At 36.1% G+C, this 144,179-nt stretch overlaps 11 protein-coding genes and 1 pseudogene across 14 annotated transcripts in view; 5 read left to right on the top strand and 7 right to left on the bottom strand.

Moving 5' to 3' along the window:
- The window catches only part of LOC131940296 (uncharacterized), a 6,252-nt gene extending 309 nt beyond the window's left edge, over positions 1–5,943 (top strand). Inside the window, exons 2-13 of one of the 2 annotated variants that reach the window (XM_059298943.1) lie at positions 166–310; positions 1,038–1,470; positions 1,798–1,924; positions 2,145–2,324; positions 2,659–2,727; positions 2,915–2,969; positions 3,126–3,245; positions 3,660–3,739; positions 4,069–4,249; positions 4,661–4,761; positions 4,980–5,086; positions 5,538–5,943. In XM_059298943.1, the coding sequence (XP_059154926.1) occupies positions 179–310; positions 1,038–1,470; positions 1,798–1,924; positions 2,145–2,324; positions 2,659–2,727; positions 2,915–2,969; positions 3,126–3,245; positions 3,660–3,739; positions 4,069–4,249; positions 4,661–4,761; positions 4,980–5,086; positions 5,538–5,608 (1,656 nt within the window). In that variant the 5' untranslated portion in view covers positions 166–178 and the 3' untranslated portion in view covers positions 5,609–5,943. Of the gene's footprint in view, positions 1–83; positions 311–1,037; positions 1,471–1,797; positions 1,925–2,144; positions 2,325–2,658; positions 2,728–2,914; positions 2,970–3,125; positions 3,246–3,659; positions 3,740–4,068; positions 4,250–4,660; positions 4,762–4,979; positions 5,087–5,537 lie in introns of those variants that run through there. The other variant, XM_059298942.1, reaches the window with a different exon arrangement.
- Positions 5,944–6,018: 75 nt separating this feature from the next.
- On the bottom strand, positions 6,019–14,520 carry LOC131940295 (putative glutamate--tRNA ligase, mitochondrial). The gene is made up of 13 exons (XM_059298941.1): positions 14,242–14,520; positions 11,990–12,062; positions 11,177–11,214; positions 10,835–11,053; positions 10,435–10,515; positions 9,523–9,615; positions 9,301–9,395; positions 9,052–9,106; positions 8,723–8,827; positions 8,078–8,244; positions 7,669–7,747; positions 6,755–7,018; positions 6,019–6,329 (listed from the first exon to the last, which is right to left on the bottom strand). Exons 1-13 carry the CDS (start codon positions 14,509–14,511, stop codon positions 6,210–6,212), a joined length of 1,659 nt encoding a protein of 552 aa, XP_059154924.1. The 5' UTR covers positions 14,512–14,520; the 3' UTR covers positions 6,019–6,209.
- A 2,549-nt stretch (positions 14,521–17,069) lies between these two features.
- Positions 17,070–18,477, bottom strand: LOC131940315 (ficolin-2-like). Its single transcript, XM_059298967.1, has 3 exons — positions 18,418–18,477; positions 18,175–18,294; positions 17,070–17,496 (listed from the first exon to the last, which is right to left on the bottom strand). Exons 1-3 carry the CDS (start codon positions 18,475–18,477, stop codon positions 17,137–17,139), a joined length of 540 nt encoding a protein of 179 aa, XP_059154950.1. The 3' UTR covers positions 17,070–17,136.
- A 16,607-nt stretch (positions 18,478–35,084) lies between these two features.
- Positions 35,085–41,289, top strand: LOC131940273 (uncharacterized). 3 transcript variants are annotated; one of them, XM_059298914.1, is made up of 9 exons: positions 35,085–35,273; positions 37,429–37,561; positions 37,681–37,814; positions 37,987–38,113; positions 38,276–38,398; positions 38,700–38,748; positions 39,172–39,326; positions 39,934–40,066; positions 41,098–41,289. In XM_059298914.1, exons 3-9 carry the CDS (start codon positions 37,707–37,709, stop codon positions 41,117–41,119), a joined length of 717 nt encoding a protein of 238 aa, XP_059154897.1. In that variant the 5' UTR covers positions 35,085–35,273; positions 37,429–37,561; positions 37,681–37,706; the 3' UTR covers positions 41,120–41,289. The 3 variants fall into 3 exon arrangements, with proteins under 3 accessions (XP_059154897.1, XP_059154898.1, XP_059154899.1); XM_059298915.1 differs by having other exon boundaries at positions 35,091–35,273; positions 37,425–37,561; XM_059298916.1 differs by having other exon boundaries at positions 35,095–35,188.
- Positions 41,290–52,364: 11,075 nt separating this feature from the next.
- LOC131940314 (filaggrin) lies at positions 52,365–64,000 on the top strand. The gene is made up of 12 exons (XM_059298966.1): positions 52,365–52,450; positions 53,490–53,546; positions 53,902–54,038; positions 54,755–58,958; positions 59,259–59,355; positions 59,677–59,778; positions 60,243–60,296; positions 60,656–60,753; positions 61,669–61,770; positions 62,066–62,144; positions 62,989–63,186; positions 63,709–64,000. The coding sequence occupies exons 1-12, from the start codon at positions 52,376–52,378 to the stop codon at positions 63,771–63,773; spliced, it is 5,268 nt and encodes a 1,755-aa protein (XP_059154949.1). The 5' UTR covers positions 52,365–52,375; the 3' UTR covers positions 63,774–64,000.
- A 3,329-nt stretch (positions 64,001–67,329) lies between these two features.
- Positions 67,330–81,270, bottom strand: LOC131940292 (ATP-dependent RNA helicase DDX54). Its single transcript, XM_059298938.1, has 20 exons — positions 81,013–81,270; positions 76,472–76,574; positions 76,120–76,190; positions 75,467–75,652; positions 75,257–75,306; positions 74,957–74,998; positions 74,550–74,645; positions 73,861–74,044; positions 73,170–73,301; positions 72,511–72,721; positions 72,116–72,250; positions 71,592–71,683; positions 70,982–71,117; positions 70,788–70,861; positions 69,854–70,072; positions 69,338–69,474; positions 68,941–69,039; positions 68,665–68,768; positions 68,134–68,244; positions 67,330–67,553 (listed from the first exon to the last, which is right to left on the bottom strand). Exons 1-20 carry the CDS (start codon positions 81,157–81,159, stop codon positions 67,342–67,344), a joined length of 2,541 nt encoding a protein of 846 aa, XP_059154921.1. The 5' UTR covers positions 81,160–81,270; the 3' UTR covers positions 67,330–67,341.
- A 991-nt stretch (positions 81,271–82,261) lies between these two features.
- On the top strand, positions 82,262–90,708 carry LOC131940299 (uncharacterized). The gene is made up of 7 exons (XM_059298948.1): positions 82,262–82,398; positions 86,526–86,671; positions 87,101–87,351; positions 87,660–87,803; positions 88,221–88,439; positions 88,870–88,985; positions 89,584–90,708. The coding sequence occupies exons 2-7, from the start codon at positions 86,571–86,573 to the stop codon at positions 89,833–89,835; spliced, it is 1,083 nt and encodes a 360-aa protein (XP_059154931.1). The 5' UTR covers positions 82,262–82,398; positions 86,526–86,570; the 3' UTR covers positions 89,836–90,708.
- A 2,369-nt stretch (positions 90,709–93,077) lies between these two features.
- On the top strand, positions 93,078–96,941 carry LOC131940286 (uncharacterized). The gene is made up of 3 exons (XM_059298931.1): positions 93,078–93,334; positions 94,115–94,258; positions 94,526–96,941. The coding sequence occupies exons 1-3, from the start codon at positions 93,127–93,129 to the stop codon at positions 94,786–94,788; spliced, it is 615 nt and encodes a 204-aa protein (XP_059154914.1). The 5' UTR covers positions 93,078–93,126; the 3' UTR covers positions 94,789–96,941.
- Positions 96,942–102,934: 5,993 nt separating this feature from the next.
- On the bottom strand, positions 102,935–119,843 carry LOC131940289 (neurocalcin-delta). The gene is made up of 5 exons (XM_059298934.1): positions 119,733–119,843; positions 117,664–118,023; positions 115,462–115,568; positions 104,682–104,773; positions 102,935–103,219 (listed from the first exon to the last, which is right to left on the bottom strand). The coding sequence occupies exons 2-5, from the start codon at positions 117,866–117,868 to the stop codon at positions 103,018–103,020; spliced, it is 606 nt and encodes a 201-aa protein (XP_059154917.1). The 5' UTR covers positions 117,869–118,023; positions 119,733–119,843; the 3' UTR covers positions 102,935–103,017.
- LOC131940288 (uncharacterized protein NKAPD1-like) lies at positions 111,367–112,419 on the bottom strand. The gene has a single exon (XM_059298933.1). The coding sequence runs from the start codon at positions 112,280–112,282 to the stop codon at positions 111,497–111,499; it is 786 nt and encodes a 261-aa protein (XP_059154916.1). The 5' UTR covers positions 112,283–112,419; the 3' UTR covers positions 111,367–111,496.
- Positions 119,844–123,590: 3,747 nt separating the features above from the next.
- LOC131940302 (synaptic vesicle membrane protein VAT-1 homolog) lies at positions 123,591–127,378 on the bottom strand. The gene is made up of 2 exons (XM_059298953.1): positions 127,243–127,378; positions 123,591–124,613 (listed from the first exon to the last, which is right to left on the bottom strand). Exon 2 carries the CDS (start codon positions 124,588–124,590, stop codon positions 124,357–124,359), a length of 234 nt encoding a protein of 77 aa, XP_059154936.1. The 5' UTR covers positions 124,591–124,613; positions 127,243–127,378; the 3' UTR covers positions 123,591–124,356.
- Positions 127,379–132,177: 4,799 nt separating this feature from the next.
- On the bottom strand, positions 132,178–133,018 carry LOC131940323 (elongation factor 1-beta-like; annotated as a pseudogene).
- Between the last annotated feature and the right edge of the window lie 11,161 nt (positions 133,019–144,179).

Genomic DNA, 144,179 nt, shown 5'->3' with positions numbered 1-144,179 from the left:
TTTTTGTAAGCACATAAGAAGTGTCTAGTGAGGTATATTTGGACATATAGCCCTTGTATTCAAATTGTTAACATTTTTGCCAGTATTTAAAAAAAAATCACTGAACAAGTTGTGGAGAGAATTCGTTGAAATCATACGCTTTATTTCCCTGCTCTGCGAGAACAGAAGTATCTTTAACATGGCAGCAGTCGAAGCAATGAAGAAAAAGTGCGAGTTTGGGGACAAATGTTATCGTAAAAACAAGAAACACAGGGAGGAATTCTCACATCCAGGGGACGAAGATGATAAAGCTGCTGCACCTTCAAAAACAGTTAGTTTTATTTTTTTATTCGTATCTTATCGCTTTTTTTAGTTAAGGTTTTCTATAGTCAGCAAGCAAATCAATAGCTATAAATAATCCATATTGACCATATGTTCCGGCTTTATTGATTAGGGCCATTGTGTTGGGAGTTGTGTTTAAGCAACGGAGTTGCAAGGTTGTCTCTTTTAAATAGATCGAATTTTATTAGGATAAATGTTATTTCCTGGCGTTTTTGGTAGATGCATGTGAAATAAGCCCATAATCAGAGTTTCTTTCATGCATCTCTTCAGGGGAAGGGAGAGCATTACTCCGAACCACGTTTACCCCCCCCCCCCCCCCCCCCCCATCCCGCTCTCCCGCGGAGAAAATGAAAGAAACACGACCATTACTTATGTGACACACAAAAGTGTGCCTCTTTAATATTCAGATCAATTACGTCATTCTTAAAAAAAAACTAGATTCTAAATGTTATTTGTAATATGCCTCTTTTTTTTAAACAAAAAGGAATTTTTAAATATGGGGGGGGGGGGGGGCTATAGGCCAAGAGTTATTAGGTAGGCCAAATGTTCTGACCAGGATCTTGATATGAAGCAATGAACACTTTGTACCTTACATCGAGGAGCAATGTTTAATATTCCTGACACGCATTTTGTTTTGATTGTTGATTCTTAAGGATCTTATTTTTATTTTTTTTCTATTTGGCAAACCAACTAAAAAAATTGTATATCCAATGCAGCGTATTGTCCATGCTATTAGCGGTTCTGATGACGAGGTCCCGTCCATGATAAGGCGAAGCTCAAAACGGAAGGCAGAAGAAGAAGCAAAATCTACTTCCTCTACCCCACCAGATACCCCAAAACCCTCCTCATCCAATCCCACAAAGCCACCGACCACCAGCAAACCACCACCAGCAAAAAAACAAAAAGTCGATACTTCTGAAGAAGAAAAAATCGCAGTTGACTACAGTAAAGGGAAAACTAAAAAAGCTAATTCAAAAGCCCCAGAAGCAGCGGGCAGCTCAAAAAATGAAAACAAGAAAAATAACTCTCCACCTAAAATTATCAAATATCAGGAGAAACGGCAAAAGTGCAAGTATTGGGCCAAATGTTATCAGACAAGCGATACACATAAAGAGCAATTCTACCATCCTAAAGATGAAGAAGATAAAGGTAAAGATCATTTTTACGATAAATTTTAAGAACATTTTAAACAATAATAATTTTAATTTAATTTATGAAATTAATCATCTAAATATGGAAATAGACAACTTTTTTGAACGGAAATTTCTGATTGAGATCACTCATTTGTCATTTATTGAAAGAAAAAAAATTAAAGAAGGGAATTGTAGTTGATCTAGATCTAGAATTTGAATACGGGTTCAGAAAATCTTTTATTTTTTAAGTGTCCAGGTTTTTTGCAAACTCTTGGTTAAAACAGTGTTTGTCTAGACTTGGATCTATATCTTTTTCTATGTTGTTGTAAATTCTTTTCACCAGAGGAAGAGAAAAACACAAGAAGTAAGTCATCATCAGAAGAATCTCTCAATCCTTTGGAAGATGGGGACACAGTGGAGTTCAATACAGGCTATAAGCTCAAACGAGAAGACGATATTTACTCATGCACGTAAGTTAGAATATAGCCCAATCTCACTAAACCTTAGTCTTTGGACTATTGCAGTTTATTGATTTTAATGTACTAATAATAATGCAATTGTACAATAAAATCAAACATTTTTAATGTTTTAATTTATAAATGGTTACTCTAAGATCTAACTGAACATTAATTATTGATTTTAAATTTTTTTATCAATTTCATTTTTAAAATTTGTATCTGACCTCTTTAGGTGTAAGGGGTTTCTTATCCAGAGGGCGCCTATAAATGAAAGGACATGCAAACATTTAAAAGAATATCTTGGTGAGGAGTTTGACCAAAAGAGGCTTGAGGCTAGCAAGAAGCCAAAAAAGCCATCAATAAAATCACACATACAAGTCAGTGTTCTATTGGCCAAGAAATATGATGAAACGTAAGTTGTTTTTTTTATTCATAACTTTTAATATACTTTCATTTAACATAATTACTTAAAACATAGCTAAAATGTTTTATTGAAGGTTTGCTATTGTTTCAATTTGTCCTGTTTGTTACATCAATGTTTTACGAAGTAAATGCAACAAAATATGATTGATTGATCACTCTAAAGAGATAAAGGAAATAACTTCTGCTTTTTTTTTTTGTTTATTTTAATAATTTATAGCTTGAACAAATTGCAAATGTAAAATTATTACGATTTCTTATTTAGAATGGTCTTCATAAGTGAGTGGTTTTTGTTTTTTTAATTTAATTGGTTTTAAAATCTTCAGTAAAAATAATCCAGTTGGCTGGTGGATCAGTGAAAAGCTAGATGGTGTGAGGGCCATATGGACTGGAAGGTAATTGTTTTCTTCTTTTTTTTGAGACACTGAGATCCGAGTGCTTGAAAAAAAAAATTATTTTGGAAAATGTTTAGTAAATTAAACTTGATGTGAGAAGCTGTCTGAGTTTTTAAAATGGGGTTGAGTGAATTAGATTATTAAAATTTTAAAAATTAATGTTTTGTAACTTCATTTTATTTTTCAGTTGTTTTTACTCCAGACTAGGAAATGCTTTTTACGCACCTGATTGGTTTACAAAGGTAGGCCAACATATAAAGAGGTTAATAAAGAATTATAGCTAGCATTTATTCATAATATTAAGTACACATAACAATGACACATGCTTAAATACACAGTTTCATTATGCAGTTTTTTTATTCAACGTTAATGATTTTCTTTATATGTCTAATGAACAGGATTTACCTAAAGATATTTATCTGGATGGAGAGTTGTTTGGTGGCAGAGGTCAATTCCAGTCCACAGTCAGCATTGTAAAGACTGCTGAAAGTCCCAAGTGGAAAGACATCAAATACCATGTGAGTGTACAAAAATAATTCACATAAGTAGAATCATCCATTGTTGTAATGTTTAGCCTATTTTAGTGATTGTAGATTTATAAAGTTTTGTCTTGATGAAAAATTAGTCATCTTTTTTTTTTAACTCTATGATGTTAACAAGGCTTTTAAACAATAGTTTAATATTTTTATTTCATTTTAACTTATCAATAATATCAATATAATCTGGCAATGCTTATCAATATAATCGGGCAATACAAACATTTGATTCCATTAGCTGTCAATGTTTTTTACCTTATATTTTTATGCTATAAAAGATTTTATTTAAATATTTTATTTGTCTGAAAAATAAAATCTTCAATGCTGAACAGTTTTATTACTGACTGCTGTATGTGCTCACACACAAGTTATGATAGAATTTAATTCTCATTTCAGGTGTTTGACTCACCACGAATGGGAAAGGAAACTTTTGAGAAGAGAATGAACATTATTAAGGATTACTTTGAAGAGCACCAGTATGTCACATTTGATATCTTCTCTTTTTCGTTATTTTTTAATTGATGTTTTCAAACAATTCATTTTATTGTTATACTTGTCAACATGCCTGATTAAATAACGAAAAACAGACATAATGTTTATACTATAATATATTTAAATTATAACTTGCATCCCACATATTAGCTAGAAGTTAATAGGTAGGGTTTAAAATGCAAACTCTTCTAATTTCAATTAAAAGAAAAAGAAACCACTACATTTTAAGTAGAAGAACCTAATTAAAACAAATGCCATATGCCAATTAACAAACTATTAATCAAAGTAAATGTTGTGGTTGTTTCCCTTGCAGACCAGAATATGCTGTTTTTGTTGAGCAAGTCAAGTGCAAAAGTAAAGAACATTTAGAGGAAAAATTAACCAAAGTTCTCAACATGGGAGGCGAAGGGTTAATGATTCGCAAACCTTTGTCTAAATATGAAGCTACAAGGTCGGATACACTCCTCAAGATAAAGAAGTTTTATGACGCAGAGGTGATTTTCTTTAAATCTAGAATTTTGTTGACTCATTTTTTTATTTTCATTATAAAATTAAAACAACTAAACATAAAAATGTAACTTAGAGCTAGAAAAACTGGCTGTTTGAAAACTTGCAGCTTATTTCTTATCACACATCTGTATTGCCAAATGTTAATGAAACTATGTTTTCTTTTTTAATGAATTCCCACAGTCATACACTATTTAATTTTTTTGTATCAGAAAAACATTAACATTTATTCAAATTTTCTGCCAGTATTTTCGAAAAAAAAAGACATTCAATTTATAACTTAACAATACAAAATTGAAATCTGCATTGTTAACTATATAATAGTTGGATCATTTATTTGTATACTCTGTTAGTTTGACTGTCAAAATACTATAATTTAATTACTCTGATTACATCAGGCCATTGTCATAGGACATGAAGACAGTAAATCTAACCCTGGCCTGTGTGGAGCACTCAGATGTCGCATGGCTTGTGGGAAGGAATTCTCTGTTGGGTCAGGGTGAGTACCAGATCTTAAATCTCATCACTATTATCATAAAACATTTTATGGCGGTATTTTTAAAAACTGTATACCACATGAAGTGGTTGTATGCTTTTCTTTAAAAACTTAATATTTCTGTTGGGATTACACTGAATAATTTCCCTTTTTGAAACCTGTGTTTCCATAATTTTTTAAATGACAGGTAAAATAATAAGTGTCCTCTTGTGTAACTTTAGGTTAAACAATAAGGATAGAAGAAACCCACCAAAGATTGGGACCATCATTACTTACAAATTTCAAGAAATTACCAAAGGTGGCTCACCTAGATTCCCTACTTATGTTGGTAAGTTTTATTTTTTATTCTTTCCCAAGCATTGTGTACAACCAGAGAAAAGTGCTACAAATAATTTTTCTATAACTATCCTTCCTTACTAGTTAGCTACTTGCAAAGTGATAATTTTAAAAAATAAGCAACATGATTTGTTTTAGCATTATGTTAAGAGTAAACTACCAAAAAAAATTAACTGAATTAAGAAAAAACAGTTGAGTATTAATGTTAAAATTAATTCTTTGTAAAATACAATTCCATTAACTTTCATTAAGTATTGTTCACCTTCAACATTAAACCAAATGATTTAAATAAACTATCACACTAAGAATATCTGTACTGCTAGGGAAAAGTGATAACTGTACAATATTCACTAGTCATTGGCGCCTTGCCATAAAGGTGTTTTATTATTTTTTTTTTAATTATGTATAACAAAGATTAAGCTAGAATAATTTTATCTTTGCAGGTATACGAATAGACATGACAGAACCCAAGGATGCTGAAATTAGGGAGGTTATGGACGAAGATGATGCTTGAAGCAATTATAGACCTTATACCCCCAATCAATATCTAGATGTGATATTTTAAGTCATACACTTATGCTAACTTTGGCAATATTATGAAATGTAATAATGAATTTGTACATTTCTAAAGACTTTGTTGGCTGAGTTTTGTGACAAGCCAAAAATGAAATTTAAATGCAATTAATGTTTAGATAGACATGAAAGAAAATAATGCATTTGTGTGTGTTTTAAACCAAAAGGCAGCACAATTTGTATGTATGTGAAATATGTATTTTTTTTCTATTTATTGTCACATGTAAAATAGTCTAAGCATAAAGTGTGATATAAGGCAGTATTTATTTTTTATTGTCAAAGAAATTATTAAATTAAACAAAACAATTTCATGTTTCTTTAGTTTCCTTAATTTAATGTTTAAAAAATATCACATGAATATCAAGTACAATGAAATTTAAGACCTAATGGTATATATGTGTAATTTTAAAGCTTTCACATCCTCTTAACGACAATATACAATGCACAATTTAGAAAAATCTCAAACTATATCATTCAAACATGCATTACATACAATAACATTTTTCTCCATTTAAATTGTTCAAGTTCACCCGTTCGATAAATTACACATTTTGACCCGAAGAAGAAGGTAACTGTTTCAAACTTTCTAGAACAGTTTCAAGTCTGTGAGTTATGTTGTCATGGCCGATGACATGCAACATTTCTGCTATTGGTGCGCCTTGCTGTTGCAAAAATAGAAAACAAAAAACACACATCAAATACAGATAAATTTCAAAGAAATCGATAGACATATTTAGGTTAAATTCTTGTTATAATTTTTTTAAACTAAGAAATAAAACATGCAAATGCATCAAAAGTAAAGTAAAGCACCCCTTTTTAGGCCTTATGATCCTATGGGCAGATAAAGTATAGTTTATGTGTCTTGATCTCAGCATATGAAGGGATGGTGTGGTCAACACTATGCTAAGCCGCCTTTACTTTCTATAAAGCCAGTCTGGTGCCAATCAGAGCTGGGTGGACTCAGAAACATAGTAAAGCCTTGATCCAAACTCAAGAATTTCAGGTTGTTAGTCAAGTGCTCTACCACCCAACCATGCAGTCCCAAAAGTGCAATATTTGTAAAGAAAAATAAACATTCCGAACAAACCTTTAACCCAGTGAGTGCTGTCCTTATCAATGCAAAATATTTCTTCGGCTTGAGCTGTTTCCTAGCCAGGTAAAGTTTGAGCTGTGTGTTGAGATTGTCAAGGCTGAAGTCCTCCACTGACGACACCCAGTGCATGAAGTCTGTCAGCAGTGTGATGGCATTCTTCTCCATGAGCATCACTTCAGTCAGGTTTGTGGGAGATGGCGTAACCCAAAGGTATTCCAAGTCGGGGCCCACAAAATCTGTCAGGTAGCTAGTTCTGTCCTACGGGAAAAAATTGTAGGCAGATTAGTTAAAGGAGGGAAAAAATTGTAAACAGATTAGTTAAAGGAGGGAAAAAATTGTAAACAGATTAGTTAAAGGAGGGAAAAAATTGTAAACAGATTAGTTAAAGGAGGGAAAAAATTATAAACAGATTAGTTAAAGGAGGGAAAAAATTGTAAACAGATTAGTTAAAGGGGGGGAAAAATTGTAAACAGATTAGTTAAAGGAGGGGAAAAATTGTAAACAGATTAGTTAAAGGGGGGAAAAATTGTAAACAGATTAGTTAAAGAAAAGTTAATTGTAGTGATAGCTGAGGCTTTGATGATGCTAGTATTGCTACACAAATAGGTGACTAAAAATAACTTTTTTATGGTTATTTCTTTAATTCATTTACTCATCTGTTGTTAAAAAAATTGTATCTTAATAGTCTTATGCAGCTCTCATGCAGCTCTCATTCAAACAGATAAGGATATTTTCTTGATTTGTTTAATAAATTTTTAGTAACAACAGATTTTTAAGTTATACAGACTCAGCAAAAACACAAAATAAACTTGCTTATAAAAAAACTTAATTGGTTTACTGAAATTAAAGAGATCAAACTCAGTTTTATAAAAGGAAACTTACAAAAATGAATAAAATATTTAACTTACTTCTAGCAAACTCCATCGTATTATTTTAACAATGTAATCTTTCCTTAGCACTTGTTCTCTTAAGGCACCTTCACCCAGTCTACAATAAAGTCAAAAAAAAAATATTTTAAAATAAATTTTCAACAAAATCCTTTCTTGAATAGGAGGAAAAAGAAACTGGTTATTCAGAAAAATTTCAGTATCTCAAACCACAAGAAAATAAATTCAATGCAAGTGAGTCCAAATATACTAACATCTAATTAAATAAATTTGCTAACTAAATTGTCAACTCGACTTCTGTAAAGAAAAGAATTTCACCTGTCGTTAAATTTACTGACTACCAGCTGCCTGGTATACTAACATCTAATTAAATTAATATCCAACTGAATTTATTATGTCAACTCGACTTCTGTAAAGAAAGTAATTTCACCTGTCGTTAAATTTACTGACTACCAGCTGCCTGACTTGACTGACCAAATCATCAACAACACTGGCGTCATTAGAATTGACCATTTTTTTAATATGCAGCCGATTAGCCTCTTGCAACCACATTGGACTTAGCCGACCTGAATTGCGCCTGATATTGCGCACATCAAACTAAAAAAAGGAGCAAATATAGCATCATGTTTTTACACTTTATGACACAAAACAACAAATTTACTAACATTTTATAAAGTTTGATTTGAATATAGGTATTAAAGGATAACAGTATAATTATGTATTTTATTGTATTCACAACCATAAGATTGGGAAACTAAAATAGTTTTATACTATAGAAAGCTATAATGTAGAAAATCTTATAATATAATTTTGTGTTTAAACTTTAAATGTAAAGAAACAAGAGAATAATTTTGTATTGTTATCTATAAGGTAGATCAAAACACAGACATTAGATAAACTATGATATAATTTTACATTTAAATCTAGAATATAGAGATGCTGAACAGTATAATTTAAAATATTGTTTTTAAAACTGACATAAGAGATAGTACAATATAATTTTTTATTTAAATATCAGTGCTAAAGAAACAACACTAAAAGTTTGTATTAAAATACCAGAGATAAAGAAACTTACACTGCTACACATTTCCTGTAATGTCATGTCCAATGTACTTTTCTGAAAGCCACCGCCTACAGTTGTGATGTAGTTGAGAACAGCTTGAGGAAAGCAGCCAAGCTCCTTCAAATGATAGAAATAAAACATTAAAACATCCTTAAACTAACCAGGAAGGGCATACAAAGAGAGTGATACTGCTATGAATTAAACATACTTAAAATTGAAAACCATGTTTTGTAGGGATGGCAAAGAGAACAAAACATGCAATTAATTTTCTATGAAGTAGAAACCAGTTGTTGTAACAAACAATAAAATTATAATCGTCACAAGAATTAAGATTAACTTACCCGAAAATAGTCTACATGGATATCACCTTGCCTTTTTGATAATTTTGTACCGTCTCTAAAAAAAACATTGGAAAAAAAAATTTTGTGATAAAACTCTTTTTAATAATGCAATATAACAAATTAATTAAAAAATTCAAAAGTATGTATTCACAATAATTGGAGAAAAAAGATTTTATTACAGCTTAAAAAAAAAATGTAATTAAGAACTCAAACCTTGCTCAATATATTTAGTGAGATGTTAAAACTTACTGATTAACTATCAGAGGCATATGACCAAATTTAGGTGGTTGCCATCCAAAAGCTTTATACAACAATATATGTTTAGGTGTTGATGGTAACCATTCCTATAAAAGTAGAAAAAAATCCTGTTTATGTTTTTGATTTAGCAAACAAAGGTAGATCTCATTAGGTAAAATTTAAATCTCAAACAATTGTTAATGATTTAAAATAAAACACCAATGCCAAACTTACAGAACCTCTTAAAACATGAGACACTTCCATAAGGTGGTCGTCCACAACATTGGCAAAATGGTATGTTGGGTAGCCATCTGATTTCATAAGCACCTACAAATATTTTCAACAGTAAGAGTTTATTTAAATGAACATGTATTTACACAATGGTATGTTGGGTAGCCATCTGATTTCATAAGCACCTACAAATATTTTTAACAGTAAGGGTTTATTTAAATAAACATATATTTACAAAATGGTACATTGGGTAACCATCTGATTTCATAAGCACCTACAAATATTTTCAACAGTAAGAGTTTATTTAAATGAACATATATTTACAAAATGGTACATTGGGTAGCCATCTGATTTCATAAGCACCTACAAATATTTTCAACAGTAAGGGTTTATTTAAATAAACATATATTTACAAAATGGTACATTGGGTAGCCATCTGATTTCATAAGCACTTACAAATATTTTCAACAGTAAGAGTTTATTTAAATGAACATGTATTTACACAATGATATGTTGGGTAGCCATCCGATTTCATAAGCACCTACAAATATTTTTAACACTAAGAGTGTATTTGAATGAACATATATTTACAAAAATTGAAATGAACATATATTTATGAAAATGTAAATGAAAATATATTTTCGAACATTGAAATGAACATATGTTTACGAAAATTGAAACGAACATATATATATACAAAAATTGCTGTTATTTAATTAAATAATTTTTTCTTCTTCTAGTAAAGTTTAATATTGAACATGATGCGCAAGTTGTAATTAATCATAGAAAAATTCTTAATTTCAATGACTAAAAGAAACACATTACAAAACAAAATTTAAGACAAAATGTGTCATGATAAACTTAGTTACTTTTTAAAAGTAAAAAAAATTTAAAAGCCATAGACAAGCTACTCACTGGGTCACCTTCTATGTCCTCTATGTCGTGTGATGTTTCACCTTTCACCATGTCGTCCCAGGGGTCAGGGGTCGGCTCAAGCTACAGATGTAACAGCAATAATATAGAAACTTATGTGCAATAACTGGCGGTAATAGCTTCAAATCAACATTGAAATGGGATTTTTTATAGTTGCATTTTTACAAAACTATTCAAATCAACAATAAATTACAGCTATTTAATTTTATTTTTAGAACCCTGCTATGTACAAGTGGAAGTTAAATTTTGTTTAAGTGCTCACTTCTCCAACTTATGAGGAGTACATGTCAGATCCTTTGAGATTCAATTTAAGAAATCTCATTATTAAATTTCAGATGAAAGATTAGTTAAGATAAAATAAAAAATCAGACTAATGTCTTACTTTTAGTCTAATGACGTGCTCTGTCCCTTGAGCTAGCAACGCCTCAACTTCACTGTGGGCCAGTGATCTACAGCGGTTGTCATACCTAGATGGCTCTCCTTTCCTTGCTGCTTCTTTGCGCATCAGTTCCAGCCTACGCTCTGTACAAAAACAACGATACGCCCATCCATTCTTCAGTAGGGTTTGAATGTTCTCCTGATAAATTTTTAACCTCTCAGACTGTAGAGTCAAACGTTTAATCATAATTAAATTTTTCAATATTTTGTTGTTTTTTTTAATTAATGATAAAAAATTTAAGACATTAATATGTAATTAAGGAAATAAGTTAAAAATGTAATTTACCTGAATGTATGGACCAAATCTGCCCCCAACAACAGGACCTAAGGATTAATACACAGTGTTAATTAAAATATTAAGATCTAAAAATATTTTTCTTGTTATAAGTGTATGTACAAATACATAATGATAAAATAATGCAAAAAAATAGTATGTTCTACATCCTACTCATGTTCATAGTCAGGAATAAAACTTACGAAAAAATTTTTTGCCTGTTTTATGTTACTTCGCACTATTGAATACCTCCTTTTTAGAACATGTACTACTAGAATTTCAGAGCACAGCTCATTATAAACTTGACTAAAATTTAGTTTACTTTGAAAATGTAGAGATGGTAACAGTTATAACATTGTGTTAGAAGGAAAGGCTGAAGGGTTAATAACATCTTATAGAGATCATTGTGTACATAGAATTTCTAGAACAATAAATATATTGAACCATTTTAAACCCAAGTATTAGTAAACATAAATAAAATGTGTGCCTATCAGTGAAGTACTTGTATTTTTATCACTTACACTTTACTTCGCAAGTCTTCTGTCTATCACAATTGACATGAAATTTCACACTAAGGTTAGTGACAAAGAACATTTTCCTCTAAATACTTCACAAAGGTATTACCCTTCTATTCTTGGGCCAAAACTACTTCCTTTTATAAAACAGTTCTGACCTTGGGGTATAAAACTAAAGCAGTAGCATGAGGAGGGGGAAGTAGATAACCCACAATTATATTATTCCATGGGCGCTAAAGTGTCTAACCAAACCCTAAAACTGACACAGACAACTAACATACCTAAAGTATTGCTATTCTCAGATACCAACCTTCATCAGGATCTATCCCTGCCCAGTGAAGAGTATTTTGTAAATATTCAATTGCTCCTGGCACTGCACGACTCTAAAATAAATGTAATGAAAGTTTTTAGTAATTCAATTAAATAAAACAATAATTAATTTACAACTTTTAAAAAGAAATTTAATTGAGTAAGCCAACATTGGATAATTTTAATTATGAATATTGTTAAATAGGTGTAGTTAAAACATGGTCATTGTTGTAGGCCTATAATTGCTAACCCCAATAGTGATCAAATAAGTGAAGTTTAAGAACAAAATAAATCCCCTACTAGTTATAGATGACTGTATTAGAAGTACCAAAATATTTTTTTAAATATTGCAATAATGTCTACTCTAGAGAACGAAAAGTTCAGACAGTACAAACTCTCATCTGTAAATGTACGGTGCATACTTCATTAAATTTTCTATGATCTATTCTATTCTTGAATTCACTAATTTAATACGAATTGTTGTTGTTTTGGCTTTATATTTAACTCAATGCAACAAGCCTGTCGGTTGGTTGAGGCCACCCCAGGGATACAAAGTAAAGGTAGGATTTTAACTTCAATATTGTTCAAGATGACTTAAAGAATGAAAAACTACATTTAATTATCCTTAATTAGATACCCTTTTTGGATGATTATAGATACCGGTGTCCAATAATGTTAAAAAGGGGGTGTTGGGTTGTTAGTAGTATTGTAATCTCGACTAATTTTATGGTTAGAAATGGAGGCGAGCGAGTTGACGAGATTCCTTCCATAATGTTGTTGGCATGGAATAAAAACGTGCTTTTTAGATTTAGACCGTAAAAAAAAAAAAAAAAAAACTTAAGCCTAAAATTAATTTCTTCTTCTTCTTCTTCTTCGTTCTTAATTATTAGTGTTGAAGGGGATCGAGATTTATCTGCCAGTGGGTTTGAACATGAGACTTTGTTCGAATTTATCAACCATGAGCTTTTTGCCGACTCGACCACGCCTCCAACACAATTAAGCGGTACGTGTCAACTGGTTATGCGCCATTGAGGCCATTGACTCCGATTTCAGCCTGCTTTTCTTTTTTGGATTTGCTTCCATAGCCTTTGTCCAACCAAGAACAAACTACAAGGCAGCAGTTGTTTGATTTTGGAGTTGTCTCTCCTAGAAGAGTGGCTGTCCCCAGCTAACGAGCCTCATCTGCCCGAAAAATTAATTTAGAAATTTTATATTTTTAGAATAAATGCTATAAAAGTTGCAAATCCAGAGAACTTGAAAATAATTTGTTGAGTTTAAGGCTACATTTCTATTTATTTTCATCAAGCCTAAGTTATAACCGGATGTTTCACTTTCGTAAGACAAATATTGATTGGCTGTACAGTAACTTAGTGATCGATAACTATTTGTTTACACAACTTTGCAGATCAAGTTTTTAAATAACAATGCAAATTTAAAACCCCATGACCTAGTTTTCTATTTTTAGCTTACAATGTGTACAATAAAATCAATGGCGGCCTATCCAGGATGCCATTGTTTATGTCGCCATTACACGTGAAAACCAAATTGTTTTTGCTTTTTTTTTAATTTTTATTTAGTTACCGAAAATATTATAAACATCAAATACATCCAATCTTTAGTAAAGTCCGAAAAAAACCCGACAGACAGGATTTTATAACCATATTAATTGTAACTACGCTGTGCATGATTTTTAAATGAATTTATTTATACACCTCTCAAATACCTTTGAGACTTTTCTCGCTGGTGTCCATTAGGGTTAGCCGTATGGTAGGATCAGGGTTGGGGTTAGGGACAGGGTGTTTATTTAGTTAACTACCAATAACCTAACACCTCTTTTTTAAAGAAGATTCCATTATCGGTCACCGGTGTAAACATTCTCCCCGTTTTAATTATCAAAATTAATCGGCAGCCTAAAAAATGATTTGTGAAAAAACACGTTTGCTTTTAAATGGCTACGTCAAGCGAAAATAGGTCAAGCGACAGGCTAAATATACGCCACAGGGTTGATTCTAAATTGTAAATATCCGAAACGACAGAAAAAAAACTACAAATAAATAGGCCTACTATTAAATATTAATAGCCTTTAAATAGCCTATTTCAAATAGGGCATAGGGGCATAGGGCCTAACTAAAGCCCTAAAATCATACTAAAATGCCCTAAGCCCTAAATAAATAGTAAATACTAAATATTTTAAAAACTATGATCAGTGTAGCTAGGCCTAGATCTATTCAATAAGTCATGAAGTGCTCATGCCTGATCAGTATCTTCTATTCTCAAGATGAAAGTTCCGTTATGAGACCGGGCGAACAAAAAATTGTACAAAGCAGTACGAAGACCACCCAAATGAAGATAACCAGTGGGACTTGGAGCGAATCTAACGCGTACAGCAGGCTGTGTTTTCGTGGAACAATGCCTGCTTATTAAGTAACAAGCTTTGTTGTCGCGTGATTTTATTAATTTTTGCGGGTGGAATGCAATACAATGACGAAAACATTGCAGAGGAAAGTGACTTGTTTTCATCATGGGCGCTGCCATGTTGTATATTAAAACATTTCCGGGAGATACGAAAGAAAACTTTATTTAGCATAGACAAAATTAATTATGAGATAGATCTAGATGGTTGGCATTTCTAGAAAAACTTTGGCCTAAATATGTTTTACCATTTATTGAAATTTTGACGATATAGATTCTAACTGGATCATAGGGAGTGTTTGATAAAAATCGTCCTTTAATGACTTCATGTTTTTGCCGATTTTTTTACTTCATCCCACCAATACCACACTTCAACTTCTTTTTCCTTCTAAAAATTATTCTTTTAAGGCTTTATTGAGGAGCTTGACGTCTGTAAAACAGATCTAGATCTAGCTCGAAATACGAGTGTCGTGTCCCGATAAACGAGATTTTTTAGATACGACTGTCGAGCGAGCTAAAATTTGCTTTTAAATATGAGCAAAATTTAAGATGTTATAGTAACCGGATTATAGGGTTTAACGGGTTCACCGTCAAAACGGCCGGGGACAAAACGACTCCATTAAAGCGGACCCGTCAATTTGACCCCCGACAAAACGACCCAGTCAAAATAGTCCCGTCACAAGGGCCCCGACTTATTGGCTAATGTCAAATGAGCTCCCGTCGTATTGACTCTGGACATATTGGCTCTCGACAAATCGTCTCCCGACATCTTGGCCAGAGTTTCTTCCAGGCATCTCTTCGGGGGGGCGAAGCCCCCCCGAAAATTTTTTACCGCCCCCCCGAACGAAATGAAATTTATATAATTTATATAGAAAATATATACTTTTAACAGTGTCCGCCCCCCCGAAGAAAGTTTACCGCCCCCCCGAAGATTTCAAGTGCCCCCCCGGAGAAAAAAGTCTGGAAGAAACACTGATCTTGGCATAAAAGTAACCATTTTGTCCTACCTCCACTACCACTATCGTCTTTTAAATGCCTGAATGAATTTTTTTTTTCATGAACCAACAGCAATTCACAAACAAATCGAGCCAATGACAGCTAAATCCCACCACTTTTAAACTTTTGATGTGTAATTTGCAACCGTAAAGATCTGTTGTTTTGATAGCATACACGCATACAGCGTGGACTTCTCTCCCTACACGCTAAGTATGAACCAGGGCCGGCGCTACCTATAAGGCGAACTAGGCGGTCGCCTAGGGCGCTGTCCGTAGGGGGGCGCCAAAATGGGTTGGAAAAACAAATTGAAAGTTTGAGGGGTGGGATGCAAAAAGAAAGTTTGAGAGGGGGTGCAAATCGAAAGTTTGAGGGACGGGGCGCTTTTAAGAAGTTTTGCCTAGGTCGCTAAACACTGAGTATTAATATATTATATTAAATAGGATGGAATTTATAACTAACTGTAAACTTTGTTGTTTTTTTTTCAAATAATATATTTTAAAGTATTTTAAGCAATAATTCTTGCAATGTCTAAAACAGTTACCTGTGTTTAATGTTTTGAAAGACGTCCCTTTATTTAGGGGATCCAAAATTTTTAATGTATTCCTAATGCTTAGCAGTGTTAATTAAAAGTATGTAATCAAAATTGAATAGAAGTATGTTATATTCAAGCTACGATTTTTTAGACTTCCAAAATAAACCTACAGTTAAGTATTCAATAGGTAAAATATATTGCTTTTACAAGGTTACATATCTAATATGAAAGATTTGTTATAATTATTACGTAAAGAAATTTAGAGCTTTTAATTGGGTTTTTCAAGCATGTCTTAGATACACTTGGTTAATTTAGCCGTTCTTGTGAAAGTTATTTCCCTTGAATACAATTTTGGTATTTGGATTTTCAAACGGGAGATAATTCGTTGCTTAACATTACATTCATTTCAAATTCCTGCACCTTAGGTTGACCGCTTACAGATAAATACAAATTTAAGTTATTATTTGCTATTGTAACAATTATATAGAGCAGAAGTTCTAAACAAAATAGTTCGGTAGGTTTTTTTAGCATTATCAAGTTGAAAAACAAATACATCAGTTGCCGTTATAGATTGCAATACTTAATGTTAGTAGACATACAGTCTTAGTCGTAAATTAAACATCTAATTAATTTTCTTTTCGTATTTTTCACCCTCTCCTAAAGGATTCATATATAACAATTTTAGGCTGGAACCTTTTATTTTTCAAAAACAAAAAAAAATCGTTACATAATCACACAATATTATAGACACTTTATAATTATAACTAAAGACACTCAAGCTTAAAACAGGTAAGTTCCGTTTTAGAACTCACCTTGGGAGGACTGCAGGGAGCCCAACACGACAAGAACTTTTTTTTCAGTGTTTTTTTTTTCCAGACTTTTTTTCTCCCAGGAGTGGGGGGGGGGGGGGCGGGGGGGAAGCACTTAATTTTCTAAGGGGCAGGAAGGGGGGCTATGTCGTAAAGTACAAAGAAGACTCGTGGACTTAGCAACAATTTCAATAAAATGTTTATGTGAGCGATTGTATGTGTGCACATACATTCAGTCTTTTAGTATTTACTATACTAATCAAATTGTTTTCGTTCAGGCTTTAGGGTAAAAAAAAACTCAACTAAAAAAATTAAACACTTTATTTATGTTTCGTATTTAAGTCTTTAATCAAAATACCATTACTTGGACAATGGTTGATGAGACTGAGGTAACCACAGCTACAATTGCTTGCGAAACTTCATCTCCACGCTACACAGCGAATTACTGAAGCCTGAAATCTCGTACCAAACTACACCGCTGTTACTGCTGGACAACCAAATGCCATTGAGAAAGACATAGTGACAGCTGTCAAACCACCAGCCCCCAGCGTGCCTGGTAGCACAGTTATTGTTGTCTGCCCTGTCGTATGTTGCAAATTTCATATCTTTATTGTAGTTGAGTTGATCTTTGGCATTGCCATAATGCTGTCCGAGACGTAGAGTATAGGAGGAAGCCTCGTCTTCGATCCTAAACGAGTTGTATACGGCGTGATACGAGCTGCCTTTGTATATTATGTCTATTCTTAGTTGGTGCATACCCTGTTAAAAAAAATCAAATTTGAATTACATGTCATGTACGGTTGTTTTTTTTTTTTTTTTTTTTTTTTTTTTTTTTTTTTTTTTTTTTTTTTTTTTTTTTTTTTTTTTAGCGCAATTTCCATTCTGGAGAATTGCGTTTATTAACTCGTCATTTCTGGGAATGGATGGATGGATGAATGTATGGATGAATGTGTGTCCGGGCTTTAAGTCGTATCTCCTCCTCAACGAAGCAATATCGATGACTAGTTCCAAAAGCAATTATGTTAAGCAAGTTACGAGAATGAGCATAGGCTATAAAAATTCCGGGTTTCTTTCATGTATTTCCCGGAAGAGCCAAAAAAACTCGAAAAAAATTCAGTTTTTGGCCCATATCTCGGCAACCAGACCACTTAGCGACTTGAAACATCTACCAATCGATTCCTGCCATAATTTAGAACAATATTGCCGAAGAAAGTTTTCAAAAATATCCTCTCGTTCGGTCACAAAATTTAAAATTACATAAACACCTACAAACCGATCGTTCTTCTAGCTTGAACGCACCCCAGCATTATACGTCAGAGCTATTTTTAGATAACATAAGGAAATTGCGCATAAATGTCACTAGACTTTTTTAATTAACTTGTTTTGTATGAGGTTACAGTCTATAATTTGAAATCAGGAGGACATTTTATTAGTTACCTCCGACGTCATTTGGTGGACAAATTCATTTCCAAGCCAGAAGTCGCCAATGTACGAGCCAAAGCCCAGCTTGTAATCCGTCCAGTTCCTGGTGAAAGAGATGTCACCCAAGACACGTGTCTGTTCGTGTCAGAAAGATACAGATTTGTTGTTAAAAGTTGTTACAAACGGGAGAAGATGAAGATGATGACTATGTAGAAGATGAAGTGTTGTTACATTAGTCCTTGTACACCTCTGTCTTACTGCATGGACTGACGTAATCAACATGCCTTTGTCGACTTGGAGCTGTGTTGGTTCGGACATTATGTTTTCACTGAAGCAGGCATAATCTTCTTCTTCTTCATCATCGTTCTTATTTTTTAGTGTTGGCAGGGATCGAGCCTTATCTGCCAAAGGGTTTGAACTCGAGTTTCGAATTTATCAACCATGATATGGTTTGTGTCGACTCGACCATGCTTCCATCACAATTAAGTATACGTGTCAACTGGTTATGCGCCATTGAGACCATTGACTCCGATTTCAGCCTGCTTTTCTTTTTGGATTTGCTTCCGTAGCCTTTGTCCAACCAAGAACAAACTACAAGGCAGCAGTTGTTTGATTTTGGAGTTGTCTCTCCTAGAAGAGTGGCTGTCCCCAGCTAACGAGCCTCATCTGCCCGAAGGTTCGAACTCGAGAGTTTTTCGGTTTAGCAACCATGAGCTTTACCGACTAGACCATGCCGACCCTCGCAGGCATAGTAACTCCAGACTTTGGCATTAAAATCGTCGGCAGTTTCCAAAAAGATTAAAACAAAACAAAAAATATACGACACAATTACAGAATGAAAAAACAATATTTTATTGAATTATTTCGCTTGAGTATTTTAACAATTTGTAGTAATTTAGCATATGGGACAGGCAAAATTAAATAAAAATTAAACATTTGGTAAAAGATAAAACTGTAAAAAGTTGAAATCGCTATAATTTACGGCTGTGCCGAGTTTGTCATTTGTGTGTACATTTTATGTTTCCATATTCCATAATGCATTACATATTTTCAACGGTAATGCAGACACAACGTATTTAAAAAGACAACTACGTTACAAAATAATAAATAACTTCCGTTTCAAGAACAATTTCAATCGCTATCAATTTCGGCTTCGAGCTGTTGATAAAAATATTAAAATTTACAAAGCTAATAAAAATAGTAACTGCCCACATATTTACATCACATGCATATCCTGGCAGTAATTCTTAGCTAAGGACTGTTGCCGGACTGTAGCTAGCTTCTTTTAACTATTATTTATTTTAGTGGAGTGATTCTCAAAAAGCGTATATGAGTATCGACCCCAATGTAATCTGTACTTCACCGAATTATGTCACGTTATACTAACAGCTTTTTTTTTTTAAATAATGGGTTATTGCATACGATTAAGGAATAGAGGAGAAAATGGTAGATACGCGTGTAGAAAACAAGGTTTATTTCGGACATTTTTTTCCGTGGTAGGGGCACCGGAAACTTCCGTGTGGTGATGGGCGGACACTGATTAAAAACATTAACTTTTCTATATAAACTTTTTTTATTTGGTATATAAGGGGGAGGGGTTGCTATTCATTATTAATTGTTTCTAAAATCAATCATTCCTATTCCAGCAAAATTACGTATTTGATATAAGTTGTTTGTGGAGTTTAAATACCTATGCAAACATGGTTTGAACGTCTCAGATATGAAGTTAAAATGCACAGTAAAATAATACACGTATGCTATTTTTCTTTACACTATATATATATATATATATATATATATATATATATATATATATATATATATATATATATATATATATATATATATATATATATATATATATATATATATATATATATATATATATAAATATATATATATATATATTAGATTTGGTATACTAACATTGAAACGATAATAAAAATTTTATCATTTCACGATTGATGTATTGTGGCGGATGATAGTCGACATTTTCTATTCCAATGGACATTTCCCACAAATCCAAGAACACGACTCTATCCTCTAGACCTCTGAATCTTTCCCTTATCAGGTCGATGTACTGGGGGACAAGGGGGTCCCCGCCCACGGCGTGAGTGTCGGTGTAGTACTTAGAAGTCACGTGAGGTATCCTCAGCCCGATTAGAACGTTAGGGTTCGAATCCAACATTTTCTCGATGCCTTCTCTGAGTTTCCTCATGCGTAACGACAGTACACTGAGATGGGCGGGGTGAAGTGGAGGTAGTAATGAATGATTAGAACGTGTTTTTTGTTTGCGGGCAGTGTCTGGATAAAGTCAGGAACTCGGGTCGTGTCGTCGGGTCAAAACGTAGTTCTGGGGTTCGTGCGCGAGTAACGTTATGGTGATGTTGTACTCAGGAATCACGCAGGTTGCTTTATCGGGGTACTCCCCTTCCGTTGCAACGCAATTTGCTATGTCGTTAAAACTAAAAAACATGAGTCTTCCGTTGGAATCACCGAAGATCCAGACCGAAGTGTTCCGGAGACAGTGCCGTGTCCAGTTCGTTGTGATGATTCCTTCGTCTCTACAGACAAGGGAGTTCCAGACATTACCGGATGACCAGTAGCCTTTAGGGGTTCTCCTGACCCAGGTGACGTTTTTATTCGACTCGCGACAGGGCAAGAGTTCAGGAAGGTTCCCTGTGAAAACAAATATTTCAGCACGTTGTGTTGTGTTAACGTATCTGTGGTTTTATAACCACCACAGTGTAGGGTTGTTGTTTTTTGTCAGGGGTCTCCAAACTACGGCCCGCGGGCCGGATGCGGCCCGAGACGTCCTCTCATCCGGCCCGCGGAGATCTTTTTGTCCACGTTAAAAACGTTTGTTGGTGATGGCTGAGGAACTTTGTCCAGAAAAATCAAAGACATGCCTGGAAGAAACTGGCCCTCGAAGTGAAATTTGATAGTTAATGCGGCCCTCTGACTGAAAAGTTTGGAGACCCTGTTTTTGTTATTGTTTTTTTTTAAATTATTATTATTTATTTAATTTTTTAAACGCTTACGCATCTTGTCAGTAAACAACAGTTTCTTTTAAAATGTACCAATCAGATAAACACACGGGATTCAAAATAATCTTTTCCCCTTCACGCCAAAGTCACACGATGAAGTAGAGTTCATGCTAATTCGGTGACCTCAGCATCAGAGTTTCTTCCAGGCAGAGCCCCCCCCCCCTAAAAAATTTTACCGCCCCCCGCCCCCGAACGAAATGAAATTTATATAATTTATATAGAAAATATATACTTTTAACAGTGTCGGCCCCCCCCCCCCCGAAGAAAGTCTACCGCCCCCCCCCCCCCGAAAATTTCAAGTGCCCCCCCCCCCCCCCTGGAGAAAAAAGTCTGGAAGAAACACTGCTCGGCATACTGTGGTCAGCACTATCCCCAGCCGTCTTAGTTTCCCCAACCAGATTCAGGTATCCAGCAGTTGGGTGGACAGAGACATTTCATGCAATCCAACATCGAAACTCTCGGGTTAGCATTCAAATTATAAAACGTTTCCGGGTTATGTCAGAGGCGTAGCGACCCTTCCCGGCACCCGGGGACAAACTTTTCGATTTCGATTTGCACCCCCCCCCCCCCCCCGTCAAACTTTCGATTTGCACCCCCCCCCCCCCCCCTCAAACTTTTAATTTGCACCCCCTCAACTTTTCAATTTATTTTTCCAACCCATTTTGGCGCCCCCCCCCCCCTCCCCTCGCTACGCTACTGGGTTATTTTTACAAAAATCCAACAACATATTTGCTACATAAGCGTAGCAATGTCCAAGATGTCAATATATTTTTTTTTCTTAGAGTTTACCTTCGTTTACAATTAGAACTTCAATTTCTGGCATCACAACTCGCTGTGCTGGTGTTCTGAGAAAAAGAAATTAATTTATAACCAGATATATCAAAACCTGATAAAGTAATCCAAAATTACATTTAAAACTATTAAGTCCTATATCAGACAACTTAGAAATAGTGTTTCTTCCAGACTTTCTTCTCTGGGGGGAGGGGGGGGGGGCTTGAAATTTTCGGGGGGGGGGGGGAGCGGACACTTTTAAAAGTATATTCCATTTAGTTCGGGGGGGGGGTAGACTTTCTTCGGGCAGAAACCCGAAGAGATGCCTGGAAGAAACTCTGCTTAGAAATGTGAGAAACATGTACATTGTAGCTCTTGATGTTGTTTCCACGAGGCTAGTGTTTACCCGATTATAGAAAGAGTCAAAGCCCGTTCAGCGGCTGTTACGTCATGCGGAGGTGCCACATTTAAAGTGTCTCCATACAACCAATCATCGCAGGTTAACCTTCAATTAAAATAGCTTTAATTAAAGCGTTGCGTAAAATGATTTCAAAAACGTATTTTTATAATTAGTACATAGGTAATGTCATTATATATATATATATATATATATATATATATATATATATATATATATATATATATATAAATCGATATACAGTTTTAATTTATATGTACAAGTATTTAAAGATCTGTATTTCTCCTACCTAGTGTCCCTCGGTCTACCACAGTAATAATTCTCATACCCAAACTTGCTGAAGTTACAAATACATTCCCAGCCAGGTATGTTGGGGGTATTAAAGCAAATAGTATCCTGTTTATATAGTACAACAAATTAGTGGGCAAATTAAATTTGATTTTTTTTTAATTGATTTTTGTATTGATATTTTTAAGCAATAAAATATTTTTTTAAAATCAGAAATACGGTTTATCAGGAAATTTAAGAACGAATATGTATACAATTTAGGGTAAACGTACGTAGGCTACGTAATTTTTAGAAATACCTCTTTAATTTGTTCTTTGATGAAAGTTCCTGTCATGTATTGATTTTTTTAAGCAATAAAATATTTTTTTTTAATCAGAAATATGGTTTATGAAGAAATTTAAGAAAGAATATGTATACAATTTTAGGGGACGTGCATAGGCTACGTAATTTTTTGGAAATACCTCTTTAATTTGTTCTTTGATGAAAGTTCCCGTCATGTACCTGGCCACCCCAATGTGGATCTGGTGGATAACGATTCTTATAAACTCCCGTGGGTAGGAGATTGCTACCTTTACCTGGCAACATTAATTTATATATTTTTTAAGAAACAGACGTAGAGAATTTCCATTTATCATATTAAACCTATGTTATGGCTTTTAGAGGGTTTTTTTTTTAAATTATTATTACTACTATTATTTTGTTTTTAAAAACTGCAACAACAAAAAAATAATACCAAAGCTGTTCCATTCCACAAACAAGTAAGAGAGAAAGTGTAGCTGCCATTTTGTAAATCGGTGACTTCCCCAACCGAAGCATAATCCGAGTTGTTATCTCCCCTCATCCAAACTCTAACCACATCGTCTCCCTTGGTTCTCTGACGCCCATACCCATCCACAACATCCAGACGACCGCGTATAGTTCCAAGTATCCTACACCTGACCACACCTTGCCTTGCGTTTTCAACCGTCACTTTCGACAACTTCAAATCAGGCAACGTTTTGGTATCGTTCAAAGGAGGATAACTCAAATATTTCTTCTCCCACTCGTACACATACTGTCCCCTTCCGAGAAAGGGTTTCTTATATATTAAACCTTTTATATTTAAATCAAAGAGCGCTTTAGTGTTATTCGCTCTGCAGACTGGCTCCTTAACTTCGCAGGTGTTGTTACACGTGTCTAAAGTCTTGAAGGAGTGTTGAGCAAAAGATTCATAGATATCGATTGGACCATCGTCCCAGAATTCTTCCTCCGTAGCTTGCGAGAAATGGACGTCAAATGTGCCGTGAAGGAGCAATGGCGCCTGTCTATAACTTGGAACCGTTTGGTACTCAACACTGGGATTTCTGTTAGAGTAAGAAAAAATGTAAGCCTGTTTATTGAATAATATTGACAGATCTATCAAATTTAGATTTCTTAACATGCGGGTCATCCATAAATGACGTCACGTTTTTTTTCTATTTTTACCTTCCCCCCCCCTCCCTTCCATCACACATCGTCACAAAAAGCTAGATCTCATTAAAAATGACGTCACACGTCTGCCTACACCCCCCCTTCCCCCCCCCCCCCCTCAAAACTGCAGTTGAATTTTTCAAACATCGTTATTCCAATTTCTTGTCTGAACTCTGTCAACGTAGAGTATTATAATCCATTTCTATTACAATTTATTAAAACAGTTTTCTAAACCGCGAAATAACGGCTAAAAGTCGTTTTCTAACATTGTTTTTTACTTTCTCATATATACGTAGTATAGAGAAAGTATTGTAATCGTGCAAAAAAAAAATCGAGATTTTTACAAATCTCGACGTTTTACACCTCACTGATACGGAAAAACATAATTTTGCAATCTTGTCCGTATGTCTGTGTGTGTGTGTGTGTGTGTCTGTGTCTGTGTGTCCGTGTGTAAACACGATAACTTGAGTACCGTTACAGCTAGGTTGATGAAATTTCATATATAAGTATTATATCAAAATCGTAGATCCGTATCAACTTTTGAGCGATTTCCGACAACCGGAAGTGGTACTTTTTCTACTTTGAATTTTTCAAAAGCCTATAACTTGAGTACTATTTCAGATAGATAAATGAAATTTCACATGTAAGTAAAAGATCTAATTCTCTACCTTCTGTTAAATTTTGAGTAATTTCCGTTGACTGGAAGTAGTAATTTACGTTACTTCCGATTTCTCAAAAAACTAATGTAAATTTTAAAAGTACTAATAATATTGCGCACTATTATGCGCTTTTTTATTTCGCGTTCACTTGGTGTGCAATTATTTGTCTACGAGATTTTATTCTATTTTTAAAACTTTAAGTATTTAAAATGGATTAAAAATCATGTCTATAGCCCGAGTTCCCATCCCCTGTTATTTTATATAAGAATATTCGAGAAAGTTTAGGGGAGATCACTCCCGGTTTATTTTATAATGCAAAAGTGTGGCATCACACTAACCCCCCCCCCCCCCCACACCCCCTTCTCATCACACACTGTCACAAAATTACGGACCCCCTTTCTCCTACGAGTGTGATGTCTTTTATGTACAACCCTTATATGCTTCTAAGAGTACCTAGAGTACCTAATAATAAAACAAGTTGTGTTAGTATTCTCGAAAATAAAAGAGAGTTTCAGGTACAATGGACGTTTCGACCCAAAGTCTTCGTCAGCATACAACAGTGTAGTTAAATACTAGACAAAATAAACCGGGAGTGATCTTCCCTAAACTTTCTCGAATATTCTTATATAAAACAGCAGGGGATGTGACCTCGGGATATAGTTATGATTTTTAATCCCTTTTAAATACTTAAACGTTTTAAAATAGAATAGAATCTCATAGAAAAAAAAATTGCGCACCAAGCGAACGCCGAATAAAGAGGTGTATAATAGTGCAGAATATTATTAGTACTTTATAAATTCACATGCGTTTTTTTGAGAAATCGGAAATAGCGTTAATTAGTACTTCCGATCAACGGAAATTACTCAAAATTTGATAGAAGGTAGAGAATTAGATCTTTTACTTACATGTGAAATTTCATTTATCTATCTGAAATAGTACTCAAGTTATAGGCTTTTGAAAAATTCAAAGAAGGAAAAGTACCACTTTGGGTTATCGGAAATCGCTCAAATGTTGATACGGATCTACGATTTTGATAACATACTTAAATATGAAATTTCATTAACCTAGATGTAACGGTACTCAAGTTATCGTGTTTATACACAGACAGACACACACACACACACACACACAGACATACTGATGTTTTTCCGTATCAGTGAGGTGTAAAACGTCGAGATTTTGCAAATTGAGATTTTTACAAATCTCGACGGAAAAATATAATTTTGCAATCTTGTCCGTATGTCTGTGTGTGTGTCTGTGTGTGTGTGTGTGTGTGTGTGTGTGTCTGTCTGTCTGTGTGTAAACACGATAACTTGAGTACCGTTACAGCTAGGTTGATGAAATTTTATACATAGATATTTTATAAAAATCGTAGATTCGTATTAACTTTTGAGTGATTTCCGATAACCGGAAGTGGTACTTTTTCTACTTTGAATTTTTCAAAAGCCTATAACTTGAGTACTATTTGAGATAGATAAATGAAATTTCACCTGTAAGTAAAAGATCTAATTCTCTACCTTCTGTCGGAAGTACTAATTTACGCTGTTTCCGATTTTTCAAAAAACGCATGTAGATTTATAAAGTACTAATAATATTGCGCACTATTATGCACATTTTGTTTTGGCGTTCGTTTGGTGCGCAATTCTTTTTTTCTACTAGATTTTATTCTTTTTTTAAAAGTTTAAGTAAACAAAAATCATGTCTATATTCCGAGTTGCCATCCCACGTAGTGTTATATTAGAATATTCGAGAAAGTTTAGGGGAGATCACTCCCGGTTTATTGTTATTTAGTTTTTAAGCCGAAAGTAACTGTTTAGGAATGTATTCTATCTAGACATCGGAGAACTAACACCGATTTACAGATCAATGGCCCTCGACCATGACGCAATTGTATGCATGATGGCCTTAATAAACTTTAACACAGGATGAGTACACTGAAAAAGAAGATGGCGATGGATTTGGCACGTTTTAAGAATGAATTCAGAAGAAATCGCAGGAATGACGCTAAACTGGACGCCTCAATGAAAAAGAAAGCAGGGAAGGCCAAGGGAGACGTGGAGGTGCACAGCAGGGAAGCAGCTGACAGAGGCAGGACTGTCAAGGGGGACTGCTAAGAAAATTACAGGTGACTGACAAAAGTGGAGGGAGCTTTCTGTGGCGGACCCGTGTGTCTTAGGCACAAAAAGGAAAAGAGCAGGATGAATAGACTGACCTTGGCATATAGTAAATCAGCGCGCTTGACATAAGCAATAGGCCTGATAAAAGCAACAGACGTTTTCCATTTATGGACACCTGGATAGACTTTCTCCGAACGGTCTTCATCTGAAATAGAAAAATATACATTTTTTAATCTCTTAATATTTTACATGTATGTATTTAAATTAACAAAACTACTGACATTTACAAAAAACAAAAAAGCGACTTTGTAAACTAAAAAAAAATTCTAATCAGTTACAAATTTTAAATTTCAACGTCACCTTTTATTATTCGCATAAATTTTATGAATATACAATTTTGAAACTTTAATAATATGCTTCAAAAAATATAAGACAATCAAGGTACGAAACTACCAAGGTGAAAAAAAAAATATGCTTGGCCGAATACGGAAAATAAATTAAAAAAAACAACAACATATTTTCCAAAAAACAATTTTGATGAGAATTTGAACTACTAAACTAATTTATTTTTACATTAACATAAGTACTTCCTGTTTCGTTTTTCAACTGTATCCGTGCACGTTTAAAGTTGACAACTGAAGCAGTGACTATTTGAAGGTAGGACCCTGTTCTCATCCGCAGAGACAATGCAACAGGACGCGTTTTTAAAATCAATTTAAGAACAAAATTGGAAGCCGTGTCGTTTTCTTATTGATTTTCGCCCACGTATCCTATGATCAAACAACCTGTTCGCAATTCAATATGGGTGTTTTAATATTTTATAATGATCTCGGCGAAAAAGAATCCGTCTTTATTCAATCTAAATGACGGCAACAGCCTGATGTGTTTTGATGTTGCAGCGAATGTGTTCAGATTTTGTATTTGTGATGTGATGTTGCAGTGAATTTGTTCAGCATTTTTACTTTCTCGTATATACGAAGAATAGAGAAAGTCTTGTAATCGTGCAAAAAAATCTCGACGTTTTACACCTCACTGATACAAAAAAATATAATTTTGCAATCTTGTCCGTATGTCTGTGTGTGTGTGTGTGTGTGTGTGTGTGTGAACACGATAACTTGAGTACCGTTACAGCTAGGTTGATGAAATTTCATATATAAGTATTTTATCAAAATCGTAGATCCGTATCAACTTTTGAGCGATTTCCGATAACCGGAAATGTTACTTTTTCTACTTTTAATTTTTCAAAAGCCTATAACTTGAGTACTATTTCAGATAGATCAGTGGTTCCCAAACTTTTTCGAGTGGCGACCCCCTTTTATAAACTGTAAGTGACCCGCAACCCCCATAGAATTAAAAAGCCGAAAATAGTATGGAAATTAATAAGCACTAAAATAAGATTCTCTAGTAGACTTTCAATATGAACTACTATTGATAACTGTTTTAATACCATGAGTAAAGTTGCATACTATTCACCAAACATTCGGGGTTAAGTTTTTTTTTTTTTATTTATTTATTTGTTGTTGTTTTTTTTTTTTTTGTTAACGCCAGCCTATGTCATTATCATTATCTTAATTTTATTTTCAATCGAAGAATAGTGTTGAAAATATATTCTCGAAAATTCAATTAATGTTACGTTAGGGTATGAATGGTGAATACTACACCAAAATTGTGTCTGCAGTTTTTCATCTTACACGGAATCATTCTGCAAATCAAAGAATTCATCTTGTAATTCAACGGGAAAGCTGGCAACATCAAGGGAAGAATAGAATGGATAATGCGTCAATGCAGATTCTTCTTTTTTCAGCTCAGAGAAATAGCGCTGCATTTCGTTTTCAAGAGATTTAAGATGCCCATTCGAATGTAGAAAAACAGTTTTAATTATGCAACAGGAAAAGCGTTTATAGTTGTGAAAAAAATGCATAAAACAGTGACGTCACTAATGTTTATACATTAACTAATAACGTCATCTGCCGTGTTTAGAATAAAAAGAAATGAACTATTTCATTCAAATATTCAAAAATACAATACAATTTTGCTCGGGCTAAACTTAAAAAAAAATTCTATTAGGATTCTAGATCTAGATATTCTAGATCTAGATATTCTAGATCATCTAGATCTAGAGATTCTAGATCATCTAGATCTAGAGTTTCTAGATCTAGATCTAGATGATCTAGATCTACGGAAAAACTAGACTTACACAGATGTAGACCCTACCTAGATCTAGAATCTAATCAAATAATATATTTCTATACTTAAGTTTTTCAGGCCTTAATTACTTTATTGAAATCTTTGTTTATCTATGCAGTTTGCTAATCTATAATATATAAAGCAAAGTTGTCGGGTGCCCGATATGGCACTTCCCGGCGCCGCAGGCGCTTCAAATTTGGCAGGATCTTGCCTTGGGGCCGAAAAGTCTACGATGAGGGGATCAAAACTGACCTCGACTGACCGGCGCCTTATATAAGCTATAAATAGGAAAAAATGTCCACGTAGGAACCTCTTCATAACTCCTGAGGTCGTAGACCGACCCTCGGGCGAATTAATTAAGCATTCAAATGCTCAATGTTTTCGAAAACCTAAGCGAAGCTGGGCAGCATGCCTAGTATAAGAATATTCGAGAAAGTTTAGGGGAGATCACTCCCGGTTTATTTGTAATTGTGTTGTAAAGTTGCAGTGAATTTGTTCCGCTTTTTGTATTTGTGTTGTGATGTTGCAGTGAATTTGTTCAGCTTTTTGTATTTGAAGACACAATTAGACACGGTAATAGATGTTAAGCAAGTAATATTAAAGTATAAGGACTCTATTTCACCTGTTCCTTATGCCCTAAAGTACCACTTCGTACATACGCCGAGGTGACAGAAATATAAAATATAAGGACTCTACTTCATCTGTTCCATGGACCCTAAAGTACCACTTCGTACATTAGGGTCAAAGGAACAGATGAAGTAGAGTCCTTATAAGTTATATTTCTGTCACCTCGGCGTATGAATGGATAGTGTGGTCATCACTATGCACAGCCACCTTTGCTTTCTACTTGGGTGGACTCATTGGCGTTCTACGGACTCGATCCCGGGATTCGAACACGAGACTTTCTGGTTAGGTTAACGCTCTACTACTCGACCACGCCGTACATATTAGTTAAAATGTTTAAAGTTTTATTTTTTACTTATTATAACTTGGCGCATGTTTCGAACATTCGTTATGCTAGCATCGATAATGCTATCTCGACATAAGGGGTCGTCCATAAATGACGTCACACTCGTAGGGGGGAGTCGGTAATTTTGTGACGATGCGTGATGAGGCGGGGGGGGGGGGGGGGGGGGTCAGATGGTGCGACGTCAAACGTTTGCTTTATAGATAAGAAATGTTAGAAAACTAATTTTAGACGTTATTTAGCGTTTTAGAAAACAGTTTCAATAAATTAATATAGGAATTGATTAAAATACTATATTTTGTAGAGTTGTAGGCTGAGGTGTGACGTCAATTTAGGGGGGGTCGGGCTTTTTTGTGACGACGTGTGACGGAGGGGAGGGGGGTAGGTAAAAATCGTCCAAAAAAGCGTGACGTCATTTATTGATGACCCCTAAACGCTAGACCTAACCTAACCTTTAGCGCGACGTATATATATATATATATATATATATATATATATATATATATATATATATATATATATATATATATATATATATATATATATATATATATATATATATATATATATATATGTTACCGAGTCTATTTGCTTGTAGTGCCAAATGTTACCGATTTCACTGCTGACAGCGCCAAATGTTACCGAGTGTATTTACTCGTGCTACCTTTGACCAGCACACAACATCGACCACAGTATAGATACTCGGAAATGCAGGTTTACATTGATCTCTTTATTACATGAATCAATAGAAATGCTCCACATAACAATGCATCAATGTTCCACAAGAATACAATGAACCAACTGACCCCCACTGTCCTCACTAGTCCTCACATAACAGAATGCACGTGTCCATCGTTCCTATTCTCACATAACACAATACGTCTACACCGTTCAGCCTCCAACTTGGTTCTCCCTCTATCTAGCTGTCGCCTTCCCATATATCCCCTCGTATTCGTAATAATTACCATTTGTTGCATCAGACTATGAACTGCGCAGCGGCTTTGTCGTATCGCTTCCCAAGATACGCCGTGGCTTTATGTTCGTTATCAGTCCACCACCTGCACCATTGCGTCAGACTGTAATGCGTTCTTACAATAGTCTTTAGTTGACAGACTGTATTACGTTCTTATCGTCCCTAGTAACTACACTAGTTATATATATATATATATATATATATATATATATATATATATATATATATATATATATATATATATATATATATATACATATATACATATATATATATATATATATACATACATATATATATATATATATATATATATATATATATATATATATATATATATATATATATATATGTATATATATATATATACACCTTTATGACAATAAGCTATCAAATGCACTGAAAATTTGAAAACTAAATAAAACAAAACTTTCCTTTAATAAAAGCATTGGGCGCTAAAATGTTACGATCGATCAATTCTTTTGATAAGAAGATTAGTTTGTGTTCTAGCGATTCCATTGACTACCTCTTAACGTTGTAAAATAAAGACTATTTGCTTGTATCCAATCGCTGCCTGTTAGATGATGAGGATACTCGAAGGATAATATCATCCTCATAAGACCTACACTATAACCACAAGTTTTCCAGAAGATTTAAATACGTAAGTTGATACTTCAAGATTAAATAAAAAACCAATACGGTTTTGTTAACAATACATGTGAATTATAATTTAGTAGACTTATCATTTAGTGAGTTGTTTCCAATGAGGGTGATATTGCACCTGTGGGCTAGGGCGTATTTTGGGGAGGGCGGGTGGGACGGCTACTCCGAGCGCCGATCACAAGGGGAGGGCCCCAAACGGGGTAGAAAAAAAATTATTTAAAGGACAGTGGCGTAGCGATGAGGGGCAGGGGGTACATATGTTACCGGGCGCTGAACATAGGGGGCGCCAAAATGGGTTGTAAAAACAAATTAAAATATCATTTTAGCTGCATTTTTGCATTATTAACTATTTGAGGGGGGTGGGGTGCAAATCAAAAGTTTGAGGGGAGGGGGTGCAAATCGAAAGTTTGAGGGAGGGGTGCTAATCGAACGTTTGAGTGGGTGCAAATCGAAAGTTTGAGGGGGAGGAAGGTGCAAATCGAATTTTCTCCCGAGGGGGGCGCCAAATTGAAAGTTTGTCCCCGGGCCCCGGGAAGGGTCGCCACGTCTCTGTTAAAGGGCCCATTTAGAGCTGTATTTCTGAACTATACACGTGAAGAAAATATACCGCAACTTGATGTTACGCACTTATTTACGTAATTAATTGTTTTTTTATAAACCTGGAAAAAATTTGGGGGGGGGGGGGCAAAATTGATAGTTTGCCCAGGGTACCGGAAAGTGTCGCATGTGAGAGAGGAGAGGGGTGGGGGGACGCAGTGAGATGGCCGTGGAGACGATAGAAACCTCGTGGGACTGGGGATAAAGAAAACGTGAGGGTGTAAGCCCAAGAGATCTCGATAGCTTGTGTTAAAACTACAGTATTTCTTTGAAGTATTTAAAACCCTGATTGATTACAACAGATGCTCATATTAATATGTTATAAATGCGTAATCGACGGATTGTCATAACAAAATTGCGTTGAGCGAAAAAAGAAGATCGAATACATAATTGCCTGCTAACTGTCGATACAATGTCAAGCTAACTATATTTCAGCTGTTACCGTGTTACTAAGCAAATTATTGATCTACATGTGAGTATTTTAGATACTTTTTCCTGAATATTATATTCTTCTTCTTTCTTCTTTAACGCTCCTAATTTTGGCGTTGGAAGGGATTCCCTCTAACATAATTAAACTTGTTATATGCCCGATTTCAGCTTGCTTTTTTTTGGGGGGGGGGGGGGCGTTGCTTCCATAGCTTTTGTCCTACCTGTTGTTTGATTTTGGAGTTGTCTCTCCTTGAAGAGTCTCCCCTAACTGTCCCCAGCTATCGAGCCTCATCTGCCTGAGGGTTCGAACTTTTTAGTATAACTTCTCGCACTTAAAGGGGCCCCGCACTTCAGCGCCTAGATTGTCTTTATTCGTTGTTAAACTTTTTAAAAAACTCTGTATTGAAGTTGAAAGGCCAAGGTGTATCATAAACGTCTTCTTTAATTCAAGTTTTGTCGTTGTTTCTATTCTGATACAGAAAAATTAACAGGATCGGTGTATTGAGGGTCGCAGTTGAAAGGTTGCAATCATAATTTGCGGTGAGGAGCCACTAGTGTTCTTTTAATTGTATTCCCCCATTCCTCTCTCTCTCTCTATCATTATCAAACTCATCCGTTAACTGATGTCTTTCCATTTTTCTTGAGCTTGCCTCGTTTTCGTTTGCCTTGAGAAGTATTTGTAAGAAAGTTTTCGCTAGAACTAACGACCTTGTGATTTTTCTGCACTATTCCTACTTCCGTTTCTAAAGATTGTCAGCCGAAATTACCTGGATGGCGTGGCCTAGCGGCAGCGCTAGACTGCTAACCCGAAAGTCTCGAGTTCAAATGTGGGTTCAAGTCAGTAGACCTTCCCTGAGTCCACCCAACTCTGATCTGTACCTAACTCACGTTAGGAAAAGTAAAGACAGCTGGGCATAATGCTGACCCCTCTATCCCGTCATATGCCGAGGTCACGGGAACAGGTGAACTCTACATCACCTGCCCTATTGACAGGTCAGATTCGAATAAGGAACTTACCATCAAGATCTTACAATCGCACTTGTGGATCCTGTCATGTAGGCTTTTCCGTTATACGGAATGCGGTCTTTGTATCATATAATTGGTCTTTATATTACATGATTATTGTTCTTTGTATCATGAGGGTCTTTTTATCATATGGGTATAATTTATTGGTCTTTATATTACATGTTTCTTGTTCTTTGTATCATATGGGTCTTTTTATCATATGGGTATTTGTATACCATTGGTCTGTGTATCACATAGATCTTTGTATCATATGGATTGATTTACCACACATCTAGAAACGTGCCCATGTATATAATATATGTAAATGTATGTAAAGAGAGAATCGTCTTCCTCCCCCTTACCCATCCGTCCATTGTTTCAAAATTTCAGGGGGGGGGGGGGGGGCGGACACTGTTAAAAGTATATATGTCCATCTCGTTCGGGGGGTAGACTTTCTCCGCCCTTTCGGAGCCCCCCCCCCCCCCCCCCCCAAAAAAAAAGATATGCATGGAAGAAACACTGGATCTGTCCACTCAGTCAATTGTATTTGGGATTGTTATTTTTTGTCCATACGGACAATTGCGATTATTAACTCGTCATTTCTGGATGTATGAATGGATGGATGTGTGTCCGCAGCTTTAAGTGGTATCTCCTCCTCAACGAAGCAATATCGAGGACTAGTTCCAAAGCAAATATGTTAAGCAAGTTCCAAGGATGATTGTGGGCCAAAAAAATCCCGGAATTCCTTCCTGGATTTCCCGGAAAAGCCAAAAAACCTCAAACAAATGCACTTTTTGGTCCATATCTCGGCAACCAGACCACTTAGCGACTTGAAACATTTACCAATCGATTCCTGTCATAATTTAGAACAATATTGCAGAAGAAAGTTTTCAAAAATATCCTTTCGTTCGGTCACAAAAAAATATTTACTACTTTTTTAAACTGAGCATCTTGTAGGCCTAGGAAGAACATTTAAACTGAGCATCGTGTAGGCCTACTCGTTAAAATAAAACTATTTCCGTTGATATAGGTTAATATAGTTGTCTTTTTTTTTAGCGCAAAAAAATATCCTTTCGTTCGGTCACAAAAAATAAAAATTGTTATGGATAACATAAGGAAATTGCGCTTAAATTGTCACTAGACTTTTTATTAACTTGTTTTTATTTATATAAGGTTTTAATAGAATATTCCTACTATACGTACAATAAACTGTTGTTTTGTCTTATTATTTTTTTTTATCTTTGCTTCTAATTTGTTTAATGCATTTCTTTACGCTGTTGTGATTTTGTTAATCTCGGAGTTTTTTATTTTCTTGTAAATTTTCGTTGTTTAGAGTTAGTCTTTTAGGCATCAAGGGAATCCACTCTGAATAATTTAGGCCTGGTCTAAACAGCATTAGGCCAAGGGGCCAAGTAAAAAAAATTTATGGAAATGGAGTAGGCCTAAATCTACTATTATTGTAATTTTAATTAGGCCTAATCATCGTTTCTGAATTTATCAAGTTTCTCTAGATCTAGATTTTAGTTTATAATTATTAATTAAGTGTAAGTGCGTTTGTGGGTATTTTTTGGATCAACAAAAAATTTAGATTTTTCGGTAATCTATCGTTTTAGGTACGTAAAATCGCCCGCGACTAGTAATGTGAAAAACAGGTGACTCCTTACATTTTAATAATTATTTCACATTTTGAGGAGGATTTAATGTTTTAAAAATACGAAAATGTTTCCTTGTTTCATTTATGTACCTGTTTTTAAACATTTGAATTAAAACTTTTCAGTAATAAATGAATACTAGCGATGTTTCCAACTGAGGCAACCATGCTCATTTACTATAGCAGCCATCTTGTTAAAGTTTTATTTTTATAGACTTATAGCGCGAGATTCAGGCGGAAGTCACTCTATTTTACAAATGGCTGCTGTTTATATAGCAAATCTTGCTTGCAGACACTGCTGTTTAAAGTTAATTTCTGGCCTATATTGATATATTTAGCCATTGATTTGGATTTATTATTCATTTATCTATAATATTTGACACAAACATATCACAATATACTTCTATTATAGCCTTGACAACGAGGTAACGTTTTCGTACATTAATAGCCGCGGGCGATTTTACGTACCCAAAACGATAGATTACCGATTTTTCTTTTTATTTAGGCCCCTACTATAGGCCTACTAGATCTAGAATCTAGATTATTCTAGGTCAGGTCCTAGAATCTAGAATCTCTAGATCTAGTCTAGAGTACTCTACTCTAGCGTTAGACTCGTTAGTGTCTAGGGTAAAACTCCATTTTAGCGTATTTTATTCTCCCCTTCTTGTTTACCTCCAGTTGAGCGTATTTTATTAACCGAAAAACACCAAAAAATTAGGAAAACACGATTTATTTATTTGTGACGATTTGTATTGCATTGTATTATTTTTGTTTTAACAAATGAATAAAAAAACAACAAAGAGACTGACTTTGTTTTAGATTTTGATAATTTGCTTTTGTTAAAACTTGAGAAAAATCCAAATTTAGAATATTGAATGTGCTATGTTCGTGTGTCAGTTAGAATTTTCATGGCAATGGGTGAAGTACGTAAACTCACAATTGCAAGGCGGTTAAGTTTGTATTGTTACAAGTATTTCCCAGGCAAGATACACAATTTCAAACAGCTATTGCCCGAGCTATGACGTATGCTGATAATTAAAGTCAGTGTGAACTCACTGTGAACCCGCGATCGTGTAGGGATTTTTATCCCGCTGACGATCTCACGATATATTTAATTGGAACAGTTCTAGTGCTTTTTTATGTTTTGTTTTTACCTTTTCTGATTAAAAATCACATTCATTAAAAAAAAGCAGATCTAGTGTTTTCCTAACGTTTTTGTGTGTTTCGGTTGTGTTTATAATAAAATACGCTCAACTGGAGGTGAACGTGAAGCGGGGAATAAAATACGCTAAAATGGAGGCTTACCCTGATCTAGATCTACCTACCTAGATCTAGTTCTAGTTCACAGTTAATTTAATTAATAATTAAGTTAATAACTTAATAATAGTATAGGCCTAGGTCTAGTTATTTTTTATTTATATCAGTATCAGACTCGTGAAGTAGATCTAGTTATGAGTTCAGGTCAGTTAACCAGCTACAGTAGGCTAGACAAGATGGCTAAGGCTAATGCTAGAAGACTAGAGTAAGAGAGAAACTCCAAGACTATGAAAAGTAGAGTCTAGACTCTAATTTAAATTTCTCTCTAAAGTTCTAAACTCTAGTCTAAATTCTACAGTCTATAATATAAATTTAAATTGATTTGTTATGATATAGACTATATCATAACAAATCAATTTAAATGTCAAGTAATTTAGACCTACTAAATAAATAAATAGGCTAGCCTATATGCTAATTTTTCTATTTTGTATTAATAATATTATTTAGGACTTAGATCTAGAATCTAGATCTTTAGTATTTATTAGTAATAATTAGGCCTATGATTTATTTTTAGGTCTAGATTCTGGATCTTTTATTAAAGTTCTGTTAATAAGTGAACTAACATGTGATGTGTGTTACTGTTATACCACTACCTAATTAAATAATTATTGTGTAGGTAAAGTTCTTAAGTCTAAAATTCTTAAAATCCATTGGTCAGATAAAGTTCATAGAGTTCATATGTTTCTTGACCTCGGCAGCCTCCTATATTTTTCCCAATATATGTAAGTCAGGTCCCCATCAAAGCTGGGTGGATTCTGGGACGTGCTACAAATACAAGTCCATACTAGTAGAGACCTTCGGGCTAGTACCAATAACCCAAGACCAATACAGTTGAGTTTGTCAAGAAACATACTATAATACCAGGTAGGCCCCTATGTTAAATTTAAATTATATTTAATTTTAATTTTTGTATAGATCCATTAATAATGTACATAATTTATACTAATACTTTAATTAGTATGTTAATTGTTTTTCATCTAAAGAGGAAGCAACTCTTCAAGGGTCAGCCATGACTACCAGAATGGGCAATAGTGAAGCATTGGTAGAATGTCCTTATGATCCATCTCATATGATAACACCACTCAGAATGCCATATCATCTGTTAAAATGCAGAAAGGTGTGTATGTCTGACAAATAGTCTTTGTTTGTTTTTATCCAATTATGTAATTTTTCTTTAATGAATTTCAAAAATTACACATTTTCAGAATAATTATCTTAAAAGAATGAAAATCTAAAGAAAAAAAAAAATTTTTTTAACTACTGCAAATCTTATTGTTTTTTTGCAACAGAATCATCCGTTCACAGACTTTGTTGTTTGTCCATTCAATGCCTGTCATGAGGTCAACAAGGCAGAACTTAAATATCACATGAGCAACTGCCCTGACAAAGTTTTGATTGAGAGAGAAATTACGTTTGGTAAGTTGTTCTTTATTTTTAAATACTTGCATTACTCGAATCATTCATTTTATGTATTGTTAATTCTAAGATATTTTACAGCATTAGAAAACTTTTTAATTACATTTCTAATTTTTAAGGTAGTGAAATAATTATATAAAAAACCAAAGAATTTTTTTTTAGATGCAATTAAAAAGGCTCTGGTCAACTCAGAGTTTAGAATACACAAAGGATGCACAGATTTGCCTACGTACAATAACCCAACCCACAACACTGGCAATGATTCTGATGAAGATTGGGATGCAGGTATCTATTTTACGAAGATCTTTAACATCACAAAAGTGTCTAAGATCTTTAACATTACAAAAGTGTCATAGAGATTTTAAACTATGAAATACTAAACAAATGTCTAATTTCTATCTTGACATATTAATGTTTTTAGATTTAAAATTCTACTTTTTTTTAAAATAATTTACCACAATAAAAAAAGAGGCCTTTATAGAATACATATATTTTAAAATAAGAATTTTAAAACCTTTTAATTCATGTAGATTAGAAATAATTTCCCTATTTTACGTTTTTATTTCTATTTCTTTTTTTACTTTAGAAAGGAGTGATCTTACATTTTCAACAGTTTCCCTCCATCAAGTCAGAACGTAAGTTGATCTTTTATATATATATATATATATGTATATGTATGTATATGTATGTATATATATGTATATATATATATATATATATATTTATATATATTTATATATATATATATATATATACATGTAAGTAAGTTAACCAAACCTTTCTGGCATGGCGGTCAACATGAAAGACAGAATTCACCTGATGGTGTAACCACGACGTATGAAGCGATGGTGTGGTCAGTTCTATGCCCAGTCGGCTTTCATTTCTCTAACGTGACTCAGGTACCCACCAGAACTTGGTGGACTCGAGCCTGGGTTCAAACTTGAGATGTTGGAGTTAGCAGTTGTACACTACCGTCTGACCACACTGCACCATGTGTTGTATTTGTATATATTATTACAGTGTGAATAAATAATACCCACTTTTCTGTAAACCAACAGGAGACGTCAGCAACCAGAATCTATTCTGCGAAGACCAGCTACCACAGGAATGGCAGCAACGCTGAACTGTCTTGTGGAGACAGAGAAAAACCATTCTGCCAGTATCATCCATGACTTCAGTCTTTTTTCTCTTGGTAGAGGGCGAATGAGGACAGGTATTTTGATATTTATAACAATTCTTTTACGCCGTCTGTCTAATTGTAGTTTGAAAGTTATGTTACCTTTTTTGAACCTGACGGTCCATTGGGGCAAGTGAAGTAGAGTTTATCTGTTTCTGTGACATTAGTATATTAAGGAATAGTGTGGTTGGCACTATGCCAAGCTGCCTTTACTTTCCCTAACTTGAGTTTGGTGCCCAGCTACAGCTGGGTGGACTCAGGGACGTTCTACTGACTTGAAGCCGGTTTCAAAATTGATACTTTTGGGTTATCAGTCTAGCGCTCTACCGCTAGGTCAAGCTGTCCATCTAAGTGTAGTTACAACCCAAGTATTGGTCCTGTCTCTGGCTTCAGTATATGAACGTATAGCGTAATCAGTTCCACTCCACATTCCTTTCTTCTTCTTCGTTCTTAATTATTAGTGTTGAAGGGGATCGAGATTTACCTGCCAGTGTTTGAACTCGAGACTTTGTTCGAATTTATCAACCATGTGCTTTTTTGCCGACTCGACCACGCCTCCAACACAATTAAGCGTTACGTGTCAACTGGTTATGCGCCATTGAGGCCATTGACTCCGATTTCAGCCTGGAATATTTCTCAACAGCTTTGTCTAGTGAGTCTGACGACCTAGATGATGGCCCACCTGCGATGTCCCCTGGTTCACCGGCGAAGCCTGCACCATTACCCCTGCCAGTTGTAAACAGATACCCGTATTGCCCGGCCTTTGGTAGAGGCAGGTGAGAGCGCAAGTTAAATGCTTTTATATTTGAGTAGCCATGCTGCATGTTTACTGGGGAGCAAGACATTACTCAACCGTAATGTAATATTGGGGTTAAAGTTAATGATAAAAAAAAAGTAAAAGTTCCCTTTCAAACCTGACGTTCTATAGGGCAAGTGAAGTAGAGATCACTTGTTACTGTGACCTCAGCATATGAAGAGATAGTCTGGTCAGCACTATGCCCGGCTGTCTTTACTTTCCCTAATGTTAGTTAGGTACCCATCAGAGTTGGGTGGACTCATGGACGGTCTACTGACTTGAACCCGGATTTGAACTCAAAACTTACGTTTAGCAATCCAGCTCTCTACTCCTAGACCACTCTGTCTCCTTAAGTTAATGATAGGGTTAGGAAATTAATCAATAAGAAAGAAGCTAATTCTACACTTGGCCAGTCACCCTGTTTGGCATTTTGTACAATGTATAGGAAAGCATTTGGCGTTGTATAGAAAGTTTAGGAAAGCACAAAATATACTTATCTGCTGCCCCACATCACACTTTGACTGTAACAATAGCTAGGCTCATGTGAGCAGTTGGGAAATGTAGATTTGTTGAATTCAATGTTTAATTAAAGCTACAGGATGGCATATAGCTTCGCAAACAAAACAAATTCTAAAACATATTTTTACCATTCAATACATGTTTTCAATGGGCTACATCCAATCCCTGCTCCACTGTGAAATTCAGGTTAAGGGTAAGAATCATTATAGAGTGTAGTATGGTTTAACCAAAAGTATAAAAAGTATTGAAGATTATTTTATCATAGAAATGCCTAATGTTTCTACTTAGATTAGTAATGATAAAGGCTAAGTTTTTGTTTTTGGCTTAACCAGCTGTACCAAACTTTATTATACTTACATCTTAAATTGATTTTCTAAGGTACCTACATCATACATCTCTACATTTAGAGAATTTTCAAGTAACATTAACTATGTGTTGTAATGTAAACTGTGTTTAGAAATTCAATTAAACTTTTCCTTTTTTTTTTCACAGGGGGTTAGTTGTAAAAAGTTGATTCACCAAGAAAAAAAATTATGTTTTGACACCGGCTTTTAGAAAAAAGTCATTGTTTCAGTTATTTTAATGTGTTGCTTGTACACCATTTTATTTTAAAGAAGTAGCTTGGTTCTGCTGTATATAATTACTTGTCTATAGTAAGTTTTTAATAATAAAAAAATATTGTCTGGTTGCAAAAAACTGTTCTTGTTATTATATCATTGTTTACCGTTATGTGGTTCATGTTATTTTACTAAAAATGCAGCCCTCTATATATGCAGCCCTCTATGGTATGGCATGGTTGCAAGGTAGAGCACTCTTTTACCAATGGCAAGTTTGTAGTTCAGATTACTGAGTCCACCAAGTTCTAATGTTTATCTCCTGTTTGTTAATGAAAGTAAGGGTGGCTGAGGTCAATAGAAGTAGATGAACTCTACTTCATCTGCCCCTTACACATCTAGTCTTAAAGGGAACCTTCCAACTAATGTTCCCTCTAAGGCAGGGGTCTCCAAACTTTTCAGTCCGAGGGCCGCATTAACTATTAAATTTCAGTTCGGGGGCCAGTTTCTTCCAGGCATGTCGTGATTTTTCTGAGCAAAGTTCCTCAGCCATCACCAACAAAGGTTTTTTTCGTGGACAAAAAGATCTCCGCGGGCCGGACGAGAGGACCTCGCGGGCCGTAGTTTGGAGACCCCTGCTCTAAGGGAAAAAAGTTAGTGTGCAATGTGTATTTTGTGTGCGCGGTGTTCTAAAAGTCTTATAGAAGGATATGTTTATTTTACAAAATCAATTGCACGGCAGTTCAAAACTACTGCACGGCCGCGCAACTGCGCAGCTTAGAGGGAACACTGCTTCCAACTATCTCAGTATAGATGAAAATATAGACTAAAAGTCAACAGCTACTGCTCCTTGTTCTCAGGAAGACATTATATCCCAGACAAAAGATATATAAAGTATCTATCTATCTATATATATAATTCTCTTCTTCGAGCCGTTAGAAAACAAGCTGCAAACGCTCTCCCCACCCTACATGGTTTTAGTGAGCTGTGTTCACTCTAAATGTTTACAAGCAGAGCCAACGATTTTAAACGTAGGGGGGGAGGGAAGGAAGGGGGGGGGGTTATGGTCCTTAACGAGCTACTTATAGTGTTTTAAAGAAATATTTTCAGTGTCAGCGTTGGTACTGTCGAATTCACAAATTATGAATTATTGAAAATTAGAAACAACTAAATAGCGGCGTATGTTATGCCGCGGGCCGGCTCGTATATATAATTCTCTTCTGGGAGACGCTAGAAAACAAGCTGTAAACGCGCTCCCTACCATCCCCACCCCTACATGGTCTTAGTGAGCTGTGTTCACTCTAAATGTTTACAAGCAGAGCCGGGTTTAGTGACGACTATTAGGGGCAGATAATTTAGTTTGAAACGATTTTAGACGTTGGGGGGGGGGGGGGGGCGGAAGGGGGGTTATGGTCCTTAACGTGCTATTTATAGTGTTTTAAAGAAATATTTTCAGTGGCAGCGTTGGTACCGTCGAATTCACAATTTCTGAATTACTGAAAAGTAGAAAAAAAACAATAACTAAATAGCGGCGTATGTTATGCCGCGGGCCGGCTCGTCTTAAATATGGGGGCAGCGTGGTCGAGGGGTAGAATGTTTGACTGCTAGCCCAAAGTACTCAAGTTTGGATCCCAGATCGGACCTGTGACTTTTGGATGTCCCTGAGTCCACCCAGCTCTGATGGGTACTTGTCTCACATCAGGGAAACAAAGATTGCTGGGCATAGTGCTGACCACATTATCCCCATTTATGTCGAGGTCCTTGAAACAGATCAACTCTACTTCATCTGCCCCATGTGTCTTGAGCACAAAAAGATTATATTGATCTTGAAAAAAAAATGCAATGACAGAGCAAAAATGCTGTTAACAAAACTGTGTAGAAGAACAAAGCTCAGCCTCAGCAGTAATGTCAGATCTCAGAGGCGTAGCGAGGGGGGTTGCGGACCGCACCGGGTGACACCATTTAGGGAATGACACCAAGCAAGGCAAAAAGGTAGAATATATAGGGAAAAATTTGAGGGGGGGTGCAGATCGAAAGTTTGAGGGGGGGGGGGTGGAAATCTAAAGTTCGAGGGGGGGGGTGGAAATCTAAAGTTCGAGGGGGTGGAAATCTAAAGTTCGAGGGGGTGCAAATCGAAAATTGAAAGTTTGTCCCCGGGAAGAGTCGCTACGCCTCTGGGGGGGGGGGGGGTGACACCATTAAGTGCCGCACCGGGTGACACCCGACCTCGCTACGCCACTGTCAGATCTGACAGGCCATATCTGGCTCAGATACCTGGAAGGTAAAGCAGGCACCAACAACTTCAAGTGCTTTATAAATTAGATCATTAAGATTTGATTTTATAAACAGAGTTTCTTCCAGGCATCTCTTCGGGGAAAAAATTCTACCGCCCCCCCCCCCCCGAACGAAATGAAATTTATATAGAAAATATATACTTTTAACAGTGTCCGCCCCCCCCCCCCCCCGAAAAAAGTCTCCCCCCCCCCCCCCGAAAATTTCAAGTGGCCCCCCAGAGAAAAAAGTCTGGAAGAAACACTGTTTATAAATACATAGACCTAATACGAGACTCAGAGGCGTAGCGATGGGGGGGGGGGGCAGGGGGGGGACATATGTCCCCGGGCGTCGACCTTAGGGGGCGCCAAAATGGGTTGTAAAAACAAATTAAAATGTCATTTTTGCAGTTTGAGGGATGCAAATCGAAAGTTTGAGGGGGGAGGGGTGCAAATCGAAAAGTTGAGGGGGTGCAAATTGAAAATTTGCTTCCGAGGGGGGCGCCCAAATTGAAAGTTTGTCCCCGGGCGCCGGGAAGGGTCGCTACGCCTCTGACGAGACTGTTGATCAACAATACGATGGTGTATGAATACAATCATGGACACTCCCCCCACACCACACATAAGCCCCTTGGATATATCTGTCATTTATCCATCCATTCTTGTGGCTCAAGAAACCCACTAGAGGATTTGCCCTACAGAGGCGTAGCGACCCTTCCAAACTTTTCGATTTGCACCCCCCCCCCCACTCATGATTTCGATTTGCAACCCCCCTCATACTTGCAATTTGCACCCCACCCCTCAAGATTTCGATTTGCACCCCCCCCCCGTCACACTTTCGATTTGGACCCCCCCCCCTCAACCTTTCAATTTATTTTTCCAACCCATTTAGGCGCCCCCTAAGGTCGGCGCCCGGGGACATATGTCCCCCCCCCCCCCCCGCCCCCCTTACCCCCCCCCCCCCCCCCCCACCCCCTCGCTACGCTACTGTTGCCCTACTTCACTGCCTTCTTCAAATTGTCTGCTGAATTCTTCTCTGTCAGGAGAAGAACAAGGTGGAGTAGATCTCAACCTATTCCTGATTTTGGTAGTTGCCTTATGAGGTTTTGTGTACGTACCGCAGGTGAGTTCTCCTTTCTATTAAATAGAGTTGTAATCGTGTAGTGGCATAACCTTCGTGGAGGTCTACAGTGAATGCAATGCTAATCTTGATGTTACTTCAAGGGGAGGGACTGAGGCTAGCCAGAGGGCGTAGCGACCCTTCCCGGCGCCCGGGGACAAACTTTCGATTAGCATTCCCCCCCCCCCTCAAACTCTTTCGATTTGCCCCCCCCCCCCCCCCCCCGTCAACCTTTCGATTACTTTTTCCAACCCATTTTGGCGCCCCCTAAGGTCGGCGCCCGGGGATATATGTCCCCCCCCCCCTCGCTACGCCTCTGAGGCTAGCCGTATACTGATGGATACTTGGGTGGTTTTTCTAGTCTGATGGGAAATTGGGAAAAAATGATACAGCCTCGTTTACTGAGGGCATTTTTCCGTAATTGTATATTTTTCCAGACAAATGCAAAAATATGTTGTGAAAATGTCAATTTACATATTACAGTGAAAACAATAATAGTATCTATTTGGTTAATAAAATGGGGGGGGGGGGGGATGTAATAAAAAAAATTAAAATTAAATGGGAAATTTAGCTAAGTTCGTTGCTCTATCCCCTAGTACAGGGGTCGGCAACCTTTTTAGACGGAAGAGCCAAAAGTTACAATTTACAAAATTTCCAAGTTTATAAAGAGCCACTTACATTTGTATTTCAATATTATATTTAATTAGGATTTGGTACGTATATATATATATATATATATATATATATATATATATATATATATATATATATATATATATATATATATATATATATATTATATAAAAGCATTACTACACCTTTCATCCGATCGCCATGAAACTTTGGGAAGTTGTTCAGAATACTCCTTGGGAGGTATCTGCAAAAAAAATAAAAAAATTCTTTTTTAATTTCGCAAGCACGACGCCCCGGGAGGGTGCAAATTTTCTCTATCTACGGTATATACAAAAAATAATAGTCGGATGCGATTCGACACCGTTCATCATGGGTGGCGCCCGGAAGGGTGCATTTTTGTCAATACGCGTTTTGGCGCCCAGAGTTCATGTTAGCGGCTATGTTAGCACTTGGCATCTTTAACTGGGCATTCTGCCTAGCGAGTATGGTGGAACAGTATATTCAGCGGTAAAACTGCAACAAGCGCAACCGTATGCGCCCCGTCGATCGCGCGACCCGTTTAAAAAAGGTTATACACTAAAGACACGATGGGCAGCAATAATCGTTTACTTAATCGAATCAGGCGCGCCCTCCGGTGCACCGGAAGGGGGCGATTTGTCTCCCGGACCTACCTTCTATTTAAACAGCGCGATAGGTTATGGATAAAATGGATTTGCTATAGTCGCTCACTAAATCGAATCAGGCACATCATCTGGCGGGCGTCTCTGCAGGGTGCGATTTGGCGCCCAGACCTATCCTGCGAGCACTACGCGCCTACGTTAGTTTTAAGGGGCACCCTACAATATTGATAATGCGGCACACGACATTCGATGATTAAACCGAGCTAGGGCTGTAAGCGGCGCTCCTGGGGTGGTGTAATCGACACTCAGGCGGTGAGTTATTAACGGTGATATTACGGAGAGTGATTAACTTACACTCAATGATTTCATACCGCACGCGATGTTGGTGGGCGGTAGTGCCCCGTGCCCCTATAAATATGATCCAAAAAAGGCATTGTTTGAATTTAAAGAACTCAATTTTAAAACAAAGAAGTACATTGAAATAGAGAGTAACTAAATATTCTAAAAGAATAGCGAGTGCTTATTGCTTATATTTATTATTATATCGTCCATTACCGAGTGTTGCAGACTTAGTTTTTTATGAGTTTTGAAAGTAAAATAAAATAATTATCAATATTTGTGCCAGTAGCGTAGCGAGGGGGGGGGGGGCATATGTCCCCGGGCGCCGAGCTTAGGGGGCGCCAAAATGGGTTGGAAAAATAAGTTGAAAGGTTGAGGGGGGGGGGCGCAAATTGAAAGTTTGAGGGGGGGGGGTGCAAATCAAAATCTCGAGGGGGGGGGGGGGTGCAAATCGGAAGTTTGAGGGTGGGTGCAAATCGAAATCTCGAGGGGGGTGCAAATCGGAAGTTTGAGGGGGGGGTGCAAATCGAGAAATCTCGAGGGGGGTGCAAATCGAAAAGTTTGTCCCCGGGCGCCGGGAAGGGTCGCTACGCCTCTGATTTGTGCATGAAGCTGAAGAGCCGCAGGTTGCCGACCCCTGCCATAGTAGGCTTGAAAATCTGGTTCTAAATAGTTGATGCCAGAAAGCATATTTTTCAACCAAAATTGAATATTTTATACTTATAACATTTGTGAAATAAGTATAAAATGACTTCCGGTTTTTTTATAAGGCTAGAAATTTTCAACCAAATAATGACTAGTATAATATATGATAGTAGATCTAATATGGATTAGTAGAGTCAGGTTGTCGTGGTGATAGAGGATGTTATATTTTTTCATACAAATAAAAAACCAGGCTATACCCCATTGACCTCTATTGTTTATTTTATCATGGAAAACAATTGTTGTGACTTTCGTTGTTTTAATTTCCTTGGGGGGTGTGGGGACATTGTGAGACGCGAAAAGCGAAATGGCGAAGCGGGAAAATGCGAGAAGGGCGCGGAAACGGTCGGTCACGTGACTTTTTGTCTCGCATTTTACAACAACCCGATACTTACGCTGGGTTGTGTTAAAATGCGAAGATTTCTGCGAAAAATTTACCGCACCCGATTTTCAGTGGTATTTGGTCCAGACTTCAAAGACGTTTCGTTTACATTGTTAAAACTTCCGATTTTTCCGTCGCTAGACATACTGATGATTTGTCAACTCCCCCCATCTTTTGTGTCGACTTAGAATACCACCTTGTTCGAAACCGACGGAAATACCGCCGACGATAGATCAACTTCTTTCTTTTGTGTGGAACGCCGAGGCCGCCTGATTTACCGTCTTTGAAGATCGCCGTGCCCGAATCCGCTGCCGCCGCAAACATATTTTGTATTTTTGAATAGAAATGTGTTATGAGGAGGAGGGGGGGGGTTAGATATTGTGACGTCACAATATAAAAAAGCAATGTTAGAAAAAGAATTTTAGACGATATTTCGCGTTTTAGAAAACTGTTTTAATAAATTGTAATAGGAATTGATTAAAATACTCTATTTGGACAGAAATTAGACAAGATTTTGGGATAATATCGATGTTTTTAAAAAAAATTCAACTGCTATTTTGAAGGAGGTTGTAGGCTGAGGTGTGACGTCATTTTAGTGGGGGGGGGGCTCTGGATTTTTGTGAAATTGTGTGACGGATGGGAGGGGGGGGGAAATCGTCAAAAAAGCGTGACGTCATTTATGGATGACCCCTTTTAGCTATTAAATGCTAGTTTTGTCGATAGCGGACTTTATTTTTTTTTTTCCATTCTGTTCATATTCGTGTTCTGTGTTAGCACAGTATAAATGGGAGTCTAATGAACTGGGTTGGATGTACTATGTGTGAAAGATGGTGTGACGAGGTGTGTTTGAGTAGTGCTAGGACTGTTTCAGAAGATTTTGTTTGTAAATTTTGTTTGTAATTAAAATTACTTAATTTTAAAAAATTGCACTTTTTAGAATTGTTTATACTTTAACACTTTTTGAAAGTACAAAAATCCATAAATACATGTTGCAGAATATCTCTCCTGCTGACAAGATTAAACCAATTCACAATGACACGTTTGTATAAACATGAGCGGGCTAAATTTTTAAAATTAATGCCGACTGAGACGGGATTTTCCTCAAGCTAACGAGAGCCGGCGATGACAGTAGTACAGCAATGATGTTAGGATTTTTAAATAGATAGATCTAGATATAAATCTATCTATCTTCTTAGTATCTATCTATCTATATAATAAAAGCTAGATAACAAAATAACAACATACAACACTCGTGTTAAAGGGTATGGCTAAAAGCTTGTTTATTTTAAAACAAAAAAAAATAATAATTTAATTAAATAAAGATGAAAAAACATGAAAAAAACTTTTTTTTCGCAAAAAGTGTCTCGCTATTTACCCTTAATTCCGCAGGTATGTCTCGCATTATCTTCTCGCATTTCCCGCCTCGCCATTTCGCTTTTCGCAATCTCCCAACACCCTTTCCTTTGCCATTCCTATTAACTTCATAAAAATATTTTCCTTACACTGGAGGAATAATTTTTTGTCTGGCGTATATTGGCGATTGTAGTAGCCACTTTTGTTAAAACAAATTAATCATAAAATTCAGCTAAAGGTTTTTTTAAAACTGGTGTCGAAATTTTAAAAATCTATTAAATAAAACGATTTAAAGAAACAGTCTTATATTGCTTTAATTAGTTATGTCTACAAACATAATAAATAAATACGTTTTATTTTTTTTTATTATTACAGAACTGTACTAAATTTAACGATTTCTGATAACACAATTTATAGTTGTTTCCCTGGATAAAAATGAATATATAAACGGGAGGTAACTAGATCTAAACATAAATAATATTTATTACAAAAACGAGCTACTACAAGTATCAAACGTGTGTACCAATCAGGGGCGGAACTACCACACCGCCAGACCCCTTGGGGAATTTTGATTTTGGTACCTTGAGAGACTAGTCTTCTTCTTTGTTCTTAATACTAGTGTTGGAAGGAATTCCCTCCAACACAATTAAATTTAAATATTACGTATCAACTGTTTATGCTCCATTTCGTTGACTCCAATTTCAGCCTGCTTTTTCTTTTTTGATTTGCTTCCCTTGCCTTTGTCCAACCTTTGTTTGGTTTTGGTCGTGGCCCCGACTGTAGAGTGGTGCGGTTTGCCACACAGTGGTTACCCAGCGGCTATCTTAGTAACGTCGGTCCGTTGATTGGGAGTCGTGCGCAGTGGGCCAGGGTTACTACTTGACTCAACGTTCGAACTGCACAGCCGCATCAGCCGGCTCCATGTGACCCTGTGCACCCCGAGCTCCCTTTTGAGTACTACGGCGCAGAGGCGTAGCGACCCTTCCCGGCGCCCGGGGACAAACTTTTCGATTTGCACCCCCCCCCCTCAAGATTTCGATTTGCACACCACCCCTCAAACTTTCGATTTGCACCCCCCCCCTCAAGATTTCGATTTGCACCCCCCCCCCTTCAAACTTTTGATTTACACCCCCGTCAACCTTTCAATTTATTTTTCCAACCCAATTTGGCGCCCCCTAAGGTCGGCTCTCGGGGACATATGTCCCCCCCCGCCCCCTCCCCTCTCTACGCTACTGCTACGGCGCATATATTTGTTTTAATAAGCGCCATACACTAGGGATACGGAGGGATAATAAAAATAAGTGATGAGGGGTCGTCCATAAATGACGTCACACTCGTAGGACGGAGGGGAGGGGGGGAGGTAAAAATCGTCAAAAAAGCGTGACGTCATTTATGGATGACCCCTGACTATATCAAACCAAGGGGAGCCTCCAGAGAAATATAGCGCCGTGTCGTTATCATCTTAATTATATTTGTTTTAGAAAAGACTGTCTCACGCCTAAAAACATACATAATTGGTAACGCGTTAATGAAACCCTTATACAATGTATCTTCACCATGTAATGTTGGACTAGATCTCAGCAACGCACGGCGGGTTCGCTAGTTCCGTATAAAAATTCGTTAACATTCCGTGGTAATCGGGAATGAGATTTTGATGTCTATGATGTATTTTTAATCACATTATTTGCTCATAATGTTGATGTTATCAAACAAACCGTGATTATTAAAACCACCTTCCTTACATACACTTTAAAACAAAATGCAACCTTATTTATACATTACTCGTGCTCAAAAGTTGACAGTTTAAATTCATCATTTTGTTCATTCAGCAAATGGTTTTGTAAAATTACCCTGTCAAGCCTGGCTGTCAACAGGATGTATAAAGTAGAGCTCTCCTGTTTCTGTGTTAACATCATATAAAAAAAAGGTAGCTTGGTCAGTTCTATGCCCCGCCGTCCCTGAGTCCGCCCACAGAGTTTCTTCCAGTGAAGCCCCACCTTTGCCCCCCCCCCTCCGAACGCAATGGAATTTACATAGAAAACATACTTTTACCAGTGTCCCGTGAGCCACCCCCCCTCCCCCCGAAAATATCAAGTGCCGCACCACGGAGAAAAAAAGTCTGGAAGAAATACTGTCCGCCCATCATAGCTGGTTGACTGAGGGGGCCACTGAAACGTAGATGAGGGCGCACTTTAAATTCCTTTAAATTCCATGGGGGGGGGGGGGGAGCAGACACTGCTTAGTTTAGGCATATATATATTTTATCTATTAAGTAGCCTATACAATTTTTCTACTTCGTCGAGGGCGGGCAGAGTTTCTTTCAGGCATATCTTCGGTGGGGCACTGCACCCAAAGATTCCCCCACCCCCACACACTCTCGGACGAAATAGAAAAAAAAAATATGTTATAAAGAAAATATTTACTTCAACCAGTGTCAAGCAACACCCCACCTCCGCCGTTGACAAAATTTGGTATATTCAAATATAATTTTTTTTTAAACTTTTATTTATTTATCTTACCAAAAAAAATACGTTTTACACACTCGTTTGTGATAGTTGATTAACCAACTTCCTTTAATATTCGAATCGCTAGCATAACCAATCAGAAGCCAAAGTTTGGTATGACTTAGTCTCTAAAAATTCCCTTAAGGGCTCTACTATATTTGTTTGTAATTGACACGGTCACAACACTCTGATCAAACATTATCATCGGCGCCTGCTGACCCGACCCACCATATTTTCCCCATTCAAATCACCCACGTGACCGGGATGACACAATCTCAGTCCGGCGTTGACCTGAAAAGCGTTGCCACCTTGCCCTTTGTCTTGTTTACGGTTCATCGCGTTCAATGAGGTGTCTCCTTAATGTCAAGTCTGTTTATTTACTTTAATAATAGTTGGGTCATCACCCTATAAGTGCCCACTTCAAGTATTAGTTATTCATCGCACCATGTTGACTATAGACTGTGTTTTACTTAGCATATTTGCTTAAAAGAAAACACATGTTGTTTGTCTGCCCTTAACTTTATTTACTCAGGGCAATGGACCGATAAATGTAGCTTACACGCGCTGACCAGCCCAAATATTCCATTTGAAAATTCCTCTAGTCTATACGGCCAGTCTTATAACTCAACTCATTCGTGAGAAGACAGAAATTCGTGTATCATTCACTTGTTGGTAGGTACATTAAATTAATGAATTTGTATAGATCTAAAAAGACCAGCGGGCAAAACATTCTAAAATTGCCAACGGTTCTTGTATCTTATTTTTCTTTTCTACTCTACATGATCTTATTATAGCTAATCAAAAACTGGTAATTTAGAAAAAAAAAATCTTTTTTTTTTATCGACAAATTAAACACATATTTGACTATTATTAGATGAAACAAAGATAGCTTCGAAGTTTATGTTGTTGCTGCTGTTTTTTTAGGATACAATAAGAGTGTATTATATAAGAGTGCATTATTAAGCAAATATTAAGTAATAAGTATTATCAAGTGGTTAAATTGTACACAACTTTCAAGTCTTGCGTCATTTAGATGTAAATCTAGATCTTGATTTATATTTTAATCTATTGATTTTAAAATAAATCTGCATTTAGCCTAAACTGTGATTTAAACAAAATCTGCAATGAATATTTGTTGATATGGATGGGGATTTTATGTTTAATATTCTATAAACTATAATCTATGAAAATCAATGATAGGCTATTAGTTTTTCCCTCCGGTTGTTTAATCTTTTTCTAGATCTCGATACATAGAGAATACCTAGAAATTGTCAACAGATGGAAGGTTGGAAAATGGCTGAAGCAGATACAATTCGACGCCTTTGGCGATACAAGTCAGATTTAGAAGCAGAACCAGACGAAGAAAAGGTATGGTCTCTTTTGTTACGAATATATTTATGCACTGTTTCTGTCAAGGTTTTTTTTTTATAATTTTATTTTTACGTAAACAATTTCTTTTTTTTTAAAGTCCGCGATTGATTGATGAAAGTGAAAGTTTCAAACAGAAACTCAATCTTACTTCTTGATCTTAGTACAGTACGTACTGAACTGATAAGAGTTCTATGACTATGAGACATCTAATTCTAGATTTATATCTAGACTAGAACTAAAGTCCAGTCTGTTTTTTTCCTCCATTCTATTTTAGATCTAATCTAGATCTAGATCTAGAATTACATCTGTGTCAGCTCAGCTGATTTCAAACTGCTGAGTTGGCAGATGCATCTGAATCTTCCTGTACTGAAGTCTGTGCCATATAAAAAAAAACCAAAAAAACTTATAAACTAGATCTAGATCTAATATATTAGGGCCTATATTATTTTTTATAGGATACTTAGTTCTTGTCCTCTCTTGTCTTATAGAATATTGCAGCTAATAGGCCTAAATAATAGTAAAATAGGCCTAAGCGACAGCCTAATCATTATTTTATTTTCCTCATATAAGAAACCATTTGTTTAGTTTTAAATTTTTAAAAAATTAAGTAACTTACTGTTTCAATATTGCTCAGTTAAAAATATGGGCTATATTTACCTAGTATTCGGTTCAAAATTATTAAGCTTAGGGCTTAGGCCCTATGCAGTCTCTCTCTGTCTCTCTCTCTCTCTCTCTCTCTCTCTCTCTCTCTCTCTCTATATATATATATATATATATATATATATATATATATATATATATATATAATGTATTAAAAGACTTTTTCACCTATAAACCACAGTAAATACTGGAATAATATAGTTACAAACAAGGCCTGTAGGCCCTAAATGAATATAAATAGCTTGATACTTAGGGCCTAAGTTTATTTTTTAAATAATTTATTAACTAAATGTATTTTTCTTAAGCCATTAACCATCAGGTTAGCTGATTATTTGTTTTCTTGCATTTTAATTATTCCATATATTGTTCATTGCAGTTACTTGAGATCCTAGGCAAGTTAAGAAGGCTTTATGTGTCAATAGCTGCACTTCAGGTTATTTTTCTTTTTTTTTTTGATAAGTTGATGATGTGATGTTACATTTACATTTTTATATTCTTGTACAACTTTATATTCTTATCTTATATATAAATGTTATGATTTGAAATTAATAACAAGTATTTTAATCATGCAAAATCTTGCAAAATATACATTGAAATTAAGTTTTTAAACTTAATTTTTAAATCTAACTTTTAAGTTGAAAAGTTATCAGCCTGGTAGGCCTGACATTTTTTAAAATGCAAATCACTCTTTAAATTACAGCATATTCAACTGCTATAAGTTAGATATGTAAGTGATGTTCATTATTGATTCCTAGTTCTTAAGGTTTATTTTACTTTTAAAAAATTAGGAAACAGGTGTTGGAAAGCTGGTGAATAGTTTTCGCAAACATGAAGGGGTCGTCGGAGAAAAGGCTCAGGAGGTGGTCACATTCTGGAAATCTTTAGTTGAAACTGAAGTGGATAGAATGGAAAGCTCGACTAAAAGGTAAATAAACAATTATAGTAATTAAAGTACCATTTCAAGCACAGCAAATAAAGTTCACCTTTGACCTCTGCTTGTGCAGTGGGTTGTGTGGTTTGCCCAGCCGCTTTTCCATGATTAGACAGCATCCTATCGTCTAAGTTATTGATTTGGTAATCATGTATATATGAATATATGTCTTTCTGTTTGTCTCAGAGGAGCTATCACTATAGTTAGAGAAAGATCTGCGTAGAACTGCTGAAAATTTGTAACTTAATCTAGCAGGATAAATTTGAATATTAGAAACTAAACAAGTGTTGCTTTATAAAGTAACCTTTTCAAAACCAGCCTGTTTTGAAGATCAAGTTTAAGGTAGTAGAATTCACCCATTTCTGTGTGGCCAACACAATGCTCAGTCACTAGATGTTGTATCAGTCAGATACCTTACTGGGAAGTATCCAGTGAGCGACGTCAGAATTTAGTAGGTTATCAAATCAACCACTGTTCTAGTCTAATTGAAGTAATCACATGGGATATGTTTAGTTCAAATGAACATTTCTGGCTAGTCGTTTTGAAAATTATCTGTTGATGATGAGTGAATAATTTACATACTATTTTTAAATTAAGTTATACAACGCTGAATTTCCACACAATATCTTTTGTTTTTTTCCTAATCTAACTTTAGTCATGTCAGATTTATATAGCAATAGATGTTTCAACTGTTCTTTTTCTAATTTCAGAAGTCGTAGCCCTTCCAGTAGCAGAAGCCCCTCCCTCCAGAAACAAGAGAGACACAAAATAAAGAAAGAAGACAATAATATCAGTGATACTGATAGCTGGAACTCTCTAAAAGAGGAGGAAGAGAGCAGGACTCAGCACAATTCCAAGCCCAGCAGGAAAGATAGTCACTCGTCATCCAAGCACCATGTGAAGGTGGAGCCAGACAGCACCAGTAAAAACCACAGATCTGAGCATGGTGGTAAGTCCTCTTCAAATCACCACTCTAGTAGTAGGCAGGAGAAGGACAGGAAAGATTCATCTAGCAAGCACAACCACAAACCACATGATAAAAGTTCTTCAGATGTTGGTTCTAGCAAGCACAACCACAAACCACATGATAAAAGTTCTTCAGATGTTGGTTCTAGTAAGCACAACCACAAACCACATGATAGTTCTTCTGATGTTGGTTCTAGCAAGCACAAACCACATGATAGTTCTTCGGATGTTGGTTCTAGTAAACACAACCACAAACCACATGATAAAAGTGCATCAGATGGTGGTTTTAGTAAACCGATCAATACTTCTCATGAAAAAAGATCAGCTGATCAGGTCTCTAGTAAACACAGTGACAGAACCCATGACAGACTGTCTTCAAATTCTTCTACTAGCAAGCATAGCAGACATGAAAAGAACTCTTCTGATAGTGTTTCTAGTGGCAAACCACATGAAAAAAACACGTCTGAGATTAAAAAACGTTCAGTGGATGAACAACCACTCTATGTCCCCAGCCCTAAGAACAAACATGTGCCTGAAACTACCCCAGCTGTGGAGTATGTGCCTAGCAAAAAACACAGCAGTTCAGTAAACCACCACCATCAAGGGAAGGATATCACACATCATGGTGTTGCCCATACTGGGAAAACCAGTGCCCATAATTTGGGGGCCCAGCATGCAGAGGAAGACCTAACGGACAGTGACTCTGAGTACGCAGAGACCTCCAATATAGAAGAGTACTACAAGAGCATGCTAGCCCAGTCCAGTGAGCAGACTGGCGACAATGACAGGTATGGTGATGGCGCTGGTGGAGAACATTCTAGTCGATCACACAAGGTGAGCAGTTCAAATGTGGGGGTTGACAAGATGGATGAAAATCACAGGTCTAAGGATACGTCCAAGGATAAAAATCACAGTTCTAAGGATAGGTCCAAGGATAAAAATCACAGTTCTAAGGATAGGTCTGAGGATAAAAATCACAGTTCTAAGGATAGGTCAGAGGATAAAAATCACAGTTCTAAAGATAGTTCCAAGGATAAAAATCACAGTTCTAAGGATAGGTCTGAGGATAAAAGTCAAAGTTCTAAATACAAGAGTGATAGCTCAAAGGACAAAACTCATGTTACTAAAGATACAAGTGATGTGTTAAATAACAAATACCACAGTGCTAATCATAGTAGTGATAGGTCAAAGGATAAGAGTCACAGCACTCAAGATAAACACAGTGAGAAAAGGGAAAGGTCTAATGACAAAAGTAGTTCTAAAAGTGAAAGTAGTTCTCAGAATAAAACTGATGGGTACAAGGATAAAAGGAACACTGAGAATAAACAAGACAGCAAAAGATCAGAACATAAAAATGATAATAGAACAAAGAACAGTACAATGGAAAACAAGAAAATTGACAGGAAACGTAAACACCACAGTATGAGCGACAGTGACGATGACACTGCAAATGTCGTCAAAACGTCATCACGCAGCAGGTCTTCCTCCTCGCAAAGTAGGTCCTCTTCCTCCCATGAAAGGTCTCCTCTTTCAGATGACGAATCTGTGTCTTCTTCCTCGCAGAAAAAATCCACGTCCTCCCATCACAGGTCTTCTTCGCACAGAAGCTCCTCGTCCTCCCATCACAAATCCTCACATGAACCATCCTCTGGTAAAAGCTCTGGATCTTCTCACCAAGGCACCAAAGAATCAAAGAGGAAACATTCAATGCAGGAAAAATCTTCCAGACAAACGTCTGGTAAGAAAAGAAACAGCAGTGATGATAGCAACTCATCTTCACCCTACAACCCTACTGTTGATAAGTCTTTCAGCGAGAACTCGTACATTCCTACTAAAATAATTAAATTGGAGACTCCAGCAATTAGTGTCCATGTGCCTAAACACATGAGTGGTTTAGCTGACGAGGAACTATACTCCCCCTCCAACCCCTCCCTCAGTGCTAGCAAGTTCAGACCTGTGAATGCGGAGGAGCTGTATTCACCCACAGGCAATGCTATCATTAAATCTGAAAGGTACTCCCCAACACCTAGGTCAGGGGATAGCAGTGTGAAGAAGTATAGCCCCACACCTGTGGTGAAAATAAAACAGGAGAGGTATAGCCCCACACCTGTAGCGAGTACCAAGAACAGGTATAACCCAACACCTATCGAGAGCACCCAGAACAGGTATAACCCAACACCTATAGAGAACACCAAACAGAACAGGTATAGCCCCACGCCTATAGATAACACCAAACAGGTCAGTTATAACCCCACGCCTGTTGTTAGAGTTAAGCAAGAGGAGTATAATCCAACTCCCATTTCCACTGACACCAAAGGAAACAAAGACTATTCCCCTACTCCCAAAAAGTCAGAAAAACAACAGTACTCATATCAGCCAGATAGCGATGTTGAGCATTACTCACCCTCCACACACTTTGACACTGTTGATCAGTATTCGCCAACTCCTATAGCTGCTAAAATAAAGCAAGAAAAGGCTGATACAGCTTCAGGTAAACTAAGCCAGTCAGAGTCTTCCCATCATAAGTCTTCTTCACAGAGGTCTTCATCAGTTTCATCTTCACATAGAAAATCTGAACACAGGTCTTCAAGTCAACCTGAACACAGATCTTCAAGTCAATCTGAACACAGGTCTTCAAATCAATCTGAACACAGGTCTTCAAGTCAATCTATACACAAATCTTCAGGACAATCTGAACACAAATCTTCAAGTCAACCTGAACACAAATCTTCAAGTCAGTCTGAACACAGGTCTTCAAGTCAACCTGAACACAAATCATCAAGTCAATCTAAACACAAATCTTCAAGTCAACCTGAACACAAATCTTCAAGTCAACCTGAACACAAATCTTCAAGTCAATCAGAACACAAATCTTCAGGACATTCTGAACGCAACTCTACAGATCATTCTGAACGCAAATCTTCAGATCATTCTGAACGCAAATCTTCAGGTCATTCTGAACGCAAATCTTCAGATCATTCTGAACGCAAATCTTCAGGTCATTCTGAACACAAGTCTTCAAGTCGATCTGAATACAAAAAATCTTCAGGTCACACAGAATCCCACAAACCATCTCATTCTTCAAAGCATAGCAAGGATAACCAATCACCATCAGATGAAGACTCTGTTCACTCTCACAGTGATAAATCTCATAAAGAAAAGTCAAAATCTTCACCAGAACAAGCCAGCAGTTCATCAGATAAACACAGAGACAGTGAGACAGCTAAACCTCAACAGTCTCATCAAAAACACAGTGAAAAACCATCCATTAGTAAACACAGCAGTAAAAGCTCTGGATCTTCTCACCAGGGCACCAAAGACTCAGTCTCTAAAATTTCCTCTTCATCAGCCAAACCAAAGAAACAAAAACCCAAAGCTTATGTGGAGCCCGAGTTGGATCTGTTCAGTGAAGCCATTCACATCAAACAGGAACCTTCGTCTCCATCTCATAGATCACACAATGACCCCCAGAAAAAAAGATCTTCCACCAAAGAGCTTTCATCCCACAAATCACATGTTGACCAGCCAGACAAAAGATCTTCCGATAAAGATCATCCTTCCAAGAAAGTTTCACCTGTCGCCTCGACTTCATATTCAGACCACATTACAAATTATTCTGATGAAGATTCTAACTCTTCTAGTCAAGATGGCGTTACTTCCGAAAGTATAGACCCCAGTGATTTGACCACAAAAACAAAAAGCCCCAAATCTCTGATTGATGAGAGTAAAATGTCTTTTGATGACTTCATGAACTTTGATGAAGTGGCCGTGCTCAAGAAAGCCAAGGTCAAGACGCCCAGCCGTAAAGCCACGCCCTCCACCAATGTGTCCCCGAGTGCCAGTACTAAACCACACTCTAGCTCTTCAGCAGAGAAGTCAAAAAAATCAGTCCAAGAAAAACCAAGTTCTTCCAGCTCCAAATTTTCTGTGCCTTCCCCTGCAAAAAATGTAAGTATTTCTAAACTTAAATTGTAGAAATATTTAAAAATTAAGTATATTACTTCATATTTTTTTATATTTCATATAAAAGTGTTAAAAATGCTAAATCTTGTTTATCCGTATAACTTGTATTTTATTCCATCATTCTTCACTTGTTTTGACTACACTTAACTCCAAAATTCATTTACATACATTTGATTATGTGTAAATTAGACCTCATTTATGTAAGGAATTAGGTTTGATTCTGGCATTAGCCTGTATTGTGCCATAGTACACATTTTATAGTTCTGTTTGTGTTGATCTACTTAGGTAACCATAGAGAAAGATATCATGAGCTTATTACCTGAGATCAATGTCAACTACAAGCCGTTGAAGTACAATCCTTACTACATGAATCAGGAAGATGGTGAGTTCACAAGTTTTACTTCTCGAGGTTGTTAAAGTTTATGGGTAGAATCGTGCCACTGACCTTTTTTTTACATTGTAAATACTTTCCTTCCTGGAGCTTTAAAATAGACACTCTATGTTGTTAAAATTCTGTACTAAATGAATAACACATTGAATATAACTAAAGTTACTGTGTTGATTTCTCTGATGAAAGCCAAAAATTAAAAATAGTATTTTATGTATTACGCAATACTACTTTGTTTTGTTTGAAATTGCATGCTAGATTATCTAATAGTTGACCAGTTCTGTACAGTAAAAAAATGATTTGTTATTGCTGTAGGTGATGTCTCACCCCCTCCCCCTGAAGTAGACCCTGACTCTATTGGGGTCAAGTCTGTTTGTAGGACCCAGGTCTATTCTGGTAGAAGGCACGGAGTCACAGGTATGTTTTTGTTTACATTTCATTTCTATACACAATATTATTTTAATGCTTGCTTAAATGTACCAAAAAGTGTACAGTGTATATGTTAAAATTCATGCATTATTCCATGAAAGATTTCTTACCTGTTAAAATAATTAGCAACAAACTAAATAACTCTTAAATCAGTAAAAATTAGGACCATTTCTTTAACCATGAACAGTGTCTTATGATATAAAGTTGCTACCTTAAACATCTGCTACTTTTTTTCATGATAAAAAATATTATTCCAAAATTAACATAACGTTATACATAAATGTTTTCAAAAAGAAGCATATATCATTTGACTTTGACAAGTTATAGTTATAGTATAATTTTATGAAATGAAAATCTAAAAATAATTAAAGCAAATTAAGAATAAGTGAACCATCACATCATATGCAAGATTATGCACTACAACCGCAATTCATGAAATTTTTTATTTCCAGAGGTGAAGCCACTATTTGACCTGTGTATGCAAGTTCTAATAGAAAACATTGATTGTAAGTTGGTCTTTTTTTTTTATAGTTATAGTACATTCTTAGTTCACCCTTGTAAAACCTGTGTTATTGGGTAGTAGGAAATCTCGAGTTTGCATCGTGAGCTGGAGTCTTTAAAACATTCCTGAGATCACCCAGCAGTTATGAGTACCTGACTCATGTTAAGGAAACAAAGGCAGCTGGGCATAGTGCTGACCACATTATCCCTCAAAGTCATAAACTCAATTTGTTCTGCCCCATGTGTCTTGGGCACAAAAAGAAAAAAAGATAATGAAAAACAGTGTAGTTTGTATATTCCATTGTATTTAAATTGAATGTTTCTATTTGAAAACATTAAGTTTTTCAATCCTTGTTTCCTTCAGACATTGAGAATGTTGGTGGAACACCTTACAGTATTCTAAAGCCAGTCCTAGAAAGATGTACAGCTCAACAGCTGTACCAGCTAGAAGATTTCAACCCAGTAAGTAGTTTGTTATTGCTAAATTTTAATTTGGTATAATCTAATTTTTTTATTCACTCCTTATATTCTTTAAAATTTCAACCCATTTCAAAGTTTTATTGCTAATTTATAATCGATTCTTGAGTTAATTTTGACCCAATAACATTTTTAGAACTATGTTTAAAAATTCTTAATGACTTTGACTCAATTAGTTTTTGCTCAATTATTATCCAATTTCTGGTTAGCTATTACTCTGTTAATAGCTAGAAAAAGTTGCTCTTTATTTACTGCTTAATTCTTGAAATACGCAAAAATTTATTCAGTTTATCTTTCGTTCTAATTTAATTTGTTTTTAAAAGCCAATTGTTTTACATTTTAATTATTAATTAAAGATGTTTATTTCATGCGTTAATGAATAGACTTTGTAAAAACCAGGTCATTGTGAAATAAATAGCTTTTTTTTTAATTAAAAAAATGTTTTCCTTTTTTCTGTCTACCCCATCTTTTTTGGAATGTGGTAACTCTAAAAGATAAATACTCTGCTGTAGTTATCTTTTCCTTTAGTGTGCTCAGATGTAGTTATCTTTTCCTGTGTGCACCATCTTTTATACAGGAGAGTCTCTTTCTTGTACATGGTCTTGTTCTTTCTTTCCTTATCACATCTTTCTTGTATAGATGTTTTTTTTCATTCTTTCCTTATTACATTAACATTGTTAATGAAAATCTATCGTGCCACAAATCTGTTGTGCCACTCAAACTTTGATTGCACTATTGATGTTCGTCTCTTAGGCCTTGTTGATTTTTATGATGTATGTTGTTTGTTATTTGTTTCTTTGATTAGGGAGATGTTTTTTTGTATGATGTTGTTGATACTTATGTAACTTGTGTAGTTTGTGTTGTTGCTTGAAATGTTTGCACATCTTCTCCATCGTCAAGCACCTGTTAGAGGACACAGACGAGCTGTGGCAGAACTTGTGTCAGCGGGATTTCAGGGGAAGTAAGCGCAACGAGCTCGAGTCTTGGAGGGAACTCTACTTGGTAAGTGCCCATTTCCGTTTTCAATGCAGTGACCTCAATGTGAATAAAATTACAGGTCTCTATTTCATTAATTTTCTGGCCAAAATTAAGAAAAAATTATCAGGATATTATTTTAATGGAATTCAAATAAAATCTACACTTGTGTATATTGATTATATATTTTATTGATACATTGTCATATCTTTCTCATTTGTTAATTTCCTGTGGTCATATATATATTTAATGACTAAAAGTGTATTTACCAATTAATTTTAATATCTGTATGGATCTATCCTAATGGAATTTTCTTCTTCAGCAAAAATTTGAAGAGCGTGAGATAAAATATCAGAAGTTAAAAGAAAGCATGTCCACATCTATAGTTAAAGGTCAAGCAGGTAAGGGTTAATTTTTTTCTGTATTACCCCTCCCTCTTGCTGTATGAAGTTCAAAAGATGGACCTGTCCAGATGTTTATCAATCTATCATCTACATAGACAAATCACCTTACAGTGGTCTCCAGGTAGAAAATCCCAGCTGGCCTATGTTGACACTATAGCTAAACCACCTGCACTATAGCTAAGCCACTTGTCCTATAGCTAAACCACCTGCCCTATAGCTAAACCACCTGCCCTGTAGCTAAACCACCTGCCCTGTAGCTAAACCACCTGCACTATAGCTAAGCCACTTGTCCTATAGCTAAACCACCTGCCCTATAGCTAAACCACCTGCCCTGTAGCTAAACCACCTGCCCTGTAGCTAAACCACCTGCCTTATAGCTAAACCACCTGCACAATAGCTAAACCACCTGCCCTAAAGCTAAACCACCTGCCCTATAGTTAAACCACCTGCCCATTAGCTAAACCACCTGTTCTATAGCTAAACCACTTGCCCTATAGCTAAACCACCTGCATTAATGTTAACTTTTGTCCTCAGGTAGAAACGCCCAACTGGCTTATGTTGGCACTATAGCTAAACCACCTACCCTATAGCTAAACCACCTGCCCTATAGCTAAACCACTTGCCCTATAGCTAAACCACTTGCCCTATAGCTAAACCACCTGCATTAATGTTAACTTTTGTCCTCAGGTAGAAACGCCCAACTGGCTTATGTTGGCACTATAGCTAAACCACCTACCCTATAGCTAAACCACCTGCCCTATAGCTAAACCACTTGCCCTATAGCTCAACCACTTGCCCTATAGCTAAACCACTTGCCCTAATGTTAACTTCTGTTTCCCAGGTAGAAAAGCCCAACTGGCTTATGTTGACACTATCGCTAAACCACCCAGGGAAGTTTTGAGGAAACAGAAACAGTTTGGAACAGGCTGTGTGATGAGGACCAAGGGTAACCCCAACATTAAAGGGGCTGGGTCTGGTGTCAGGTCGTACAAGCCCAGCCTCCTGGTGGCTGCACACAACCCCATGGACCAGCCTCGAAGTGAGTTCTTTTTTTTTATACAAAAATGGTATTTTTAATGTTATTTAAACAGCTGTTATGTTATTTATAGCATAAGGACTTAATCCTTTACAGTCTAGTTATGAGTTTAGATTGTACAGCCAGATGAGGCTTATGTTAAAATTTCAGGTGATTTCCTGTTTTTAATGAAAATTGTTCATGCACTGATACTGTAACTGAAACCAAGTTCTAGTTTTGGTATCTGTGCTAGATTTAGCATTGTGATGCTAAAATTAAATGGAATTTCGACTTTAATTTACCAATTTCTTGTACATATTGTTTAAACATTAATAATGGACACTTTTAAACTTATTAATACTACCTAAAATGAAAAATAATTGCTGTTTATTGTTAGAAGTTATTTTTTATTATTTTAAAGCAGCTTGTCTATTGGTTTGATAAATCTGCTAAAGGTGACTGTAAAGGATTATTTATTTTTAAAAATTTGATTAAGAGTTTACAACTGCTAGTTTAGTCAAGAGACCAATGCCTCCTCTGTTTCAGTGATGAAACCAATGCCCCCTATGATGGCCAAGTCGCTTATGATGAGGAAAAATATGCGCCGTTAGCATGAGATGCTATTATGATGAGGAAAAATATGCGCCGTTAGCATGAGATGCTATTATGATGAGGAAAAATATGCGCCGTTAGCATGAGATGCTATCTTGAAGTTGGTCAAGTCGCATGTGCGGCTAGTAAAAGGTGACTGTGACTTGGCTTAGTAGGTATTGGGCCAAGTGTAACAGTGACGAACTTGACCAAAAATGCTATGATGTGAATCTAATGTGTGCTGCCTGGATGGTGAATCTAATGTGTACTGCCAGGATGGGATGACAAACTACAAGCTGGCCAGGTTACTGTTGGTGACGGAAAATATTTCTTGCTAGGATAAAGTGACAAATTTGTTGAAGTTAATCTAAAGAGGTACAAATAAATCGCTTCAGGTCACAAAAATTCTATTTTTATTTAATATACAATTTATAACAGCTATCCGTATGTTATAAAAAATAAAATATGCTTGTAAAAAAAATAGCGTATTTTTAAAATATAGAAATAATTTATTTGATAATTTTTTTTTATTTTGCATTATACTCAAGTAATGAAGTTTCCTAACTCATGTCAAACAGCATTACAATTATTTATTTGTTCCCTTATTTCTGCTTATTGTTTTAGATAAGTTTCAACCCAATGGCACTTGACATAAAACCACATTTATTTTTACACTCTGTTTTTCCCTACTGTTATATGTGACCACCCTCACATGACCACTATTCATGTACACAACTTTTTTAACTCTAAGCTTAAGTATTGTTTTTTTTATTTATTTAACTACCTTTTTGTCTGTTGTAAATATTCTATTTGACATGTTGTATTGTTGATGAGCTCATTGTATTTGTTAAAAAACAAAACGATCACAAAACGTTTTACTGGTAATTTGGTACCGCAGTTTAAAGGGGGAAAAATTAGAGCAAATAAATTCATTGTGATCACTCTAGTCCGTCACATTTTTGTAACTACTCATCTGAAAACACGCATAGTTTCTGCTGTGTGATTTTTCTTCCTCAAGACTTATTAATATATTATAAATCATGGCTGTGTCTTTGTATATCTTTTATAAACCACTATATTTGGCCTAGTCAGGGCTTTATTAACTTAAAAAAATAGTAAACCGATTGAAGAAAAAATAAATAAAAAGCTCAGCTAAATTGATAACTGTACCAAAAATTATAGTTTTAAAGGATTTGTTTTTGTAACTTTCTGTTGATGTATAAATGATTAAAAACTAAGAAAAAGACGCTGTTTTATTTAAATTATTTAAAACTTAGAATAATATATACTACAGTCAATGATGAAATTGATTGTTTTGATCCTATGGTTAAGGATAAAATTGATTAGCCCCCTGAAATAAATGACATTGTTGACATCTTCATCTGTTATATAAAAAAATGTTTACCAGGGTAGCAAGTAAAAGTGTATTTGTTGCATAAACTGCTATGTATGCATGTCTCTAATCTTTTACTGGTACCATTAATGAATTTTTCTTTTTAAAAAGTAACAGTCTTTCAGTATTGACCAACTCAATACTCTTACAAAACTGATTCCCCTAGCATGGATAGTAAAATTGTATTTCATCCATTTCTTATCAAGTCACACTTTTTAAATTGTGATCTCGTTTTCTTTGAAAAAATAGTCTTAATGAAATGATTTTTAAAAAAAAAAATATGGTTGTGGTTAGTAATTTTTTTTTAAAAATTGTATTTAAAATGTAAATACAATCACCTAAACAGCTCACCTGTCTATTAGCAGTGAAATAAATGTCTAAGCATGATCTCTAAACTGTAAAAAATTTGTAACTGAGTATATGAGTGTTTTATGTATCAGACACAAACAGTGCTTAATAATTGTGCACAGAATGTGTGGAAAAAATTTAATCGTGACTTCTCTCAACTATTTTTGTGAGGCATAAAAACATTATCTCTAATATATTTTAAAAGCCAGTGGTTCCCAGTTCAATAATTCACATTAAATAAACTACTTACCCATAAGGTTTTTTTTCTTCTAAATGGCTTGTTGATTTCCACTCTTCCATCTACTTGCATTTGTAAAATATTCTAATGTATTTGTTGAGGCAGGAAATGGTTTTGTTGTTTTATTTACAGCCTACTAAACTAATCACCCTAAACGTTTATGCTTTGTCCTATACTAAAGTAAAATATGTTGTTCTTCTTTCTATTACTGCTACTGTTGTATTGTTTCTCTATCAACCAGTGTATTAGATCTAGGTTTTTCATTACTGCTACTGTTGTATTGTTTCTCTATCAACCAGTGTATTAGATATAGGTCTGAATTCATTCCAGGAAAGTTCTCATCCCCTCAAGCAGTGTATTAATTTATCAGTTTTTATTCAGTCAATGAAAATAATATTGTAGGCACCTGGAGGTCTTTTTTTTTAGATATTTTTTTGTTGCCTTATACTTATTTCAAGTGATGTTTATCTTTTGCACTCTAGGGCAATGCTTTTGATGTTTATTTATATACATATCCCCTGTTGAAATCTACTTATAAATTAACTAATGATGTCTCTCTTGTTAATGGTGCAAACCAACTTTTAGTATAGCCATGTCAGATGACTGTTTAATGTTTCTATGCAAAAGAATTTACAGAAATATACGCTCACAATACAACTCTTAGTAAAATGCTCATAATATCGGGTGGCTTTGAAAAGATAGCTGTGCTATTTATTTTAAAATATAACATGTTTTGAAATTGCTGTACATGTCCCTGTTTGCTGTATGAGTATGATAAAACATGTTTCTCACACCATACATGTGTTGATTTGTATTTTATAAGTCTTGTTTATGACATGTTTGTTAATCGTTGTGAAGAAAAATAAATTTATAAATCATGGCATTATTACTAAAGGTCCCTTTTTAGACCTAATGATCCAGATGAAGTAGAGTTCATGTTTCTTGACCATGCCATATAAAGAAATGGTGTCGGCACTTTGCTCAGCTGTCTCTACTTACCCTAATATGAGTTAGTTACCCATTAGTGCTGGGTGGACTCTGGGACATCTTACAGACAATAAAGTGCATGTTCTGAACTCGTGACTCTTGGGTTAGCAGTTGAGAACTCTACAACTTGACTACCCAACCCAATTAAACTGGTCAAAGTGGTAGCAATATATTAAATTGTGAGGCATGAACAGTATGTGAATTTCTTTAACAGAAGAGCGCCTTAGCAACCCATATGCTGCCAGGTACCCAACATCAACACATATCAGCTGTTTATGATGCAGATGTATTGCATTTTGACAGGTTTACAATAATCGAACTTTTTAGAAGTTTACCCATATAGTAGACCTAGCTGTATGCATAGTAGGTTTAGTAGAGTTCATCTGTTTCTACAATCTCTGCATATTAATGGCCAGCGCTCTGCCCAACCACAATTTTCTTTCCCTAACTGGATTAATCAGGTATTACAGTTTAGTGCACTTCACCTGAGGAACCAATCTCTAAGGCAATGGGTCACTTTTAAATTTAGGACTATGTGGGATTATTCCCCAAAGTTAATTGCATTTGCTTTAAATATTTACTTTAAAAAAAAAAATCAGTAACCCAAATAGACAAAATAAATTTATTTTCTCTTTCCTTTTTTCCCTTGCTCCGCCTTCCCCTGCCTCTTGGAGTGGATATTTTGCCTGTACTTCTGGAAATTTTCTATTTTGGCTTTCCTTCTCCTGTTTTTCAAAATCTGGTCAGCAGACTTCAAGCCTCCTGCTTTCCCAAGTTTAAATTTCTGTTGGTTTTGTTTCCTGCTTGCCTCTTCCCCTGAACCCTTTGTGTGCCCTGTGACCAAAGAATAAAAATTATGTCTATGAAGTTCCTATAAATACTTCAAATAAAAATCATGTATAGAGACAAGCCTGAACTAAGCAAAAGTGGTGTCCTAAAACTTATATATATATATATTTAGTGCATCAATTTAAACAATACCAATTAACTAAGCTAAAATTAAGCTGTTTTATAAAGTTTTAAGAATGTGACTGAAATTAACGCATTTTGAATATTCAAAGTATGTAACTAAACTAATGTAATGTTCGATAAATATAAATATGCTATTTAATAGTTTACTGCACATTATGCAATAATTTGAAATAGTGTGAAATTATATTTCAAGAAAATAAACACAAATAACTGACTCATTGTACTATGATGTAATGACATATACATATCTAATTAACTGTTACTTGTTTAGCCTTTGTAATGTGTATAGAGACCATTTATCGAAATAAAAATATATAATGACTTTACAGAATTGTTTTTAGGAAAATAAAACAAATTGAGTCATTAAATAATATGTAATAGTGCCATTAATACACTGGTCACAATAGAGTTTAAAAGAAGACAGTTTTTAAGATGTACTCACATTTTCTCTTTTTCATCCCCACGATGGTCAACTTCCTATTCTGATTTCTCTCCCCACCAGTTTCCCCCTCATCCCTGTCTGTGTTGTTTCTGGTCCTCCATTCACGATAAGTGGCTCAGTCAAGGACAGCTAACACAGGTGTAACTAATACTCGGTAAAATACAGTAATTTAACTATATATTCGCCAATTAAGTAACAAAATCTTATTTACTGGTAGATTGCTCTCATCTAATATTATGAAATTAACATTATTTTTGTATAAAATAAATAGGCAGAATCAGATAGCATCATACTGAAAGTCAATTCTTGTTAGTACTAGTAGTAAATCTTTTCAGGTCAAAGTTTACAAAATCTCATTAGTCAGTGTTTGAATTAAACATGTGGTTCTTATTAAAATAGAAGTGAAAGATAGACTATAATTTCTGAAAACTTCAGTTAGGATAAGGCTTAGGGCAGTTATACTAAAACCAAAGTACACAACAAAAAAAATCTTGTCAATATAAGTACTGAACGTTTGAATAAAAGGATATGCGTTAGATTTGTATGAAGCAGATATCCAGTTTCCGCTCTCTGTTTTTATCTTTTTATTTTTTTGCTCTGTTGAGTCTGTGACATACTTTTTCTTCTTTCTATCCCTGGTTAAATTAAAGAAAATAAAGCAAGTTGTTTACTTCATTAAAAAAAATCAGTGTACATTAAATATGAAAAAAAGTAACTCCTCATTTTTAGAGTTCAACTTGGGTGCGTAAGAGTAAGAAACAAGATACAATACTATTATACTGAGGCTATTTTAAAAGCTAGGCTTACCAATGACGTTTTTTCTTGTTCTGATTGTTTTCATCCTCATTGGTAAAATCTAGAACGGCACTGCTTGCTTCTCTCTCAAAAGTGTTTGAAATACTCAACCTTAAAGTTTTGATAAAATTTTCATCACATTAACATAAAGACACTTTAGTCTCATTCACAGTGTTAAACCAATCATAAACATCAAGTTAATTAATTAAAAAAATACATTCACACCAAATTTTAAAAAAGACAATTAAATAACATTATTCATAATGTTAAATTAATCATAAACATCAATAGAATTAATAATGAACATTATGTATTTGTTAAAATTTATACCAAAATAAAATAAAGACAATTTAACAAGGACAGCATTTAGTGTTAAAATGATCATAAAGATCAAATGAATAAAGCCTACCCTTTCTCTGAGGCATAGTCAGCAGGCCTGTAATAAATAAAATTCTCTTTGTCTTTGGTCTCAGGGGCTGGTTTTGTCTTGGAGCCCTCTGATTTCCTCCTCTTAGATTTGCTTCCCACAATGGTATCAAACACAGACTGCAATTCAAATTTAAAGAGAATACACAGTTGTACCAATATATTTTGGTGATTATCCATTAACCCTTCCTACATATTTTATAGGTGCTACCACCAAGAAAAATATTTTTACGCTTAGAATGACAAGTCATAATTTAACTAAATGCGAAGAAAGACATATTGCCTAAACATAGCGTATAAAGGTTTTGTAGAGAAAAACTTGTTATAAATTTAAATATACTGCAAAAAATGTCATTACACAAGCTGATTTTAGTGGAGAATAAAACAACATGAAAATAAACAAATCTAAACCTTAGAATAATAACAAACATTAATTTAGGTGTATACAATATAATAAATATAACAAAGGATTAACAGATTTGAGAAAAATTTAACTTACTTCAATGTCTTTCTGATCCGCTTCATCTGACATTTTTCGCTTGTGAGATCCGAGATGGTCAAACAAAGAAGATGAAAATGTGGAACCGCTGGCTCCCTCATTATCTCTCTCTTTCCTGCGAGCTTCGTTCTTCTGCAGTATCTCATCATGTAGAGCTCTTTTGGCTTTCATCACCTCCAGGCCCATCTTCTTGCTGGTGCTGTTGATCTCAAATATGGTCTGTCAGATTCAATCAGAAATAAAATGGTCTGTCAGATTCAATTAGAAATAAAATGGTCTGTCAGATTCAATTAGAAATAAAATGGTCTGTCAGATTCAATTAGAAATAAAATGGTCTGTCAGATTCAATTAGAAATAAAATGGTCTGTCAGATTCAATTAGAAATAAAATGGTCTGTCAGATTCAATTAGAAATAAAATGGTCTGTCAGATTCAATTAGAAATAAAATGGTCTGTCAGATTCAATTAGAAATAAAATGGTCTGTTAGATTCAATCAGAAATAAAATGGTCAGATTCAATTAGAAATAAAATGGTCTGTCAGATTCAATTAGAAATAAAATGGTCTGTCAGATTCAATTAGAAATAAAATGGTCGGTCAGATATAATCAGAAATAAAATGGTTGGTCAGATCTAATCAGAAATAAAATGTTTTGTAAAACAAAATAATATTAGTAATGAACCAAGTTAATTAGAAAATATTTTTCAGACTAGGTAAACAAAGTACGAGCAGTATGAACAAATCAATAAGTAGACAAATACATTAACTGCTGTGAACATATGCTTGTTAATCTATGTAAAACTAAATATTTTAAAATATAGTGTTTTATTTTAATAAACAAATGTTCTTAATAAACAAAACTAGTATAGTGGTATTTTATTTAGTAAATTTTGTAAAAAAAATATTTAAAAAGAAATCATTAAAAAATATGCTTACAGTTTTTGGTTTGTAATTTTTCAGTGCATTTAACATTTCTAATCTTACACCTTTCTCATCAACTTCCAAGTTATCTGGAAATAGAAAAAAAACAGAACACATAATTTCACACCCACAACTTATTTCAAATCTGAACATTGGCTGATCTATGCAACTAGATCAAACAACATGCTACTAAAACAGGGATTACTCACTTAATTTAGGATGGATGCCGACCTTCACCCCATCTTCAACCATCTTTTTCACTCTCTTAGTGGACTCAGTAGCTGGGGCTGGACGAGACTTGCAATATTTTCTATAGGCATTTGAGCAGACTTTAACCAAACTGGTCTAAAAAATAACACCATTAGATCTTCTGTATACATTTGAATTGAGTTTAATCAAACCTGTCTGAAAGCATCTACAATTAATGATTTTCTATGGGATTTATAATAAACTTCATTGAACGCCAGTCTGAAAATATCAACAGTTACTGATTTTCTATAGGACTTATAATAGATTTCATTGATAGTCATCTTATTAAAATATGAAAATATTGTTAGATGTAATACTGCTGGATGATTGATTACTAAACATTTTTTGATGATACATGGTACGTTTTCCCAGAAATGTAACCTTCCAATAATTTTGGAATGTTAATGTAAATTGTAAAATAATTTTTCTATATGAGACTTACAAGTTCTATATGAGACTTACAAGTTCTATATGACTTACAAGTTCTATATGAGACTTACAAGTTCTATATGAGACTTACAAGTTCTATATGAGACTTACAAGTACTTACAAGTTCTATATGAGACTTACAAGTTCTATAGAGTCTTTAATTATCTGGACTAGCTCAGCATCTTCATCGTCAATTAGACTTTGTGGAACTTCACCAAACCAACCATCTTCGTCTGGTAAAATAAATTAATTTCATTAATTGAATCAATGAACAAAAATTTCAAAAAAAAAAAACAAAAAAAACAGCAGATAATGTATCTTTAAAGGCATTTTAAATACACTTTTAAAAAAGATGAGTTGGGATTCATCTGTTTCTATGAGCAATGCACAAGAATGCTATCAGTGTACCTATGAACTTTTAGATTCCCATACTTAACTCAAGTACCTATCAAAACTAACTAATTAACATCCTGCTGACTCAAGACTTTTGGAAAAGTGACTATTCTGTCTCACTAGCACTCACCTACCATTCCCAATTATTATTTTCACCTTCCCATTTCATTTCACCAAATAAACAATTACTTCTACCATCATAATTTTACTTATTAATTAATCAATTTTTATCTTCACAATTAAACTCATCCAATAACAGCTTGTTCCTTTACCTTCCACCTTTTCCCCAAGTGGCACAAATTTGAGAGGTCGACCCAAGAAGACGTGGAGGTCCACAAAGTGTGACATTTCCTCTGGGGAAAGAAATGAGTAGGCAACCCCACTTCTGCCAGCTCTTGCAACTCGACCTATTGACAAAAAGAGCATTACTGTTATGCAAAACTGTTATATATAACTGCTAATCCCTTTAACCACAGTGCAAAAGAGAAAAACAAGACAAAAAATTATTTAGAGAAAATCGAAAAAAAAAGGTAATTAAACCAGAATATAAAGTCTAGGTTTGAAACTTTGAAGAAATAACAAATATGACATGACAGAGAAACAGAAAGGGAAATAAATAATTGAGCCAAAGGGAGATAAATAATTGAGCCAAAGGGAGATAACTTACCAACTCTATGGACAAACAGCTTAGGTTTGGCTGGGAAATGGAAGTTAATCACATTGTCCAGTAGTGGGACGTCAATACCTCTGGCTGCTAGGTCGGTGACTATCAGGATTTTTACTTTCCCTAGAGAAAATTTGGCTGCGTTGATCTTTCTGGCCGCTGGGTCTAGGGAGCTGTAAATGTAGGTGACACTGAAGCCACACTGTGTAAGGAGCTGTGGGAACAAATGACATGTCATGGGAAAAGTTAAGTGAAATATGACATGTGTCATCAGAGCTGACAGTTATGGTTTGTGTGAAAAAGTGAAAAATGATATGTCACATAATAGAAACTTTGTTGAATCACCATTTTATTTTGAAACTGTATCAAAAATTTCTTTAAATGTTAGGCATTAAAGACAACATAAAACAATCTTTTTGAGCTTAAGCACTAGTAATTATTTTGTTAATAGACAGAATTTTTTATACCACCAATATCATTGGTATTTTTTATTTTTACAGCTGTAAGCTGATACCTTTGGAGATTTTTTTATTTCCAACAAAATATTAATGAAAATAAATTATTCATTAAAATAATTCTTATAAAAACAAATATTTTCCTTAAGAGCTATAGGTAAAAATTAACACTTAAGCATAAAAATTGAGTTTAAACTTAAAAATTACCATGTTAAGGAACTCGACGTGATGTTTGGTTGCAGCAAACACAACAGTCTGTTCTGTGGGGAGGATGATGTGCTTTAGAAGGTACACCAGCAGGGCACATTTTTCACCATCTCGACATGACAAGAAGCTCAACTGGATAAGTTTTTAAAGTACAGAAATATTAAATATATAAATTTAGTATTGTGTCTGAGATGTAGCAGTTTGCTTGATAGATTTACAGTATATTGCACCTAAAGAATGCTGAAATTTATATATAGATTACATCACAAAATATCTCAAGATAAAAAAAATTCATTCAAGAAAAAGTTTATTTTGGACATTTGGCCCTGTCATAATAACTATAATATCTAATAACCCCAAAGTTATTGTAACTAAATGCTTGATATATTCAGCACATATAGGGCTAACACGAAAGTCTTGAGTTCAAATCAGGGTTCAAGTCAGTAGAATGTCCCTGAGTCAACCCAGCTCTGATGGGTACCTAACTAATGTTAGGGAAAGTAAAGTTGGCTGGGTATAGTGCTGACCATACTATGCTGAGGTCACAGAAAAAGTTGAACTCTACATCACTTGCCCCATGGACCGTAATGTTCAAAAAGGAAACGTAACTTTTTTTTTACTCAGCACATGTCATTACCTTGAAATTTTCACTTAGCTTTAAGTCAACATTAAATTTAGCACATGTAACTACCTTTAAATTTTCACTCAGCTTAGCGTCAACATCTAAACGCAGTAGCGTGGGATCTGTCAACCCAGCCCGGGCAAACTCAATCAAAGATTTGGGCAGAGTGGCTGAAAATAGCAGCGTCTGCCTAGAGTCAGGCATCCTGTGTATGATCTCCTGAAGCTGGTCTTGAAACCCCATCTCAAACAGCCTAAAAAAGTAAAAAAAGGTGTAAAGGGATTTTGTTGCAGCATAGTTTTTTTCTTATGGGACGGCATGGTCAAATTGTAGAGCATACAACGGCTAACCAGAAAGTTTCAAATTCAAATCCAGGTTCAATATGTTGAACGTCTATGAGTCCACCTTGCTATAGTGGGTACCTAACTCAGGTTAGGGAAAGTAAAGGCAGCTGGGCTTAGCACTGACTACTATGTCAAGGAGGTCACAGAAACATGTGAACTCAACTTCACTTGCTTCTGGGCCATCAAGTTCAAAGGAGAATTCAACTTTACTAGACAATCTTACTAAATATATACATGTATAAATTGAGGTTGTGCAAATAGCTAAGTTATCAGTAACCTCAAATAAACCAACAGGTTTTGAATAGCTCCAACTAAGTTTGTTGAGACAGCATCATTTATTGAAAATAACCTTAAAAAGTTAAATAATTTGTTCAAAAAGTTTCTATGTAAATAAATGTAAAATTAATTTACTACCTGTCAGCTTCATCAAAAACAACATATTCAATAGCTTTAAGCTTGATTTCCATTTCCACCAAAATATGAAGAAGACGTCCAGGTGTAGCAATAATTCTTTAGTAGAAAAAAAATTTATAAATATTTATCATTATTATAAAACCTATTGAATAAAACAAAGCAATAAAACATGGCAGAACTCTCAATTTAGATCATAACGTATAAATGGAGAAATACTACATTGTATAAATATAATTTTTGATAATTCAGTTTATTTTTATTAAAGGAAAGTCAGTATTTGCTTCCTTGTCTGCCTCATAAACGCAAGCATAAAGTATGAGCTGTCACACTAGACACATGCATGTGTTTCATTTTCAACAAGACTGGTACATTTAATTTAATCAATTGAAGACATGCTTGTTACTTACATGTCAGGGTGATCATGCATAGCTGCGAACTGATCATCCATTCTGAAAGAAAATTGTGTTTATCGTTATACTTTTAGCAAATTTTAGACTATTTGAGATATGACAAACATTGATATGTTAAATTAAGTACAATATAAATAATAAACTTTTAGCAAATTTTAGACTATTTGAGATATGACAAACATTGATATGTTAAATTAAGTACAATATAAATAATAAACTTTTAGCAAATTTTAGACTATTTGAGATATGACAAACATTGATATGTTAAATTTAGTACAATATAAATAATAAACTTACTTGTCTCCTCCAAGAATTACTGCAGCTTTTAAACCAGTAAATTTTCCAATCTAAAATGTAGAAGTTCAAACATTTCAACATTTAACCTCTAGTAATTGTTGAAAAATATTTTTGAACAACTTAAAATAGTTTTTTAAAAAAAATTTCTTTTGCTTAAGAGATGAGCTATTTTTACTATCACAAGAAGAAAATCAAGTAGAACTGCTTTACCTCTTTTGTAAACTTCAATGTCTGAATAGCTAACTCTCTAGTTGGAGCTAGGACCATGGCACGTGCCCCAGAAGACGAGTGTGATTTCAGTTTCTCAAACATTGGAACAAGGAAGGCGGCAGTTTTTCCACTGCCTGTTCTAGCCATAGCCACGACGTCTTTCCCTTCAAGGATTATGGGAATGGTCTAATCCAAATAAAAAAAAAAAGATACCATTTAATACTGATAATTAGTGTTCAATTTAAAACAGTCTGTGGTTGCTAATGTTAAGGTTTAAATCTAAATTAAAATATCAATACTAATGGTGAGAAAACATTTACGTTAATGAAAGATTTTAATGTAATTATTTTAATACTACAACACAAATATTAAAATAAGGACAAAAAACTAAAATTCATTTTCTCTTAAAGTAATATAATTTTTAAATAGTGGTCTTTTCCTGCAAACCCAAATCTCTGTTGGTGTTGGCTTTATGACAGTATGATTTGTCCTAACTATGACTGGCAGTTCTTAAACATAAAATGTGTGCACTTTTTTAACTTAAGTTTATATTTCACAAAACTGTTTTTTTCAACCCAGCATTAACTATCTGCATTATACTTATATTAAAAGGAAAATGTATCACTATCTTCAAGTTCTACTAAGCTACAAACCTTCCTCTGTATGGGTGTTGGAACCTTGTAGCCACGTCTTAAGATGCCTTTCAGAACTGGATGTGATAAACCTGGAATAAAAGAAAAAATAAATAAACATGAACATTTTGTAAAAGAAGTAGGATACAGAATAAAAATATGAGGTTTTAAAATTTGAGAGTAATTCTTATTTCTTTAATAAGGTTTACACAGTGGGTTTTTTTTTAATATATATATATATAAAGGAAATATGATCATGACAAAATTAACAACTAAATTTTTGTTTAATAAAATTTAAAAATTATATCAAGTTTTAAACAGGGAAATATTAACTGTGTTCAACTTTTAAATACAAAAATTTAGTAAAAAATACCCATGGACTGGAACCCTCCAGATTTTTTCTTGTTTTTATTGACTGCCATCTTTCTCGCTGATGCCATTTCATCTCCAGAGTCATCTTCAACATTTTCTGTATCCTGAGAAATTAAATTATTCTTCATTTTAAATTGGGTAATAATACTTTGTAGTATCCTAAATGCTGTAATGTAGCTAATAATCAATACATATTATATAGGGGCCTGATGTATGAAAAGTTATTTAATCTGCTCAATGGAGGCATCAACTTCAATCATTCTTAAGCCCTCATGCCAGATGTAAAAACAAATAATAAAGAAATCAGCAGTTGTGTGTGGTTGAGATGTAACAATAGGACATATATGTACTAAAAAGCAGAAATATATAAGTACTAACCACAAAGAAAATTTAATAGCTTTACAACACATGCTAATAATATGTACTTATTTAGACTTCAGTTATTGCCTTATTTGTGAACATAGTGAACAATGCGTGTATAATAGTGCAGAATATTAGTACTTTATATGCATTTTTTTAGAAATCACAAAAAGCGTAAAGGCGTAAAGTACTAATTCCAGTCAATAGAAATGACTCAAAATTTGAGAGAAGGCAGAAAATTAAATCTTTTATGTGTAGGCCCTATGTGAAATTTCATTTATCTGTCTAAAACAGTACTCAAGTTATTTTTATAGGCTTTTGAAAAACCAAAAGGTGAATAAGTTACACTTCCAATTACCGGAAATTGTTGAAAAGTTGATATAGAACTACAAATTTGATAGGCCCTAGGTAGGCCTTCGGTTCAACGCTTCCGGGTTTGTCATTTTCGTGGCATCTCACGGCTCATGCGCTTACTAAAAATGGCGACCAGTTTCGCTTTCACTAAACAGCAGAGGGATAAAACTAATAATTACAAGGCCATCGTTAATTTTAGACATCGGAACTATCCGTTTCTATTTCAGTCTGTTATTTAAGAATTCCCAGATGTACTTTTGACCTAATTTCTTTGTTTGTCTCGCAAGCGGCGTGTAAGTGAAAATAGCTCTATGTATTCTTGTCTTTTAAATCAAATAACTCTGAAATATCGCTTTCTTTGAAAACCAGCCTATGTGCCTTGAAAACTTTAAAGTATTAATTTAACACACATTACAATTAACTGGTAATAATTTATGGGGTTAATGAGATATGTTCGTGGGCAAACGATCACCCCCAATAATGCCATCTATATATATAATTCTCTTCTGGGATCAGTTAGAAAACAAGCTGCAAGAGCGCCTTTGCAGTCCCCTCTCTTCCTCTCTATCACTATCACTACCACCCCCACCCCACATGATCTGGTGAGCGGTGTTCACTCTGTTTACATTTTACAATCATAGAGACGGGTTTGGTGACGGCTATTAGGGGCAGATAATTTAGTTTAAAACGATTTTAAACTTAGAGGAGGTAACTAAGAGGAGGCTGCTTTCACATGGGGGGGGGGGGGGGGTTTAGTGTTTTTAAGCAAATATTTTCAATGGCAGCATTGGTACTGTCAAATTCACAAATTATAAATTACTGAAAAGTAGAAAAAAAACAACTAAATAGCGGCGTATGATACGCAGCGGGTCGGCTCGTTTTATTATAATCTTGTTTGGTGTAAACGAGGCGCGGGAAAATGTGTGCCGCGCAAGAATCCAATCATTTGGCTAGATTTATGACTGTTTTTTTATGTCACACCTAAAAATAGAATGTTTACGCTTTCTTCGTTGATGATCGTTTTTATTATTTTTTAAACTGAAAGTCTTGCAGATTTTGTAACTTGGTATACTTACCCTTTATCAATTTTAAAAGCATAGCATGCTAATTGTAAACAAATATAGTCATAAAACACAGAAATATAAAGTTCCAATTGCGATGTGACACACCCGGGTCACACCCCCTCAAGAAAACACATGTTTATTAAGCTGTTTATGATTTATCTCACTTTACAACAGTAATTAAAATTAATTTTCAAATTTTTATCACTTATTGGGTAAGATAAAGCACATGTTTACTAAAAATAAAAAATTAAACAAAAGCAAATTCTGTTTTAATGAGGGTCACGGGTCAAGTTTTTTTTCCTTCTGTCAAGTTCAGTGGAGGGTGCCACAGGCTGGTAAAACTCCATTTTAGCGTATTTTATTCCCCGCTTGACGTTCACCTCCAGTTGAGCGTATTTTATTCAGGGATGTGACCAGACCAGGAAAAAAAATTAGGAAATTTTCTTCGGATAATAACTCAATATGTTTTATCTATTTTTTATCGCGGTTAGCAGCTTCATACCACAGTTAAGCAGCTTCATACTGTTACTGTACTAATTAATTGTTTAATGAAGTTAATATTTTAAATACAAGAAGTTTATGTTACTCTAAAATAACATTGAAAGTCTTGTCTAATTACAATTTAAAGTTTACCTTATACAACTTTTTAAAAATGACAATGTAACAAAAGTAGCAATTAAGTTTTATTTTATCATTAAGCTAATTTAAACTGTACTAATCTAGTGTAGATTCTAAATGTATTCGTATTTTCAATTTTTAAATAGGGGGCCTAATGCCTTATATTCTTTTAAAGATGGGTTTGGTAAAAATATTTGTCTTCAACTGTAAAGACCCTAGGTGTTCATGTGATGGAAAAATGAAATGGACCAGGTTAGCTAAAATTAGAAAGGGTCTGACGTGTGAACCAATGTTAATCATTATGATAACCAAGCCACATCGATATTTATGTTTTTTGGAATAGCTGTAAACTGTTAGGGGTCATCCACGGTTTTTTTTTTACGATATTTACCTCCCCTCTCTCCTACTAAAGCCTGACTCTCCCCCTTCTTCCCCCCCCCCCCCCCCCCCCCACAGTCTAAACGTATTTTTTCTTCCACAAACAAGACACGGTCGTAGTCACGTTGAGTTAAGTTTTTTTTTTTAATCTGTAAACCTTCGAAGCATACGTATTGCAGGAACAGCTATTTGAAATTGACTGTGACGTCATTTTTTTTTTCCACAAGCAGTACCGAACACGTACTTGGGGTCAAGGTGAGGTCACAAGAGCCACCGTTGCTACGAGGTGGGGCGGGTTAGTCTAGTCCTCATAGTCAACTTTTGCAAGGATTTCAAATATTTCAATATTAATTTGAGATTGCAAAATAAAATAGAATCAGAGAGAAACTCTAGATTTAGGCGGGTTAAAATACCGACAGGTAAATTTGGCTATATCGATAGCTAGATTACCAGGCTTAAGAGATGTAAGTTTCATTTGAATAACTGCATTTTATTAGATTACCTTTTCCCGTGTTTTTGATAGTTAACTGAAAATATCAGCGGAAAATTTGGACTAAAAAAAGTGTACTTTGAAAAATTCGAAAGTCCGCCGAAATTCCGAATCTTAATCTACATTTAATCTTGATCTAGCACCGTCAGACCTAGCGCAATCGACCAATCGAAAAGAAATGCGCATATTCGAGTGTCCGTTTGACCTAAGTACAGTAGTTGTCGATTTAAATTTAAATACGAATAAGTGGAATGAGCATGTCGGCCCTTTCCGTAAAAGACATTTCCGTTTTTTTTCCCTAATTTTTAAAACTTCGTAAAAAATCGAAAAAATTGAAACTCGGCGGAAAAATTCGGCGAAAATTAAATCAACGGAGGAAAATCACAACTGAAACGGAAAAATCGGATTTCCGCTAAAATTCGGAAAAGTCACATCCCTGTTTATTGTAAACACAACCGAAACACACAAAAACGTTAGGAAAACACAGATCTACTTATTTTTTTTTTTTAAATGCGATTTTTTATTAGAAAAGGTAAAAAAAAAACATAAAAAAGCATTAGAACAGTTCCAATTAACTATCGTCACAGTATCGTGTGATCGTCAGCGGGAGAAAAATCCTTACACGCCTTACGCCTTACACTGTCGCGGGTTCATCGTGAGTTCACATTGACTTTAATTATCAGCATACGTCATAGCTCTGGGCAATAACTGTTTGAAATTATGTTGGCCTCAGTTTTGGGGTCATTGTAAGTTCATTAACGTTTATTTATTTATAGTATCATGCCTGGGAGATACTTGTATCTGTAACAGTACAAACTTAACCGCCTTTGCAGCCAATTGTGAGTTACGTTTTTACGTATTTCACCCATTGCCATGAAAATTCTGACGCACGAACATTGCACATTCAATATTCTAAATTTGGATTTTTCTCAACTTTTACCAAAAGTAAATTATCAAAATCTAAAAAAAAGTCAGTCTCTTTGTTTTTTTTATTCATTTTTATTCATTTGTTAAAACAAAAATACAATACAAATAATAAATCCTGTTTTCCTAATGTTTTGGTGTGTTTCGGTTGTTATAATAAAATACGCTCAACTGAAGGTAAACAAGAAGCGGAGAATAAAATACGCTAAAATGGAGTTTTACCCCACAGGCTGACCTGACTTTGGAATTTTTTTCAGTAATAAATGGTAGATTGGGAGAATGATGCTGAAACCACTAGAAATTAAAAAGGCTAGGAAGTAGATCTATTCTATTAATTCTAGACCTAGATCGTACTTTGATGACATTTTTGTTTTCATCTTGATCTGCAGGTCGGTGACTTTCTTTTGGACTTTTAAAAACATTTTTTCTTTTATTTTCTGGGGTATTTTGTGACTTGTTCTTTTTTTCAAGCTTTTTGGCTTTCCACTTGCGTCTTCCCATGTTTGTCTTTTCTCTATTTCAAATGTATTATTTTAAAAACAAATAATTAACAAATCTCTAGCTCATGCCGAAACTAAACTGCCCACACGCTGTTTTGTTGACTGTAAACACAAGAGGTGACGCTAAGTTTCGAAAACAAACAAAAACCGTCAAGCTCATTCTACAAAGTCTCCGCAACTACTAGTCTAATTGAGATTTTATAATATAGACATCTATTAATGCAAATTTAATATAATTTATATAAATTTGGCTTTATATAAATATTGAAATAGACTATATTCATATACGAAAATCACAATTTTACTGCAGACATATGCAAAAAAAAAAAACTTTCAGTACTTTCAGTCACTGTTCTCAAAACTAATAAGGGGTCATCCATAAATGACGTCACGCTTTTTTTGACGATTTTTACCTCCCCCCCTCTCCCCTCCGTCACACTTCTTCACAAAAAGCCAGACCCCCACCCCTAAAATGACGTCACACCTCAACCTACAACCCCCCTCAAAATTGCAGTTGAATTTTTTTTAAACATTGATATTTTTCCAAAATCTTGTCTAAACTATTACAATTTATTAAAACAGTTATCTAAAACGCGAAATAACGTCTAAAATTCGTTTTCTAACATTGCTTTTTTATAATTCAAAAATGTGACGTCGCAACATCTGACCCCCCCCCCCCCTCCCCCTCATCACACATCGTCACAAAATTACGGACCCCCCCTCCCCCCTACGAGTGTGACGTCATTTATGGATGACCCCTAATTGAAAATATCAACAACTAATCTAGATGCAATGTGTCATCAAGCTTCATGTAGATAGATCGAATTGATTTTACTGTAAAAAAAGATTAAAGCCATTTTTGGCAAAAGCATGGATCTATTCTATATTCTATTTGACATACGAAAAGGACCAAGGAATATCTGAGATTGTAATAAAAAACAGCAGCAAAATGTGTACTGGATATAACATTTCTGATCCTATGCAAAATTCGTGTGTACTTATTTAGCCTTCTCCCTTTTGTAAACACTACTCTTCCAAGTTTGAAATGCCATGAATAGTTAATATGCAATAAGAACTCTTTCGGTGTTTAGTATTAAGAAAGACAACCAATGTAGGTAGACTAACCTGATTGTATCCCTTGTTTTCCTGTTTCACCTGTCAGGTAGAACTTCCGCATTAAAATGGCGGAGGTGTAATTTTCGTTTATAATTCATAATAATCTCCCGTCTAATTTTTAAAAGTAAGTTTTTTTGTCAAACCTAATAAAGAGTTTTGATTGTTTGCCTGCACTATACTTTGTTAATTAAAGTTAAAGTTAAATAGAGGTCTAGTTTACTAAGACTATGAGGTTGACTGAATTATTACATGTCACACACTCAGTAGGCCGTTCGATTCACAGCTTCCGGGTTTGTTGTTTTGAAGCCATCTCATGGCTCATGCGCTTACCAAAAATGGCGACCAGTTTCGCTTTCACTAAACGGTAGAGGGATAAAACTAATAATAACGAGGCCATCGTTAATTTTAGACATCGGAACTATCCGTTTCTATTTCAGTCTGTTATTTAAGAATTCCCAGATGTACTTTTGACCTAATTTCTTTATTTGTATTTAACGAGGCCGTCGAGAGAAAGTCACGCTTACTTAGCTTGCGTTTCAAGTCGAATAAACTAAAGCAGGTGCGTTATCCAATAACTTTTTTATTAGACCCAATTTTTATAACATCTTTACTATCAAATAAAAATAGAATTGTTTAATATAATTAGGCTGACAACAATGCTTTTCATGCTGTAAGTAATAATGCCATTTTATTATATTCTTGTTTGGTGAAAACGAGGCGCGGGAAAATGTGTGCCGCGTAAGAATCCAATCATTTGGCTAGATTTATGACTGTTTTTTATGTCACACCTAAAAATAGAATGTTTACGCTTTCTTCGTTGATGATCGTTTTTATTATTTTTTAAATTGAAAGTATGAATTATTAGTTAGATTGCAGATTTTGTAACTTGGTATACTTACCCTTTATCAATTTTAAAAACATAGCATGCTGATTGTAAACAAATATAGTCATAAAACACAGAAATATAAAGTTATAATTGCGATGTGCCACACCCGGGCCACACCCCCTCAAGAAAGCATGTGTTTATTAAGCTGTTTATCTTACTTTACAACTGTAATTAAAATTAATTTTCAAATTTTTATCACTTATTGGGTAAGATTAAGCACATGTTTACCAAAAATAAAAAAAATAAAAAAGCAAATTCTGTTTTAATGAAGGTCACGGGTGAAGTTTTTTTTTCCTTCTGTCACGTTCAGTGGAGGGTGCCACAGGCTGACCTGACTTTGGAATTTTTTTCAGTAATAATGACTTTGCACAGAAAGTTAAAATATGCTAAATTAGCTTAGTTTACTAGTGTTCTAGCTATTATTGATACATTTTTAATAAAAAAAATCATTCTGTAATTCTCATCAAAAAGCTCACAGCTATTGAGCTAAGTTTGCTAAGCATTCAAATTGCAATGAAATGAAATGAATTACACTAGACTCCTGTCCTAGTGACTCCTTGACTCTAGACTCCACTCCACTGTCTCCCTACTTAGTACTTGTACTTACTACTAGTACTACTAACTACTAGTACTTAAGTACTAGAGTTGCAGTATCTTTTTCTTTGTCCCTTTGCTTATCAATTTATCAAAATATCAGTAAATATCTATTAGATATTATCTAATTCACACCATTCTACCAATCTTTGACATTCTCAATACTACTCAATAGTCAATACTTAGGCCTACCCATAGGCCTCATAATCATAATGCCTCATATTATTATCAGAGGCATAGCGGTTGGGGGGGGGACACCTTAGGGGGTGCCAAAATGGGTTGTATAGGCCTAAACAAATTAAAATGTCATTTTAGCTGCATTTTTGCAGTTTGAGGGGGGGGGGGGGGGGCAAATTGAAAATTTGCTCCTGAGGTGGGCGCCAAAATTGAAAGTTTGTCTCCGGGCGCCGGGAAGGGTCGCTACGCCTCTGATTATTATTATATATATAGGCCTATTATTATTGGCCTACTATTCAAAATAATAGACCTCCGAAAATTCAAAATAGGATGCATCTATTCGGACCCGGGTCCCAATAGCCACGGCCGCTATTCGGACCCGGGTCCCAATAGCCTCGGCCGCTATTGGGACCAGCCAATAGAATTGTTAAGATTTAGTTATACAAAAATTATTTTAAGATGCAGAATATATCTTTTCTGTTATGATTTTTTTCCTTGTAATTCTAAATGATATATTGAGATCTTGCTTTAAATACCCGATATCATAGCTGACAAATGTTATGATGAGCGGGTGTCGTTAGGTCTATAATATAATTATGGCCTATGGTATGAACTTCTATGGCCGAGCGAATGTTGAGCGCGCATGTTAAAATGTGTTTTATTTATTTTTTTCTTCTGTTAAACGTAATTTGATTTCATAGGTCTGTCCGTCCACCATATATATATATATATATATATATATATATATATATATATATATATATATATATATATATATATATATATATATATATATATATATATATATATATATATATATATATATACTTGTATAAGATAGCTCATATAGGTTGCAGACTACAGCTCTTGTTTTCTTCAACACGAATATCTCGCATGCGTTGTAGTACACTTTAACAGAAGCAAGATGTAACATTTGAACTCACAATGACCCCAAATCCGTTTTTCCCTCTTGCTGGCTTGGGAAAGGGGGGGGGCGGGACTATGATGTCAACAAATCTCGACAAGCTCATAGCAATGGTTTTGCTATGACGTATGCTATACGCCTACACTGTTCACATATAAACCAAAGTGAACTCAGAGTGACCCTGGCTACACCGTGTCGGTATTTCTCTTGCGCTGACCAGAAAACGCGAGCGGGCGATCAATGGAGCAACGATGTTTTTATAATTAGCGTGTTTAAAAACCTAAATCTAGAAAAAAAATCTATTTTTTTAATAAAAACAATTAAAAAAGACACTTAAACCAAACAACTCAAAGGGAATGTTAAACTTAGATAAATACACTTTACTTGACACAAAACAGAGAGCATTGATAGGTTCCGATCCCGTAACTGATCGAGATTCGGGATGTACTGCTTTCTCCACTCGACCACGACGTCTTACGATATATCATAAGTAATTGATGATTTTGTATATACAGCTAAATATAGGGTATTTAGAAATAGCATCACAAGAAATAATGCTAGATAATCCGCATAACTAATTACAATAAAAGACAACAAAATACGAGCAAATCTACAAGAAAAATCAAATAAACATAAAAGGTATCATTTTAATACAGGCTGTACAAGTGCTTAACGAACTTAATGCCGGGTCCCAATAGCGGCCGAGGCTATTAGGACCCGGGTCCCAATAGCGGCCGTGGCTATTGGGACCCGGGTCCTAATAGCCACTTCCTTCAAAATAATAGGTGTGTTGAGTATTTGTTTGTTGTCTAGAATTCACAGTATTGAAACCTCGTCCAGTTTTATGGTAAGAAATATCTAGGCTATAAAGTAGTGTTAGAGATATGGCAGGGTTAGGGAGAGGTTTAGCATGGAAGTCACATGTGTAGGCTATTTATTTAACTACTAGTAGAGTTACAAGTAGAATGAGCTAACACCCCTTTTTTAATAAGAAGATTCTATTAGGCATATATTGTGTCATTATTGGACACTAGTAACTAGTATTAATAAGTATAAGAAATCCACCCAGGCCTAATTTATTTGAATATTTAGGCCTAAAGCCTAATGTCAATTAATATAAAAAAAATTTGAAGGGCTTAGCTTTATACTTTATTTTGCTATTACTCACTGTTGTTACTCACTATTACTTTATTAGTAGTTTGTTAGAAATTTCAAATATTCAAGGAGACTGATCATATACAAGATTTCAAGCAGAGTTTCCTACAGGCAACCCCCCCCCCCCCCCCGAACTAAATGGAATTTATATAGAAAACACATACTTTTACCAGTGCCTCCCCACCCCACCCCCCCCCCCCCCCACCCCACCCCCTGGAGAAAAAAGTCTGGAAGAAACATTGATTTCAAGGAGGAGACATGAGTGCTATGCTATTCTATTCTGTACTCTATAAATCATTAAGTATACCTAGGCTTATTGTATTAGTATTTACTGGGCCTATATTTAAATATGCTGTTATCATAGAGTTGAAGTTGAAAATAGCATTCAACAAATTATGTTTAGTGTATCTTTCTTAAATACAAAAAAAATTGTCTAACCTTATAGGCCTACTACTTATAGCCCATAATAAGTTTAAGTTAGAGTCAATTTATTGTTTTCTATTATTTGAAAAAGGGAAAAATTAACTGATTTCCCTGGATACAAGCGCATGTTTTCAAGATGTCTGCCTCAGTTTACAACAGCCCTTACACATACAAGCCACCTCCACCAAGGATTGACTACCCTTCCTTTTGTGAGGCATGTTCTTCTTTAACATGCAGGTATTACTTCCCTTACACTGTTTCAACAGTTGTTTTGTTTTTGTTTGTTAGCTACAATTTTTGTTCGTTAAAGAGTGTATTTTTAGAATTATTTTGTTTATAATTCAACATGTTAACTTACCTGTATTATTTATTATTATTATTAGTTTAATCTTTTCCTGCTTTTGCCCAAGACACATGCGGCAGATTAAGTTGTGTTTATCTGTTTTAATGACCTCAACACACAAGGAGTGAATATGGCCAGCACTATATTTCCCTAACTTCAGTTAGGTACCCGTCAGAGCTGAGTGGATGTTCTACTTATGGAACACTGATTCGAACTCGAGACTTTCGGATTAGCAGTCTAGCACCCTACCTCTGTCCAATATTATTAGTATGAAGGTCTAAAATCTATATATTTTTTTCTAACACGTTAATTTATTTTTTTAGGTTTGTCCTTGACTCCAAACTATTAGCCATAAGTGTGCTACTATTGGGCATCTCACTTTTGGTCATCATTGGCATGCTGATCACCCCTTTCTGGTTTCAACTGGTCCTTGACCCCACTGACGGCACCTTTGGATCCGAGCCTGTGAAGCGCCAGCTGACCATTGACTCTGGGCTCTTCTACCTGAGGGAGTCACAGTTTGATAACACTCTCTTCCTGAACAAGTTCTCTACCAACAGGGAGGTCATTCCAAGTACGGTTTAGTATCCTTATCAATTATTTAAATTGTTTATTTTTTTTTAATTATTTATTATTTAAATTTGTTTTAAATAGTATCCTTATATTAGACCCATAAGTTTTTAAAATCTTTTTTTTTAAATTATTTATTATTTAAATAAATTTGTTTTAAATTAAAATAATATCCTTATATGTCTTTAAATCTTTTTTTTTTTTAAATTATTTGTTTTAAATAGCTTTTCTATTGAGAACAATTATCTATTTGTGAGAACTATTAAATTAAATATAAGTAAATGTGTCCTTAAAACTTTTGTAATTTTGTAGAAGTGCTTCAAAGTGCTCAAGTGTGTTCTGTGATTGGTGGGTGTGTGCTCATGGGATGCTTGTTTGCTGGTATTCTCTTGATGGTCAGAAGATTTGCTTCAGCCACTGCCTTGATAGTCTTGGCAGGAGCAGTATCAATGGGAGGTAATCTCTACACAGATTTTCTTGCTATTTAGTGAAGCTCCATTATCTTTTTCTACGAAGCGTTACTATTCTTTAATTGTTTTGTAAAGAAGAGTGACACTTTTTAAAAACTATATTTTATTATTGCAGGTGTTATTCAAATTTCAGTAACAAAAATCACTTGATATTTAACTATTTACGTGAATTACTAAAGTCATCTTGCAGTTTTTATTTAGTATATATAATTTGTAGTTCACACGGTCTTCAATTTTAGGCAAGCAAAAGCAAATAAGAAATAGTTTGTTTTTATTGCTATGTATTTTACATCTATTTTATAAATGCAAATAATAATTGAATTTGTATTCAGTTTTTTTTTCCCAAATATTCTTTCATACTAGAGTGATAAATTATATGTGGTTGTTTTCAATTTTTCTTTAGCTCTGTGTGAAGTCTTTGTGGTCCTGTTTTCTGGCATTCTTATTGGCATGAGCACCTGCAATCCGTATGACGACCCTGCCTGCAAGTACGAGAACAACCAAGTCTGGCGTATGATGCCCATCTATGATCAGTTTTACCGCATTGAGCCTCATGTCACTCCCTTTGTCAAACCTAACTGGGCCTTCTACATCGCTATCATTGGTGCTGCTATTTGTGTTGGTACGTAACACATAATTTTTGTCAGTATCTACTTGATTTTTACCTGTAATTTGGCTCTATTGCCTGTAATTTGGCTCTATTAATGTGACAATGTATTCAGATTTCTTTTATAATAAAACGGTGTCCACACAATGTATCTATGAATAATATTTTATAAAAATTTTATTGCATCACTATGCGTAAATTTGTTATATATTTAACTTAAAATTTATTTTCTATTGCAGGAAAATTACAATTGTTTAGTTAATAAATTATACTAAATTTACAGTAATAAAAAAAATTGACGTAAATATTACAGTTAAATTAAATTAACCTTAATTACTGGTTATTTAATTTTATTTGTTAGTATCTTCCATCCTCCTGTGGATTGAGGCCATAAGGGCCAACCGTAACCTTAATTACTGGTTATTTAAATTTTTTTGTTTTTTAGTATCTTCCATCCTCCTGTGGATTGAGGCCATAAGGACCAACCGTAACCTGGAACATATTCGCTACCAGCAGCTTCGTCTGATTCGAGATCCTTTTGAGCACGACATTGACCCAACAGTAAGTTTTAAAAACCATCGTTATGCCAGAGTTTTCAAGGTGGCAATATTATTGTCCATTAAATTCTAATTACTCCAAATAGTACAATTAGGAGGCTGATACTTTATAACTTAATTTAATTTAAATGGGTTAAGAGAGTTTATATCTCAACAAATCAGTAACTTGGGATGTATGTCTCTGTTGTATCATCACACTACTACTACTACCTGCTCCTTATTCCTTTGGGTTCCCTGGGGAGCAAATGGTTTTTGGGCATCTCTCTTGATTTGCACCCATGGAAGCCCAGTGGCTCTTGCCTCTACTTGCACAGTCCTTCTCCAGGATTGCTTTGGTAGGGCTACTTTCCATTCCCCCTGGGGATTCCAGTGTAACCCTTGCGATAACATTCTCTTCCCCCCCAATCCATCCCCATTTGGGCTCTTCAATATCTCTTTCATTGGCCTGTTGCCTTGTTGTTTACTACAGGTCTTCATACTACTAGTTATGTATAACCTAAAAATATAAATGATACCACTCCTTCTTGTATATTCTTTAAGAAAAATGAACCACTGCGTTGAAAATATTTCATTACATTTCTACTTTTCTTTCTTGTAACTAGGAAGGTAGAAAATACGTCTATGGTCCACCCACTCAACATGGGCCGAACACGTATGGCATGCAGCCTGTGTTACATGCTAGCCAGTACTCCGCCCCCTCACGCCATGATGAGTACATCCCTCCAGCCAGTCTGAGATCTGCTCCAACCGTGTCCTACCAACCACCAACACCAGACTACTCCAGAAAACATGGGCCACCATCAAGCACCAGCAGTGTCAGTGGCGCTTACGTCTCTCGGGAAATTGATCTATAAAACGCTGCCCTGAAATTTTATCTATAAGATGTTGTCCTGAAAAACGTGCTAAAATATTTCCGCAGCTAATATACCCTGACCTTATAAAATTTGTTTCTAAATATGTTCATAGAGTCTAGAAACTATCTGGGAATATTTTTTTGTATAATAAAGCTGAAGCTCATATCTTATATTTAATTGGTGGCTTGAATCAATATGAACCAATTAATGATTGCCTTAATGACTTGTAAATACTTCACTCATTAACTGTCATATACATTTTTTTTTTACTTTTAGGAAATAAAATAAAAAACATTGAAATATCTTTTACTGCTGAATATTTTTAAAGCTAAAAAATAAAGTTTTCAACTTGGGAAGTTTTTAATTTGGAAAATGAAACAATTTTTTAATAATACTGGAGTGCAAAATTCTTTCTGTACATATTCATTTTCATGTTTATAGTTTAGTGTTCATATATACACTCATATCTTGTACATATGAAATAATTAAAGCATCATTTATGAACTATTTGCCTAATAAGCAAGTATATCACCCTAGATTTCTTAAAATTTTAATTTTTCTACTGATTTGTATATACTATAAAAATGTAGTCTAAAAAAGTTGGCTAAAAATCATTACTTAAGTAGTTCACATTTGGTTTAATGTTTATAAGCAATAGAGCGCAATTTTGAAACTGACAAACTAAAACTGGTATGCAAACAAGGAAGACTTATGTTATCTGCATGAATTTAACCATGTTGTATTGATCCGTAGTTTCTTGTTATAAATTGAACATTCCTTTTATACAATTAATTACATTCCAGACATAATTAAAACATTTTTTGTAATATTTTTACTTACAATAAAGTTTAAATAAGTATCAAAATAGTTTTTCATTTTTATGGTTAATTTCATATTGGATTTGAATAAACATTACACATCATACATAGACTATTCTAATCCGTAGATTGTAATTATAGGAATCAAGGGAAGTAACTATACTTAAATATCAAATCAAATTTATATTTGGTTATTGCCCCTTTATCAGCATTCTGATCATGTTATACTGTGCCGGAGTTTTACAAACAAATCAAATATATTTCAGGTCAACTAATTCTTTAATGGGACATTATAGACATATCTAAACAAGCAGATTGATACATTTATGCTATTGTTTCGAATATTCATACATCAATGTCTCATTAACTTCATACTTTATGATGATTTTTTAAAACGTTGAATCCAAAATAAATACAGATTAAAACACCAAAGGATTTCTAGTAACAATAGCAAAGAGGTATTTTACATTCAGTTATACTTTAAAATATGAAGTTAAGAAATCGAAAACAATTTTTTAAGACATTAAGTTTCAGAAGCTCGGCAGTGTTCTGTGGAGTGCTGCCCACCCTGTCCATTTTAGCCTTGCGAGTTTTTGGTTATAAAGAGAGCTTTTCTTGATTTGGAGGTGCACTTTTGTGTTTCATCAGCCTCAGGGCAGACTGTTTGACTGGGTGTTGTATGCAGTTTCTTCCAGGCAATTTTATATAGAAAATATATACGCATACTTTTACCAGTGCCCGCCCCCGGAGAAAAAAAGTCTGAAAGAAACACTAACATAAACACACGTTGCCCCCACCTATTAATCCGCCGCTGCCTAGATAGATCTGGTTCCCGTTATAAACCCCCCCCCCCCCCCATACCATAAAGGACACAAAGGTCTACACATTGTTTACATAAAATAGGTCGCCGTGTCAAGCTAAAGTGGACGGAAATGACGAGGGTGGAGTCTTGTGACCTAGGTCTAGGAAAATGCCACTGAAATAATAAATATGTAGACCTACGTAGATTCTTATCAATTTATTCACATATTTAAAAAAAAAAAAAAAAAACAAGACACCTTGAAAATGTTTTACTGTTGGCTACTACAAAAAACGACGCTAAAATTCGGTTTATATTCAGTATTCTAATACAGTAAGCTTGATTTGTGTAATAACCTTCACTTTGAAAAGAACAATAAATTTAAAATAACCTTTCTTGTCGTCGTCACCTTTTTAACCCCTTCCCTCCCGATTTCTTCTGTTGACGCACGTAGCTAGCAGACGACCGTCAGTGGTTGTATCATTTCCGCAATTTTAGGATTGGTTCCCGTGACATTGTTTATAGGCAACAAAAGTCGAGCAACGCATCACTGAATTGCTGTAAGACTTCGTAAATTCCTAATTTCCTTATAGATCTAGCAGTTGACATTACGAGACGTTTTTTCTAGATTGTGTTTTTTTTTTTGTTTTTTTTTACATAGACCTACACTGCTCAATGCTGATTTAATTATGGATTGATGAAGTCCAAAGACTAACAAGATGTAGGACCTTCAGTGTGTTTATTCCCTTGAAATAATTTAATCCTACTTTAAAGTTTCTTTTAGGCATGTCTTCGGGGGGGGGGGGGGGGGGGGTGGGGTTAGAGATTTAGGTGTGTCCCCCCCCCCCCCCCACCCTTTCCAAAGAAACACTGATCTGCTGGTAGAGGTAAAAATTATGTCACTATATTTCCAAAAAAAAAAATATTAAAGTTTCTAAAACGCGAAATAACGATTATTAAGTTTTAGTTTCTTACAATCCTTTATTTTTTTAATTCAAAAGTGTGGCGTCACACTATCTGAACCAGACTCCCCCCCCCCCCCCTCATCGTCACAAAATTACGACGCCCCCCCCCTCCCTCTCCCTAAGAGTGGGATGTCATTTATTTATATCTTATTTATTATTGTACTGCTTCAACGATCCCGGAGCAGTGTTTCTTCCAGACTTTTTTCTCCGGGGGAGCACTTGAAATTTTTCGGGGGGGGGGGGGGGGGGCGGTAGACTTTCTTCGGGGGGGGGGGGGGCGGACACTGTTAAAAGTATATATTTTCTATATAAATTATATACATTTTATTTCGTTCGGAGATGCCTGGAAGAAACTCTGTCCCGGAGAAACAACAATTTGTAGTTTTATATTCTTTAATTTGAGAAGCCTTAACGAGTAAAAAATTGTCTCTAATTTCTTAACTGCTAACAATCTGTACTGTAAGCACTGCAATGCATAGTTGAAAGGTATCCACATGCAAACGAGCTAAATAATAGATCTAGGTGCTTTATAAATAGATTGACTTCAATAGAAAAAGGTTTACTTCGTTATAAATAATGCCCTATGTCCTATGACTAAGTTATCCAGCCCCTGGTGTTGACTTCGGCAATTTCCGGCTATCCTCGGCTCTAGCATAGCACAATCTCGCAATCGCTCATTCTAACCTAGGATCTATCAAGGCAAAGAAAGATGGCTAACGTTTGTTTCATATTGGGACTTTGCTCGTCCATTTTAAGTTTAGCCTGTATAATTGTAGCTTTAGCTAGTTCTCAGTGGCTTAGGATTCGAAGCCCTGATTTTATGGACGATGTTGGTCTTATGAGACATTGCGATGCTGACAGTTCTTACTGCGGAGAAATGGAACATCTAAATGCCCTTGTTGACGGTCATTTCGCAGGTCAGTGAATTTTTTCACTTACGAGTTACTGCTTGGCTATTTTAGTGCCTAGTTTCCAAGATCTAGATCTAGAATCAATTCTAGATCACTATTCTATACGCTTATGTTAGTTGTAAGAAGTATCAGTTAACGCTAGAAATTGTAGAATCTTATCTACAATGTAGTCTATATTATATTTGATTATTAGTATATGAATGAAGTTCAATTTGACAGTAGAGTATTCACTATTCAGTAGTATTGACCCATTTTTTGTAGTAAACTAAATGTAACTTTTTTTTAGTAAGAAACATTTCTCATATTTTTTAAAATTTCTAGTCTAGAGTCAAGACCCACCTTCCCCCACCTCCCTCTCACCTAAACTGTCATAAACGACTCAAAATTTAATGTTATGAAGAGGAAGATGAAACTTTAGGCTTACATAAAAAAAATCAGGAATCACTAGATCTAGATCTATTTACTTAGTATTTAAAGAGTTAAAATATATGAGAGAAAACAAAAACAAAAGGAGTCTAACTAACTACAATTACATTGCTCCTGCACCATTTCACCTTCCTATTTAGTATTTAGGCCTACCATAAATTTATTGCACACATAAATTACCCCCTAGCCATTTCACGTGGTAGGCTATAATAATAATATAGAGATAATGAGATATACAACTTAGATATATTAGGCCTATATATATAATTTTAGCTATAATCCTTTTTTTTTTCAGTTTGTCTTCTGTTTTAAAATATTTTTTATTGAAACTTCATGTATGATTTATTCCAACGTTTTCAGCATGGTTCCGCTCCATACAAGCCATGTACCTCCTCCACTGTTTGGGGATGCTGGTTTCCACTGTTGTTTACATTCTCTATGCTATCAGATTCCTGGAAACTAAAGGGAGCTTTAGGGTTCTTACCTTATTTAACTTTGTCTCATGTAAGTAGTTACAGGTTTTGGTTAAGAATGTAGGTATTTAATGGATAGAGTTCCACAAATTTATATGTAAAAACCTTAGATCTCGATGCATTACTATATAATTGAGTTAGAATTAAATTTGAATTGTAGATTCTTTTTTACCCGTTAGGCTCTAATATCCAGTTATTATTCTACAGTTACATCTTTATAAAATTAAACTCCTGTGTGAAATTCCCAGGCATTAAAATTATTAAATAACTATTAAATAACTATTAAATTAACTTTCAGTGGCAGCTGGGATATACTCTGTGGCCATGTTCGGAATGAACCATAGATCTTACTTCGGCATCGCAGACTCTTCAGTGACAGAGGATATGGCCATCTTGGGTTATGGCTTCAACATAGCCATCACTGGATGCTGCCTTGCTTTCCTCACCATGCTCTTCAGCGCCATGGAGGCTAGCCGAGCAGTTGATCTACTTCAGAACATGCAGAACCGCTTCACTGTATGGACAACCCCCTATACTCTTTTTGTTGACCAGGAGGCTTAATTATCAGACTACGGCGGTTAAAAGGTGTGCACAATTTTCTGAAGATTTATTTACATTAATGTTCTTAAAATACCAACCAGCCTTTACATGTTAATTTATTCTAAGAATAAGAAAAATCGTAATCCAAAGCAAGAAATATCCACAGAAAAGCTGCTTTTCAAATATAAATCGATAATATACATTTGTAATCATTTCTTTTACAATAAAAAAAAACAAGTTTAAAGTTAAATGCTAATTTCTTTAAATAATATAAAATTAAATAGTAGTCTATCTGAATTTTTAGGGTGTAGTGATCATAACGTCCTTTTATATAAACAACTTTTTCTTTGAACATTGTGTTGAACTATTGACCATAAAACATGTTAAAACAACACATAAAAGGCAAAAAGAATGCCACATTAAATGTTTACTTTGCATGTCATGTAACTGCTATACAAGTTTAGTATAATAAGCAACTTAAAATAACTGCTAGCTCATTTTTGTTTCATATGATGAGAATCTTGATATTTAAAATTCTAACATTACTCATTTTAGTATGGTTTTCATAAGAATGTATTCAACTATAGTTACTTTCAGTAAGGTTGCTTTAATATTGATGAAAAAAAATTCATGTGTATAATTATTTCTCTTAATTGTTAAGAGGGTGTAATTTTGTTAAAATAACCTGGTTTGGTTATCATCCAATTTAAGCTTAAATATCAGCAATTATTTGTGCTTTACAATAAGACCAAACTTACATAATCAGAGGAAAACAATTATTTTCTTGTAATATCAGTTGGCTATTTTTTTTAAAATAATTATTTAACTGTCAAAGAATAGATAAAAATTGCCAAAAAAAACTTCTTCATTATCCACATTGCCAGAAACTTAATAAAAAATGGTTTTACAAAAAATGGATTTACATTATGAACTTTAGTGAGATATCACTTTAGTGAGATAATTCAAATAAAAAATTACTTTGTGTAAAAAAAAAATTATGACCAAATTATTGTAGATTTATATGATAAAAAAATCTTTATATCTTTACTGCTGTCTCAGAATATTTTTGTTCAAGACACAACTGAGCTTTTCTCAAAGTTTAAGACATAATACATAGCTTACTTGTTCATTTGCTCATCTTGCATTTATTTACATACATTTTTATCATGGATTGATTTCTTTCATTGCATCCTTATTTTTGTTATTTTGCACTATTTCAAATTGATTATTCATCAAGTAAGTCAATTATAAATGAGTCATTAGTTTTAATGTTCATGGAAATATTTATAATATATAAACTCATTGTATACTCATGCACTAGATCCACTCTTTACATTCTTAATTTAAGAAAATATTTACATACTTTTGTGAATACTTTAAAAAAAAATTGAGCACTAAGTAGCGATTAAAAAATCTTTGTTAATAAAGATCTCTACTATCTAAAATGGTGAAGTTTAAGTTTGCACTAATTGTCCTGTTTAATGAGGCAGCTATTTACAGATAGTTAACGAAGCTGTAATATAACATTGTTGAACTGTTTGATGCTGTCTACAGATTGTGAACAATGAAAGAAGAAAAAAAAATGGTTGTGTCATACAGATACAAAAAAATACAATTTTAATATGGCCAGTTTTTTTTTGTAAAATATATTTTTTTCCTAAATTTGCACATATCAAATTAATGAATACACATGAGTGCAACATTAATCTGAGATAAATTGAACCAGAGCTCAGTTTTTACAGTTTCTTGTTAACAAAGTGTGGTCCATTTTGCCCTGTCTGTTGTAGCCCTTAAAAATGTTTGGAAACAAACAGCTGTGCACAAATGGCATGTATGTTTCACTTGTTCTCTGGTAATAAGAAAAGAACTGCTGCATTACCATACTTTATTAGGTGTATTTTGTGCTCAAATCATTTATTCTTTCATGGGAAATTCAGTCCAACTTTTTACTTTTTTTTTTAACAAATATACTATACAAAGTATTCTTTTTTTTTCTGAACTTGTAAACAAGAGCTACATGGCTTTATGTATGAAAAATTTTGTTTGCATTAATCTGCATTTTATGCTTTAAAAAATAGCTGTTAAATTATACAGTTGTAATATTTTTTTAATAATTTAGACTGAGCATTTGGTATTGATTTTATTTATTAATAAACTGTGAGAATCATTGTTTCCACATGAATAATTAAAAAAACAAATTGTCATGTTTCTATCCTGATCTGGGGTTCTTAGACCATTTACCACCAAAACTTTGTTCATACGTTTTTAGTAGGATGCACTTTTTTCTTTTTGGAGAAAACTGACCACCCTTAAATTTTTGGATCAGCAACATTGGGATGCAATGGACGAAACCATAATTGTTTCTTTATGTATAAAACAACAGTGCAGCATTTGACCTTTTTTAAATGGTCTTTGTACCTCTGTTTGAGAACCCCTGATTTAGATAGATATTCAAAGACTTTTTAGTTTTTTGTATCTGTTTATATTTATATACAAGTTCCCATAATGGACACAAATTTGTTTAAAGGAACATTCCAAACATTTTACATTTGTTTAAAAAAAATATAAAATTTAAAAAAATTTGATATTTCCTGCTACAAGAGTGATACAGCTAATGAACTAATTGTGTAGATAACCATTTTGTTCATTTCCAATACATTGTACAATAGCAATGACTATTCAGAACTTTTTGCATAATCTCATTCTACCCATTTTTAGCTCACTGTACAAAGCTTATGTGATCATTTTTTTTTTTTTTTTGGACTGGCCGAATTATTACCCTCACAGACTGGTGTAGCTACAGTTGAAATTGCATTTATTTCTAGTCTCATTTTTTTTTAAAATTGATTTCTTCAGATTTTTTAAAGAACAAAATTGCTGATTGATAAAACATGTAAAGTTTTTAATAGGTGTAACATTTTTCTTTTTCTTTTTGAGGTTGCTGGGTAAATTTAAGACATGACTGTGTGCCTGATTTAGCAGTGATCTTTGACTTAATAGCCACTATTTTTGTGTGTAAAAGTATACAAGGATGTGGGGGTGCCCTATTGTCTATCCTTGAAATCCCCTTCCCCCACTTTTCATTGAAAGGGTAGACAATTGAATTGGTGACTATAACCTTTTCCTGTTTTGATTTGAAAAACCTGGGTCCCTGTTAGGTCAGAAAACTTACCTGGGGAAAAATTTACCTGAAGCTAATCAGAGTACCTGGGACTATTGTTAGCCTGTGTATTTACCTTGGGCTGACTTGAAGCCCCCACTGCTTGATTGTCTCATTAACTTTAGCACCTGGTGACTTCAAACCTTACATCCGCTAACATTTAATCAAGATTTCACCTAATTACCTGCCACCCCAACTGGTGATCAGTCATTGTCCTCAGTTTCATGCACAAGCAATATTTGCTCATTTATTTTTGTGTTGACCACAAACCATAGTCAAAATATATAGATCTTACCTTTATAATCTTTTAACTTCACTAAATGCACAATCAGTAAGATATACATCACTTAGCTAGTCTGTCTCAGATTCATTTTTAAAAAAAATAATAGTAGCCTAGATAATTTAGATGCACGTTTGTCCCAAGTTGTTCTGAGTGTATTGTAAGTGGGGGAAAACAAACAGGTTTTTCACCAGTAATAAATTACGATCTACAGGAATTCAAATCTGTAGATTTAGTTTTTTCTGGTGGAGTGGCAGTTCCCTTCTCCTGTCCTCTCAAACTTATATTACCGATCTGATTTTTTTTTATACATTTTAACCTTCATATTTTTCAATAGTAATTTTAGATTTATTGATGGAGGAATTATGTAGTTTAAAAAAAATTAAGTGGTACCTCCTAACCCCTCCTCAATCCAGTATCTGCCTGGTAATTTTTTCATGCATCGCTACTGCTATTTTCTACAACTTTTTGAATTTTACAAAATATTTACTTGTAAAAAAGTTATTTTTTTCCACAGAATTTATCATAAAACTATGTCCCCATAGCTCTCACTTAACTCTAGTCTCAGCAAGATTTAACTCAATCAGTTTCTTAATTTTGTAAAACATTTAGAAATTGTATGCCGCACCAAGACGCACGACATTGAAGTCATTTCAGGTGAAGCGAAACCATATGTTTGCGTGAAGGATGTTTGCCTTCTTTAATGTGATACTCCCAATCCCTGAAATGTCTTCCACTTTTTGAAGCCTCAGTTTATTTTGTTTCAAAATAACAGGTCTGTTGATGGAAGGATGACTACACTTGGGTGTATTATTGTCTCACGTTGTGTACAATGCCTTCCACCACTTTCTGTTGGTTTAAATGGACATATTATTATTATTTTTTTTTTTTTGTTTCTTTAGGAGCTTCTAATCTCATGTTGTTGTACACTAATAATAAAACTAAGAGATCATGAAAAAAAAATGTGTACTCTTATTATTTGTATGTTTATATATTTTAGAACTCATCAATATCCAGCTTTCTAACTTATTCTTTGATTTGTATAAGTATCATAGTCGCTAGTTATTCTAGTATGTTAAGTTAACATAGAACACACTTTATTACCTGTTTAGCAGATGAAGTAAAGTGTATCAGTTTCTTAGATAGTGACTATGGCGCAAGAATGGAATGTGTGACTAGCACTATATCCATAATCATGTCAGGTACCCATTAGAGCTGAGTGGACATGTACAGACTTAAGCTCAGGAACCCGAACTCAAAACTTGAGGTCACCAATTTTTGCTGTAGCACTCAACTTGGCCATTTCATCATGGTTAGGAGTATTTACATAAGTTTAAGAGATCCATAGTTTGGTTATGGAAATAACTTCCTTGCATATCTGAAATTTTTTGTGAGTTTCTGAAATAACAGTTTGTAACACATTAACCATTCCAACACAATACTTTTAAAAATCAAACTTTTTTACAGATGTTTATTTGTAATGAAAAAAATACAAATATAATTAGAAAGTTAAATATTAAAATAGTGATATTGCCATTATTATTAGTTGTAAATTATTTTAAAATAAAGTTGCATTTTTAAGAAAGTATTACTTTGAATAAGTAGCATAAATTCTCTCATACAATATGATACATTACCGCATATAGACTAGAAGGATTTTTAGTTAGAATGTTTTAATCTACTGTTAATCAAAAAATGTAGAGGGATTGTAAAAGGAATGTTTAAATCTTGTACATTTGCTATTTTAGGTCACAGAAACAAGTGAACTCTACTTCACATGCCCTATAGACCGTCAGGTTTGAAAAGGGAACTTTCTTTTACTTACTCTTTCAACCTTGCAGTCCATTGGCCAGGTGGAGTAGAGTTTACCTGTTTAATTGACCTCCACATATGAAGGAATCGTGTGGTCAGAACTATGCATGGCTGTTGAAATACACGTTTTTAGCTAATTATTTCAATGTTAATAATTTTTAAAAACAACAAGGTAAGTTATAGGAAATGAGTTTATAAGCATATTTTGAAGCTTAAAAAAAAATCACATAAAAATAGGAAAATTGCTGTGTTTTGAATACTTTAGGGAACAGTTGGTCTAGCATTAGTGTTAATAATCTCTGGACCAATTAAATAGGCTTTATGATTAGTCAAACAGAATTAGTGCAGTATTGATTTAAGACAATTTAAAATAACTGTGGCAACAAAATAAGCCAAGCTTAAGGCAACAATGGATCATCCAGAAATGACACTCCAAGATTTCCGTCTATTTCCCTCATTCCCCCCCCCCCCCCTCCTATTTTACCATTGAAAGACCATAACTGAGCAACATTAAAATGGCATCGTTGAGTTCCATCCTCCCCTAATTCTCTAACTAGCTTAACATGCCTGCTTATATCAGTAAGCTGTAGAACTTGTTGGGGGGAGGGGGGCGACAAAATAGGTCGGCCTATATCAACATTATTTATTAAATGCAAAGGTTTTATAATTTGTCTTTTACACAACTTGAATAGGTTAATCCTACGACCAATAAAACTAGACTTGATCACCAAATGAAGGATAATCACAAAACTCAATATTTAGTGGTCTGGTCCGTAAAGGTCATTGTTCGAACCCCCGGGCAGATGAGGCTCGACAGCTAAGGACAGCAACCCATCTAGGTGATAAAACTCCAACATCAAACAACTGCTGCTATGTAGTTTTTTCTTGGATGGACAAACACTCAGATAGCAAATCCAAAAAGAAAAACAGACCAAGTAGTATTTGGGACAAAAAAACAAACAATAATGTACCATATTAAGCCCCCCCCCCCCCCCCCTCCCCTCCGAAAAAAAAAATATCAATGATTATTTTGTTTGTATTAGGACATGGGTATATTTACATAAAGGTGTCTGACAAAGCTGTTATAATTTAAGTAGGCCTATAATGGGGTCTTCTAATAGGGGGTTATCAGGTTATATTGGTAAGGGGATGGAAGCAGGTGTTTGGGTTGAAATGCTAATACTGAACATAAAATTTTTACAGAGCCCTATCTAGATCAGAGTGCAGAAAAACGGTTACCGTGAAGGAAGGATAAGAAAGGATATACTAATAAATCTTTACAAAGTCAACTCATTATTAATATTAGCCCTAATTAATAAACACTTAGCATCCTAAATTGAAATACAATCTGGACCAAAAACCATTTTTGGACATAAGTAGTAATCCTACATTACAACGATCCTTAATTGGCTAATTTATGTTTAAAATATTTATTTTTCAATTTTAAAAGTATCATTTGGCCTAAGCCTGGTGCCTACTGTATTTCGTGCTGAACATAAACTAGACTATAGAAATGCTATATTGAGAGACAATCTGTGGATTATAATTTAAAAAAAAAATTATATTGCAGTATACAGTTTATAAAAAAAATAACCAAGGCATTGTTCAACTAGTTTACATAATCAGGAGCGTCAACTCAATAAAGGAGTATTCTTAATGTGAGTTTATATACATACACTCGTTTTAAACACATTCGTGACAATATGGGGGTCGCTCATAAATGACGACACGCTTTTTAAAAGACGAATTTTCACCCCCCCCCCCTCCCCCATCCCGATCATCACAAAACATCAACATGAAATACCTGAATGAACCCCTTGAGTGTGACGTCTTATATGGACGACCCCTAAATCAATCCATTCACTCCAGCCTAGTTTTAAAGCTTCCGTGTCGTACTCTTCATACCAGTGGCCGATAACGGCACGGTAATTGGATTTTTGGATCTTGTCCAGATAAGCCCCGCCAGATAGATAACCCCAGCTTCCTGAAAGAGATTCTATGAAAGAGGATATGAAACGTACTTTTAGTTTTTACTCCTAACCCTAACGCCAGAGGCGGATAAAAAGTTGTTTATATGGCGTGCGTTTAAATACTCAAATGTCTAGACATCAGAAATAGGCAGTGTTTCTTCCAGACTTTTTTCTCCGGGGGGGGGGGGGGGGGGGGCACTTGAAATTTTGAGGGGGGGGGGGGCGGTAGACTTTTTTCGGGGGAGGGGGGCGGACACTGTTAAAAGTATATATTTTCTATATAAATTTCCGAAGAGATGCCTGGAAGAAACTCTGGAAATAGGTCAAGGTTGCGTGTGTTAATTTAGAGCTAGCAAAAAGTGGCGGGGCTTAACTTTTCGCCCGTGTACTTTTGGCATTAGTGGCGGGGCTTATCTGGACAAGATCCATATTTTTCTAATTATGTTGCTACGCTGCTAGTTAGGGTTATTAAATGTCAACTAACATTACTCTCTGATACTCTAGCTCTACCCATTAAAACAAAGCGGGTTTTGGATGTTGCTAGCCCTAAGTACTAAGTAGGTCTACAGCGCTTCATTGCTCTTGATCTTTTTCTTCATTTTAAAATCGTCATTGTCATCACATAATTTTGCTTTTAGACTTAAAAAAAAAAAAAAACGCTACTGTTCTTGGCGTAGGAAAAGTAAATCTAGCTAAACTGTATGCCTGTATAAGCTAGTATTGACAGCAGGATACTATTCGCGAAAAACCTACACCTAGCTATTGCTTACATTTAAAGCTCATAATGTGTACTATGATTTTATTATACTAAATTATAATACTAACAGCGAATTAACACATATGGATGTCGGCATGATGGTTCAAAGATATCATTCGACCCCCCCCCCCCTCCCACCCTCTATATTAAACACACAGAGCGTCCATACTACACGTATGCTACACTCTCGAGAGAGCGACCATACTAACACTAATATAAAATCTGGAAGAGTCCATTATCCGACGCTGGTAAGGTAAATCACCCACGTCCATTACTGCTTCAGCTGCGCTCTGAGAAACTCCTCGTAGCTGATTTTCCCGTCCTTGTTGGTGTCCATCTCGTCCACTTTCTGGCGTAGACTGGACGTGACCTCCAGCCCGATGTCCTCAAGACCTTTCAGCACTTCCGTCTTCGTTGCCGAGGCGTTCCCGTCTGTGTCGAATTGTCCAAAGAGCGTCCGCCAACAGTTGGTTCTGCCGCAAAGAAAAAAAGAAAAAATTTTAATTTAAAACACAACTCTTTTTTAAAAGACGAGCCGGCCCGCGGCATAACATACGCCGCTATTTAGATGTTGTTTTTTCTACTTTTCAGTAATTCATATTTTGTGAATTCGACAGTACCAACGCTGACACTGAAAATATTTCTTTAAAACACTATAAGTAGCTCGTTAAGGACCATAACCCCCCCCCCCCCCTTCCTCCCCCCCCCCCCCCCCCCCAACGTTTAAAATCGTTTCAAACTAAATTATCTGCCCCTAATAGCCGTCACTAAACCCGACTCCACGAAGCTCAACATAGCGTGAACCACAGTTCACTTAGACCATGTAGGGGTGGGGATGGTAGGGAGCGCGTTTATAGCTTGTTTTCTAGCGTCTCCCAGAAGAGAATTATATATATAGATAAATAGATAGATTGTGTTTAAGGGAGATAATGTCAAAAAAGCACGTTTTCAATAATAAAAAATTTGTTATCTCCCTTATATAAAAGTTAACTGTGATATTTGAATAGTCAGGATCCGAATAAATAACGCTTCGGTTTTCAAAAAATCAAATATTCCCTCTATGTAATATTTTCCCCCTAAAACCAGAAAAATTAATATTTACATTTTTTTTCAGTATTGTGATACGTTTTCTAGGAGCTATTTCCCAGCACAGACTACGCCAGTAATTACCTGTCTAAAGAGATGTGATTACCTGAGGCGGTTCACATTACCTGGATAACTGATTCGTAGACCGAGTGAGCATATGGGAGAGGGGTGGTGACAAAAGGGGAAGTCAGTTGACATTGGTCAGTCTCAGTTGTGACCTAACCCGTTGTTAGGCTTTGTGCGGTTAAGTTCCTAATGCTTTTCAAAACAGCTTATGTTTAAAGGGAACACATTGGCCAAACTGATTGTACGCTTCACTGGACATTAGGGTTGTGCTCTTGGCTACCGTCATACGTCAATGTGATGTCATTACGATTTTTTTTCATCAAGTTTCATCAAATATCAACTTACCTTCTATCCTTACCGGACATCTAATACAAAATTACTTTCTATCGATAGTATAATCATATATCTACTTTTGTAATCTAACATCAACTTTCGTCAGATAACGTCATATAACATCAATATCAACTTTAGTAATATATCATCAACTTTTGTCATCTAACATCAACTTACTTCCTTTCGAAGTTTTCACCTAAAATCAACTTTTGTCATCTAATAATAACTTTTGCCATCTAACATCAACTTACTTTCTATCGATTTCACCTAAAATCAACTTTTGTCATCTAACATCAACTTTTGCCATATAACATCAACTTACTTCCTATCGAAGTTTTCACTTAAAATCAACTTTTGCCATCTAACATCAACTTACTTTCTATCGATGCTATCATCTAACATCAACTTTTGTCATCTAACATCAACTTTTATCATCTAACATCAACTTACTTTCTCTCGATGCTTTCATCAAACATCAGCTCAATGTACTCGCTTTGTGTCATCTTCCCACCTGCCGTCTTTCCGTGTGCCAGCCATACTTTCTGCAATGTCATGAAATGTCAACTTTTTAAAATGACATCTTTCTTTCATACACATTATACCTAAAACTATTTTTAAAATATAATTGTGTTTGTGTATGCATGTGTAGAATGATCGTTTTCACAAATTGTAATGGATTTTTAAAAACTTTTTAAAAAATGGTAGCAACTTAAGTTTATTTGTATGATTGCGTGATATATAAATATATAAATATATAAATATATATAATATATATATATATATATATATATATATATATATATATATATATATATATATATATATATATATATATATATATATATATATATATATATATATATTGTTACGTACCCCCTTCTCTAATCCTTTCGAACTAGTCAGGGGATCGTAAACAAGAAGAAGAAAAAAATAAAAATAAATAAAAGCCAACTTCAGTAATCTCTATTTATTCGCCACAAAATACAACATCTAACATTAACCCGCCACCACATGGAACACAATAGGAAGAATACACAACTATCTACAACAACTAAAGTACTTAGTACGACTACCCTACTTGTCCCTAACCGTCTAGCCTAGCCTAAGTCTAAAACATGTCGTGGCTTTCCACCAGCTCACAAAGACGACCCCATGTCTGTCTTCTCTAAACCTAGCTATCCGAGACGAGTACGTCCGTCTCCGAGTGCGTGTCCCGAGTGTCTGTCTCGAGAGTGTGTCCCCGTGTGCCCCCGGTCTACCCTCCTAAAGTACTCGTCCCCCGTTCTACACCGTGGGAACGATTTTAATTAAGGCCTGACCCTAGGTCATATCCGTCCATGACGGTCCACTCGGCCCCCTCCGACCTGGAAGGTTTTCCCAGCCGTAAAACACGGACCGTCACTAGCCTAGATCAAGCATCAACGGTCAGCCCGTGGTGTCACCAGGTAATTTATGGGCTGTTGGCCACGTTAATAGCCGAGTCCCCCAAGTCTCCCAGTCTGCCACGCCTACACGCGTGGAATCTAATCCGATGTGGCCATCACGGCCCAAAGATTCTCACGACCAGCACTGGTCAGTGCATTAACATGCCTAAGCATTTCATTTTAATTACCTGGCCCTCCTCGATGGGACCAAACCCAGGTAAAGATCGCTTGGGTTCGTAACACCCCCACCCTTCAAGAAATTAATTCGCCACTTGGTGAATTAATTGAACATTTCTTACTAGACAACCATCCCAATCTCACAATTCCTCAAAAGTCCCGGAATAAACCTAAATGGGACTAAATCCATTTAACATAATCATTACTAAAAAGATAAGAAACGTGAATGATTTAGTCACAATAGCAAGTTTGACTAAATACCCCAAACACAATGTCATCAAACATAGACATCAAAGTAAATAAAACAGCAAATCTGCAACACATGTGTCACTGTCGCAAATAATGCTAAGATTGAAAACCAACAGTCTTCGTTTTACTGATAGTTACGTCATCAGTCAACAAAACTTGTCAATACAATTAAAAACTGTCACGAATTCAACAGCATGTAAAACATCAATAACATTTTTTTTTTTCAAACAAGACATGTAAAAGGTACATTCTTTAAGCCTAAAACAGTTCATTTTGATTAGAACACTTGCATCCTGGGAAAACATGAAACAGTCTATCTTGGGAACAGTTCTAATAGGTTTGAAACACAAAGGTACACATTGTCCTTATGTTTCCGTCTTGCGGGTCATCATGAGTTCGTAAATATAAATCTTTAGCCGAACTTTATAACGTCGCAGCACAATTTTAGTGACGGAGATATTATCCGCCCACAACAAATACACCGAGCCGCACAAAGAGAGGTCGATTTCACGCCCCGTCTCTGTGAAAGTGAGGTGATATGCGCTCACATGTACACATTCTCGGTTGACGGGAGAAGTGTGACCCGCTGAGGTCACATTACCGATCTTCCCCGGGTCGGTCAAAGAACAATAAATCAGCTCCGAGATAAGGGGAGGGAAGCCTGAGTTAGGCTCAACTCCAAAACAAGAGGTAATGACTTGGCTCGTCGCCGACGCGGACAAAAGATTCACCGTCTCCTCGATCTCTGGATGTAAAACACCATCCACGTGACCTCCAGGTGAGGTCATGGCCTCTGGGTTGCTGGACTTGGTCGGGGAGAAATCAAACACTGCCGTGATAATGGGAGGACAGCCCGTGTTAGGCTCACCTCCAAGACAATGGGTAACGATTCCGTCCGTTACCGATGCGAGCAGAAGAGTTGTTGACTCGTCTAACTGAAGGTGTAGGTCACCATTCACATGACCTCCGGATAAGGTCATGACGCCATCAAGATGACAAGTAGTAAGGTCTTGATCAGATGCAGTTACTGGTTCAGGTTCAGACGAGGACAGCCTGTTCTCATGGGTATTCACTCTCTCGGTGGTTACCGTGATTTCAGCGGTGGTTGTAACCACTGGTTCTGATATTGACTGCCCCTTTTCATGACTGGTCAACATCAGAGTGGTTGCCGTTATATCATCGGTGGTTGTATCCACTGGGTCAGATATTGACTGCCCCTTTTCATGACTGGTCAACATCAGAGTGGTCGCCGTGGTTTTATCTAAACCAATAACTTGCTGACTGCCTTCAGTACTTGTCGGCACACAACTCTCGACTCGTAAGCTATCAGCACGTTTTGACGTTTGTGCTGATTCTGCTAGGCTAGAGTCGACTTCAGGGACTGAGCCAAAGCTAGTGGCAGCCTTAGTCTGAGACTGACAAAACTCACTACCAACTCTATCAGACAACAAACTATCCTTATCTCTATACCGATCCTCGGAAACTACTACACTAGCCTGAGAGAAAACAGAGACAGATTCTGGAAAGTCAAACAACCCACTAAGCTGCGCCTCTTCCCATAGCCTAAGTAAATCCCGTTCCCTCCTAATCTCTAATAGTTTCACTTCATGTCCGAACAGTTTCTCTAAACTTTTAATGTTAATTTCCTTCCAAAATTCTGACATGAATATATCCCTCCTGATCTCTAACAACTTATCCTCTTTTTCTCTCGCGATCTCTAACAACTTAGCTTGAAACTTTCTCTCAATTTCTTCTACTCTAATACGTCCTATCTCATAATATTCTATAGAGTCTAGACACTCCTCCTCTAATCTACCTGTATTTACCAACTCAACACAAATATGATCTCGTAGAACTCTATCTCTATCCGACACATCAACCTCTAGTCCTAGTTGCTCAACTAGACACAACAACTCTAAGCGACAAAACCTGTCTAAAACTTCTAGAGTTGGACACTCAATAAAACTCATTACGTCCATGATTCACACTTACGGAACTTATCAAGCTAAATGGTGGCGGTTAACTATCAAAAATGTGGCTCACAACAAACAACTTTAAAACATTAAAAGTAGGGCTATCACCTTTGACACTTGAAACAGGTAGACACCAGCTATACTGGGCCAACCAAACTAAGATATCCAGCTACACTGGATCACAAACGATTCACTCACGTATACTGGGAATTGACCCTCCAGCTATACTGAGCAAACCAAACAAAAATTACGAATTTATTCACGTACCTGGGAATTGACCCTCCAGCTGTACTGAATAAACCCGAACACTCCAGTTCCACTGGACCACACAAAAAACATTCAAGTATACTGGGCATTAATCCCTCCAGCTATACTGAATAAAAATAAAAATTCCAGCTCTACTGGACCAACATAAAAATAAACTCAGTGTCAATACAAAGGTGATAAGCTCGCTACTTACTCAATGTTTGGAAAACTCTCCTGATTCCGTGAACAACTTTACTCTCACTACTCATAAAACTTAAAACTAAAACACAAGCTCGTGAGCCCCCAACTGAAAATGGCATCAAAAGAAACTATTCAACTCGTTGTCTGTCCTATCCCGGACTCTAGCCACCAATTGTTACGTAATCGGAAACAAGAAGAAGAAAAATAAAAATAAATAAAAGCCAACTTCAGTAATCTCTATTTATTCGCCACAAAATACAACATCTAACATTAACCCGCCACCACATGGAACACAATAGGAAAAATACACAACTATCTACAACAACTAAAGTACTTAGTACGACTACCCTACTTGTCCCTAACCGTCTAGCCTAGCCTAAGTCTAAAACATGTCGTGGCTTTCCACCAGCTCACAAAGACGACCCCATGTCTGTCTTCTCTAAACCTAGCTATCCGAGACGAGTACGTCCGTCTCCGAGTGCGTGTCCCGAGTGTCTGTCTCGAGAGTGTGTCCCCGTGTGCCCCCGGTCTACCCTCCTAAAGTACTCGTCCCCCGTTCTACACCGTGGGAACGATTTTAATTAAGGCCTGACCCTAGGTCATATCCGTCCATGACGGTCCACTCGGCCCCCTCCGACCTGGAAGGTTTTCCCAGCCGTAAAACACGGACCGTCACTAGCCTAGATCAAGCATCAACGGTCAGCCCGTGGTGTCACCAGGTAATTTATGGGCTGTTGGCCACGTTAATAGCCGAGTCCCCCAAGTCTCCCAGTCTGCCACGCCTACACGCGTGGAATCTAATCCGATGTGGCCATCACGGCCCAAAGATTCTCACGACCAGCACTGGTCAGTGCATTAACATGCCTAAGCATTTCATTTTAATTACCTGGCCCTCCTCGATGGGACCAAACCCAGGTAAAGATCGCTTGGGTTCGTAACAATATATATATATATATATATATATATATTTACATCTCACACTTAACCCTCTACCCCCCCCCCCTCCATCCTCTCCACCAGCTTACCCAATTTTGCTATCAATAGGCTAATACCAATACATTAGGTAAAGATTAAGGTTGGTGTAGAGTTAACTGTCTGAATGACATAATATAAGCGTTCAAACTCAAACCCGAGTCACATGTGTACTGAGTTAACTCAGGTCTTTTCTGTACCTTGCAGCAGTCGGGGGGGGGGTGTCAGTCAGTATCTGACCATACATTTAGTAACTGGACTGCACAAAGCATTATTTTATCCGTAAATTTTGAAATGGTTAGCCTCTGCCCCCTCCCTCACCCTCACAGAAGGTGCTAGAATCTGTGCCACCCATATATCGCAGACGACAGACCCTCGTTTATGAATCTTTGTCACCCCTCGACAGTCCACGCCCATTGTGACGATTTATTGTCGTCTGGTAATCTTTAACCGAAAAGTACATTCAAAATATTAAACAATAATTTTCTAATATTTGGGGATCCATTAAACAGATGTGGCTATTTCCTGTCCCTGTAGCTTTATAAGGTCTGATCGGTATACAGGTCACACTTCAATATCCATGCAAATCTTGATACGGATGCAGTCAAATATTTACTAACCAAGGTGAAGGTAACTGTTGAAGAAAACACCTGTTACTACCAGTTTTGTTTTCATTACGCAGGCCTACGTATGTTTTGTTTCAATTTTACGTTAATGATGGAGTATTTTAAAAAAAAAACATCGAGGGTAAAAAAAACAACAACCAACCACCAACAACAACAATGCACTATTACACATCAGCTACAACTCGACTAGCGCTTACACACACAGCTACACACCGCGTCACGGTTCGGTAGCATCGACCAGAAATAGAACCAGGGGCGTGTAACTCTAACAGAATAACATTAGCTCGAGACGTGACCGACAACGCGAGTTGAACAAAAATATGTCGCCTGTCGTCAAAGTATTTCACCTTGACCTTAGCTGTGTCGAGGTATGCAAAGTTTCGGTGAGACACGTAGCCTATTTTACGGTTGAGTGCGTTTTAGGGACAGTTAGCTTGACAGTGGTCTATCACATCGTTACAACACGCCTTCTATTTGATGCATACCTTGCTACAAGTTAAATCTACCTGTTTTCTTTTGTGCCCAGTAGTGTTTAATTTAAGACCAGTCTAGAGACGCAGGGTAATAGTTTACGTTAAGTGTGCTTTCTAGAACACGATTTTACTTTTCCCTAACATGTCCAATGATTTAAAACAGGGGTCGGCAACCTTTTGAAACGGAAGAGCCAAAAGTTACAATCTACAAAATTTCCCAATTTTCAAAGAGCTACTAACATTTTTTTTATGTGCACTTCGGTAGCGGAGAGTATGGAACTATTGCCACGGGGCTGTCAGCTGTCATTATACCGTAATACGTCCTACTCCACCTATTCTCATTGTTGTTTTTATTTTGTTTACAGTTGTTTTTGTTTATACAGTATCATATTTTTTATTGTTTTTAAAATAAAACAATCTTTTATTATGGAACTGGAGAGCCGCATCCGGACATCAAAAGAGCCGCAGGTTGCCGACCCCTGATCTAAAACATTTCCCAAATGAATCTTCTACAAATTTTTATTTATTTATTTATTTTTTTTTTTTTTATTTTTTTTATTTTTTTTTTTTTTTTACAACAACATATATTTTATTTAGAACATAAAGTAAACCTTTGGAACTGCTGTAAAATTGTTGATGATAATAAGAAGTCCCAACTTATCTATTAATACAAGTTACGTCATAAAACACTGAGAATAGAACCAATGAAGTATGAAGGTTTTGTTTATCACCAATCATTAATTTCTAAGTTTGATGAAAAGTTTAGAAAGAAATGAAAAATTTACAAAATGTACTGAACATTTCGTCCTATCTTTAATTTAAACCAGTGATTTCTTTTGACAATTTAACTTTGTTTTGTTTTATTTAATGACCACAACCCCTAAAAAACCCAATAAAATACTTCCATTGACTTCCACACAAAAACTAAAATGATGTCTTTCTTCTGAGCATTTTTCTGTGACGTGGCTCATGAGCTAAATGTTCATCTCCAGCTATATCTTCCTGAGAGTACTTTCTCTTTTTTGTTATTGAATTCTTTTCTTCTAACTTTCTCATATCAGCTTCAAAGCTTGATAATGAATCACTTCTCTTTCTTTTTCTTTCCTTTTTAAGCTTTTTATCCTCTTTCCTACTAATTGTTTTTGTAGCTTTCTTTTTCTTCTTCTTATTACAAACTGGACTGTTAAAATCCTTATCTTTTTCTTTTTTTTTCTTTTTCTGCTTTTTCTTTTTTTTCTTTGTTTTCTTCTGATCACCATCACTTTCACAATCTCCAGGGTACAGCTCTTTATAACCACTGTGTCCCCATCTGTCAGGATCATTCTCTTCAAATTTATATAACTGTCTCATCCAGTAAGTACTGTTAGAAGCCTCTCCAACATTTCTATCTTCTGAGTCATCCATATGGGCTTTTTTTGACTTCTTCTTCTTCCACCCTAAGTCATCCTGTCTGTCATCAAATAAAAATGAATTTTCTATCTTGACATCTTTAAATTCTTGAGTATCTTTTTTTCGCTCATGATTTTTACAAAGTAGATTGATTTTTCCCTTCATTTTCAAATGGAGTTGCCACATCTCAGCCTCTTCCATGTGCCTGTTATGACTATCTGTATGACGTATGACATTGTGAAGAAGAGACTTGGCAGCAGAATTCAATTTGTTTTTAGATTTATTACCATCATTACAGGTAAATGTGTTGGATTTATCCATTATGGAATTATTTTGTTTATATTAGAACTTTGAAATACAACTGTCATCACATCTGTTTTTAAATAAATGTATTAAAACTTTTTAGTAATAAATAAAGACTAGCGATGTTTTCATCAGATGCAACCAAGTTCATTTACTATTTAAATTGCACAAAAAAGTCGAATGAGACCCAACAATGATGAAGGGCGAATGACGCTCTTATATTTCAAATGTCTAACTTTTAATTATGCCGTTAGATTTCTTAAATAATTACAAAAATATATGAAACCGGAAACCTTACAACAAAGTGCAAAAATGAATAAAAATAATAGTTTCTGTTAATTTTGTATGTATATTTTAAGCAACTAATATTTTACATTATGTGTGGCCAGTACAAATTTAAATAGTGTTTTCTAAAAAGTAATTTATTTTAGTATTAACTCCCTTGGAAAATTTTATTTCAATATTGATTATTGTAAGGGAGTTAATAAAGTACTTGTTGCTGTAGGTTATTCAAAAAATTCCATTTATTACTAGCTTTTATTTAACTTCAGGGCCCCTACCTCAGCGCCCTTCCTACCTCAGCACCCTCCCTGAGCCAAACCCCAACCCCTACCTCAGCGCCCTCCCTGAGCCAAACCCCAACCCCTACCTCAGCGCCCTTCCTACCTCAGCGCCCTCCCTGAGCCAAACCCCAACCCCTACCTCAGCGCCCTTCCTACCTCAGCGCCCTCCCTGAGCCAAACCCTAACCCCTACCTCAGCGCCCTCCCTACCTCAGCGCCCTCCCTACCTCAGCGCCCTCCCTACCTCAGCGCCCTCCCTACCTCAGCGCCCTCCCTACCTCAGCGCCCTCCCTACCTCAGCGCCCTCCCTACCTCAGCGCCCTCCCTGAGCCAAACCCTAACCCTTACCTCAGCGCCCTCCCTACCTCAGCGCCCTCCCTACCTCAGCGTCCTCCCTACCTCAGCGCCCTCCCTACCTCAGCGCCCTCCCTGAGCCAAACCCTAACCCCTACCTCAGCGCCCTCCCTACCTCAGCGCCCTCCCTACCTCAGCGCCCTCCCTGAGCCAAACCCTAACCCTTACCTTAGCGCCCTCCCTACCTCAGTGCCCTCCCTACCTCAGCGCCCTCCCTGAGCCAAACCCTAACCCCTACCTCAGCGCCCTCCCTGAGCCAAACCCTAACCCTTACCTCAGCGCCCTCCCTACCTCAGTGCCCTCCCTACCTCAGCGCCCTCCCTGAGCCAAACCCTAACCCCTACCTCAGCGCCCTCCCTACCTCAGCGCCCTCCCTGAGCCAAACCCTAACCCCTACCTCAGCGCCCTCCCTACCTCAGCGCCCTCCCTGAGCCAAACCCTAACCCCTACCTCAGCGCCCTCCCTACCTCAGCGCCCTCCCTGAGCCAAACCCTAACCCCTACCTCAGCGCCCTCCCTACCTCAGTGCCCTCCCTACCTCAGCGCCCTCCCTACCTCAGCGCCCTCCCTGAGCCAAACCCTAACCCCTACCTCAGCGCCCTCCCTACCTCAGTGCCCTCCCTACTTCAGTGCCCTCCCTACCTCAGCGCCCTCCCTGAGCCAAACCCTAACCCCTACCTCAGCGCCCTCCCTACCTCAGCGCCCTCCCTACCTCAGCGCCCTCCCTACCTCAGCGCCCTCCCTACCTCAGCGCCCTCCCTACCTCAGCGCCCTCCCTACCTCAGCGCCCTCCCTACCTCAGCGCCCTCCCTGAGCCAAACCCTAACCCTTACCTCAGCGCCCTCCCTACCTCAGCGCCCTCCCTACCTCAGCGTCCTCCCTACCTCAGCGCCCTCCCTACCTCAGCGCCCTCCCTGAGCCAAACCCTAACCCTTACCTCAGTGCCCTCCCTACCTCAGCGCCCTCCCTACCTCAGCGCCCTCCCTGAGCCAAACCCTAACCCCTACCTCAGCGCCCTCCCTACCTCAGCGCCCTCCCTACCTCAGCGCCCTCCCTGAGCCAAACCCTAACCCTTACCTCAGCGCCCTCCCTACCTCAGTGCCCTCCCTACCTCAGCGCCCTCCCTGAGCCAAACCCTAACCCCTACCTCAGCGCCCTCCCTGAGCCAAACCCTAACCCTTACCTCAGCGCCCTCCCTACCTCAGTGCCCTCCCTACCTCAGCGCCCTCCCTGAGCCAAACCCTAACCCCTACCTCAGCGCCCTCCCTACCTCAGCGCCCTCCCTGAGCCAAACCCTAACCCCTACCTCAGCGCCCTCCCTACCTCAGCGCCCTCCCTGAGCCAAACCCTAACCCCTACCTCAGCGCCCTCCCTACCTCAGTGCCCTCCCTACCTCAGCGCCCTCCCTACCTCAGCGCCCTCCCTGAGCCAAACCCTAACCCCTACCTCAGCGCCCTCCCTACCTCAGTGCCCTCCCTACCTCAGTGCCCTCCCTACCTCAGCGCCCTCCCTGAGCCAAACCCTAACCCCTACCTCAGCGCCCTCCCTACCTCAGTGCCCTCCCTACCTCAGTGCCCTCCCTACCTCAGCGCCCTCCCTGAGCCAAACCCTAACCCCTACCTCAGCGCCCTCCCTACCTCAGTGCCCTCCCTACCTCAGCGCCCTCCCTACCTCAGTGCCCTCCCTACCTCAGTGCCCTCCCTACCTCAGCGCCCTCCCTACCTCAGCGCCCTCCCTGAGCCAAACCCTAACCCCTACCTCAGCGCCCTCCCTACCTCAGCGCCCTCCCTGAGCCAAACCCTAACCCCTACCTCAGCGCCCTCCCTGAGCCAAACCCTAACCCCTACCTCAGCGCCCTCCCTACCTCAGCGCCCTCCCTACCTCAGCGCCCTCCCTACCTCAGTGCCCTCCCTACCTCAGTGCCCTCCCTACCTCAGCGCCCTCCTTACCTCAGCGCCCTCCCTGAGCCAAACCCTAACCCCTACCTCAGCGCCCTCCCTGAGCCAAACCCTAACCCCTACCTCAGCGCCCTCCCTACCTCAGCGCCCTCCCTACCTCAGCGCCCTCCCTACCTCAGTGCCCTCCCTACCTCAGCGCCCTCCCTACCTCAGCGCCCTCCCTACCTCAGCGCCCTCCCTGAGCCAAACCCTAACCCTTACCTCAGCGCCCTCCCTACCTCAGTGCCCTCCCTGAGCCAAACCCTAACCCTTACCTCAGCGCCCTCCCTACCTCAGTGCCCTCCCTGAGCCAAACCCTAACCCCTACCTCAGCGCCCTCCCTACCTCAGCGCCCTCCCTGCCGTCCGGGAAGCCCAGCAACATCATCAGTCTGTAGAACTCCTCCAACGACATCCGCTGGTCCTTGGTCATGTCTCCCATACATTGGAATTCTGGGGAATCAAATATAATGGGACATATAACATACACTGGAATTCTGGGGAATCAAATATAATGGGTTATATCCCATACACTGGAATTCTGGGGAATAAAATATAATGGGACATATGACATACACTGGAATTGTGGGGAATCGAACATAATGGGACATATCACATACACTGAAATTGTGGGGAATCAAACATAATGGGGCATATCACATACACTGGAATTCTGGGGAATCAAACATTATGGGTCATTGGAAATATAGGGGATGGGGAGTGAAACTTTGTGGGTTGAAAAATAATGGGTCATATCTTCGGGGAAACCGGGTTGTCTAGTTTATTACAAGTAAGGGAGCTAATTTATAGAATTGTAATAACATTGAATGGTGCAGGACTGTGGCAATCGCGCCACATTTTGTCTGATCATAGGAATGTAAATACATGATTCTCTATTACACTACTTAGTATTCCGTCTCTTACTGATGGAGTGATTTCCCCTGAGCAATAAAACTCCAGAGTGACTATGGACGTGAGGTTATAAAAATCATCTAATTTGTGCACGTGTTAAATTTTCCGGCGCTTTGATGAAAAGGCTGATTATTGGATGTGTGCTTCCACGTCTGGTTAATTGGCTGAATCATCAGGTGCGGTGGCACGTGATGAGGTAGCAGCCAATGGTACACGTCTGGGCATGCGTGTTGTTGTTTGGGGAAGATTACTGATCGACGCTGAGCGGGCAGATATGCTAAACATATTCACATACATAAACACACATGCGCACATACACACACACGCGAAAAAAACACTCACGCGCAAACGCATACAAATACACTTATACAAACTCACGCACCCCCCCCCCCCCCCCCCACACACACAGACACAACACACAAACACTCACTCAGACACGTTCAGAAAACACTCAAGCGCACACTCACACTAACACACACGCATCCCTACAAACGCACTCACACAACCTCACGTACACGCACACACGCTACCCCCTCCCACACACACACAATACACACATAACACACATGCCCTCAGTCAACACACGTGCACAAAACCCTCAAGCGAACATCCACGCGAACACACACGCACCCCTACACACGCACTCATACAACCTCACGTACCCCCCCCCCCCCCCCCACCGCCACACACACACACACACATACGCACACCAACACATACACAACAACAACAGGGAGGCCCGATGTCACAACAACACTTAATTTGCTGATATTGATTAGTAAATAAAAAACCATAACAACGCCTATGCAATACAACATCGACATCGTTGCCGCGTAAATTGTGTTTTCTTATTTGCAGAATTTGATACTGAATTGCTTTTTTTTTTTTTAAATGTATCGCTTCTAATTTCACAAGAATAAGAAAAGTATCAGTTTCCCACAATGAATAAAGTTCTATCAAACATATTTAGCTATCCATTATATATATATATATATATATATATATATATATATATATATATATATATATATATATATATATATATATATATATATATATATAGGGCGGCGTGACTGGGCATTAGTGCGCACGACTGCAAACTCGAAAGTCGCGTGTTCGGATCTCAGGGTCGTGTCTGTAGAAAGTCACTGAGCCCACCCAGCCCTAATGCGTACCTGGTTCATGTTAGGAAAGTAAAGACGGCTGGGTATATAACTAACCACGCTATCCCCTAATATACTGAAGTCACGGAAACTGATGAACATTACACATCTGTTTTTTTTTTTTACCTGCAAGTCAAAGGTGATTGACCTGTACTTTACCTGCAAACTAAACTTGACTTTAGTGTACCTTGTCTGCTATCTAAACAGCATATCGGTAAGCTGGGACGGCGTGGTCGAACGGTAGAGCAAACGACTGCACACTGCTAACCAAAAAGTCTTCAGTTCGAGTCCGAAGAACGTTCCTGAATCGACTCAGCTCTGATGGGTACCTAACTCATGTTGGAGAAAGTAAAGGCTGCTGGGCATAGTGCTATACACTATGCCGAGGTCACGTGGCACTTTAGTTTCGTACTTTACTTACCTTTCCTGCCTTGTCTTACCTGAAAGTTACCTGTAAACAAAGCTTGACTTACCAATAGTGTAGAACAACCGCCGTGTTTCTGTGACTGGGTCCGGCACTTCCTCCGGCTCTGCGACCGCCTGCTTCCCCTTCTTTCCTCTCTTTTTAGACTTTTCTTTCTTTTTCTCCGCCCTTGATCCGTCCGAATGTTTCTTTTTCTCAATCTTTGTTCCATCCGGATTTTTCTTCTTTTTAAAGAAAGAAAACAGAGAACTCATTTTTTTATCGTTTTTGTGAGTGTTTCTTTTCTGAGTTGAATTGTGCTTCAAACCCCAGGCCTTGTTGAGCTCTCACTAAATACTTATGATTATGCCGCTTGGTTAAGATTAGTTGTAGTGGTCGCTAAATGTGTAGAGGTCAAGGTTCAAATTGTCTGGAAAAAACAAACAGCATCGGATTGTTAGAAACGCAGTAAACAATGCAATAAAAACATTTTAACAGTTATAAAAATATATAGCCAATCAGCGGCGGGTCCGGCTTTAATAGGGGCCAGGCTAAAAACTTTTATGACAAGACAATGTTTTCGAGACCTATGCATCGATGCCCCCCCCCCCTCCACCCCCCTCGGAGAAAAAGTCTGAAGGAAACACTGTATAGGATAAGTAGTCCTTTTTCAAAATCCGAGACAACCAACGAAAACCGAGACAGGTTTTTTTAGCGCAGAGGTGAAACTCTAATCCATATCAACGATAACTTAAGGCTGGAAACAGAGGCGCCATCTTACGTGTTTATTTGCAAACAATATTCTCTGGTACAGAGAAATATAAGAACTCGAAGTGCACATTTTAAGAAATAGATCAATGAATCACTTTTGCCAGAAAAACCACAACACCTCCAAGTCGTCACCCAGAATTTTGTAGATTGAAACGCCACTACAGTGTCACTAAGACTTCATGTTATCGCCACTAAAGAATGCAAAAAAATAACAAAACAACGTATAACACAATAGATTAAAGCGTCACTACAATGTCATTATGACTTCATTACAACACCACATCACCCTTAAAACCGCATATAACGTAACATATTAAAACGTCACCACAACCACACCGAATGTTGTGTGCCACATCCACACCACAACGGCTGTTCGCACGAAGTCTACCGTAACGTGAGTACTCCTATGCTACACACACACACACACATCACAGTTGAGTAACGACCCAGTCCTGTTGTCGCTCTACTCACCCAGTCCTGTTGCCGTCCTACTCACCATCGTGGGTCACAGCTGGTGACGTCGTATCGCTGAATAACTCACTCACAGGCCAATGTCTGTCAACGGTATGACTCAAACTACGGGTTTAATTGGGTTATACGCATGTTTTGGGGATTAATGAAGTTATCGGATGGATAAGGAGATTTAGTGGGGAATTTTGTTTGGGATATAGTGCGGGTTCGGTTTTTGTGAGGGTAAAGATATTGTGTGTGTACAGTTAATGTGTGAGTGCAATTATTGTGTGGGTATTTATTGTGTGATGCAGTTATGTGTGAGTGCAATTATTGTGTGGGTATGTATTGTATGGGTACAGTTCATGTGTCATTGCAGTTATTGTGTGTGGTATTTATTGTTGGTGTACAGCAGAGGTCTCCAAACTTTTCAGTCCGAGGGCCGCATTAACTATCAAATTTCAGTTCGGGGCCAGTTTTTCTTGCAGGCATGTCTTTAATTTTTCTGTGCAAAGTTCCTCATCATCACCAACAAACGGTTTTTCCTTGGACAAAAACATCTCCGCGGGCCGGATGAGAGGACTTCGCGGGCCGCATCCGGCCCGCGGGCCGTAGTTTGGAGACCCCTGGTGTACAGCATTAACGTGAGTACAGTTTATGTGTGAGCGCAATTATTGTGTGGGTAGCTGTTAAAATATTTGTCGATGAGGGGGGGGGGGGTAAATTTTTTGGAGACACGGAGGATAATGGTTTAGCCTAAAGAGATGTCTGCGCCTCCTTTCCCCCTCCCCTCACACACACATAAGAGAGATGCCTGAAAGAAACACTGCTAACACACAATTATTTATTTTAGAAATAAACTACTCTTCAATTTTAAGATACCGCTAAAATTGTATCGTCAAAAAATCTACAACTCACGTGATTAGAACTGTCCACGTACACGTTTTCGTCAAATCTTTACCAACTGTTTAATTCATCGCGAATATTCCGTGCTTTTAATTATAAAATTAATGTGCATTTTTATGATTCATAAGCGCGCACTAATCCCCTAGCATCGATTGGTCGACTAGCCAGGACCACGTGATCACGGGGTAAGCGAACAAAACACGGATCAGCGAGTAATGCCGTTTTCGGTAACACAACACGAAATAGTAATAACACAAGGCATACAGCTGTTGGTGTATTAAAAGAAATTTTAAAATTGGAATTTATACATAGATTATAGATTGAATCTCTTTGTACCAGACTGCAGCAATACTCCATGTTCAAATGTGGGGCTTACCCCATCAACATTCCGTGTACAAATCTGAGGCTTACTAGTATATATATATATATATATATATATATATATATATATATATATATATATATATATATATATATATATGTAACTTGATGACTATATACATATATATACATATATATACATACATACACACACACACACACACACACACACACACACACACACATATATATATATATATATATATATATATATATATATATATATATATATATATATATATATATATAGCTTGATGACTATCTTTTAGGGATATAGTCAAACAACGTCAGTAAATTAATCGGGTTTTTTTTTTTAATTTAAATACTAGCTCTTAAAAACATCTCTATTTCTACAACAGGAAAATGCCTTTAAAATCTGACAACTTACGTATTTACGTCCCTTCCATTCCACAGAACGTCAACACGAAAACAGAAGAGCGTCACCGACCACTTGCCACATTGCACTGCTAGACTTGTTTTCGCGGCATAGGGTTAAGCTAAACTGTGTCGTATGGGACTGAGAATGAGCAGTTTATTAGCAAACCAATAGGTGCATGTGTGCTCGTTTTTTTTTACCCCACAGCATTTAGTATAGAAGTAGAGCATGTCTATTATCATATGTAATTTATCAAACACAAAGGGAAAAGGAAACACAGAGAGATTTATCAATAAATACAATCATATAACATTTAAATAAGCTATATAATATGTACGCAGTTGTATGCTTATCACTATACACCAATTGTAAGTAAGTAAAGAATCCCTTTTAGACCTAGCGATCCATACGGAAGATGAAGTAGAATTAATATATTTCTTGACCCCGGCATATGAAGGGAAGGTGTGATCAGTACTTTGCACAGCCGCCTTTACTTTCCTTATCATGAGTTAGGTACCATCAGAGTTGGTTGGACTCATGGTCGTTCTCAGAGGCGTAGCGACCCTTCCCGGCGCCCGGGGACAAACTTTCAATTTGGCGCCCCCCCTCCCACCAGGAAACAAACTATCAATATGGCGCCCTCCTCACCCCCCCCCCCCTTGGGACACTTTTAATTTGCCACCCCCCCCCCCCCACCCCCACCCCATATATTTTTTATATTTATAATGCAAAACTACAGCTAAAATGAGCTTTTAATTTTTTTCCAACCCATTTTGGCGCCCCCTTAGTGTCGGCGCCCGGGGACATACGTGTGCAGTATTACACAAAGTGTGACATTTAACCACCCCTTACATGATATAATTCTAGACCTCTACATCTTTTTCTTCTTCTGTCCCTTAGTCTAGGTGGACCATTAAGACGTCACTTGTGTTCTTCTAATGGAATTACTCAATTCCACTCTCTACCGTTATCCTCAGTGTCTCTCTCAGTGTCAAACCCATCCATTCCGTGATACTCTCTTCCCATTTCTTTTTCACCTTCATCTTTTGCATCCCCCCCCCCCCCACTCTCAGATTGTTACAACATTTCCAGGAACCATCCACGCCCCTCCTCCCCACCACACCTTACTTTTGCCAATACAATTATGGTGCTACCAAAGTTGTATAATAAAATGCGTAGATGATCTCATTGTAGAGAAAACATCAATTTAAATCTGAATATAAACAGTTGTAAGGCCCCACGTGCTTGAGTTGGTTGTGTCGACATGTGCATCTAACCATTCTAAATAGCAAACACTTCGTCAAAATAAGAATAAACAAAACCAAAGGCAATGCTATATCAGAATCCTCAATAAGACCACCACAACATAATGTAAATCTAATACATCAAAAGTATATGCTTTTATGCATATTCAATATATGTGCATGAATACATATTCAATTATTTTGCAGGTACACATAACCTTGATCGACTTAAAAATTATTTGTAGTATATTTAATTAAGAACACTTAAATTCCGATATAGTGTAATGAACTGTGGGCTTTCCAGATGCGGTAACCATGACAACAGCACAGCGTTGCTACTGGAAACAGTGGTCGAGCGGTTGCACTCGAAGAACCAAGAGGTGAACGACATGGGCGTGATGCCTAGATACGGGATGGAAATATCATTTGCTCTAATGCAATAATTAGCGTATATCATTAGCAATTTCCAATGGTAATTAACAAGCTGTAGATTGGGGCGTCCAGCTCTTTATTAATTACAGCGTTTAATTATTTCATATATATATATATATATATATATATATATATATATATATATATATATATATATATATATATGGGAACAGGACATTACCCCCTGAGCAATTACCCCCTGTCAGTTACCCCCCCCCCCCCCAGGACATTACCCCCGCCCAAAAAAACAGCAGTAGGACTCTACTCCCCTTCCCCTCCCCGCGGTCAACTTAAGATCATTATATGTATAGGAGATTGAGAAAGTCATAAAGCGAGAATATACATACATCTGTGAATATAAATATATATATATATATATATATATATATATATATATATATATATATATATATATATATTATATATATATATATATATATATATATATATATATATATATATGGTGACGGAACAAATTATCTATGGACACATGTAAATATTATGTGTTACTGCTGCAACTGTGTTACTTGTGTGTATCCGTTGCGGTATGCACCTGTAGCTATGTTCAACTGTTACTGTCATTGTGTGGACTAACCCTTATATGCATTATTTGCCATGCCCGTACTGCAATAGTGGATCAAATTTTTTCGAGCAAATCTGTTCATAAAATATCACGTGAGATATTAACGTGACAAGTTTGTTCACAAGTAGTCACGCGTGACCACGGCGTGACACGATTAACTCTTGTGAAAAGGGGAGAGTTATATAGAACCTGTTCGCTACCTAGGACAACTCTTTCATGTTTCGTTTACAAACAGTAATAGAAAAGAAATAGTCCCCCCTTCCGCATTTCTTTCGCTGCAGGAGATCCAACGAAAGCCATGATTAAAAACTACCTTCAAAGACTTGAAATCTCCTTCGTATAGGTATAGAGTAAGCTACAAAGTTTTAGGCACCACAGGAAATGTATAAAAATAATTTTTATAATCCATTTCCGTATTATAAAGATGTTTTCGTTTAATAAGCGAAAAATTGTTTAGTCTTATGTCAGGGGAAACGACGATGATGAACAATTTGTAGAAACCGGTAAGTTCATAGATTACGTCCCTTGCTACCCTATCTTGCAATAACCCTGTATTACCCGATAGTGGTCTAGCGGTAGAGAGCTGGACTTCTAGCCCGTAAGTCTCGAGTTCGAATCCGGGTTCAAGTGAGTAGACCGTCCCTGAGTCCACCCAACTCTGATGGGTACCTAACACACGTTAGGGAAAGTAAAGGTGGCTGGGCATCGTGTTGACCACACTATCTCTTCATATGCCGAGGTCACAGAAACAAGTGAACTCTACTTCACTTGCCCCATAAACCGTCAGGTTTGAAAGGGGAAACTTTTACCCGATAACAACTGTTAAGGTGTATAATAAATAACAAAACTCAAACTTCCAAACAATATTTAATATAGATATATGTGTCAGTTTAGAAACAGCAGTACAAAAATTTATAGTGTAAAAAGAGTTTTTGTAAAAAAAAATAGAATAAAAAATTGGAATAGATAAGATATAAAATATCAGATCTCAAATATTAACATAAGTTCAACAAATGTTAAAATTGATTTTGGTATCACAGTTGACGTTTTTTTTTTACTCAAACTCTTTGAAAGTGATATGTGGAAAAAAAAATGTCCAAAATTTTATTAAAAACAAGAGTTGCTTCCCTTAATGTTTTTAGGGTTGGTAGTGCTTGTTGTAGCTGATAATATTATTGATTTTATTTAATTAATCAATTTATACACTATATTTATTTTGGTAAATTACCATATAAAGTCTGTTTTTTTAGCATATGAGATCGGTAAAGTTGTCTGAGAGTGGACACATACGCATAATGTATAAACTGCTCTAGACCAACAAACAACTATAAAAGTATGTGTAGTATTTATATAAATATATATGCATACATACATTGTGTATAGAGGTTTATACACGTATGTATATACATGTATATATAAACGTGACTTCAACATGGAGAATGAAATTAAATGAGATGTTCGCATGAGAAGACATACACAGACCAAAACACACAAAAGTGGCCAGATTATTTTTTTCAAAACCTGGCATATGACAATCAAACTGGCATATTTGTAAGCACTTTTAGTAACCTAGGCCTATATTGACATTTCAGAAAAAAATCTCGGAGCTAAAAATAGACTCTAGTGTTTTTTATCTTTCTTCTTTTCATCGTCAGAATCTTTCTTCTTGTCCTTGTCCTTCTTGTCCTTATGCTCGTCCTTATGTTTGTCGTCTTTGTGTTTGTCATCCTTTTTCTTGTCATCCTTGTGTTTCTCATCTTTGTGCTTGTCATCCTTTTTCTTGTCATCCTTGTGTTTCTCGTCCTTGTGTTTGTCCTCTTTGTGTTTATCGTCTTTGTGTTTGGCGTCACTCATGGTGCTGGGTTATGCGAAGAGATCTGAAGAAAAAAAAAATCACATGTTTAGAAAATACGTATAATTTCTTATAGGAGGGAGGGGGGGGGTGTCCTGACGTTGTGACGATGAGTTATCTAGAGGAGCGGAGGGGTAGGGGTTGGTAAGATATAATTGGATACATCTTTTTAATTTTTTTTTTCTTTTAAGATGAAAATGGTTTTATGAAATGGGTGTAGTTTTGTGATGTCATTTTAGGGAAAGATAGGTGGCGCTGCAATAGCATGACGTGTTTTATGTATGGACTCTCCCCCCCCCCCCCCCCCCCCCCCCCCCCATCCTCCCATTGTGGTATAAACAAACCAAATGGATAATAATTAGGTTTGGCTAATGCACTAGTAGACGCATACCGGAAATGAACTCGTATACTTAAAATAGCAATTGCTTTTGCCTTTAGTGATAAGGTACCAGTATTTCACACTTAAACTCAACACAAGCAGGTATCTATAGTTTATTCTCACTCCTGTAAAAACGTAGCAGGGTTTAGCCATAATGTCAATTAAGCCGCCTTCACACAACTAGCCCTCTTCACACTATCGTATAATGTACTAGATCTACCTACGCAAACACTAGCCTCGCACAAGTAAAGATTCTACCAAGTAAAAAAACGCGCCTCTTTAGAAATATTTACTTAAGATTTCTAAAGTTGGTGTCAGTGAATGGCGTGTTTTCATTATGAAAATCAATTAGAATATGGCGTATACACGATCACGTGACTTGCCGGTTATAGATCGATTACAGGCCTTTGGGGGTCTGGATCTATATTTAGTAACGGTGTTTATAAATACTCATTGGGGGTGTGCAATGAACTATATACAAACCAGAAAGATCGATTGTAAAAGGGAGGGTAGGGGCGGGTTGTAAGATTCTATTAAGCGTTAATTTTTCACGAAGTGAATTTTATTTTTCAGGGCTTGCGACATCTGAAGTAAAAACTAAATCTGGCCAAGCAGCAGGCAGATTGCGATGTGTAAATAAGTTCTAAGAATAAACTTTGGTGTTTCTTTAGGACATTTTTTTTTCCGTCGGGGGGGGGGGGGGGGGCGCACTTGAAAATTCCGAGGGGCGGAATTAAATTTCCGGGGGGGGGGGAGAGACACTGGTTAAATTAGGCTATTTATTATTTTTTTCAACATCGTTCAGGATGCGGCGGACGTGCTTTAGATGCCTGAAAGAAACTCTGAATCTTCAAATCTCGAATATTCCCCACTCAGGTCAGCACTTAACATAAACGTGATATACAACTATAAAACTATAACTGTGTGGGGTAATGAGAAAGGTTTAGAGTTCACTATTTGCCTTGGCTTTCCAAGCTATGTGAAACCTGCTGAAATTGATCCTTCTTCAAAGTATCTCGTTTCCGTGTCGCCCACTCATTTCTCTCGACATACCTTCTAAACTAAATCATACACTCCAAGTCAGCATATTTCGACATCCTCTATCCACCCCCTTTTTCTATATGCCTATTCCCCCCTTCTTCAACCAACCAGAAAAGGGCTTTCATCAGCCTCTATACAACTAAAAAAAACTTGTACTTTATAAGGCTGCCCTTCAAAGTAAACAGGTTAAAGCTATATTTAGCATCAGTGTGACGTCGAAAGGGATCTTCACACGTAACGTTTTAGTCCAGCTCGGCGCACGAAATAGAAAAACTGGTTGGACGCGGAGCCTATCGACCCAATGCAACGGGCGATGGGTTCTATTTATAGAGCTAAAGTAGTTCGCTGGAAGGGTGGCTGAGTTATGGTGCTACATCAAATGATACATTTTAAATTTTGGGGCTCTGGTCTAATTACACAAGATTACTGTCGTGTAATTGTTAATTGGCACAGTACAGTTCCTTAATTTTGATAAACTGTCAAATTATGGAAAAATACTATAATACAAGTTTTATTATGAAAACTTAATTAAAAACACATAGATTCTAGACTCTAGACTCAATTCGTCAACAGCGTAGATTAGATATCTAATAGTGGTAGGACTAGACATAGTTATAATTGTATAAGAGATACTGTGCTAATTAAAGTACACACACACAAACATATATATATATATATATATATATATATATATATATATATATATATATATATATATATATATATATATAGGGCCTATATATATATATATATTACATTCATTATGCAAATTTAGTGACTAATCACTAGCCGCACGACAAAACATTTATTTTGAGACTGGTTTATAATATAATACATGCCATATGACTCATACCGTTGTAAGAAAAGATCAAACGAAATTTTTAGTAAAACTATGAATGCCACATGGAATTGAATAATTAAAGATTACATTATTATATTAATTTATTTATTAGTTTCAATCTTTATTTAACTCTAGATGGATTTTTTACTTTAAATTTTGCAAACAGGCAATAAGCTGTCCGGTCTGCCAGTATTTTTTAACAAGTCGAGGACACACCCACTGATAAAGTTAAAAAAAACAACACAACGCCTCTTCGGAACACGGAGATTCTAAAGTGCAAAAAATCAAACACAAACAAACACTGTGCATGCATTAAATAAATGTACATAAAAATAAAATAGATCTACCTAAAACTGTTAAAGAAAGGAACAAAAATAAAATTGTTACACCTACTTGAAAAAATGTGGAAAAAATTTGCTCTGACCGATCGTGGAGGCCTTGTGAACGAATGTGAGGCTAGCGTCGGCTGGTTTCCAAGGCTGACGCGCGGCGCGTGTAGTCGTAAATAGCATTTATCGTGTAGTCGGGGAACCATAACAGATATCGATACCGCCTTCTAGAACATGCTAGCGTACAGGTCACACGCGTAGTAATATCCTCGTGTGGCATTTCGATTACGGCGTGCTTGATACCAATATTAATTTTAACGTAAGTACAAGTAGTTTACAGGCAGATTCATATAAATATATAGTTGAAAGTTAAGAATTGGGAGAAAAAAAATGTCATGTAGTATAAATGGTAAAGGAAAAAACTATTAATATAAGGAATGTTTTCGTGAGTAGGCCGACAAGTAAAACATTTTATGGAAAGCCTACATTACAAGCTGAGGGTCAAATTATTTTTTCGTATAATTGAAGCGCACTTTTAGTTAGTGGCGTAGAGATGATTTTACCCTGGGGTGTTTTTGAAATACATGTGTATATATATATATATATATATATATATATATATATATATATAGGCGGAAAAGCAGCTAGCCGAGGCAGGACTGTCATGGGCGACTATCTATCTATCTATGGCCTATATTATATATAATCTATATATAGGCATATATATATATATATATATATATATATATATATATATATATATATATATATATATATGCCTTTACACACTATTTTGTGTTATATAAAAATATTGAGGTGAACACAACTTAAAAAGCCATTTTTTTTTAAAAAATGGATTTAGAATATTGTTACTCCCCCTCCCCTGAGAAAAAAATGTCTGAAAGAACCCCTCCCCCTATACTATAATAATAATATTGTGGTTAACGTAAATAAATTGTTTCCCTTGTTCCAACAACCAACAACCTTCTAAATATTACCTCTAATCGATACCTGTGTAGTAGTCGGTATTCGCAGCGTTACAGAGCAGCTCCCCCCCCCTTCCTCCCCCTCCACGCTTGTACGCGGCCATTTCCGGATGAGCAGCCGTGAATAGGCTAGGCTAGTTACCGGAGCAACCCAAACACAGCGGTTTGAAAAGTAAATGGATTATAACATGGTCTACATACAGCCAGCAAACAATCTTTCCTGGCCAGGGGAGGGTTAATGTAATTCGTGCGCCATGTTGACCCAGCGGGCTATTTTGAATACACAGTTGTGGTTTGGGCTGAATTGCACAATCGACATTCTGTTGCTGTATTTTGTTCAAGGACATTATTACGATATTTAGTGTTGATATTACAATTGAAGAATTCGTTTGCTTGTAAAGGTTAATATTCATAGATTAAATTTTATGACTCTGCATCAAGGCGACTGATAATCCAGAAAGTTTCTGATAACATGTACTCATCATGCATGGGTTCTACAATGGTCCAAAAATTGGTCCCATGGTCCAAAAATCTCATAAAGGTCCACACGTGTGCCCACAGAGTCAGACACAGCACAGAAATGGCATACAGGTGAGTTCAAAGGGTCAAAAAATGTAACTAAAAGTGTATCTTAAAAGTGTATCTTAAAAGTGTATCCCAAACACGTGTCAGAACGTGTGTACTAATTTGTATCTCAAATGTCTAAAAATTAGTCCAAAGCTAGTGGACGGAAGGCGTGGTTGGGTATGAGAGTATATGATTGCTAACCCAAGAGTCCCCGGGCTGATGAGGCTCATTAGCTGGGAACAGAAAACTCTGAATTGAAACAATTATTATTATTGCTACCTTGCAGATTGTTCTTGGGTGGACAAAGGCTATGGAAGCACATTCAGAAAGACAAGCAGGCTGAAGTAAGGGTTAACGGGCGATATGGTACGCAATATGTTGATAAATAATACTTTATTGTCCTGGAGGAAATCACCAATAATATAATTATTAAGAACGAAAAACAAGAGAAGTCCAGATCTGTTTTCGAATATATGAGCGTACGTGTGGCAAGGTGTATCGTAAGACGTGTCAAAGCTTGTAATTCATGTGTGTGATTTCAGTCAACCAAGAGGTAATTCATATGATATGACTTCACTCAACCAAAAGGTAATTCACATGGTATGACTTCAGTCAACCAAGAGGTAACTCACATGATATGACTTCATTTAACCAAAAGGTAATTCACATGGTATGACTTCAGTCAACCTAGAGGTAAATGGTAATTCACGTGTGTGACTTCAGTCAACCAAGAGGTAATCCACATGATATGACTTCAGTCAATAATAGGTAATTTACATAATATGACTTCATTCAACATAGGGGTAATTCACATGATATGACTTCAGTCAACCAAGAGGTAAATGTTAATTCACGTTTTGTGACTTTACTCAACCAAGAGGTAATTCACGTGATGTGACTTCACTCAATCTAGATGTAATTCACATGATATAACTTCAGTCAACCAAGAGGTAATTCACATGTTATGACTTAAGTCAACCAAGAGGTTTCTATTGATATGACTTCAGTCAACCAAGAAGTAATTCACTAGATATTACTTCACGTATCATCAAAAAATAGATGGTAAAACCAAGGCTGTAGTTTAAGTGGGCAGCACAATCAACTTTTCCCTCAGCAGTATCGATCAGAACCAATCAATCGAACCAAAGATTTACCGTACCCACAGTTCTGGGTTCAAGGACTTCACAATAGAAGAAACTGAACGTCAGTGCTCAGATAACATTGTTAGGTGTTGTTGTTGTGTATCGTTGTCTCCATGGTTACCCGAGAGGCCAGGATGAGTGCTGTATTTATTATTCAAAAGGAAAAGGAAATGTCGATAGATTGCTAGTTAAGTTCTGGTACAGAAATAAAATTTGTAATTAATTAGCGAAGATATATCTAACCAATTTAGATGTACTAAAGGCAAGTTTTAATTGTTTTATATTGAAATAAGACAGCTCATTTCTAAACTCATGCAGTTCCCATTTTAATAAAAACCTGTATAAAAATGTTACAATAAAAATAACATAAATACACTAAAAAGAAAATAAACATACCTTTTCTTTGATTGTAATAGTAAAAATAGATACTGCAATCTTAAAAAAATGTTTTTCTAATATATATTTTCACTATTATATGTTAGCTTATGAAAATGTATGTTATTAACCTAGTATTTGTGGATTTAAAGGTTTTTTTTAATTATTAAAAATGTATTGTTTTTTTAATTTCATTATCTTAGTACTTAATATACTGTAAAGGTGAAAGAGTAAGACAACACTTCAGTTTTAAAAACCTGACGTATAATTATTACTCCCACACATTACACATACACAGCAACCACACCCACCCACCTACCCAAATGAGACAACCACGCTAAGTAGCTTAATGATGAATGGGTATGACATACCCATTCATCATACCCGGTATGTGTTTATTATTTTATTTTATTTTTTTTTACAAGCTTTTATTTAACTCACTTCCTCTGTCTGTCGTAAGTCTGTCTAGACGGAAACGCAGGAGTGAAAATTCGGACAGTTCTACTTGACCGATACGATTCAAAGTTAGCACGTGGGTCAAGACATGAAGACAATGCAATCTGAAACTAAATTTGACTTAATTGGATGCCTAATTAATTTTTTATGAATTAATTAAAATTTGGACCGAATTAGTAGGCATGTCTAGCCAACCACACCACACGCGTCATCACCTTCAATAGCTGCGCCATCACGTAATGGCTGCGTTCAAAAACCATTGCGCGCCTACTGAACGTGATGTTCAGTAGGCGCGCAATGGTTTTTAGTCATGTAACTCTATTGTAAATAAAACATGTAAAGTACTGAAAACAAGGTAATTAAAAAGTCTAGTGACAATTTTAGCGCAATTTCCTTATGTTATCTAAAAATAGCTCTGTCGTAGCGTAAATCAAGAGCAGGGTTAGTAAAACCATTGGTTAAAATACATGTTTTATTTACAATAGAGTTACATGACTAAAAACCATTGCGCGCCTAGCTAATGAACGTGATGACGCAGCCATTGAACGTGATGGCGCAGCTATTGAACGTGATACCGCGTGTGGTGTGGTTGGAAAAAATACCTACTAATTCGGTCCAAATGTTAATTAATTTAAAAAAATTGTTGTGACCGAACGAAAGGATATTTTTGAAAACTTTCTTCGGCAATATTGTTCTAAATTATGGCAGAAATCGATTGGTAAATGTTTCAAGTCGCTAAGTGGTCTGGTTGCCGAGAAATGGGCCAAAAACTGCTTTTTGTCGAGGTTTTTTGGCTTCTACGGGAAATCCATGAAAGAAACCCGGAATTGTTTTGGCCTATGTTCATCCTGGTAACTTGCTTAACATAATTGCTTTGGAACTAGTCATCGATATTGCTTCGTTGAGGAGGAGATACGACTTAAAGCTGCGAACACACATCCATCCATCCATTCCCAGAAAAGACGAGTTAATAAACGCAATTCTCCAGAATGGAAATTGCGCTAAAAAAATTCATAAAAAACGTTTTAATAACAAGCTTTTATGTAATGATGCACTAAAAAGTAGAAAATAAATTATAGACTACTATTTAAATAACTATAAAGAAAAGCGTGGGTGTCTTCCTTAACATTAGTAAAGGTATCCAATAGATAAGAAAGTGACCCACGCTTTTCTTTATAGTTATTTAAATAGTAGTCTATAATTTATTTTCTACTTTTTAGTGCATCATTACATAAAAGCTTGTTATTAAAACGTTTTTTATGAATTTTTTTTGTATGTGTTTATCTTTTCTTTAATCTGTATTGTTTATTTAAATAGTTGAAGTTTAAACTTAAATGCAAAAATATCAACAGACTCGACAAGTTCCTCAAATTTGGTAATCTCTTCTTCTAAAAGGCGGCTGGGCATAGTGCTGACCACACTATCTCTTCATATGCCGAGGTCACAGACCGTCAGGTTTAAAAGGGAATCTTACTTCTTCTAAGAAGTCTGTGCTGACCTGAAACGTGGGGTAAGAAGTGTTGAGCAGTGCTATAAATAATCCAAAGAAAAGGAAGAATTATTTGATGATAAAATGCTACGTGCTGATCTAGTGAAATAGGTTAATTTATTACCTTGTCATCCTCAACTACACAGCTGATCTGTAGTTTCCTGATACCATAACCCAGGGGGACACACTTAGCTGGGAGAGAATTCAATAAGGTTTAATTCAAACTTTCAGTTGTATCTTTTGATAGCACTCAATTTAATTTGTACACTCAAGATATTTTAAAACATTGGTCTGCATTAAATATTTACTTACAGGCTCCCCATAGCAAGCCATCAGTCTCAATTGAACGCACACATTTTTCTATTTCATTCATATCTGTTGTATCATCCCAAGGCTTTTATATCTAAAATAATGTTACTTTTTGCAATCAGTACTTTTTTTTAGCTTTTTTGGCTTCATATTCTTCAAGACGCTTAGCTTTTAGAGCTTTAGTTTCTTCATCATCAGAGCCAAAAAGGTCATCATCGTCATCATCATCAGGTGCGGGAGCAGCTACTTTGGCAGGGGCAGGTCCAGCTGGTTTCTTTACACCTGGCAAACTGTCTTTCTGGCTCTGATGTGATGTAATATGATTGTACCAACGAAGGGCATGTGGTAGACTTGCTTCTGGGGCCTTGCTTAATCCATCATAAACAGCAACGTCTGCTTGTGAAGGAACAAAGCCTTCAATGTAACTGCGTTCCGCAAGAAATTCATTAAGTGCTTCAACACCAGACTGTGATTTAAGATCTCCAAAACCCATTTTAAAGTTGTTTATTCAAATTAATGCTATATAGAAAACCCGAAGCAATGTGTAGCGTGTCTACCGACTCATGATCGGAAATGAGTGTTGTTTTTTTTTTTTTTTTTTTTTTTTTTTTTTTTATAGCAGCAGTTAAGAATTTTTGAATAGTTTGATTATTGCATTGGCTATTGAGTAAAGAAAATTATTTCCCATTTTACTAAAGTGTTTAGCTTTTCGTGGATTATCTACTTTTTATTGTCTATTTACTTGATTTCAAGTTATTAAGTTCTAGTTTCAGATTTAGATTGATTTTAAAAAATATTTTTGTCATCACCAGCTTGACAATCAAATAACTTAAATAATAAAGAAATATTTAAAATATGAATATTAAATGTCGGCATAATTTTGTTAATTGTCTCCCCTCTCCAAACCTTTCAGAAAACAGACCTTCTGCCTCTATAAAATGACGTCGCTGAGTTCATTTAAATGCCATCTTATCTTAGAAGCTATATCATACTAAAACGTAGATTATCATGTAGGTCTATCAAGTTTATTTAGCAGAAATTCTCAACATGTTATGTCACTTTTCATTATGTCAATCTCCATAGCCATTAGTTGGGAACCAAACTCACGATAGGGAAAGTAAAGGCGGCTGGGTATAATGCTGACTGCATACCCGAAAGTCTTGAGTTCGAATCTGGTTCGTCCCTGAATCCACCCAGCGCTTAAGGGCACCTAACTCACGTTAGAACAGTAAAGGATGTTGGGCGAAGCACTGACCACACTATCCTTACATATGCTGAATTCACAGAAACAGGTGAACTCTACTTCACTTGAGTCATAGACCGTCAGGTTCGAAAACGTAATTTTACTTTTTATCCCTTAGTCCGTCCCCCCCCCCCCCCCGAAGTCATTTAAGGACCTATAAGCAATATAATTTATTATTTAACATGTATGTTAATTAATGCTTTATATTTCTTCTTTGTGTATGGTTTTTTTAAAGAACAGAAAATCAATATGCCGAAAATGTAAAAAAAATAATTAAATGAGAAAGCGAATCTTCTTGCTCGAAAAAAAAGTACTCAACTCACTAATGAACTAACGAACCTAAGTGACTTAATTAATTACACAACATGACAAGGCACCACCTTGTTAAAGGGAAACAACTCCCCAATTAATGTGTCAAACTAGACTAAGCTAATCTTGTGAACTTTACCTCCCTTTTCTACAAAAAACAATCTACTCAATACTTCTGCGCCTATTAGTTTATAACATAAAAAGGTGTTATATTATGTTATGCGGGGTAGGAGATTTATACTTTATTGTATATAATTTTACCTGGATTTTTATCTATTCTTATTTTATGCCGAATTTCTGCTGTTTAAAATGTTGGATGAATCTGTTAGCATAACCGGTTTACACATAATTTCTTTTAAAGTGATGCTTTCTACTAAAGATGGAAGTTTCAAACCTAACGCTCTATAGGGCAGATCTTTCTTCTTCTTCGTTCTTAATTTTTAGCGTTGGGAGGGATCGAGCCTTATCTGCCAGAGGGTTTGAACTCTAGACTCGAGAGGGCAAGATTCCTGGAACTATCAATGGAATAGAGGCAGTGTTTCTTCCAGACTTTTTCCCCCCTGTGTGTGTTGGGGGGAACACTTGAAATTTCCAAATTTTGAAGGGGGGGAGGTGACATTGATAAAAGTATAATGTTATATTTTCTATATAAATAATATTTCTTTCTGGGGTGGGGTCGGTATACGTTCTTCCGCCCCCTCGAAGAATATAGGGTTTTCTGTGAGAGTGTTATATAATTATCATTAGTTATTTTATCTTTAAAAATGTTATGTGATTTTTCCATATTTCATTTACTCACGGATTTTTTAGTACCGTGATTAGTGTGTAGGTGTCATACAAATGTTATATTAAAATGGGGGGGGGGGCTAAAACCAGGTTAGAACAATTTGTTTTTGTCGCTCAATTAGTATTATCTTACCAAGCTTGTTCTTATAGCTTTGAATAAGAAACTATCTAGATTTTTTTTAAAAGACTGGGATGGCTATGTGACTTAACATCATGATATATAATCATTAATAACTTTTTTCATTAATAAAAAATCTAATTATTTTTTAAAAAAAATTATTATTTTCCCGAACTGCAAAATTAAAAACAACAACTCTGCTCTGTCACATGGTAAGGGAAATAATCTCGCTAGCTCTCGATTACTTGTACTTACCTCCCTTGATCCGATGATCACACCAATGAGCCAGACATTTCAGGACGACAGTTCCTACAGCGTCTTGAGCCTCGCGGATCGAAGTCCAATCGATACCTCCTGGCTGAGCTTACAGCAGACGACAGGGTGTCTTGAGCTGCTGCCTGCAAACAGTCAACATTCCTGGCACCGTCAGACGGCGTTCGACCTTGACATTGATTTCTTAATCTCCGTTCTGTTTTCCGATTGCCTTCTACAAGTTACAACATGTTCAGTAAAAAAAATTTTCCCCTACAAGAATCCACCGCACGAGCATGCTGTGGCTTTTGTTTTTCTACTGCTAACCGCTGTTTGGGTTAAGGTTAGAACTGGGAGTAAGGGCTATCGTCAGAATTAGGGGTTAGGGTTGAAGCGAGGGTAGAGGCTGGGTGCGATTAGAGAAACTAGGTTTTGTCAGGAAAGTTAATGTCAGCGGACAGTGTCTGACTCATTTGGACGTCAGGCTAATAGATTCTATTATAGGATGACACAACAAAAATTAAAATAAAATAAAAATTTAAAATAAAAACTAGCTTCGGTTGCCCGATAGACCAGCACACCACCAAGTGTGTGTGAGAGTATGTGTATATGTGTGTAAGTTTGTGTGACTGTATAATGCACCGCGGTCAGAATCGACACCAGGTTTAGTACCGTCTGATCTAGAAGAGTAGAAGGTGCTTTCTCTCCCCCCCCCCCTCCCCCCCCTCTCTCTCTGGGACACGCTCATTATCGGCTAAAGCTCATTAGCCAGGCCAACTGGATTCAGAATCGAACACATCTTTTACTCACGTCGTCACCTATCAAATTCCAACCCTAATAGACATGAAAAGTCTATGTAATCATACTACATTTTTGAAAAAAATATTTTTAAAAATATTGCAATTATATTTATACAATTATAGTTACATTTGTAAAAATTAAAGCCGCTTTGGAACCATTTTATATTTTTGCATTATAAGTCATTTAAAATTATTTTATCAATTCAAAAATTAAAAAAAAAAAAACTGCCCTCAACCCTTCATTGAAGTAAACCGGAATGGCCAGGGAGAGTAAAACAATAAAAGTCAGAACTATTGTTTCCCACGATAAAAATACACGTAGTGATCTACGGTGTATAGCGCAGTATTGTATTTATAACCATCCCCAATCGACCCTAATCACCACAACACACTGACTCTACTAATCCAAATTAAAAATAAAAGTGTTTGCTAAATTACTATTATAATACTAGTAATTATTTCTTTGAATATTTATAGCCTTAATAAAACCAGAAGTAATGACTTATTAAACAAATAAATGTTATCTTCTTCTTCATCTTCGTTCTTAATTATTAGTGTTGAAGGGGATGGAGATTTATCTGCCAGACTTTGTTCGAATTTATCAACCATGAGCTTTTTGCCGACTCGACCACGCCTCCAACACAATTAAGCGTTACGTGTCAACTGGTTATGCGCCATTCATTGACTCCGATTTCAGCCTGCTTTTCTTTTTGGATATGCTTCCATAGTCTTTGTCCAACCAAGAACAATCTACAAGGCAGCAGTTGTTTAATTTTGGAGTTGTCTCTCCTAGAAGAGTGGCTGTCCCCAGCTAACGAGCCTCATCTGCCCGAGGGGTCGAACTCGAGACTTTTCGGTTTAGCAACCATGAGCTTTACCGACTCGACCACGCCGACCCACAATAAATGATATAAAATATTCAATTTTAGTTGAGAAATATGATTTCTGGTAACACACATTCGAACCAATTGGAACCAGCTTTTCAAGTTCTATTGTATCCAAATTTTACGTCATTTCTACATGTCTGATAATCGTCTCCCCCCTCCCGAGAAATTTGTGTTTTTGGAAGATGTTTTTGTAAATTCTATTATTAAATTGATTAATATAACCGAAATCTCTAAGTATTTTAGGAAAATAAAACAACAGACGTTAAAAATAATAATAATGAAATTTTGAGTGAAGTTTTAGGTTTAGGTGTGGCGCAATTTTAGAGGTGGAGGGGGGGGGGGTGGTCTAGCATTTTCTGACGACGAGTGACGGTTGGGAGGATCCACAAATGAAACGTGACGTCATGAATGGATTTACCTCACCCCCACCCCCCTTCCCCCCTACCACACACACACTTAGCACACCACAATTAAAAGAATATATCGAGGGTAGAGAGGACAAATGCAGTATGTCCAGTATTTAGGTCAAATCGATGTACATTTACACGGATACTGTAAATAATACAAGCTACAAGAACACTTATTTATAATGTCAGAAAACTAGAATGCAAATATTTTATGAATGCTTAAACATAATATTTTGCACTGTTTTAAAATTGGAATTAGATTTATAAACTCATTTTTCTCGAGGTTATGTTTTTTTGGACACACTGCGTTTATCTTCTACGAGCCGGCCCGCGGCATAACATACGCCGCTATTTAGTTGTTGTTTTTTCTACTTTTCAGTAATTCATAATTTGTGAATTCGACAGTACCAACGCTGACACTGAAAATATTTCTTTAAAACACTATAAGTAGCTCGTTAAGGACCATAACCCCCCCCCCCCCCCCCCCTTCCTCTCCCCCCCCCCCCCCAACGTTTAAAATCGTTTCAAACTAAATTATCTGCCCCTAATAGCCGTCACTAAACCTGACTCCACGAAGGTAAACATAGCGTGAACCACAGCTCACTAAGACCATGTAGGGGTGGGGATGGTAAGGAGCGCGTTTACAGCTTGTTTTCTAGCGTCTCCCAGAAGAGAATTATATATATATAGATACCCTCAATAAGATGCCACCAATATATATACAAAACCGGAACGACTAACATCGAGCTTACTCTTGAAATTGCCCGAAATGAAACTTCAAACGTACACCCCCCCCCCCCCCCACCCTACCACTCCGCCTGCTCGACCTGCCCTCCAGCAGGTGGCTCGCTAGATCCAGCAGACAAACATCAAAGGGAAGTAATCGCCAGTTATAGATGACTTGGGGCCGGGGCTCCCATAATGTTTATTGTTTCTTGGGAATATATTGTAAAGTACACGAAAACTGCTGAAGAAAATAAAATTATTTTTAAATTTGGTACTGTAGCGATGTAAAAATAAATAAAATAATAATTTGTGAAGACATACATATATATTATACGCAATACACACCTTGCTATTTTGTAAAAATATTCTTTAAAAAGCATGCATTTTAAAATGTTACTACGTACACTTCCATAAACTGTACATATTTCTAGCTTTAAAAACTTAGTCCTGTAAAAACCAACTTGCAGACCATTTTGGTCTCATTATTAACGATAATATCGCAAGTCTTGAATGGCAGGCCTATAGGGGCTGACATAATATCAAGTACGACTACTCCAGGGGTCGGCAACCCTTTGAGGCGGAAGAGTTAAAAGATAAAAATTATAAAATTTACCAGTTTCTAAAGAGTCATCAACTTTTTTTTTCAATATTTAGGATTAGGTATATATACCTATACCTATACCTATATCTATATCTATATCTATATCTATATCCATATCTATATCTATATCTATATCCATATCTATATCCATATCTATCCCTATCCGTCCATCCGTCCATCCGTCCATCCATCCGTCCGTCCGTCCGTCCGTCCACCCACCCACCCACCCATCCATCCACCCATCCATCCATCTATCTATTATCTATCTATCCATCTATATATATATATATATATATATATATATATATATATATATATATATATATATATATATATATAGCTTTGAATATAAAATAATATGTATTCATATTTTTTAATAATACACATGTTTCGCACAAAATATATAGTGTTTTAGCTAGCTCTGCTAGAATAATAAAATAATCATAAAACATAACTATAATCATTGAATATTTACATTAGTTACATTAATGGGAGCATTGACCTTGCAGGCCGTTTGAAAGTTTGTTTAAATCTGGCTCATCACTTCTTGTTTTAGGTTTCAAGCACGCCTCTAGATTTTTATTTGTTAGTTGGCTTCTTATTTAACTTTGTATTATATTCAGGTAAGAGAACTCTTGCTAGCACGAATTTGTTGACGTAAAGATCGTCAGCACTCCAGATGTCAACTTCTCCACGTTACTGTACCATCCTGCAAATCTATTCCATTCGTCACGTATGAGTGCCTCAACTAGCGATATTTCTTTTACAGCTGTCCAGTTGTGCAGCGTAACGTGCATGTTTTACTGGACCTTCAACTATTTTTACTTGCTCTTGAGTTCTGTGAATTTTCCACGCCACAAATGAGTCGTTTTCAAATCTTGCCATTGCATTTGAAGCGAAGCAGCATCAATTCCAAATAGCTCAAAGTTAATCTCATTGTTTTTGTGTTGAGAGAGTCTACCATGAACGTCAGAGTACTCGCAATTGTTTTGAATTGCTCAAATCTCTCAGTGAATTCATCCTTCGTTTTGTTTGTTGTAATGCTGAAGCAATTCATGCTAATAGTTGCATTGGTTTCTAGGTTTTTTGTTTTTTTTTTAGATTTTTCGAAATCAAGTAATTTACCGCTCTCGGTGTCTTCAACAACAAAAAAAAAAAAATAATTTTGTTTTCGAAACATCCACTTCTCAAGCAAGATTTTTATTTTCCTTGCAGTTTTACATTTAGCTCGCTTTGTTTCTTTGTGATATCCACCTTGAAGTTGAATGTTTCAATTCGGGATAAACAGTTTAATAGGAAGTACATTGAAAATACGGAGTACCTAAAGATTCTAATAGAATAGCGAGTGTTTATTTCTTATGTTTATGATTATATAATTCATTACCGAGTGTTTCAGAACAATATTTTTATGAGTTTTGAAAATAAAATAAAATAATTCTTTATATTTGTGCATGGAGCCAAAGAACCGCATCTTAACATCAAAAGAGCCGCATGCGGCTCGCGAGCCGCAGGTTGCCGACCCCTGGACTATACCATTTCAATTTTATGTTAGATGTCATCCATTAAATGGCGTCCAAAAAAATATATAATTTGGTTTTTGGATGAAGAAGACTTCCATAAATAATACTCTCTGGTCATTTGAAGATAAAAAAAAAAGATATTATCATCAAATTATCCTTAAGTGTCACTTGTTGCAGTTTCGGAAAAAATGTAAGCCAAATTTTGTAATGTGAACAATAGTCAGTGTTAGTTAAATCCGTTAACACTAACAGATTAATTAAATAGTGTTCATTTTAATTAATTAAAGTTGGTTATATTATGTTATATCCGTTAACACTAACAGATTGATTAAATAGTGTTCATTTTAATTAATTACATTTGTCGACTTCGTTCTCTTTATTTTGAAAAATGATCAACGGTAGGTGAGTATTTGTCATTAATTTAACTTCTATCCCAATTCTGTGCTATGTTCATTGTTCTTTACTCGGTTTGATTTTATCGATGTTATATAGTGGCACATAGGGGAAGCAATCTACTACTTTTTGAAATTATGTGATGCCTGTATTTAAAACGTAATCAAATCATTAAGCTAAAAATTCAGAGATGTTAATTAAATTAAAATAAAAAACTATAAAAGTACTAGTGCATGATCAATATAGTAGCTTTGCAGTAGTTGATCTGGTACCTGTGGAAAAAAATTATCTATTCATTTTTAAAAACTAATGCATTTGCATAGTAAATTTAATATAAAGTTAGAAGCAACAACATATAATCAATTGTTGTCAATTCCTCTAAGATAAAAAATAATATTTTTACCTTTTTTCAAAAAAAAAAAAAAATTAAAAAAAGTACCCTTTATTAAAGAAAAAAAATGTTTTTCCCAAACACGCCAACCAATACTCCAATACTCTCCGCATCATTATTTTGGCAAAGGTTTTTTAATTCAAGTTTTATTAGCCTTTGTTTACACCAAGTTAAAAAATTTCACTTCGAATAGGTAAAAATGTTTAAAGCTAGCCTATGTGTAAATTGTTGAACCAACATGCTTTAACCCCAGCTAGGTAAATTCAATGAAATGAGTCCTTATGATGAAGACTTGATTTGCATCAGAGCAGCATCAGTTGCTCGCCATGTGTACACCCAATTGTGGTGTAGGAGCTCTGACACAAATCTATGGAGGAAACCAGCGTAATAGAACATCTCCAAGTCATAACTGCTGAGGCTCAAGCGGTGGTGCTCGTATAGAAGTATAGTCGTCCAGGTCCGTGTATAACTGAAGATGGTTGAGCAGGATGTCAGCACTAGTGGTAGTCGACTGACAGGTCGTCGTGAGTTTGGTAGTATTTCAAGCCAAATTAAAATTTGGGTAGAATTTCAAGCCAAATTAAACTTTGTATACAATTTCAAGCCAAATTAAACTTTGGATAGAATTTCAAGCCAAATTAAAATTTGGGTAGAATTTCAAGCCAAATTATTATGAAATTAAACTTTGGATAGAATTGCAAACCAAATTAAACTTTGGATGGAATTACAAGCCAAATTAAACTTTGGATAGAATTTCAAGCCAAATTAAACTTTGTATAGAATTTTAAGCCAAATTAAACTTTGGATGGAATTGCAAGCCAAATTAAACTTTGGATAGAATTTTAAGCCAAATTAAACTTTGGATAGAATTACAAGTCAAATTAAAACTTTGGACATCATAGATAGCCAAATTAAAGGTGGAAAGAAACATCAGAAAAAAAAAGGTTTTTCATTTGAAAAAAAAATTAAAAGGTCGTATAACAATGCATCCACAGATTCATAAATTTACATTTTTGACCCCCTCACAGGAGGCCGCTGGTCCAGCAAGCTTACTTGGAGCAGTGACGGTACCATAACCAATGAAGCTTAACTAAGGCAACAGTAAACAATAATAAACAACATCTCCAGTGGGGTTCGCCCACTTTTGCTACCTCTAAAAAAACTGTAGTGAGGAGCTACTAGGTCCACGGCTCGAGGAGCTTAATGAAATCATGTTCCCATTTTTACACATTCCTCAACTAGAGTCTCGTTTTACTTGTCTAAAGAGAGCTATCGCGTAATCTTTAAGAACAACACTATACAAGTCGCCATCGACAGCAGATAGCTCCCTAGCTTTAAGGGCTTAATAATCAGGCAACTTGATAAACGACACGCACGCACTATATCTAAACTACGGTAGAGCCGACACCATGTACTTTTGCAACACATTTAGAACTAGTAAACTAGCAGCATCCTTCAGTCATTCCACATCCTTTAATTCATACCACATCTTTTCATTCACCCCACATCTTTTAATTCACCCCACATCCTTTAATTCACCCCACATCCTTTAATTCACCCCACATCGTTTCATTCACCCCACATCCTTTAATTCACCCCACATCCTTTAATTCACCCGACATCCTTTAATTCACCTCACATCCTTTAATTCACCCCACATCCTTTAATTCACCCCACATCCTTGAATTCACCCCACATCCTTTAATTCACCCCACATCATTGAATTCACCCTACATCCTTTCATTCACCCCACATCCTTTAATTCACCCCACATCTTTCAGAGATCTCACATCTCTAGACATCCTACATTCCACAACTATCGATACAGTTAAAATCGAATCTATTCAAACGAACCAGCCAATACATCCTTAAAACTGATTGAGCCAAAGCCTGCCCAACCAGAAACACAGATAACTAGCTCTGTTAAAAATCTTCACAAGTTTCATACAGGAATACGCCAATGTCTTCCACAATCTAATTTGGCGGGTAAAAAAAAAATAATGGATTAAAATCGAAATCTTCTGATATCCAAAAGAATGTTAATCAATCACCCCCCCTCTACATTTATTACATCGATCTTCCCAACGTGGTCTGTGTCACGTTCACCTTCCCCGCCCCTCTACCCTTACCCCCTTCCACCCCTCCATCAATTTACATCCGTGCCACATATGCAATAATTATGAACTTAATCTCATGCTAGAAAACCTGGAGGTCTGGATTCAACGAGAGCTCAAATGCTGCTCAAAACATGTGCATGGAGCGAGCTTAGTTCAAGGGTGGTTGTTGGCACTCGTACATGAGTTCTTAAAGATAACACCCATTAGTATTTCAATATTATGTCAGATATATTACTTTTGTAAAAGAAAAATTAAGCTTTATTTGAGAATATATATATACATATATATATATATATATATATATATATATATATATATATATATATATATATATATATATATATATATATATATATATATATATATATATATATATATATATATATATATATATATAAATAAATATATAGGGACCCTATACATATATATATATATATATATATATATATATATATATATATATATATATATATATATATATATATATATATATATATATATATATATATCTTGTTTTCGAGGATATTATTTTCTTAGCCGGCCCTAAACATTTACCTACACATTAATTTTTTTTTTCTGTATCTGTACGTTTATCTAGTTAGGGCTTTGTCAACACATCCCATGTCCTGTATTGCAATTTCTTTTAACAGTTTCTACCACACCTATCTTGTTACTCCTTACCCAAACTACCTTTAATATACAAATGAAACTCTGATCCTAACATCGATACCGTCGTTACAAAACCTCGGTTACTTTCTCCTGGCGACATTTTCACAAGCCCCGACTCACTCACATCAACAACAGCATCACCCACAGCGACAGCGTTGAATAAAAATTCCCATAATTCAAAACAACTCCCGTTTCCGGCTAGTTGCCTTGGCAACGGAACCACCAGGGATGTTGTTTAACAGCCACACCAGCCTGCAGACGATACACCAGCGGTCTCAACAAGGCAGACGAGATGTTCACCGCTACATGAGACCACGTGACCAGATTACAAAGCAGCTCCGAGGGGTCAAGTTTGTGGCGGATCCTGGGATTTCTCGGCTGCTGGTGTAAGGGGAGGGAATTGAGGGCGGGGAGGATTTTGGTTGGAGGAGATGGGGATGAGAGGCTGGGTGTATGAC

This window comes from Physella acuta, unplaced genomic scaffold (assembly GCF_028476545.2).
Source record: "Physella acuta isolate Inbredline_101_S28 unplaced genomic scaffold, ASM2847654v3 ptg000315l, whole genome shotgun sequence".
NCBI classification, from domain to species: domain Eukaryota; kingdom Metazoa; phylum Mollusca; class Gastropoda; family Physidae; genus Physella; species Physella acuta.
The sequence above is the reverse complement of the archived record's forward strand: the minus strand, read 5'-3'. Positions and strand labels throughout refer to the sequence as shown.

Bases quoted from the DNA above. Each gene is read 5' to 3' on its own strand.
- LOC131940295 (XM_059298941.1), bottom strand. From the start codon at position 14,511: ATGATGAAAACAAGTCACTTTCCTCTGCAATGTTTTCGTCATTGTATT. The intron at 12,063-14,241 runs GCATGAGCACTT...CATTTATTTTAG, and splicing joins GAATAGAAGATACTGATCAG to AGTCGTGCAGTGCCAGGAGC. The intron at 8,828-9,051 runs GTAAGTTAATCT...TATCATTTGAAG, and splicing joins TCCATGTAGACTATTTTCGG to GAGCTTGGCTGCTTTCCTCA.
- LOC131940315 (XM_059298967.1), bottom strand. From the start codon at position 18,477: ATGTCCGAACCAACACAGCTCCAAGTCGACAAAGGCATGTTGATTACG. The intron at 18,295-18,417 runs GTAAGACAGAGG...TGACACGAACAG, and splicing joins TGATTACGTCAGTCCATGCA to ACACGTGTCTTGGGTGACAT. The intron at 17,497-18,174 runs GTAACTAATAAA...TTTTTTTAACAG, and splicing joins TCCACCAAATGACGTCGGAG to GGTATGCACCAACTAAGAAT.
- LOC131940273 (XM_059298914.1), top strand. From the start codon at position 37,707: ATGACTACCAGAATGGGCAATAGTGAAGCATTGGTAGAATGTCCTTAT. The intron at 37,815-37,986 runs GTGTGTATGTCT...TTTTTGCAACAG, and splicing joins ATCTGTTAAAATGCAGAAAG to AATCATCCGTTCACAGACTT. The intron at 38,749-39,171 runs GTAAGTTGATCT...GTAAACCAACAG, and splicing joins TCCCTCCATCAAGTCAGAAC to GAGACGTCAGCAACCAGAAT.
- LOC131940314 (XM_059298966.1), top strand. From the start codon at position 52,376: ATGGCTGAAGCAGATACAATTCGACGCCTTTGGCGATACAAGTCAGAT. The intron at 52,451-53,489 runs GTATGGTCTCTT...TGTTCATTGCAG, and splicing joins CAGAACCAGACGAAGAAAAG to TTACTTGAGATCCTAGGCAA. The intron at 59,779-60,242 runs GTATGTTTTTGT...TTTTATTTCCAG, and splicing joins TAGAAGGCACGGAGTCACAG to AGGTGAAGCCACTATTTGAC.
- LOC131940292 (XM_059298938.1), bottom strand. From the start codon at position 81,159: ATGGGAAGACGCAAGTGGAAAGCCAAAAAGCTTGAAAAAAAGAACAAG. The intron at 75,653-76,119 runs GTTTGTAGCTTA...TATTTGGATTAG, and splicing joins CAACACCCATACAGAGGAAG to ACCATTCCCATAATCCTTGA. The intron at 72,722-73,169 runs GTAATTTTTAAG...TTGTTCCCACAG, and splicing joins ACGTCGAGTTCCTTAACATG to CTCCTTACACAGTGTGGCTT.
- LOC131940299 (XM_059298948.1), top strand. From the start codon at position 86,571: ATGTCTGCCTCAGTTTACAACAGCCCTTACACATACAAGCCACCTCCA. The intron at 86,672-87,100 runs GTATTACTTCCC...TTATTTTTTTAG, and splicing joins TGTTCTTCTTTAACATGCAG to GTTTGTCCTTGACTCCAAAC. The intron at 87,352-87,659 runs GTACGGTTTAGT...GTAATTTTGTAG, and splicing joins CAACAGGGAGGTCATTCCAA to AAGTGCTTCAAAGTGCTCAA.
- LOC131940286 (XM_059298931.1), top strand. From the start codon at position 93,127: ATGGCTAACGTTTGTTTCATATTGGGACTTTGCTCGTCCATTTTAAGT. The intron at 93,335-94,114 runs GTCAGTGAATTT...CAACGTTTTCAG, and splicing joins TGTTGACGGTCATTTCGCAG to CATGGTTCCGCTCCATACAA. The intron at 94,259-94,525 runs GTAAGTAGTTAC...ATTAACTTTCAG, and splicing joins CTTATTTAACTTTGTCTCAT to TGGCAGCTGGGATATACTCT.
- LOC131940288 (XM_059298933.1), bottom strand. From the start codon at position 112,282: ATGGATAAATCCAACACATTTACCTGTAATGATGGTAATAAATCTAAA.
- LOC131940289 (XM_059298934.1), bottom strand. From the start codon at position 117,868: ATGAGTTCTCTGTTTTCTTTCTTTAAAAAGAAGAAAAATCCGGATGGA. The intron at 104,774-115,461 runs GTAGGGAGGGCG...ATGACATTGCAG, and splicing joins ACGGCAGGGAGGGCGCTGAG to AAAGTATGGCTGGCACACGG. The intron at 103,220-104,681 runs GTAAGTTGATGT...TCTTTGCGGCAG, and splicing joins GATGAAAGCATCGAGAGAAA to AACCAACTGTTGGCGGACGC.
- LOC131940302 (XM_059298953.1), bottom strand. From the start codon at position 124,590: ATGAGTGACGCCAAACACAAAGACGATAAACACAAAGAGGACAAACAC.